General features: G+C 42.1%; 3 protein-coding genes and 2 long non-coding RNA genes across 13 annotated transcripts in view; 4 read left to right on the top strand and 1 right to left on the bottom strand.

The window, feature by feature from the left end:
* LOC135314777 (uncharacterized) overlaps window positions 1-3,339 on the top strand; it is a 6,260-nt gene extending 2,921 nt beyond the window's left edge. The window contains exons 3-4 of the long non-coding RNA XR_010374264.1: window positions 1-42; window positions 620-3,339. The exon at window positions 1-42 is cut by the window's left edge and continues 187 nt beyond it. This is a non-coding gene — a long non-coding RNA (uncharacterized LOC135314777). The remainder of the gene's footprint in view (window positions 43-619) is intronic.
* Window positions 3,340-40,171: 36,832 nt separating this feature from the next.
* LOC135314776 (uncharacterized) lies at window positions 40,172-66,597 on the bottom strand. Of its 5 annotated transcripts, none has more exons than XR_010374261.1 (5): window positions 66,536-66,597; window positions 66,203-66,313; window positions 55,145-55,258; window positions 45,091-45,186; window positions 40,172-43,087 (listed from the first exon to the last, which is right to left on the bottom strand). It is a non-coding gene; the product is annotated as an uncharacterized LOC135314776 (long non-coding RNA). The 5 variants fall into 5 exon arrangements; XR_010374260.1 differs by lacking the exon at window positions 66,536-66,597 and adding an exon at window positions 63,843-63,958 and having other exon boundaries at window positions 66,203-66,403; XR_010374263.1 differs by lacking the exon at window positions 66,536-66,597 and adding an exon at window positions 63,843-63,958 and having other exon boundaries at window positions 66,274-66,403.
* Window positions 66,598-66,707: 110 nt separating this feature from the next.
* Window positions 66,708-73,228, top strand: CNEP1R1 (CTD nuclear envelope phosphatase 1 regulatory subunit 1). Its single transcript, XM_064459425.1, has 6 exons — window positions 66,708-66,812; window positions 69,097-69,168; window positions 70,984-71,057; window positions 71,408-71,517; window positions 71,657-71,711; window positions 71,963-73,228. The coding sequence occupies exons 1-6, from the start codon at window positions 66,788-66,790 to the stop codon at window positions 72,002-72,004; spliced, it is 378 nt and encodes a 125-aa protein (XP_064315495.1). The 5' UTR covers window positions 66,708-66,787; the 3' UTR covers window positions 72,005-73,228.
* Window positions 73,229-73,354: 126 nt separating this feature from the next.
* On the top strand, window positions 73,355-97,468 carry HEATR3 (HEAT repeat containing 3). Of its 5 annotated transcripts, none has more exons than XM_064459421.1 (16): window positions 73,587-73,894; window positions 75,430-75,602; window positions 76,396-76,483; window positions 77,432-77,544; window positions 79,346-79,455; window positions 80,226-80,366; window positions 81,122-81,405; window positions 82,080-82,170; window positions 85,057-85,214; window positions 86,234-86,316; window positions 86,565-86,701; window positions 88,352-88,440; window positions 89,240-89,383; window positions 89,486-89,662; window positions 90,599-90,742; window positions 96,230-97,468. In XM_064459421.1, the coding sequence occupies exons 1-15, from the start codon at window positions 73,652-73,654 to the stop codon at window positions 90,716-90,718; spliced, it is 2,151 nt and encodes a 716-aa protein (XP_064315491.1). In that variant the 5' UTR covers window positions 73,587-73,651; the 3' UTR covers window positions 90,719-90,742; window positions 96,230-97,468. The 5 variants fall into 5 exon arrangements, with proteins under 5 accessions (XP_064315492.1, XP_064315491.1, XP_064315490.1 ...); XM_064459420.1 differs by having other exon boundaries at window positions 95,921-97,468; XM_064459422.1 differs by lacking the exons at window positions 73,587-73,894; window positions 96,230-97,468 and adding an exon at window positions 73,355-73,519 and having other exon boundaries at window positions 90,599-95,759.
* Window positions 97,469-98,161: 693 nt separating this feature from the next.
* TENT4B (terminal nucleotidyltransferase 4B) lies at window positions 98,162-141,963 on the top strand. The gene is made up of 12 exons (XM_064459424.1): window positions 98,162-98,944; window positions 119,570-119,693; window positions 124,820-124,866; window positions 127,284-127,404; window positions 128,433-128,540; window positions 131,838-131,966; window positions 133,601-133,814; window positions 134,688-134,814; window positions 134,925-135,028; window positions 136,763-136,950; window positions 137,554-137,718; window positions 139,027-141,963. The coding sequence occupies exons 1-12, from the start codon at window positions 98,403-98,405 to the stop codon at window positions 139,204-139,206; spliced, it is 2,049 nt and encodes a 682-aa protein (XP_064315494.1). The 5' UTR covers window positions 98,162-98,402; the 3' UTR covers window positions 139,207-141,963.
* The last annotated feature ends 1,868 nt before the right edge of the window (window positions 141,964-143,831 follow it).

Raw genomic sequence — 143,831 nt, 5'->3', positions numbered from 1 at the left:
ATACCCGGTTTATAGCTGGAGATACAGAAAGCGGGACTGCAGGTTTGACATAAAAAAAATGAAACACATACATAAATCTCTCCTTAAATGTAGAGCACACATATATAATTATTAATTCATCCCTCTCTCTTATCTTCAAACCCAGCAATACACTGATTTCCTCCAGGCCCTGCTCTATAAGTACATCTCTGTTCCACAGAGTTTTTCAACATGTGCCTAAATGCTTTGCTGCTCTATTGTCACAACACATCGTTTGTGTATCTCCTGCAGATATATGTACAGGGAGTTTATGTGGTTCCCCTTGCCTCTGGTCCCACAGCCACTCTTGAGCAAAGAAAGCCCTGTAACCCTGCCAAGCCCCCCAGAGAAATGCAGAGTTCACCCATCCAGGCTCTCTTGCCAACAACAGAACTGAAACTCACATTGTCATTTAAATACATACATTCCAAGAGCGCTAATAACAAGGGAAGACTTCACAGGCTTTATTGAAATATTTAAGGCAAATGACACCAGCCTGTATGCTAATTTAATAAAAATACATTTAATAATTTCATTATGGTAATTTAAGAATGCAACAAAAATACATTTTGAAGCTATTATCAATCTTGTTTCCTCACAGATGCCTTTCTTTTGTATTCTGGGGAATTTTAATAGAAGTGCAAAGCTGAGAGCGCCAAAGTGCAGAGCTGTTCTCTCCGGGAGAGAACCAAGAGCCCTCCTGCAGCTCCAGATTATGTCTGTGCCTCATCAGGTTGCTGGGACAATTTGGATGCCGAATTCTCTGCTTGGAACCCCTTTTGGGGATGTCACTGTCCTATATCATACGTGACACAGCTCCTATACTATACACAATGCAGCTGCTGGTGAGAGGAAAACAGCACTGAGATGCAGTGGAGACCCCTGAGCTCAGCATGGCTTGTCTGAAGATGGGATTTGCCGGTGGAGGCAACAGACAGCTTCACAGCATCTGCCACCTCCTCCATCAAATTTCCTATCCAAGGCCTTTGAGGCTGACACAGAGGCACCAAGTCCCAATGGGGGGGGAACATGGTGGGCCTTGCCCCTCTGCTTGATGCCACGCTCCTCCTCAAAGACACCAGTGCTTGTATGAAAATGCTTTTTCATGGAGGGGAAAATTGATACATGTGCTCGCTTTTCATGCCACCTAACTTGAGATTATGATTTCGTTTTGCGCTGCTCTCTTCTCTCACCTGCATGCACAGTGAATGCAATTTTTAAAGTTTGATGATATTTTCAGGAAGATACTACCCACAGCAATACTAACAATGAGCTCTTTTCTCTTTGGAAAGTGGTTACACCATCCCACTATCCCAGGATATTCTTCGATCCACACCGGACAGACAGCATCCAAAATATTAGCACTTTGGCTTGAGTTTTCCCCAAACGATTATGTTTAAAGCGGAGAGCTGGCACAGACAATGTTATCTCAGGTAGCTGCACCCTGGCAGCATTATAGGAAACCAATGGTTAGGCCTTACTATGGGAAATGCATGCAGCATTAGAGCCTCTCTATAATGTATAGATTTATCGGCATGCAACACTGAGAGCAAACCCCTATACATTTCTATAGAGAGACATAGTTATTTTGAAAGTGTTTCAGAATCAGTTTGAAATTACAAGTTACATTAAAATAGCACAGTCATGTAAGGCAAAAATAAAAACTTCATGACAGCTAGGATGTTCAACGAGGACTGAGGGAGTTAGGCACCCAATGGACCAAGCCTGCTTTGAGAAATCCAGCCTCAGTAAGGTTTTAAACTTTCTGAAGTCAAAAAGAGGAATACCTTCAACACATACAAGGACTGATCTGGTGGATACCAAATGACCACGCAGGACAGGGAAGATCACCGTAACTGTGGAGCAGCCAGTAACAGAATCAACCTTAAAGAATATATCATACTCATAGACCTAATTAAGAGACGCCACATAATATCTAAAAGAAACATGGCAAAATGCTAATCCCCTGGGAAAAGCTGTACAGCACATTTCATCAGAGGGTTTACAGGCAGCTAAAAAGACCACACAAAATGGGAATAAACCCATGCCACTGAGACCTGGTGCCCACAGCAACTCTACTCTCGCCAGCCCTCCATGCGGCAGGAACCAGTCTGGCTGAGGTTTGACAGAGTTGGGTGAACACCTGAGCTCTCTGGATCTGCAAAGGAATACAGGCACATACAGGAAACTATTAAAGGACTGGATTATTTCTTAAAAAGAGAGAATGTTTCCAAAGCACACAGCACAAAGCACTCATTCAGCAGAGAGTCAAATGTCACAGTGGATACAGCTGCAAGACAGTGTCGCTCTTTATCTACAGTAAAATATGTCAAAAAGGGAACACAAAGGCATCGTCGGGATAAACACAGGACTGGAGCACACAAAGGCAGGCGGCATCCACAGTGCATCAGACAACCTGAATAAAAGCCCCGACTACAATACCAGCTCAGTTTCTATAGTGTTGAGTTAATGCCTCGGACACTTTACATAAATAAATAACTGGCATCCCACATTTCAGTCATAAGAGAGGACTGACATAGCCTGAAATTCGGGCTACAGAGCAGCAGAAACCAGAGGCACTCTGGAGGGCGGATGTGCACAGAAAAGAAAGGCTTCACATGAAGAGCCGTTGGAGTGTCTGTGGGCAGGATCCAGCCAGAGCACCTGAGTTTACACTTCGGGAAGTTACAGTGAAAAGGAATTGAGATGTTATCCAAGAGCACTGAAAAACAAAGGGAAAGTTTCACTGTGAAACACTTTTACTATGCGCAGGATTATAAACCTGTTCCAACTGCATGGCATGCATGCCATGTGCACTAGCATTAGCATTCATACATCTCTAATAAGCATGGTGATTTTAAATTCCTTTTCACTTGTATACAGCGCTTGCTTCAATCAATCATTTTCCTTGTGTTAAAAAAGACATACAATAGTCTGAAATCAAGGCAGAGTAAATGGTGTAGTTAGTGACACTTTTTGAAAAATACTATCATACACTGGAGCTGAATTTAGCTCAAATATCACAAAATACCCATCTGTAGAAGAATCACACACACACCCCTGCACAGTTACAGGAAAACAATCATTACTGATAACAGTGCTTAAGATACAGACCATGAAATACCTTACAAATACAAGCAGGTATTTTTCCCTTTCCATAGTTCACTGAGCAAAGTACTCATTTTGGCCTCTGTTCCAACTAGATGCTGCAGGAAACGGTGTGGGAGTCAGGCAGAGGATCTGCACTTCATGACAAAACTGCTTTTAGCAAGAATTTTTCAGGCTCTGCATCCGCCTTTTGAATATTCCCATAAAGATAACTTACAGCATTATAATGTTACTTAATAACTTAAAATGTTTAGTATAAGAAAGTATCACGTTTCCATATTTTTAACACAGTTCAGAGAAAGTATCTCTCTATGATTGACTTATTCTGGGTTCCTTTTGTCCCGGCTGGACATGGGTCTGTACCACTTCTTAAAGGACATAAGGAATAAAAAACACATTCTCAATTTGAATTAGTTAAAAGCGGGTGAAGCCCTGGTGTACACAAGGTGCTCGATGGCTCTGGGGTTGAGCTGCCCGGTGGACATAGGTTAGGGTCTCGCTCCAGCTGCTGGCTTCGACACAAGTCCCTGGCCCTCACCCGCTCTCGACATCAACTCAGACCCGCTGAGCTCCGACAAGGCTTTTCTGCAATGAGGACGGGTCACAGCATCTTTTTCCCCATGAGAGCAGTTCACTGTGCCCACTGAGACTCCTTCTTACCAGGATTGCAATCAAAGAGCTCATTCACTTTCTGGGGCTTTGTTACTTGCGTGGAAGCTGTCCTTGTACTCAACAGGCATCTTCACTGCTGTCTGACCAGCAGCTGTGGTGGAAAACACGATACATAATTTTATTTACAACTCTGCCTACATTGCTGACTAGAATAATGTTGAGATACGGAGACAGAAAGTTAGCTAAAATGGCAAGGGCAGAGCACGAAGGGTGGAGAGGTTGGAGGAGAGGAGAGGCACAGCCGTGAGGGCAGCACCAGGAACTCAGCAAGGGGCTTCAGGGCAAACCATGCCAGCAGCCTCCAGGGCTGTTCATCCTCCACCAGTACAAAGCCTTTTAAGCGCACTCTTTAAGCTGAATGCTGTGTACTTTTACATAACTGAAGGAGAAAAAATACCCCATTACCAGATAATTAGCACTTGGACTCAGAGTACTTATTTAAGGTATTATGGACCCTCCTCCAACATTAGGAGTGATTTATGTGCCCCATATTATCAGGCATCCTTGTTTCTTTTTATGATTATAAATATCTGTGGCATGTATCTGTGTAATGTTTATGAGATGTTCAGAATTAAACTCTGGAGACAGAAGATTTCTCTTTATCCAGAGAAAAGGGCTAGCAACGTTAATAACAGTGGGTACACCACCTTTCCTTACACGTTGTAGTCAAGAAGTCCCATTCACACTAGACCGAGAACATCTCTCCAAGTGCAACGCGGACTTCCAAAGCTGTTAAACCTGGTCCCAGCAGGGTGTTAGGAAGTGCTGGGAGGCCTCGGGGCAAATTCACCCCGGGAACTGGACCTGGCAGCACCCACACCATGGAAACCATATCAAAGACTTCCAAACATGAAGCAGTCAGCGGCAATCTGGACCGGCCTCCTAACAGCAGCCAATGAGCAACCCGTCCCCAGGGTCTAGGCTCTTACAAGCATTTTACATGGGCAAGCACAGCTTGTCTAAAAATTCCTATATTTCCCAAGGCTTCCACTCCACTGGTATATTCCCAGTAAAATAACAGGGAGAAGAGACCTTTACCCACCTGTTTCCTCATAAACCAAACAAAAATAGTAATCCTTGACCACATTTCCAATCCTGATGGCATTAGTCTGTCATCTACTACTACTGCTGCTTCTTAAAAAAGCATGCACCAAGTAGAGATCCTTACCCTTTGCAACAAAACCTTCTCACCCGTGAGATTGTCTCTACGATGAAAATCATCACCGACAGCTTTAGCACCCAGTGGCATGAGACTGGTGCTCTCAATTGCAGTATGATGTGTCCCAGCTCAGCTCGGTCCCTGCCCAACATCCCCGTCTCAGGGGAGCAGCAGTGTCCCCTCTGCCTCTACAACCCCAGAGCTGCTCACAGGTCCAGGAAAGCAGACTCCAAACAGCAGCTTTTTGTTAAACCAAGAGACTTGAGGACAGGCAGCCAAGCTGCTGCTGTCACCTCCTCTTCCAGCTCCTTCCCACTGCATCAAAGAAAATAAAACTGAAACACAAATCAAGTCCTATTCTACAAAATTAATAGTTTCCACTTGCTTCTTTTCTGTCTGCTTTCACTCTGTAATTATCCAAAAAGACACAGCGTACTGTGAGGTGCTATTGATTAACAAACCCCAAAGCTGCACTGACAGATCTCCAGGCAGTTTTGAAAGTGGCATTTTAAAGTAAGTTTGTTCTTTCATATTGAGATATTTATGGTCCCCCCTCTGAATAGGTGTGATAATGTGAATGAGCTTGTCGTGGGGAGCAGGTTGCAGTGTGAGAACATGTAGTTTTTATTCTTGTGAAAAACTTCTATAGAAATTAATAGAAAATTATCTCCTCACTATTGAATAATGTGGGATGATGACAAAAAAACAGGGAAAATATCTCATTCTCTATCAAATTCAGAAAGATTTGTCAAGTAGTTTCTACAGAATCTGCCCAGGTTTTTACAGCTCTCTCAGTTTCATCTCTCCACAGGGTTTTGGAAGGGTCACAGAGTATTTCCCTATTATCAGCCCTGCTGCTGTCCTGTTTAAATCCTAAATGATTGGCAGTGTTTGTTCTCTCTTACTAGGACTCCTTTCTTTCTTAGACAGAAAGGAATAAGCCTTATCAGCAATAAGGCTTACAGTCAGCTGGGTAAAATAGGAGAGGCCAGAGGATATTATGAAAGCTGTGTTTGTTTACATTTATTTCTAGTTGTTTGTTTGTTTGTTTGTTTTTAATCCTAAACTACATTTTTAAAGGCAGCAGTGCAAGTTCTTAAAATACATATAACAATGCCACTTTAAAAATTGCCCTGCTGTTTGTTCATTTTATTTGGTTATCTTGCTACGCTGACCAATGTTATTGTTGTGTCCCCCAACCAGGCACTGAACACTCAGGGCCCCAGCACATGGCATTTCCCAGAGGCAGGCAGAAACATCCAAGAGAGCTACAAAAAACTCCTACACCTGAAGTCCATGCACTTCTCTGGGTAACCACTGCTGCTGTCTTGGGGTGAGCCTGTGCCATCAGTCTCCTGGGGATTACTGTGTGGTTCTGGGCTTTCTTGGGTCAGCTCTGCCATGGGGGTCTTTGCTGTGTCCCGGTGTGGCACAGCACAGCATGGTACAGCAGCACAGAGGCAGCTGGAACACCACCACACTGCTGCCCAGGGTGGTGGGTGCAGCAAGGCAGTGGTGGGCTGTAGTGCTGAGCACCTGTGCCTGCAGCTCCCAGGTGAAAACCGAGCCCAAAGTGGCCATCGGCTCATGAGCCATATCCACTCATAGAACAGCGTGAGTGACCTCCTAGCATGTCTTCTCAAGCGGGGAAAAAATGCATTCCCATGAAGACATGCCGTGGGAAAGGAGCCCGGTGCTTTTCTGAGGCTGTAGTTCTGGTGTCGTGCCCAGCCCCCGGGCAGCAGCTCGAGGGGCTCATCACCAGCACAGCCAGGGATGTGGGGGCCACGGTGGGAGCTGCCGGACGGGCCATGAATTCCTGCCTGCGGCCGGCCGGGCGGGGCATAGCAACGGGAGCCGGAGGAGGAACATGAAGCAGTGGGAGCCGCGAGAAAGCAAGCGGAGCCGCGGGGCGAGGCGGGGGCACGGGCGGGGGGACAGAGGAAGGGGGCAAGCAGAGGAGGCAGGGGCGGCAAGGCTGGGGGTGCGCAGTGCCAGCAGCACAGGCTCTCCTGCTGTCGGCTGGGAATGGACAGCCCCTCTGAAATTAGTTTTATGCCATCTTAACTCACTGATTTGTGTACCGCTTTGATTTCTGCCAGCCAGCGCCTGGGCTCAGTCCCCTCAGAGCAACCCACAGCCGCTTCCAAGCACAAAAGAGGTTTGGGTTCAAGCAGCACACATGCCTGCTGCGTTTAGGAAACACTAATGTTACCAATGCATTCCCAAGGAAAGCAGCCAAAACCAAGAGCATGTGATGGTGCTGGCGGCCGTGAGTGCCAGCCCGGCACCCGCCACCAGCCCTGGCCCCACGAGGGGCTTCGCCTTTGCTTTGTGTGCAGGGCAGCTGCAGGGGCCATACACTCGGGCTGAGCCGGCCAAATGTGGCCCCCAGAGAGCCAGCATCGCACATGCACGCTCGCTGCTGCCAGCCCCACAGCGGGAGTCAGGCTGCCTACTACTCTCCCCACTGAATCCCACCACTCCTAGCCTGAGACACAGATTAACCCTACACCCCCACCCCCCCTCCCCCATTTTTGGGCTGCCAGTCTTTCACAATCCCACTTTCTTGGCCAAGGATTTGTAACAGCAACACTCCCAGGTACAGACTGTGGGGGCTGCAGAACTGCTCCCTATGCACACTGATTTCTTTGGAAGCGCTGTGGCACAGGGGTAGCTTCTCTGCTTGGTGCAGCCATTACTATTTTGCACCAGGTCCAGCTCCCAAGATGAACTAGCCGCTGCTGGGGACAGTCATTGCTCTGTCACTAGATTTTTTATCAGAAAATATGGTTTATTGCATGTGAGTGTTGTTCCTCTGAATGAAGAAAATGTTAATCAGACTGCAGAGAAGACAAAATAGCTGTACAGATACATTAAATATCTAGTAACTATGTGATAAATAATTAATAAAGTTAATCTACTTGACCATACCCTGCTCAAGTCATACTCTTACAACCAATCAATAGTAATAAGACATAACATCTGTACAAGGCTTCACTTTCTCCAAGTGACGTGTGATCATTAATAACCAACAGCTAAGTACTCCCAGTACTGCACAGGCCAGCAGAAGCTTCAGGAAGTTTTGATTACATCAATGATTCTGCTTTTAGTCTGTGACATGCTACTGAAGTGCCCTGGCATATCTAGCAGGCACTTTGGCTGGGGTTTCCCAATAAGTTAGGGAAGCTAATTGCCAAGCTCCTGTTGACTTTCAGTGGCAACAAATTTCCAGTGAATTCAGGCCTTTCCAAAACCTCAGCCTTCATATTTTGGAAGCTACACTTACATAGCACTAGGTTTTTAATTCTTTCCTAATTTTAGCCATGAACATGGTCCTCTCCTATATAAGAGGGCTGCTGGTTTAGGAACTGCAGAAGATTGCTTAGTTGGATAAAGCTCACAAAACCATCACTACTATTTCTGTTTCAGCATTAGCGGACTACTGCACCTGAAAGAGATCTTGTCTCAAGGCTACCACAGGGCTGTGAGTCATTTCAGATGCTAGCAACAACCGTCCTACTTTCCTCAGGAGTTAAATTAAAATAGTTCCTGACACAGCAGTTTGTTTCTCCTCCAGCAATTTGGAGACAGAGATTTGCCCCCTGCAAGGTAAGCCATGGCATGTGGGGCCAGCACTCCTCCCAGGCCACTCACCTTGCTTCCCTGGGTGGGCACGCACACGGGGGCAGGAGCACCAGCCCCTTGGAGGCAGCGACCAAGCTAAAACCAAAACAATGAGTTTTCCTGCAGACCACCTTCTTCCAGCTGGTCCAGGCTGCCCACAGGCTTTCAGTGGGGTCAGCTGCACCCACTGGCTGCTGCCTCAGGCACTACCTTGGCAGGAGGAAAAAGATGGATTGTCCCTCTGAGGGTCCCTGGCACCAGCCCTGGGATGGTCATGGAGTCTGCCTGTGGGTTTTGTCCACCTACTCTCTGTTTTAGGGGAGCCACACACCCCATCCAGCACCACCACCCTGTCATGGTGCTCCTGTCCCAGTCATGGTTGGGGAGGTCACCTTTTGGGGGCATTTTTAGTAGTTTCCTGCCCAATGACCACAGGACTGCAGGCAGCCTAGCTGGATGGGAACAGGTTGACTGCTCCTAAACCCCAGGCTGTTGCCCTGCTGACAGGCCCATCCTTCCCCTCTGCAGTTAGCTCCAACAGTGAGCAGGCCCACAGTATAGCCGTACGGGCACTCAGGTGCATGCCCCGCTGCAGCCCATCCTGGCTCACATGGCTCATATGGTGCAGATGGCCATCCAGCACCAAGTGCTAGAGCCACGCTGGGGTGGCTGAACTAAAGAGCCGCAGGAAGAAGAACATAAGAGCTTTGTAGAAATATGTATTTTCACATCAGAGTTCTTTGTATACACAAAAAACTCCACCCTGTTGTCCTAGGAGAAAAAAAAATTGTGGGCATTTCAGACCTACCTATTTTATTAATGCAAACTACCAGATTCAACACGTGAGCCAGCCTGAAAAACAACAGGCTGGGAAGAAGGAATGTATCCACGGTAGGCACTTGGAAGGCCTGTCAGCCACTTCTCCCTTAGCTGGGGATCAGAAAGAGAGGTAGGCGAGCAATAGCAATGCAAAACAAAGATGCCTGTAATTTGGAGTGGGTTTTGCCAACTCAGCCTGGGGCTGTACTGTACCTGCCTTCTAATTACTGGCCAAATGACATGAGCATTCCTGGGCAAAACAGTAATGGCAAGCATGTTTTGGACATGGAAGATATTCATGGCAACTGCTGCCTATACTTGCACACCTGAGTGTGTACGCTCAAAACATGGTTGCACATGCCCCGGCCAGACCTGGCTGCCCAACTACGGCCTTTACATGGCCGGTTGCTAACTGTCCTGTACGGCGTTGGTGTGAAATAATAATAGTCCAATGTACAATTTCAGGAGATTTCAAACAGTTTCAGGATAACCACATTTCAGAAAATGTCTGTAAAATGAACTCTCAAGAAAAGACACGTGAAAACTTTAAACCCCAACTCATTAAATATTCACAGTAATTTATTTGCTCAGCTCTAATCAGCATCCAAAGAGGGCTGATAAACGCTGCTTACAAGCAGTTCAGACAGCAGGATGGGTCAAAGTAAAAAAGAAAGTGAAATCCCAGGGTATCAGCAGTCAGTACAGGGAATTAGTTGTCCAACAACAGGAAAACAAAGGCTGGGATAAAAGGCTTTCCCAGATAAATATAACTGGCTCATTCTGACAGCTCACTCTTGGAGGTGCAGACACCGAAAGTCTCCCAGAAAGAACCACACCTCTGTGTGCTCTCCCCAGGCACACACAGCAAGAAGGCATCTGTCTGCCCTTGCAGGGTGTTCTCCTCCATACCCCATCTGAAGAAGCTGGGTGCATTTGAAGTCCCTGCCTCTCTAATGCTGTCAGAAGTTGGTACAGATATGCACACGTGGAAGAAGGCTGCAGAGTCCTGTTTCACTACAAAACCATGCTGCAAAACCCTCTATTTTTAGTTAGTAGAAAATATGCCTATACAGACAGGGCACAGAGGACCAGAGCAATACTGGCAGAGATGGGAGCTGGAGCAGAGACAGAAGTTAGGCTCTGGAGTCGACAGAAGCATGACTGGGTTTTCAGTGAATATTCGGCAGTGCTGCAGGACTTGGCCTCTGTGTCCATGTGAAGTGCAGTTACCTCTAAAAACTGCATTTGAGCATATGCCACAAGGAAAACAACCCTCTTGAATCATTCTGACTCAGTTTCACCACTAAGCAAATGGAGCTGATAATCCATGCATCTCTCTGGGGAACACTCCATGACTCAGGCTGTATTTGGGTCATAAGAGATTTCAAAGGTCCTTTGAGCAAAAGCACTAAAGTGCTGCAAAATATGACAGGCACTGGTAGTCAGCAACTACCAGTAAGGCATGCCAGAACTATGAGACTCTTCTAATCTTTCCTCCCCAGCTGATTCTGTCAGCCCTGCTCTTCCTTGAACTCTTCCCTGCTCTTGGCATTTTTTTTGTACATGATGGGATGCCCAGACCCATCATGCTGTGACCCCGATGAGATCCCAACACATCCAGGTGGTCTCAGAGGGGTGCGAGCCACGGCCCCACTGGCACCCCCTTCTCCCAGCACATGCGGGCTGTGATGATGAGCTGTGTGTCCCTCAGGAGCCCAAGATCTCACATCAGGAAGGAAAAAAAAAATCTGAAAATTATGGAAGAGGCATGGACACCATCAGAAACGAAGCCATGGAAATTGCTGGCAGAGTTAGTTACTAAATATTTTAAGACCAAATAAACCTGATGTTTTAGAGGGCTCTGGTCCATTATTTTTGTTCAAATTATATATGCATCCTCCAATACATACTTCTGCAGCCATAAACACAAAACATGAGAAGGACAGAAAAAGAAAAAACCGTGCTGAACAAGGGAGTTACATACTGTAGGAATGCAGGAGCCTGTGATCTGCGTTATTTCTTTGCTTACGGCCACCTAGCAACAGCGCATAGGTTAATCCTCCACAGACTGAACAGACAGCATCAGCCAACAGGAAAACAAAATATCTCTGCTCAAAAAAAGCATCAGAACAAGAATTACCCATTTGCAAGAGGGTTGTAGGAACAGGCAGCAACAAATATGAAAGAGGTATACATGATACTCCTGCAAAAGGAAGATTTCCCTGTAAATAGTGTTATTGTCCACCTCGTTATTAAAAATACAAAAAGAGCTTTACAGCATTTACAGAAAACCTCTGCGGAAGCTGCAGGAGCCCTGCTCCACAGGGAGCTGGGGGATTGAGCTGGACTGTGGTCAAGGCTGGTTGCTGTCTTAGAGAGCGCCTTTAAATGATAGTGTCCTCTAAAACAATAAATAAACCTTTAAGCTGTAACCCAGAGGTTAGCAGCACCTGCAAGGGCAGGTTCAGGTCTCTGAGCATCTCTTGGACATTAAAACATACCATCGCCTTCTTAAAACCATTGTTTCCAGTGGCTCAGGCTCCTCTTTGCAGCTCTGCCAGGCGCCCCTACACCAGGACATTCTGCTAAAGGGGCCTAGAAATACAGAATTAACTCATCAGGAGATCCCCACCATGCTGGGGCTGACCCGCACAGCTGCTGTGCCCTGGAGAAGACATCCTGTGGGGGTTGTCGGCCCCAGTATCTGCTGCGTCCACAGAGCCTGCGCTTCGGCAGCACAAAGGGTGTCCCTGGCAAAGCTACAGCCCAGAAGCTGTGCTCTCCCCCCCAGCATTGTCCCTGTCTGCACTGCCCCTCCCACTCCACCCAAGGGGTAGCCACCAGGGATGGGGTTTTGGAGGAAAATGTGGTGGGAGGCCACTGCTCCTCGCCAGCTTGCTGCTGCTGCCTTCCTTGCCACCCCAAGCTGAGTGTCACCAGCTGCTTACCAGTGCCAGCACAGCCAGCACTGTCCCCGGGTAAGCTTCTGACCCAGTTTTTCTGAGGGGTCTTTGTGGCACGGCACACCTTCCTGTGCTCACTAAGGGACGGCAGCCAATGTCGTGCTGTGCATACCTCCCTGTCTGGCATGTGATTTATTAAGGGGTTTATTGTTGCTCCTTTTCTCCTGTTCGCCAACAGATGGTAGCAGCACTGCTGCTGTCATGCCTGGCCAGGAGCTGCTCGCAGGATGGGATGACTTCTGCTGTGTAAGTTTTCCTACCTGATGAAAAGTCATTCTTGTCCATCCCCTTGCACCTCACTAGCTGCGCTTCCAGAGCCAGCCTAGAGAGCAAAGCAAGTATCTCCCAGGACAGCATATTCTTAATTCAAGGCTCAAGGGAGGAACATGGGCAGCTGATGGTGTTGCAGCTCTGTTCACTGAGGCTGGTAAATCAAAACACGTTCAAGTACACCAGTGATTCCTGGGCTGTATGAGACTGCAGCAGTGTACCCTGCCTGGCTCTGCCCACAACAAGCCGTTCCCAAATGGTCAGCAATACCCAGCTTGAAGATAGGCACCAACAAGGCCCAAATTAATGATTTCATTTATTATTTACAAATTTAATTATTGGGCAAATTCCAAGCATTTCCTGCCACTGGCTTCACTAGCCGCTTGCACCAGATGCGGCGCTGAGCTGCTTGCTGCCTTTGCTCACCCAGAGCACCGAAGCCAGCTGGAGTTTTGCCTAAGCAAGGTCTGGCTAAGACGGAGCTAAGTACTGACCTCAAGATTTGGTCTGTGGTGAAGCTGCTCTGCAGAGGAAAAACAAAAAAACACCAACTCTGCTCTAGAGGCTTCCCCTAATTCTGTAAAGTGCTTTGAGGCTTGCGAGCGGCTCTGTATAATCAATAACATCATTAACAAAAAGGTGGCCGAATGGCAGCTACCTCTGATTAAAACAGAGCCCTTGGTGTATTGCAGCAAACAGCCATGTAGCCATTTCTCTGATCAGATCCAGGTCTTTCCTAGTGTCATATAATTCATGTTAAAATCACAACAATAAGGCAGACTTCCTTGCAGCTGTTCAGAGGTCTTTGGAGGCTGCCATTGTACTTTACCTTTTTTACACTTTATGTATTACAGCCTTATTTTCACCCTCAGCTAAGGCTGTGATCCTAAGCTTCCTCACAGCCTTATCTACAACTCATATTTCAAAGCCTAATTTTCCTGCCCCCAAACATAGAATAAAATAGCTTGCAAAAAGGGCTGCAAGGAAGCTGCAAGTTCTGTGGTTTTACAGCCCTTCACCATCGGATCTGTTTAGGTTCTATTCCTCATGGAGCCAAAAACTTCCTGGAGAAGTACTGTAGCTAGAAGGTATTTCTTGACCTGGTGTAACACTCCGTCCACCCCAGCTGGTGGAGAGATTATGAAATTTTAATTGGACTGAGAGCAAGATATCACTGTAATTGGAGCCCAAATGCCTGCATGAGCCTGAGAGCTAGGACTTGCTGGAAATCCTTGACAGCCACCAGTGGCCCCAGTGCCCGAACATGCCTGTGTCCCTGAACGGAGGTGATATGCATCCTTTTCTCTGCTTGTGCTGCAGCCACTGGCCCCTTTCCAGAAAGAAAAGGTTTTGCAAAGGATCCTTCCTGCTCAGGACCGTCCAGGTTTCCACCTTCCCTGCGCTGGCATGAACAGCAGCACAAAGGACAACAAAAATATCCTAGCTCATCCAGCATGAGCTGATGTCTGCCCTTGGGAACACACACTCCTCATCACAAAATGACTCTCTGCTGCAGCACTAGCAGCAGTTTCTCGCTCTGCTGAGCTGCAGTCCCCTTCTCCAGTGCCTGGCCACCTGGACAAGCCTGCTGTGGCTCTGTGTGTGCAGCAGCCCCCACAGTGGGCACCGTTTGCTCCACAGTGTGGCATTTCAGATCTCTGCACTGGCTGTTTTTGTACCACCATCTGGTAGGACATAAACCAAGTGCCGACTTCCACCACCTCAGAAAGGTATGTGGGGCCATTGGTTGGAAAAGATGGGCATGCTAGAGGAATGCAAATCATGGGATTATTTATTATTCACATACACTACAGGCTGAGAATCTGTCACCTGGCTTCATGTAATCGTACAAATCACTCAGCTGAGTCAGTGGTCTAACTCTAGACCCCACAGCTCAGGGACTCAAATGATCCCAGAAGGACCATGTGCAAACATTCATGCCCAGATGACACTTGCTGCCATGCAAACTTTAAAAGTCTTTGCCAGACACGAGAGATCATTCTGCACATGTCACATATAAAACAAACCTTGGTTTTACCAGGAAGCCCACATTGAATAATCTTCAAGAAAACAAGGCACCACTACAAAATAACAGCCTGAATGCTTAGCAAAATTGTCTTCATCTAAAGGTCAAAGCAACACTTGCATAACATGCTTTTTTTCTGTGGCAAGTACAAATCCAAGCTCCAAGGTAGCCAAGTGCTCTCCCCTCCTAATGGCCATCTGCTAATAGAGTGGCATGCAGCTCTCCCTGCCCTGGCCATCCCCAATGCGAAGGGCTTATCACATTACTGCTACTCTGGGAAATCTTGACTTCTGACATCAGTGCTACGAAGGTGGCTGTTGGTGAAGCATCATCACTTTACAGTGCCACTCAGCAAAAGGTTTGGCTTCGTTCCTATCTGTAATGCCATAAAACCTCAACGGGCAGACAGCCCCACATCAGGGCAAGAAACTGGCTTTGCCAAGTGATTTCATTGGCAATGGTCTTCGTTTATGCCAGTGTGAGGGACAGGACACCAGGACCTCCCCGACCCTCTGAGGTTGCTGTACCAAGGCCCCCCTCCACACAACTGTCTGGTCTGTGCTGTTCATGGGACGAGCATTGCCATGGGAAGGTTCTGACATTACTGATGGGCTGCACAGTTCCTTCATTGTCCTAAGAAAAGGAGTATTTTTGAAAATATAACAATGAACCAAGGAAGCAGGACAATTTAAAGTGGTTGCATTGGGCAGAGGTGTCCTAGGGGACACCTGAGCACGCTTTCTGCTGCAAGCTGCGGTTTCAAAACTTGTGGGGAAGTTACTGACCTCTACTAAAGGCAATTGCACAATCAGGGTTTGCTTTGGTCAGGTCTCCAGCACCAGTGCTGGAGCATGCTTGGCGTCTAAGGATGAAATGTAATTTGTCTTATGGACCTGATCTCCTTCAGCATCAGGATTGCTGAACAGAAAAAATAATTTTAAAAAATAGGCATTTGAAGGAGGGATTGTTTGAAATATAGCATTCATTGCAGCACAGCTGGGAACAGTGTGACCCCAAGGGACACCCTGCCCCATTTACTGTTGGCCTCCTCCCCAAGCTCTCTCACCTCCCCTTGGTCCACATCTTCCATCACATCCCAGCAGAGCTGCAAACCTGTGCTCCTGTGCCAGGCACGGCCAAGCCACACTCCACCCAATGCTCCCAGCCAGCCTCCAGCCCACCTGCACAGGAACCGCAAAAGGAAAGCAAACAAAATAACCAGTAAGAAAACACTTTGCATTTTTGTAGCAATTTTCATCCAAACACAGCATCTTGCAAGCCATGCTGAATTCAATTAATGAAGCCTTCATTTCTTAATTCATTAAGAAACAGTCTGATTTATGATCTCATAACTGAAATCAAGTTGTAAGATATTGACTATATTTACTTTTTTATCTTTTGTGAGAAAATTAATAAAAAGGAATATTAAAAACCTCAGTCTGTACTGAGTGGGAAAGGAAGGAAATCCACTTCTTTGTTATAATAAGCTATCTATATTTCTAATTAAACATTTTCCAGTTGTGCCATCCAGCAGGCATATTCCGTGAATCTGAAGCCACAATGAGGTCCCTGCCCCATGAGCGCAGTATGTCCTTTTGGGAAGCAAGTGGCCTGGAAACTCTGATCCGCAGCCAGCACTCATCCTGCAGTGATGGGGTGGCCCAGGAATGGACCTGCCCAAGCAACCAGGGACCAAAGTCAAAGAGTACTGACCCCCCAGTTAGTATAAATAATTGGTTTTCCAACATTAAGGCCTCCACAGTGACTTTCCCATCAAGGAACCATGTGCTACTAAGAAAACTAAAGGTTGAAGGTTCATTACTGGGACAAGTAGAGCATGAACTTTTGCAGAATGCCTCATTGATTAGCATCATCTCTTGACCTAAAAGAGAATCTCTAAGTACAGCTGATAGGAAGTTGATTCCTGCTTGGGTTTATTGCTATTAAGTATTATTATTATTGATTTTGGCTCATTATTTCCTTTACTTGAAAAAAAATGGAAAAAAAGAAAGAGAAGTTCAATGGGCTTTCCATCAGCCTGGCTCCAGGTAAGGCTATTCACATTGCAAGGCAAAATAGAGTTGCACATGCAGATGCTATTAATACTTCCTTTCTAATTAAATTCCACAAGAAATTGTGCAGGATATTTCTGTCCCCATACTCATTCTAGTCCAATCATCTTTTGATTAACTATCCTCATGCACTAGGAATTAAGGTGTGACCTCTAACTTTTTGTGAGAGAGATGTGCTGTTTTTAACATTAACAGCTCCATCTTTTCATTGTTCCTCAAGCAGTGTTGGGAGGAGGAATATAATTACACACAATGGGGGCATAATTCATACATTAAAAGTTACATTAAAATGACAGGTAGCAAAATATAACAATATAACAGCCTGTCTGTCACTCTTTTATGGATTGCTGGCACCCTCCAACCCCATTACAAACATGTCCCTGGAGGGACTGCAGGAGGAAGACGTGAGTGAGATTAACACCAGCGGAGACCTCGCAGCGCTTGGTGCTGCAGGGCTCCCTCAGCAGCGATACCTGATTTAAACTCCTGTTGGGTCTCTGCTTCCTGCAGGCACCCTGTCCATGGCTGCTGCAGCCCACGCCACTGGTACCCATGGGTCCCACTCTCCTGACAATGAAACACCCCAACATTGCAGGTTCCTGAAGAAGAGTCCCAGTGCTCCCATTAGGAGATAACATTATGCAGTTTGATGTATCTGGGGCATGGGAGGCCCTCCTTCGCAGCAGACAGGAGAGCAGCTCTGCTGCCTGCAACATCGCCTCCTTCCCAGAAGAATGGTCTGGCCCTGGCAGCGAGGAAGCCGAGGCCCCATCAGCAGGGAGGCACATCGAAAGGGCTGTTTGCATGGAGTCAGGCTGTGGGTACCAGCCACCCATGGGGCAGGATGCCTAGGCCCAGCTACGGCAGCTCTGCCACCGGCAACACGCCTGGCCTGGCAAGTCATTTGGACTTTGCCTGTCTGTGGAAGCTGCAGACCGGTTTCACTTACACTGCTTGCATGGGGCTGCGGAGAAACTGGTACAAACCCCTGTACATGCAAATTTGGGAGTTTTTTCTGCTCAGCTGCAGGGTGCTCTCTGTCAGCATAACCTAAATGCAAAATGCTGTTTGGAAACTGAATTAGGGCATTATCTGCTGAACACACCCATGTCCAGCATCCTTCCCCTCTGCGTGGCTACCAGACACCCACCTGGGGCTCCTGCACTGGCTCACAAGCAGATGGATTTGTGTGCAGCCTCAGCCAGCCAGACTGTTGATCTGCCCTAATGCAACTCATTTGGGCAGAAGTGAATTTGAAAACATCCACAGTGGTGGGAGCTGTTCCCCCTGGCAGGGAGGCACATCCTCTAAGCAAGCCCAGCTGGCTCCAATGGAGGATGCTGTCCATGGGCAGGCAAATTCCAGCTCAGTTTTGGTGTACACCTTCCCAAGACTGCAGAGAGCTTTCATGTGAGCACAAGTGCTATGGTCAATGATCACCATGCTTTATTTAGTATGAAAATAAAATTAACTTAAGCATATGCATATATTTAAGTGTAACTGACTCCTTGGTTAATCCCCACAAAGAGAAATCTGCGATCACTCCTCTCTTGGTAACCTTCTTGCAACATCGGGGCCATGCTGCCTTGCCTGCTTGAGCTTCACAAAGTCCTGGTCTTCACATTCCTCAAACATAAATAGTAAACATTGCTTCTGACAGCAATTAGCTAATGTTCAATTAAAATTTTTTTTCAGGTCCAGTTTTGAGACCTGAAGATCCTAGTGGATTAAATACAAGTCTAAAAACATCAACGAAAAATGAATGTAGGGCTGTTACTGGGGAGACTGAAAAGATGAGAAGGAGGGTGAAAAATCCTGAAAGATCCAGCCTGAAACCTTAACACAGCAGCCAGTGGAAGTCCAGCAGCAGGAGCTTCATTGGACTCACGCTATTCTAGTTAAAATATGCAAATCATTCAATTTTTGCCTGGATAGTGAAATGTGTATTTTAAGATAGGCCTGTTTTGGAGAGCACCAGCCCTTCCTGCCCCCCGCTTCTTACACCCTCAAGTCTCATTTAGACACTAGTTAATGCATAGGGACATAAGACTGTCAGGGGTCCCACTGCAGTGAGCAGAGTTTCCTTGCCCTGAGTCACCCTGCAAATTTAACTGCAGGATTTTTGCCATTGTTGTATTTGTTTTCAGAAAAATGGATGATGGGAGGCCTCTACACGTGGGGTGTGTACCTTGCTCTCTCCCAAGCCTTTCCTAGCCGCTGCCTCACACCTCAGGCCCACTGATATAGCCTATTTCTCAGTGCACAGAGGCTGGTTTCATCCCAGCTTCTTTGGGTTTTTTTCTTGCCTTTTTTTTCCCTTTTTTTTTTTTCCTCCTTTTTTATACTTTTTAAAATATAGCATATTTTAGTCTATCCTTTAGCACTCCTCACCGTATAAACATAAGGAATTAACTGACACAAGAAGCAAGGTTTAGCTATGTTAATTACAGCAGCCCCAGTTCTTTTGGAGCTGCATGGAGTAGTGCACATCGCAGCAGCCCCTGTGGAAAACAGATCACTGACACCAAGCTGTACCTTCTCAGGCTGTGGCACCAAAAGCAACCCGAAGGAGTTAGGTTTTCATGATGCCTGAAATTATCTGGAAAAAATAGTACTGTCCATGGTGGATACCCCAAGTAAAAGCATTGGATGCTTTTTGTGGTAGAAATTTAAACATGTTTGATCTGTAGTATCTACATCAAGGAAACCCATTGTCACTGCAGCGCAACAGCCTGCTCAAATGGCAGGACAGGAGTGACTGCTTCAGCATCCATCCCTTTCCTGGGACCCGCATCCCGTGTGAGGTCCCGCTTTTACTCATTGCTCATCCTGCAGGCCAGGGCCAAGCACCCACCCCAAAATGGGAAACGAATCTCAGTCCTCAAGTACACTCAGTATTAAATAAAATCACTTCTGATGTCCCCATAGCTTTCAAGTCAGCTGGCAAATCATGGTTATACAGATCAGAGCAGTCACAGACATGCCATTTCAGGCAGCACAAACACAGTAACTAAAATGAATTTTTACGGCACCACATTGTAATAAACAGACGTCCTGTTAATTTCTGGAAACCTTCAGAATGGTAAATGTAAGTCTGAAAAATAATGTACTCCTGGAAAATGTAGCACAGTTGGAATGTGAGGTTAAATTTTGTGATTTATAGCCAGCTGTAGGTTTTATGCTCTCTTTGAGTTACATTCTAATGTCTTTGGGCTGCTGGTTACTGAGGCCTGCTTCCTTGCTGGCCAGAAAGGTAAAAGGAGGGTGGCTCTTGTCTTGAACCTTTTGGGGAGTAAGCTGTTTTTTAAACAACAAAATTTAAAATATTGGGGTATGCATTTATTCCAAAATATTTTTTGTTCTTCCCCCCCCCAGTCATACCCACAACTACCATTTCACACTACTGAATCCTGCACAGCCTGAAGAAAGACTATTTAATGGTACCCATACTACGGGTAGACCTTCAAAGTGCCCTACCACCATCTGGTACCAGTGTCCCAGGATGTGCAGCCCAGTATGATTGCACAGCACAGGGAGTAACAAACTAGAAAATCATGCCAACACTCCAGCTTTAAGAAGCTCTTTTACACTAAAGGCTAAATCTGTCTGCCTGTCTTTCTGTCTACCTAGTAATTATGCCAAGATTACCACCATGGCACTCAGGAAACAAGGCAGCTAGGAAGTCCTTGGTAAATTATATGTATATATAACTACCCTTTTATTAAACAAAATATTTATATAGTTAAGACATTTTTGAGCCTCATGCTTCCATCCTCCATGAAGCCTTTACCTGGATATGCATATTTTCACATTTTATTGTTAACATAAGTTTTAAGGGCATATCCAAGGGTTTAGGCAGTGGAACTGGAAAGCTCTCTATGGACCATGAGCTGTTAGCTGCAGCTTACAGCAGCTGAGCACTAAGTCTCTGGAGTAAAAAACAGGGGACTGGGTTTATTCGGGGTGGCCCACAAGCACTGGAAGGGAGCTGTGCCATGGGGCATAGGTCTGGCCCTGGTGCATCAGCCCCAAGGGGTCTGTGGTCATGTGGTGTCCTGGGCACCTAGAGCTGCTGTATCATCACCATGCTGGTATGTCACCCCATAACTTTACTTAATAAATAGCATCTTTACGTTTGTTCTGTTAGCACACCCTAAAACCCTCAAATGACTTGAGAGCGCTGTTCGATATATGTGGCCTGGCAGAAAATAAAAGCTAGAAAAGAAGATATAATGCTCTCCTTTTTCTAAGACAGCCTTAGGTTGACCTCTACACTTGTTCATTCAAAGCTTTTTCTATACACCTTCCCTTTGCAATCACCAGCCATCACTCTGGCACAGTCAGGCTGTTCACCCACGCACTTGCAAGAGCAATTTCAGTGCACAGATTTAGAGGCTGCTTTTGGAAACAGGTCTAGCATGACTGATGTATAATCTCCTCCGTAGGGCAGGGCAAAGCTCTTGCAAGCTACTGACAAGCGCAAGCATTAGGCTAAATGTCTTACTAATGAAATTTAATACACCAGGGTTTGTGTGCAAGAAGATGGCGCTGGAGCACACACAGCACAAGAGCAGGAGATAGATGCAGCCTGTAGGCTTTGTACCTATACGATGCCCTGCAACATGCAGAGGCAACTGGATCCCTTTCACCTTTGTGCAGCTCTGAGAAGCCAGCTCCGATGGTATTAATGCCAGCCACAGACAAGGCTGAGTCCCCTCACTCCCCGCCAAGGGGGCGGCAGCCAGCACTTGCCCAGGAAGTGGGAGGGTGCAGGCCCAGCCCTACTGTGCTCTTGCTTCAACTGCTGGCACTTCCTTCAGCGGGAGTGAAAAATTGCTTGAAGAAGGTAAGCCCCCACCCCTGCTGAGCAATGCAAGTGGAAGAGTCAGCAGCAGCATACAGGCACCAGTGGCAGCAATGCCAGGCACTAGCAAAACCGTCACCCAACCATGAGCTGCAGAAAGTCCAGAGCAGAACAGTAAAAGCCATGAGCAGCTTAAAAATATGACCTAGGAAGACAGGTTTAATGGCGTGACTGTATTTGGTCTACAGTAGAAGAGGCTCAGGGAGGTCACACTTGCAATCTCCCTGGAGGTAAAGGGTTTTGGGAGCAAACCAGTCCTGCTCCAGGGCAAGGATGATGCATTCCAATGGCAGCAGGGGAGATTTGAGCCTGGCATTGAGGAAGAGCTTTTCCATTCCAGCCCTTTTATCTTTCTTGGTTTTTCCTCTATCAGGTCAGGCAAGGAGCTAGCAATAGTCTAGATAAGCCTGGTCCTGTTACACAGTGGGCAGACAGACTGAACCATTCCCAAGATCCCCTCCAAACCTGTGCTCCTGTGGTTACCTGGTCCTAAAGCTTCCCAAATCCCTTCATATCAAAGTTTATCAACACACCTTTTTGAGTTTTAAGTGGATATCTGCTCAGTCCTGCACATTTCAGAGTTGCAGGCTCCTCCTTGGGGAGTTTTTAAGACTGGCAGGTTCTGTGCTTTCTGGATAAGCAGGGTGGCAGAGACAGCCAGCCCTGTGATGCATGGGCACTGCCAGCAACGAGCTCCAGAGCTCACCTCACGCAATTTACATTTCCCTGCAAAATTCGGGTGCAGCCCCAAGAAGCCAGAGCACCCCACTATCACCACCTGCCAGGAGGTAAGGTTTCACAAAAGGAAGGGATCCCAAGGTGTCTGGGAGGTCACATGTGCTCACAGGTGACAGGTAAACATGACAAATCTGGAAAAGAGCTGATAAAGCCTCCTCTGTGTAGATAGCACAGTTTTTTTCCATTTTGCCTTTGCAAGCTCCGGCAGACAGCCTCTCACACACAGTATAAATGAATCTGCATTTTGGAGAGGATCACTGCAAACGAGCTCTCCCACAAGAGTCAATGGCAATCACAGGCACTTGGCTCCTCTGGAAACAGATGGCATTTTACCTTTCCTAAGGGCAAGAAGTTAACAGGGAAACCAAGGGGATAGACCTTACATGCTCCAAAGCGCATTTATGACCTTATGGACAGGGAGTGGACACAGAGGACTCCCAGCCTTTGGGTACCTCAAGCCCCCAGGTGCTTGCAGAGGAGGAGCCAGAGCTGTCACCACCAGTGGTCCTGCTGCAGGAGGGAAGAGCACACTGCCCATCCATCCAGGATTTCTCAGAGCACATCACATTGCTGCTGTTAGCAACCCAGCCCCTGGGCCAGCATGGCTACAGACCTATAGGGCCCATCCTGCAGCTTCTTCTAGCTCAGATAGATCTGTTCTAAAAACACATTTCCTCCTTACAGAACTGTTTAGTGGTTTTGAATAATTGTTCCCTGTGATACTATTTTCCATCGTTTTAAGAGCCAGTGATTTATTTTACTGATGTCCATTTATTAGATTTTCATCTCCTTAGGAAAACAAGTGCTGAGAAAGAAGATGGTCTAGATTCCCTGTGATTGTACCTGAAGCATCAGCAATAAAAATTTGCAGCAAGTTTTCATTTTTTGCTTTTTTGATCTAAGTTTCTGGAGAACTGACATCCATTTGTCAAAAGGAATTATTATGAAGCGATACCTATGAGTGCCGATATTGACTTACTGTGTCTGTGAAATTTCTTCTCATCTCTTTCCAACAGAGCTGAACACAAAGCTGGCATTGTCTCCAGGGAGCAATTCAAATAAACTTTTAAGCTAGTACGAATGCCCAACATACCTCCTTCCAGGACCAGCAAGACTTCAAGAAACCCACTGGGAAGAGCTGTGCAAGTGCTGCTGCGGAGAGCTGTGAGACACTCTCCCCTCCAGTCTGGAGGGGATGCGCTCTGGGGGCCGTCGTATGATATCTGGGCAGTGGTCACCCAGGAGATGAGTTATCACTGTTATCCACATGCAGATCTCCCAGGAATCAGCAAAACACCCTCTGCAGCACAAAAGCACCCTCTAAATCAAGAAATTGAGCTGAAGAGAGACAGGATTTCCAGGACCTGCAGCCAAAGGAGGCGGCCACATAGCAGAGGGCTGGCTCACGGCACAGGTGTGTATTTCCCCCCTTCTATGCAGCAGAACAACCCAATACCTTGGCAGAGGCACAAAAAGCCAAAGTGGGGCAAATGTAAGCTTGCCATCTGCTCCAGGCAGGCCAGGCTAATTCGGGTGTGTAACACCTTGCGCCTTCTGCCACATCCCTTGTCAGGCAGTGTGTGCAGGCTGCTGTCACTGATGGGCAGCAGTGAGGAGCCAGCGTACCAAGAGGCTGTATCATGGAAATGGCATTCTGTGATCATAGGCAGTCTCCTGCCATAGGGACAGGAAAAGTTTTGGCCGTCTTTTTCCCTGTCATCTCTGCCTGCCATTATCCCTCCTTGTGTTGGAATAAGGAGGTCAGCCAGACCCACACAATTAGAGGAGATCATGTAAGGTTGACCTTGTACCCTGCCACGTCCTTTTAAGTGTGGGCAGTCTTTATCAGTAGCAGTATAGAAAATACAGAAGAGATGTGCTTATAGGTGGGAGAATGAGATTGTTAAGACATTTCTTCCCTCACTCTCCACAAACTAAGATAGTACCTCTGCCACTTGGGTGAACTTAGGTTATTCCCACTCATACCTGGCAGCCCGTGGTTTCCTCCTTCATCTTGACTTCTGCTATTTTCATTCTGTGATGTCTGTACTTTTGCACTATTGGGAGTGGATTGTGTGTGGATCACTAACTTTTGGACAGGTCAGCCTGAGCACCACTAGATGGATACTAATAAGAGGAAACTAATACATCAAAGAAAATGCTTTCTTTTTCTCCTCATATCCCTCTCCCAGGCATGCTGCTTTCTTCTGCTCTTGTTGTTGCTGCCCTTTCTCACTCTGCATTTATGCTCTGATTTCTGCAGATGGTGCTGTACCAAGACAAGGTGAAGATTGACTTTTTAGGTCTGCTGGAACTACCCAAATGAGCCTGCATGGAGCCTCCCCTTCAAAAGGGACAGTGTAAAAGAGATAACGGATACTACAAACTGTGCACAAAACTTAACAAAACAATTAGAGCCGTGGCTGTTAAGAGACAAGTGATAGCGCTGTGGGGAATGCATTGGCAGGGTGTGGAAGTGTTTGAAGGAGAGATCTAAACCCTGGAGCACATGGGGACCTCCGGTCCAATTAAGTCATTTGACAGCTGGACATGGCTGTAGCTAATATTTGGCCCAGATGGATCTAGATAAGCGTACCATATTTGTCACTTCCTTGGCAGACAATGAGTTGCATGAGCCCTGTAAAAGCTGAGCAAACATCCCTTCATTTTGCACAGCTTTAGGAGACCCAAGAGTAGAAACTTGGGTGGGGGTCACTGTGGTTACTATAATAGTTTTTCTGAGGACATTGTCCAAAGCTAAGATCAATTCCTCTTAATTTGTAATTGATGGAAGCTGGTACAGGATATGGCTGACCCTTTATCCGCAACAACTGTACTTGCCCTACCTGCCAATAGACCATATATTACTCAACCCAGTGACACTAGTGAGTCGGTCACGCAGAATTGGTGGGGACCAGAGTCTCTCTGGCCACACTGATCACAGCTGGAGGTGTGCACGTCTCAGCTGCATTGGCATAGCTGTCTCTGAGGGCCTAATTTGGCCTTTTTGGTCAAAAAAAAGATTTGCCATCTTGTTATCAATGGCAATCCCTGAAAAGGAATTGCTCCAGCCTGACCACTGGGCTGGCTCACAGTGGTTGCAGTTAGGAAAAAACATCCCTTTACCAGTAAAAGGAGAAAGCTGGATTTTGAATCAGCAGGATACAATAAGTCTGGATTCCCAAAATACAGTTTCTACAGCCCCATTACTTTGAGAACTTCCAGGGCAAAAAGCAAGTGTATCTCTCATAGCAGAAGGACTGTGCTGGGCAAGAGCTCCTGTTTCTGCTGCACTGGCAGATTACAGAAGACCAGGCTCTAAAGCTGAGAAGTTTAGTGTTTAGACCCATGAATTCAAAGTAGTTGGGCCCTGGGAGCTTTGTGGAAGTCTACCTGCATCAGGACTCAGGACGCCCTCCCAAAGCAGTTTAGGTTACGTTCTTTGGAAATACACAAAGCCAAAAATTCCTCACATGGCAAAGATCTGCCAGGCCACTGAGCATTTGGTGTGGCCTGGGGAGCAGGGTGGCAGCCCTGCTGATTTCCAGCAGTGGAGTCAGTTTGTGGGGTAGTTAAGGACATACAGAACACTTGCTTAGCTCCTTCCTGATCTCCTAGCTTTTGCTTTTTCTTTTTTTTCTTCCCCAGTTTAAGCACCAGCCATAGCAACAGTGGTGTGGCACAAGGTATAAGGATACACAAACTCCAGCTAGTCCAACCCAAAGCGCTCACCCTGCCTCAGCCATATTACTAACAGGCCTAGGCACAGCAAGCAGTTGCTGGAGGAGCCATGATCTGCAAAGGAGCCCTGAGACACAGCCCACACCAGGGAGATGTCCCCAAGTTTGTGATTAGACACAGTGGAGAGAAGTGAACTAGAAGTGCATGACAAATTAATAGCTTTGCAATTTGTTTCTACAGCAATGGTGCGAGTTCAGGTATGAAGACCAGCCTGGTACCAGCCTCAAGGCACTCTGGGCAGATAACGTATGCAACATGTGCTTCATAGACAGACTTTCAGAAATAACTTTCAAATCTATTTTCAAAAAGCATAAGCCCTTATCAAACTAATTCTTTAAATTAGTTAATCATCGTTTGTACTATCTTGACAAACAAGTGGATGCAGAAACACTGAGGCTTGGTGTCCAGTTGCGTCCTGGACTGCTTTATGCACAGGGTATTTGTTTAAAGCTGTTTTAATGACCATATCTGCCTGTGCTAAGTAAAACAGAATGATCCTTCCATTAGCGCAACTTGGAAATGGTATCTCACTTGTTTCCATTTTTCAGATGTGTTAATAACTGGGGCCCATATTAAATCCAAGCAGCAAGGACTCACTCCAGGCTTGGCTATTAACAAGCCAGTGGGAAGCTCTGCCAACTCCTGCAAAAACAGCCTGACCCCTGCAGATGGAGGCAGTGGGAGATGCACCCAGGGCTGGTTCATGATGCAATCCTGTGCCCTCGCTGGGGTCAGGAGCAGGCTGCCGGGGCAAGCTTGGGCATCAGCTTATGGACCTGCATATCACCTTACAGACAATCCCTCCAACAGGCAGCGTGTACATAATTCTATATATGTGGGCGAAATGAATGTGAGACCTGTGGCAGTGCAGGCTGGCGGGGGCACGGCTGTGGGTCAGGCCACTGGCTGCGCTCCCAAGGAGGGCACTCCCAGCACGTCCCATGGCTGTGTGCTGGTACATCCTGAAACTTTTTGCTCATGCTACGGCTGGCTGAGCAGCTGGTCACCAGCTCGTGCTGCAGCTGCCTGCCATCACCAACTTCAGCATAATGGCTCAGCAGCCCCAGCCTTTGCCCCGTCCTCTCAGCTCATGTTTGTGTTTCCAAATACACATTTCATGCAGTATTTCAAAGGTTAAACACTAGTCACCTCTGACACCGCTTGTTTCTAAAACCTCATTCGATATTTGTATGTGGGGCTGTATTTTCCCTGGTGGTTGTACTGAGAAATTATGGTAGATTGAAATTTTTCCAATACAATTATTTTCCTGAATGTTTTCTGCTAGCTGAAAAGTAGTGCATGGGGAAAAAACAACAACAAAAAAATAAAAATCCTAAAGACATTGGGTCAGGAACACCCTCCTGCATAGCAGGGTGCTCCCACCCTTGTGCCAAGGAGCCTGCAGCCACCGCCTGCAGCAGATGTCTCAGCCCAGCCTTCTTCCTTCGGTCATAATCCAACACGGCTATTGCACCAAGCATGAAATGAGGATACCACAGTTTGCTGACGAAGGTGATACCCAACTTGGTCGTCAGCACTAATGGAAACATTTCCACCTCTAAAGTTTTTCTGTGCACATCAACCCTTCCTCCCAAAAAGCAGGGAAATTGAAGCTGGTTTTCAATATCTTACATCTCTGGTGAGAGATGACGCAGGTAGAGAAATTATTTTGGTGCAGGTGCCACAGAGACCTTATGAGGACTGGACCTTGGATGAAGAGCCACCTCTGATCCCAGCAGTACCTGCAGAAAGCATGGCCTGCTTCGGCTGTCACCATGCCGCTAGGTCAGGCTGCCGGCCACCACAGTCCCTCATTGCCCCAGCAGAGACAAGCCAAAACTGATGAAAACTAATGCAGACCACTTTGCCCCAGAGCAGCATGGGAACACTCATACATTCCCATACACCACTGGGGTCCCTCTGAGGGAGGGAAGGGACATCAGGGAATGGGAACATAGTCCCCACTGCAAGGAGATGTCACCTGGATTTGCCCTCATCCTACTGAGTCACAAGTCACCATTTCCAGCAGTCATTTTTGGAGGAATTGGCTGTCTCAGAGTGGCCCATAGCAAGCCCCCACATCCTGCTAAGCCCCTGTAGCGGCACAGCCCTCCCACCGGCCCGTGCTTGGCCACCTCTGTGTCTGAGCTCATCCTGTTTGCTAACATCCCCATTAGCTGGTAATGACTATCATTTAGAAAACATATTTCCTCCCACATGGTTCCAGAGGGGTTTGCAAACTGAGCAACAAGAGCTCAGCGCAGGGACTGCTCTGCTCTCTGGGGTGAAGTGCTGCAGCAGCTCCAGGGTGCACCACAGCCCAGGAGAAGACCCACACATCACCAGCACTGCTTTGAGATGCTGCTTGTGCCAGCAAGGAGCTTGGCACTGGGGACAGGTTCCTGCACGCAGAGCTGCCCCTACAGGGGAGGTAGCCCCAAACTAGGCCAGTATCTCCCAGGCATCAGCAGTCACTGGTGTCCCCAGGCAGCACTGTATCCCAGCATGGCCGGTGCCTGGTGGGCAAAGGCTGCCCAGGGACCACCAGTGCCATGGAGGACTTGGCACCACTAGCACCCACTGCCCCATACCTGCCATGAGGCCTGGGAAAGCTGGCAAAACCACCACCATAACAAACTTCTGCTTCTTTCCTGATTTTCTAAATGTCTGGCCATTAAGCATTTATTTCAAATTCCTTGCTATGGAGTCATCATGCATTCAGGTGGAGAGGAAAGTGAGTTCTGCAGGAGACTGACAGTAATTTTGCATTAGTTAAGCATTAGCTGACAGGTGTACAAAGCAAAGCCATTACTCCCATCAGCTGCTCTGCCCTGGCTCCTGTCCCTATTGTGGGGCTCCTTCAACCAACAGCTCCAAAGCACCACACAAACTCAGGAGACTAAAGCCTGGTAAGGGGGTGTGTAGGGGTATGTGTTAATCGTAATTGGAGATGAATGAAAGTAATGATACTGTGAAATTGCAAGAACTTCCTAGAAAATGTGGCCTCCAAACAGCTTTTACTAAATCAATTACTGTATACTAATCACTGAGTACTATTAATAGGAAAAGAAATACATTAAGAGATCACTGGGTACATTGCACTGAAACAGCCAGGATCCAGAATTGTATAAGAGATCAATGCCGCTTTTCTGCAGAATAAACTTTAAAGAACATTAAATATATAGAAAATCAATGCAAATTACAATTCCCTATGATTACTGTTGCTGGGTGCAAACAAGTTAATTCTCTGCGGTATTTCTGTACATCACCATCAGCCTGACTCCTGCAGAAGCCTGAGTGCTGTCCCATCACCAGAGGCAGAGACCCCATGGTTAAGAAACATGTTCAGGGCTATTAGGAAGAAATTTCTAGTCCAGTAGAAAAATCAAACTGGTATTTCAGGAAAGTCCTTGTCCGACAGGCAGACCAAGTGTTTTCTATCATGTGCTACTTCATGCAAAATTATGTCCAGGAACCTAAATGTTATGTTATAGAGTGCTTAAAGATACCATAAGACAGAAAACACCCCACAGCCCTCCATTCTTGCTGTTTACCAGGTGACATCTATGTTAAAGGCTTTTGTACAAACAAATACAAAGACATGGTGAGAACAGGACCTGCACTCCCTGTATGTCAGTCTGTGTGTGGTCCCCTGCAAGTACAGAAAACGAGGTTCAGGAAGAATTCAAGTGTACCACTTTTTATGATCCTGATGAGACTCAGTTGAATACTTATTTTCAAACACCCGAACAAGATCTGCTGAAGTTTAAGTGCGATTAATTCCTCCTGGTACCCATTCTTGCTATTTTTGCCCCAATACTGTCACTGCTGTGCAGTTTCAGTCCTCTTCCCCTCTGAGGAGGAACAGTGTCAGCATTGAAGATGTTTCCCTTTAATGCATCTCAGAGCAGCTTTTGTCTGCTTTTAGTTTCTTCCACAAATGGGCCCTAGGACAAGAGGGAAGCAAGCATGGCTGGCATAGCATGGCAAGTGGGTGGCACCGACAGCTGTGTGTGCCTGAGCCCCTGACAGTGCTGGGTTGCCTGCAGGGCTGCTTTGGGGATGCTCTGCCCCAAGTCCAGCAGCTGAAGCCAAACCAAACCCTTTTTTTGAACTGAACTAATCGCAAAAGAAAGAAGAATGATGAATTTTGAGAACTAGAAATGTCCTTTTGTATCTCTTTTAAATTTAAATCTAATTCATAGATGAAAGACCCTTATACCCATTGTTCCCTTTAGGATCTGCATGAAAAGGCATAGAACAACAAAGGACCCACTGGACTTTCTAAGAGTCCTGCAGTGCTTCTTGCCCAACACACGAAGCCTGTCTCACCTTCTCAGTCCCCCATCTTTAACTACTTGGACATCACCCACCTTTTGATGACTGTCTTCAATATTTTATTGCCCTGTACCACTTTCTGTTAAACCATCCTTTATCATTTCCCTCCCACCTGCTAGACACTCCCCCTTAATAAATTATTAAAGCACGTATTTAGATCACAGAAGCAAAGAAATTACATTGATCCACGGCAATACGCTCCCACACCATTTCTTCATTCAGGTTGGACCTCAACACCAAACTCTCACCTCCAACATTTTCATCAGCTCAGCATGCAGCTAACCTGGGAACCAAGGCAGGCACAGGGCAGGGGACAACCTGCAAGGTAAGGGTGCCCAGGGGCCGGCATGGCTGCATTCCCACTGGGCAGGTGCTTTGCAGGATGAAAGCAGCCCCCCACAGAGGGGGTTTTCAAACTTGAGAAGGGGTATTTCCTCCTTCTTGCATTCTTTTTCTCTCATTTTTCTTAAAGAAGAGACCAGATGGATTTTTAATTATTTTTAAGACTTTCCTGAAATACCAGTGTCTCCGTACAGCCCTATGCACTGGCGTGGGCGGCTGTGGTACCCTCCCAGGGATGGTGCATTGCTGCAGGCCTGTGATGGTGGTGGCATAATCACATCTCACAGCACTGTGGTGGGGACATGCAACCATGGAAGGGGCTCCCAAATGCAAATGTATCAGGAAGAGATTGTGAGGGAACTTCTATCCCTTTTTACCTATGGACAAAAAATTTTTAACCCCAAACCTGGTTCTTCTCCAAAACACCCCAGTTATCTCATTCTGCTATGTCACTTTTTTGACATAACAATTTAATTTCAAATGGAAACCACCAAAACATCCAGGGTACCACAGATGAACACTACCCATACCAAAACCAGCCTGCAACTCTAGGGAGCTCATAGTTCTACCATCAGGAGGGGTCAAGGTACCCCACCCCATGGGGAAGGCTGTGGCTGGCAGGCAGATTAGGGTGACCGCCGGGGCACCGTGGCTCTTTACGCACAGGACAGGCACTGAGGATCACAGCTGAGCTCAGCACCGGCTCCCAGGTGGGGCACTGCCCTGCTGGCTAATTGCAGATGATGCACAACATGGGCAAAATCCACTTAGTTTAAACAACTTGCCTCTGTAGGGAAATTCATCTGGATCCATCTCAGTGTATTCAAAGCAGAATAGGTATTTCTGACCAACTGAATCCATTGTCATTCTTATTCCAAGCTCTAAAATTAGCCAAGGCTGAAAGGACAGATGAACACTAACATTAATCAGGTAACTTAGTTTGTGCCTAAGCACAGGAGGTGACTTTGTGAACCATTAGGACAGAGAATTGTTTTCCACAGTAAAAAATTATTCCATTCCTGAAGGGATGCAGTTTCCTGGGGCAGACAGACCCAGGATGTTGGCATGAGGTGCCCTGCACTGCCCAGGTCAGCACACGGTACACCAGCAGCATAGAAAAGTTCTGCCTTCGTAGAACTTTGGTGCCAGGTCTTAGCCCTTTGCAAGGGGGATGCTGGATGCATCAACCTCCCTGGCAGCCCTGGTGCACCCCTCAGTCACAGCCATGGTCCACCCTGCAGAGAAAGGAGCAGTTATTTTTCTCCTGAGACTTTTTAGTTGCCCAATAAGAAATTAAAAGGGATCGGTTTCATTATCAAAATTGGCAAGAATGGTTGCACAGCTGTATAAAATAGCAGCTTCTGGGGCACCTTGCTTCCACAGAGCCCGGCACCAGTGAGCTGCCTCACACGGTGCTCGTGATAGAGGGCCTGCTAATGCTAATTTTGTTAACTTCCCACATCAAAAAATGAAATTAAACTCTTCCCTTCATAGCCTCATTTGGGGCTTGCAAGTGAAGAGTTTTCAAGCCCACTTTACCACTGCGGAAAGGCAGGAGAGAACCTGATGTGCAAAGGGGTCTTTTCCAACTTGCAGAAGTTTGGGGAAAAAACAGCTGTTTAAGTGCTGTTGCATTTAACAAATCTTTCAGTAGCATATTTAGGAGATTCTTAATAGATGAGCCAGCCTGAGTTTACCACATGTTACCATAGCAAATCAGAGCAACGCACAATTTTCTACAGGTTCTGTAATGCCTAGGTGGGTGCAGTGCTTTGTGCACAGGAGGTGTTGTGCTCCTGCATACCTGCCTGTCGGTCCCACTGCCCCTAAACACTGGTGTCACGCCTCTGGGGCAGGCTGGGGCTGTGGGCAGAGGCAGGGGTGTTTGTTTCTGATTTGGGGGCATTTTTGTTTGTTTGTTTTTAAAACTCAAGAGACAGCTAGCAAAGAGCATTCCCCTTTCTGACCCAAATCCATTTCAATGTTTGAATGGAAATTTCCACCATTTTAACTAATTTTTTCTTTTCATTACAAGTCCTCTTGTAAATGCTCTAGGTAGGAAGTAGAAAAAGGAAATGTCAAAGAAACCCAGAAACAACTTTCTGCTCCTCTCCTCCCCAGTTCAGCTACTCAAGCTTTCAGTGGCAGAACAGAGACAGAGCACAGATGTAGATATAGAAAATGACCTTTGATTTTCCCCAGATAAAACAACTTAAAATCAAAATTCCAGTTTTAATCAAGTGAGGGCTAGTGATTTTCCTAGCCTCATGGTATTACTGAGCCTTCCTGCATCTCTTGCTGCCGACACACAGCTGTGGGCTGGCCCAGAAGTGCAGCCCCCAGAAAGCTGCTCCTCTGTTCCCTGCCTGAGGGCTGCGGCCCCCGACCACCTCTCGCCCATGGCACCTCTGACCCACTACGCGCAGCCCTAGTTGTTCAGATTGCTGCTTTCAAACATATGGGAAGGGGATTGTGCGAGGTACCCTTCGGTCTGGGGAAGAAAGCCCTCTGTCATGTAGCTCTACTTTTCCGTTCTTTCCTTAATCATCTGCCAGAACAGGCTTCATACTGAATGGATAAAAATACTGTAGAATACAGTGCTTATACAGACCGGTATCAGCGAAATTATCAAGAACTTCTAGCGGTTGTGGGTTTTTTTTTTTTTTTTTTTTTTTTGACATAAACGTCCAGACCTACATGACAGCCATAATTTCTCTTATTGCTATCCCCCCCTTCTCTTTTTGAGGGCTTCCAGAAGCGAGCTCCCAGCACGGGACTCGCTAAGCCTGCCTTCCCCCCCCCCGCGCCCTGCGCTGGCCGGCCCCTTCACACAGCCCTGCCGGGAACACCCACGCACGACAAGGCTCGGCGCAGACCCACGCTGAGGCGCGCGGGGAGACCCCGCCCGCTACGCCCCGCGCCTCCCAGTGCGCCGCTGCCCCCTGGCGGCCAGAGGCGGCACCGCCCCACCGCTTCCCGCGCGGGCCGGGGGGGACCCGAGCATGGGAGGGAGCGTGGGTTCTGCAAACCCCAGGGCCAGGCCCGGGGAGGGGCTGGCGGGGCCGCGGAAGCAGGCGCATGCAGCGGGGTCTCCTCGTCGCCTGGCTGCATGGGGACTCCCCCTCCCCCGGGGCTGCGCCGTGAGCTCCGGAGAGCCGGAACACCCACGCGCGGCTCTCGGAGGACACGGGTGATCTCTGGGTTTCATGCAGGTATCTGTCTCGACCACCAACAGCTGAGGCACCTCGGCATCTCTAGGCTTTCTCAAACGCCTGAAGCAAAGTCAAGCCCACGCAGGTGCTGCTCCGGCCTGGAAATGCCTAACAAAAACTTTTAAAATAACCCTGAAGCTTCCCATTTGTCCTAACAAGCTACTCACATCTCCCACTTCCTTGGAAGTCACAGCTTTCCTAACCTTCACAGCCCCTTCCCACAAAGCCAGAAAACTAGTACTGGGGCCCCTGTGAGCAGGTCACTTAGAGGAAGCAGAGCACAGACAGGTATGTTTGTGGGTGAACAACTTAAAAAGTCACAGAGCAGAGTTTGGTGTAGAAAGGGTCATTTTTCCCTTCCTTCACCCTTAGGTCACTGCTTTGGGACTCCAGCCATGTGGCACCACTTTGAAGGAAAGGCTCAGTGCTGGAGAAAACAAAGGCACTGAAGGAACTGTTCAGCAAGCTCAGGAGAGGTGTGACAACCCTGATTGGAAAGGCAGGAGCTGCAGACGGAGGCACTAGCAATGATTGCTAACCAATGGCAGGAGTAATTAATAACCCCACCTCAGCTATTGCCAGGGATGTAATCCCAGATCATTAGATTATCTGCTTTGCCCATTCATCCAGATGACTTCTGTAAAGCAATTAACCCCTCGGAACTCTCAACTTCAGCATCAGAGAAACCAACACATCAACAGTAGTTTTGGCAAGTCCCTACAAGGATGGAAGAAAAAAAGAAAAAAGGAAAAAGAAAAAAAAAAAGATTTGTCAATTCAATAGGTAAACCCCTGTACCTTGGGGCATATTACATCCTTGTCAGAAAGGGTAAAAACCTTCCCAGTTATTAGATGTCTTTCTTCTGCTGAGGTACCTGGACACTCATATCACATCCAATCATCTTTTTGTGAGAAAAATCAATCTCTTAAAACTTAACAGCATGAGGCTTGTTTTCACAGCCACAGTTTGTTTCTGTGACCTCTAATAGGCTCCCAACGTATCTCCAAATCCTCCTTAAAATATGGACTCAAAACAGGCAATTCTAGTATTTTTTTCTCTGAAAAGAGCACCAGTAAAAGTGTTCTCCCTTCTGCTAATGGAACCAAAAGAAAAACAAGCCATGCAAGGATTGTATTTATTTCTTTCACAGCAGCAGAGCACTAAGTCTTCCAGCTGCAGCTCCAAAGCACCATCTCCCATCTGAAACACAACTTGCCTTCTTTGTACCCAAATGTGCAGCAAAAGTCAGCCAGCTCTTGCCTTTGGCTGCGTTTGCTGATTGAGTCCACTTAACAAAGACCATGTTTCTGTCTGACTCTGTTGGCTATTTACACCTCACTGCTTTGCTGTTTGAAAGTTTCACCAGAAAAAGGGTTTCTGTCACTTAGAAGTGCTCAGTCTACGGCACATGGCCTGTCTCTGCATCCAACCTTTCCACATGGTTTTCAGTAGCAAAAATTTCAGTGAGAGCCTAAATACTTACAGCAAAAGATGAACAGGACTGAAACCTCACGGCTTCCATGAGAAGCAAGTTATCTGCTGTTGCAATTTCAGTGTAGGTCACAAGAGGCAGCAGATGCATTTCCAAGAAGAGTTTCTACTTCCATTCACCCTATTTGCATTATGTGTCTTGCTTCAACACAGCTAATTACAAAAAATTACACAGTCTAGCACTCTTCCCTCCAAAAGCCATAGAGAAGACCTGAGCAGACATTGCAAAACTGTTCAATAGCTGATTTGCACCTAACTGCATAGGAAATTGCTACTAAATAAAGAAATACAATGATGCTTCTGTTTGGTTTTCATACCACTGGAAGCCTCACAAAGCTTTACGGATGCAGAGCAAAGTGTTCAGGTGTTAGGAGTCTGAGCTGAAGGTGTATTGGTCCACCATGAGGTCTCTCCAACACCCACGTGTAGTATGGCATGCTCTCCAATTACAAGAGTGCATATTTAAATAAAAACACACTGCTTTGCTAATTAAGTGACTACCTATTCGATAAGGAGCAATGCATCATTTTATTTGCCATTGGTTTTTTTTTTACTGTAGGGATTATAACTAAAGGAGTGCCATCGGTTACCACCCACCATTTAGCACACACTGCATGCAGCCTCCTGTTTCCTCCAGCTTTTCTCTGACATCCATCCCTTGTCACTGATGTCAAAAAAGTTGGAGAATCTGGGGCTCCCATTGCCAGCATACCAAATTATACTACTGTCATGGTTTTAGCTGGGATAGAGTTAATTTTCTTCACTCTAGCTGGTATAGTGCTGTGCTTTGAACTTAGCATGGAAAAAAAAATGTTGAGATAACACACAGATATTTTGGGCTGTTGCTGGGTAGTGCTTGTACTAGTCAAGGACATTTCTAGCTTCCCATGCTCTGCTGGGTGCGCAAGAAGCCGGGAGGGGAGGGGGCACAGCTAAGAGAACGTATTCAAACTGACCAAAGGGATATTCCATATCATGTAACGTCATGCCCAGTATGTTAACTGGGAGGAGCTGGCCAGGGGAGGAAAGAAGCAATCGTGGCTCAGGGACAGGCAGCATTGGTCGGCAGGTGGTGAGTGGTTGTATCGTTTGTGTTTCTGTGGTTTTTTTTTTTTTTCCTTTCCCTTCCTTTTCTATTTTATTATATTAACATTATTGTCATTATTATAATAATCATTATTATTATTATTTTATTGTAATCATTAAACTGTGCTTATCTCAACCCACAGGTTCTTTTGCTCGTCTAATTCTCCTCCCCATCCCACAGGGTTGGGGGTGGGAGTGAGCGAGTGGCTGCGTGGGGTTCAGTTGCCAGCTGAGGCTGAACCACAACAACTAAAAATAAAGAAATCCTTACACAAATAGAACCCAGTTACAGGCACTTTTTACATGGTTTAAAGTTACACAGAAAAGCTGTGACAGGCAAGAAACTCCAGGAAGAGCATCATGATTTTTTTGTGGTCTCTCAGCTCTTGGGCTTAACACATAGCCTTAGAGAATTAGAGTCTGTTGCAGACTTATCTATGAGGACACCTTCCAACTTCTGCAACATACTCTGCCTCTATTACATAAGGCAGCTTTGATTTTAAACCACCCTAGATATATTTTGACAAACACCCTGTGCAAATAGGTGAACAATAATCAAACACAACAGAAGACAACAATATCTAAGGAATACAGCATAACTGTCACATGTATCAGGGATGAGACTGAACTGGAACCTCAGTTCAGCATCTTCTAAATATTTGGTATTGCAACTTTAGTGTTTTTAATGTAGCCCCAATACATAAAACCAGCAATGAAACCAGGTTACATACCTTAAGTCAATCAGAACTCAACAGTTCTGAGTTACTGACACTTGAGTCAAGGAGTTACCCAGGAAATCAGGAATTATAATTACTGAGGATGCCAGAATTTGGCAGTGAGCATTTCTGAGCAGTTAGTTCTCACTAAAGGGATATTAAGAAGCTGCTAAGAAATCAATGTAGCTTAAGTATTGTCAAGCCAACACTGTACATCATTTCATTCATAACAGACCTGAGAATGGAAATTTTCTTCCCTCTACATGTTCTGCTTACATCCCCAACAGCGTCACACCCCATTAAACACTACAAAAGGATGAAAAGGAAGAAGTACCAAAGAGGAATATTACTCAATAATATATGTACTTTTACAAAATCATCAGAAATTTTACAACACACAAATGAGCACAAAAGAGATTTATTCAGCCCACAGAACAAGGAAACCCAAGCACTACGTAAATAACTTATTACCACAAGAAGAAACAACATCTTGTCTGGTACTCACGCAGCACTCATCTTTAGCAAAACTCATTAAAACAAAACAAACAAAAAAACCTAACCCCAAACTAAAAACATATCAGAATATTTGTGTAACTATGAAAAAACTGTTTGAGAAATATAGACTTAGAAAATGCTTAAAAGAACTGTATCTAAAAACATTAAAATAGTCAATCACCAAGCTACCATCATCATGTACTCAGACACTAAAGCAACAGCACTCATGGCTCAGCAATTAACAAGCCAACCAATATTTGTATTTTTCAACACGTCTATTGCGAAGACCAATATTTACTGCCACTGTGCCACGGTCAGGAACATAACCCCCAGCCTCCCTACCTGTGCTCTGCATTTGGAGAACACTAGAAGCCACTGTCATAAACCAATAACTTTTCATTCTCAACCCTACAGCTCATGTGAGTGCTTGAAAGCAACTGAGCAGACAGGTTTCCCCACAGCCCACACAGGACTTAAACCACACCTCGGCTCCACAAGGCATGGAAACAGCTAAGCCCACCATGCCCAGCTCTTAAACATTGCCTTTTAACAACCTGCACAAGCAAAACTGCATTAATTGAAGCCTGCCTTTGCAGTTACAGATTAGTTTAGGCAAATGCATCATGAAGAAGCTCTTACCTGTAGCAGGTCCCTCCTCCCAACTCACTGCCAGCAGCAGGCAGCCCTGCCAGGTGCAGCAGGTGAGCTGCCCACCCCTGGCATAAGGCTTATCTGCCCATCACTAGCTGCCAGATGGTGAAGCAACAGAATAAAAGAAAACACAGGCAGAGTGAGCAGTATGCCTTCCTCCCTGGTCTGCAGTGGGTAGAGTGCATGCCATGCTCATTTTGCCCATGGAAATATAAGGCAAAGCGAGGGCACTGTTTCTTCCCCATCGATTTGGCTGCAGCAGCTACCAGGCTCTTGCTGCTCCTGTGGCACTTTGATCTGCTCAGACATATCAGCAGCTTTAGATGCCTCTTTGCCCTCCACAATTTATGTTCAATTCCCAGGTTCCTGCTGAAGGGCTGCCAGCAAGAGCTGTTCCCCCCCCCCAGCAGCTCTGACCAGCAAGGCACAGCACAGCTGGGGAGCTGGGCAGCTCCCCCTCCCCTTTGCCAGAACTCCTCTTCCTGCCTCTGCTGCCTTAAGTGCATGGCATGAGCAAAAGTCAGCCTGACACACAGCCATGATGCTGGTACACTGCAAAAAAAGTTATATGCCCCAAAATATACATTTTAAATGAGGAAGTAACTTTCTCTTGCCTTGGTTACTCAAACTTTGCCAGACTTCTGCAGGACAGCTACAGCTCAACAGCAACATTTTCATTTACTCCAGACAGAACATTTAAGTTCAAAAGCAGGTCAAAGCAGCACTGGTGTTCATCTGAAAAATATTTTAAATCCAAGTTTTCTGTCAGAAAAGTAAATCCAGCTAGAGATGTAAGAGCAGAAGATGAAAAATACAGTGTCTTTAAAATATATCACCACATGAGCCCTGAGGACATCTAAATCAATGGTAGTACTGGCAATATGAAAAGCATTCAGTAATTCAAGCACTCTGGGTCATATATCAGCCTTAACTACAGATAAAAGTTATCTTTCCTTTTCCGACTTGATCACTAGAGCAGCATTCTGGTTAAAAACTCATCTGATACGTTTTCTTATAAAACACAATGTAGGTCTCAAGTGACTACTGCACAACTAAGCAGTTCAGAAAATAAACAGCAGATTCCTCAAAAGACACATTAAGAGTGATTCGGTGTCCACAACATGCCTCCTGCAGGCCTCTGACACCAGCCTCACTTCATATTTATTCCCATCCTCAGGTGTAGTATGAAGTTTTGAAGACCAGGAGACAGACAAGTGGTATAGTTTCAGTCTTCTCCACCGCTGGCCTCATCAAGCCAGCCATTTCACAGACCCCAATGCTTCACACACATCCAGTAGCTCTGAGGAGAGCAGACACCTCCAGAAACTCACAGATGACTAAACGATGAGCAGCAGAAGCAGCTAAGTGGGAACTTTGTATCTCTCCTTCACTTTTCACAACCTGCAGCCTAACTGCACTGGAGCCCTGATACTCCCACGCTTGAGGGGGCACCTCCCCTGCTGGCTGTGCTGCATGGCATGGCAGGGGCAGGCAGCACCCTCCCCTGCTGAGGGACTCCCGCTTCACCTGCACAGCAGCTGGCCCTGGGACACTGCTGCAGTTCGGTAACAGAGACAGAACAACTGTCTCCACTACACTGTGTCTCAACTCCCAGGCTGCAGTAAGACTTAAATACTTACCTGGTCAAGGTTCAATTTGCCTTTTCTTTTTCTTTACTCACCTATATAGTGCAGCACATCATCGCTCTGTTGTTGCATGCTCCCCAGTACTGTTTGTTAAGGACAGTTGTTTGTTAAGAACATTTGTTAAGGACCATTGGCCTTTTTAACCAATTTTAAATTGAGTATACCTTACCCAAACACCTCATTGAAGGATGAACAAGAATTTTTATTGGTCTGTAGTAAAGTTTAAGACCACTTCCAAGAGCTTGCACGTAGCAGGTCAAAGAAAGAAGTATCTAAACTACTCTAAGCTGCTCAGAAGTTTCCTCAGGAAAAAAATTTCAGAGGTTACAATTAATTTAGTTGACAATGTTCTGCAAAGCTTGAGTTTGGGTTTTTGTGTTTCAGGGTGTGTTTTTGTTGTTGTTGTTTTGGATAGGTTGGTTTGGTTTCTTTGCTGTATTTAAATGAGTGAAGTTTCAAACATAATTTCCTTTGTGCACAGACATGTTGAGTTTAGAACTTTTGGGGTTTATTTTTCTCCAATTTCACATCAGCAAGGCTACTAAATTAAACCTAATTCTCTTGAAAATTAAACATCTACAGAAATTCCCCACTCGTATCCAGATGCAGGTGAAACTGGTTTTGCCTTATTAGCTCCCTTATATTTCCTTTTCACATGTGAAGTCAGAGGCTCAAGCTGACTGCTAAAATGGCAACATAACACCCCTTTACCTTTTTACATGCCTCACTTCTGTTCTTCACAGTGCAGGTACATACCTCTTTCACTCTATTCCCTTAGGATATTTAGTTTTAGCACCTTCGCCACAACACAGAGGGATTAGTGTTTAAGCATACAAGATGCCAGCTCTCCACTCATGGCTGGAGCCCACTGCAGGGCCAGCAAGACCTGATCAACCCCTGCATGTGCCAGAGCAGCACTGCAACTTCCTACTGCCTGCCTTTGAAAAAAGATTTTACACCATGACAGGTAACTCTTTAGCAAAGTTCACCTCAAAACCTCAACCTCAAGTGTTAAAAAAGAAAAGCTCTTAAATGATAAAAGTTATTACATTTAATCCCTTTGGGGGAAGTGGGAATGATTTTGTGATTAAGGACCTACTGTGGGGCTCAAGAGAATTAGTTCAATTCTGAGCTCTGAAACAAGCTTCCAGGTTCCCCTGGGAAAGCCTAGGCAATCTCCTATCTCGCATGGACACCGGCAGGGTAGTTTATAAGTGAATGAAGCCCTCAGACATTGTAGTATCAACGACCAAATAAATGCATAGGTAGGAGTTAGGTGGGCTGCAATAATTTTGAGAACTAGTTTGCTATTCAAAGTGGGCGCTACCATTACACTATCACCACAGCAATCATACTTACATTTTTAAAAACAGATATTAGAGTCTTAAAAAACAATAAGTTATAATATAACTTCCTCTTGGGCTGACAGCTAGTTTCCTAATGGTTTTAGCTAACGCATTAAGTGAATGAAAAAAGCTCCAAGATAAAATTAAGTTGGCAGGCCTTTTAGAAAGATACCACTTAGTTCTCAAGCACAGGACTATTTTCCACAGTTTGCACTGCAGGAAAATTTTGCTCAATTAAGATCTACAGTTGGTAATGTTTCCTGGTAAAATTAAATTTATGAATTGATTTACTTCATAGAATGAATAAATTCAATAATGAAAACACATCTGACAACAAGTTATGATAAAGCAAGTCAAGCAAGCACTATCAGGAAAACAACACTGAAGTCACTGTGTAACCTTCTAGACTAAGTACTCTAATACACAATCCACAGTGAAAGCATTAGACAGCCTGTCTTGCAAAAGGAAAGAACAAAATTATGTAATTACTCTGATATACTGATAAGCACACGGATTAGTCAGTTCTTCACTATTCACTACCAGCAGAAACGTTCCCCTTCGATTATGAAAAGCAGCTGTCATATTTCTGGTATGGGTACGTGTAAAATAAAAACTACTTCACATTTTTAAAGACATTACAAAAGTACTGTGCCTATTATGGTTGCAAGTAGTACCTATGACATATGTAATGCATTACAGAAGTTACTTTCAGTAACTTGATGTGTGCTTCATTACATCTAAACTATTTTCTCTATGAAAGTAATTGCCTCTTTCAGAAGGTGGAAAAATCCACAAAAATTTTTAAGAAAAACTGTTTCTAGCAATGTTTCTTTATGTTCTCTCTATAAGCAATAACTTATCTTCTATATTAACTGTTTTTGCAGGGTGTATTAAATGTATTTATTGTATTAATAATAATAAACATGTATTAAATTCAAGTATACTTGATATTTCAGTAGAATGGCTGCTAAAAATATTTTTTAAATCTGGTATTTGATTGGCTTGTATGTAACTACAGATTAAGGTGGTTCCTTACATTAAGTAACTTGACTGCTTTTTTAACTACAGTTATTTCTATATTTTCCTTAATTTTCCCATTGTTATAACTTCAAGTTATAATGGAAAAGAAACAGTTGAAAATACAAAAAACCCCAAACCCAAGCAAATTCAATATTCAAGAGATCAACATAAAACTGTTTCAAAGCTGTCGGTTGTTAGGTGAGCAAGTAACACCAATAATTCTGGTTGAAGGCTGAAGTCAGTCCCTTCACCTTCATCTATCTATAAGGTAAAACGCAAAAACAACTGATGGGACTTTCCAGGAATTTAGAAAAACTCCATCCATCCCATCCAACATCCACTGAAGTCCAGGTCTGACCAGACCTGCCCACAGTCAGATGAAGTTGAACCACAAGGTGAAATTGGTGACAACTGCATAAACCAGGTAACTATTTTGTGACTGTTTAGCAGCTTCTAATTTAAAATTACAAAGGTACAACACAGATATTCATTAATATTTATTTTAATACAAAAGCCTTCTTAAATTTTTCGGAAGTTCTCACAGGCTGGAGTGTGACAGAAGATGCGATGCAGGTGTGGTTAGAGTACTTCTACTATTGCCAATGGTGTCAACAGTGTCTTCTTAGTTAAGCTCCCCATTGGTGCTGTACTGGTTTAACATGAACAGCTGTGACAAAAATATGACAAATACTGTAAGACAGTTGCAGTGTCTGTATCCGTCACCCTCCCCGCACCTACTTATATCTAAAAATCAATTCCCTTCTTCCATCAGTGAAAGGCTAATTGCCATCTCAATTTTTCATTTTACTGTATTCAAACCTAATTATTTGCTATAAGCTTTTGATCGTTCCATGTCCTCAAATAGGTAATCTAACTTCTCACTTCAGTGCAAAATATCCTATTCTTTTTAAGTATCCTGCATACTGGAAGGCCCTGTAAGGGCCAAGTGTAAAGCTAACATAATCCTCTAGCTAATACTGTGCTGCAGAACATTTAAAATGAAAGTATATGTCCTGTACTAATACCTGATGCAAAATCATGTATACCTGTATTACCACTGATGGGCATGTGCCTCACCAGTTCTTGTTCCTTCCAGGCAATGTGTTTCAATATGAACTGGCCACACACTTCCTCCTCACATATAACCTAAATCATCTCTATTACAAATTACAGCAATTACTTATTACTCTACCTGCCATGAACACAGAAAAAAGTTCTCTCCTCTTTATAACCTTAAGAGAATCAACCCATGCCAAGAGGAAGAACTATGAAAAGAAACCATGATTCCTCTAATAATCTTTTATGGTTCTGATAACACCTTTCAGATTATGTCAGCTCCCAGCTGCCATGCACTCTTGGGTAACTCTCCATAGCACTGTATGCCTAATAAGCAGTAAAAACATCCACTTACATTTCTCAACTAGAGAAGCACATAAGTATATTTTTATATATTATATTTTATATGTCTGTAAGATAAAGGGACCACCAATTACTCACACATTTAACCATCATGCTTCACTTCTTAAAAAGGCTGAAAAATACACTCAAAGCAACAATTGACATGCAAATCAAATCTATGTGAAATGTCACTTGCCTGCTCCTCTCTAAGCGTTGACTTTCTACTGAGTACAAGCTCAAGCTAACTCTAAGCCCCTTCCCTCCTCTCCCTCCACTTGAGACCATGGCTAGTCCAGAACCTCTGTTCTAACACAACTGCTAACTTACTGGCCAACACCAAACAGCTCACAAGCACAGAAAGCAGCTCTGACAGGCACTGTAGCTAGATTACCAGAAACCATTACCTGCAACAGGTATCAGTCACCATGGGCCTAATCCCCTTTTAAATTAGTGGAGAAAATTGTTTTCAGTGTCTCATTTTCCTTCCCCGCCGCCACTACATGTCTACAAAAAACAAAGGCAAAGCCCTACAGAAAAGCTAACTAGCCTTCCTACAGGCCAGAAGGTATTTCCCTCTCAAGGTCTGCAAACCTGCAAGGAGGGCACATGACTGCTTAGCTAAAGTCAAAGTACTTCATTTAAACTGATTGTGATTTACCTTTTCAAATCTACTCTCAGTGAACTATGGGGATGCAGAAAATTATTTTTCCCCCTACCCTGGAAGAGTTTAAAATGAGAACTTTAAAATGGTGATGTAAGAAAATTAGTTATTTCCAGTCATGCTTTTGTTTGTTTCTCCAGTTGTCTTTTCCCCATTAAAAAAAAAAAAAGATTTAAATCAAGAACTATGCATTCTTATTTTTATTTTACATCTACAGCAATATCTAATAATTTTTTCTACTTAAGAGTATTTAAAATTTCAATTATAAATTACATTATTGTGTTTCTACTGTGAATAACATTTCATTTTCTTGGATGACTACAGTAACAACCTCACAGGCATCTATGTGGTAAGCACCCTGGTTATTATGAAAAAGCCAAAGAAACCCACTGGACTTGTATGGTTTAGAAAGCAGTATCTAAGTATTTCAATATAGAAACAGTACCCTTCAGGCGAAGACTGGCTTTGAAGATGGCTTTTTTTTTCATTATTTAAATGGAATAAAGTTCTCCTGCCAGAACAAATGTATGATTGTCGGCATCAGGAAGGTTTTAACTGGAAGTAATTTACAGTTATTAAACCAAACAGCTATAGAGCTTTATCACTCTCACCTGGCATTGGCAAAAGGCCAAGTGTCCCTCCAAGCAGTGGCCATTTCACAGGCTGGTGTCAAGAATATCCCAGAAGTCCAAATCCTTTAGCAGGTGCTAAAAGAAGAGGAAGAAGATTATCCATTGATCTGACAGTCCTGATTGGAAATGGTTTTTGGTTTTTATTGTCAACTGTTTTAAAGCCAACAGTAAAATCCACTTTTATTTGCAGATGACACACTCTCAACTGTGAGGGTCTAAAAACACCAGGCTTAAGAAGCACTAGTTACCTATCTGAAAACAAGTATAGAAACAAGCACTGCAGACAAAGCAGTGACACCACACACCAGCAGCTACAAATGCCTTAGCCTTTATCAGTCATAGTGCCCTACCTTAAAAGACGTACAACCACTGAGCTACAAGTATAAGCTCCCTGCATGTATTTAACAGAGCACGCTGACCTGCAGTGTTACTAATCTTAGCATGAGCAAGCTGCGAAGTAAAACTCTCCCTGATATTAATGTTAACCTGCACAAGCAAGTTAAAACGCAAACTGACAAATAAAGTACAATTGGTATGGGAAATTAAAGCCAGATTTTGTTTCTGAGGTTTTGTCATGACAAACAGATGTCATCTGAGTCTGGTTCTAAGCAAGGATTTAATCCATGTCCATAATGTAGGTCACTAGTTCTGATATAGTTTGTGCCTAGCATCCATTCCAAGAATCAGACTGAGCACTAACATTGATAGCTGTCAGGAGTGTGTGTACCTGTGGTTTCTTTCTACACTACCATTTAGTAAAAGAAAATAATCCAATTAAGCAGGTGTCACAATTTTTGCTGACTTCCCTGTTTATTTCAACCATTAAAGCAGTATTTAATTTACCACAAAGCACCATGCTCTAAATCTATGCACCCAAGAATATTCGTGTTTAAAACCTGAACCGCCTTCACCATTTCAGCTGCCCTTTTGGCTTTCAATGAGTTTCAGTAACTCAAAAGAATTGCAGCCAACTTGGTAACTAAAAAAGAAAGCTTTGTAGAATGGGAAAAGTTCACAATGGGAAGAAAAAAAGTCTTTCTGAAATAGTCAGGTGTTCACCTCAACCCATACCAACTTCAAAAAAATGCAAGGACAGTAGTTGAATCTTATTTCAGACTAAGGACATGAAAGATGAGCTTTATATTTTTATGCTTTTATAATGTTAGAACAAATTGATTTTTAGAGAAAGAATAGTATACTCCCCTACTCTCCTATTCTTTCACATAAAGTTTGGTCTGAAAATAGCATGGCTGAGTTCCAGACTTTCAACTATTATTTGATCACTGCCAAATATTTGCAAGTTCAGATTTTCCACATCCCACCCATCTACTGGATTGTAGCTAGTGTAGTATCTACTATGTTTTCTTCTACTTTCATGACTGAATGTACTGTGGCAAGTGATCCAGTCAGTCATGAAAACAGAATGAATTACTTTGAAATACAAAACTGAAACAGTATTGGAAGAAGAGCCCCTGACTGTCTATCACCCAAATGAAGGTTTAACCCGAGGAAGGGGTGACTGGCCTAAGACAGCAATTCTGCTTGGCAGTGCAAGAGGTGGAGGTTTACTTAAGGTGTGGCTGGCAATGCTTGTACATGCCCTTGCATCCTCATGACACGTCTTCAACTTCAGTTAAAGGAGCAGTTAAAGGAGTTTGTTCAACAAGCCTTAGTTTAAATGAACAAAAGTGGTACGCAATTCTTCAAAAGACATTAAGAGCACAAGGAGAAGCTTGCAAGAATCTCACTATCCCCTTATCACAAGCGGATCTAAGAATTGTCTTTGGAGTAGCTCTTAAGATCAAAATGGGACAGATATTCCAAGTCTGTAATTTACATATGTGGCTGAGTTTTTCTTTTCTTTTAAAATCTAACATAACATCTCTAAACTTTTTAATTAAAAAAGTTCATATACCATTATATTACTGAATTAGGTTAAACCAAGAGTTGCATTCTGCTTAATGGACTGATGGATATCACTAACTCAAATCCATTTATGCATACAGTGTTATTAAAACTTAAATACTCAACAGCATTAGCAGGTGATCAAATACTCACTTTGCAACCATAACCTGTAACAGTAATTGCCCATTAGGGGACTTGTGTCTATGTGCTTATAACATATCCAGTTCTGTGAAGAATATATGCACTCTACTTTAGAATACACATGCCCATTAATATACACACTGGCATATTATACATGAACTTTTGATCTCTTATGCTTATAATTTATTTACAGATTATTTACATAGAATGTACCTGAGCTTATTTACATCAGATTTAAAAAATGCTTGAAGTTGTATTTCAGTGGGAAAAAATATTAATACCTTCAATCATCTCTTTTCTGGTCTTTGCGTAGTCATTTACTGAGTTTAACTCCACCTAATCCAAGTATTTCCTTGCACTTGACAGAAATATGTCCAATGCCCAGAGGCACACTGCGTATCTCACAGCTCCCATGCTAGGCAGTTGTCTACCAGATCAGCTGCCTTGTGTGAAACCCTGGTACGCTCCTGTTGCTCACACTCAGCAAATATATTCCCAAAAGCTTTACCCAGAAGAGCCAGTGCATCCTCCACAGGCATGTTATGATGCACCACAGAGAAGAGATAGCTGGCTTTATCAACCTTGTGTTTTCATCTACTTCACATACTTACCAAAAGCTATATATAGCTGTTAAGTCTGTGCAACATAATTGAGTGAGATTTCTAAAGCCTTCAGTTCAGTATTGATACAGCCCTCTTGCAGCCTCAGAGGTCAGTTTTGATTTGGCAGCAGTATACAAACTTCATTTGAAATGTAAGTGAAAAGTTGTAATTTCTCCTTCTCACTATCAAAATATTATTGGTCATTCAAGATCTAAAGCTAAAACTGAGATAAAGATTCCCAATTCCATACAAAGACTTTCACAAACACCTACACCTGAAATAACAGGAATTAGTACAGATTTTTTATTAATTTCAGAACTTTTTCTAGCTAACTGGAGAACAGGGCAGTTAGATTCCCTCCAGAAGAAACTGCCTTTACACTGTTGTGTTCTTGATAAAAGAAATGAAGCAAAATTTGTAAAAATTTGTAAATTTACAATTAAAAGTTCTGGGATAAATACAGATAAAAATTTTAAAACTTCCTAACATTAATTTGAATTGAAACTGGCTGTAGACATAAAAAATAACAAGAAAGGGTTCTTCAGACATGTCAACCATAAGCAGAAAAAGAAGGAAAACATAGGCCAACTGTTAAACAGAAAAGGAGAATTGATCACCAATGATGCAGAAAAGGCAGAGGTCCTCAACATCTTCTTCACCTCGGTCTTTACCAGCACTGTTGGGTCCCAGGCTTTGGGAACAAAATTGCCAATTGAACCAAACACCGACCCACCATCGGTGAAGGAAGAGTTAGTATATGAACTACTACAGGAGCTTGACCCCCACAAATCAATGGGCCCTGATGCCATCCACCCAAGGGTGTTGAGAGAGCTGGCTGACATCATCGCAAGGCCGCTCTCCATAATCTTTGAGAAGTCATGGAGAATGGGGGATGTCCCAGAGGACTGAAGGAAGGCAAATATTACCCCTATCTACAAGAAGGGCTCGAGGGAGGATCCGGGTAACTATAGGCCCATCAGCCTTACTTCAGTCCCTGGGAAAGTTACGGAACGAATCCTCCTGGGGGCCATCACAAGTCAAATGAAGCATGCAATTGGGAAAAGCCAACACGGCTTCACTAAAGGCAGATTGTGCTTGACAAACCTGGTGGCCTTCTATGACAAAGTGACTGGCCTGGTTGACATGGGGCGGGTGGTGGACATTGTTTACCTGGACTTCTTCAAGGCCTTTGACACAGTCCCCCATAGTCTCCTCCTGGAGAAATTGATGTGTTATGGCCTAGACAAGTGGTCTGTGCAGTGGGTGGGGAACTGGCTGACAGGCTGCACCCGAAGGGTGGTGGTAAATAGCTCTTTCTCAAACTGGCAACCTGTCACAAGTGGAGTCCCCCAGGGATCGATATTGGGCCCAATGTTATTCAACATCTTTATAAGTGATCTGGATAATGGCATCAAGTGTAGCCTGAAGAAGTTTGCTGATGACACCAAGTTGAGTGGGGAAGTAGGCACTCCAGAAGGGAGAGCTGCTCTGCAGGGAGATCTGGATAGGCTGGAAGAGTGGGCCAGCAAGAACCTTATGAAGTTCAACAAGGAAAAATGTAAGGTCATGCACCTGGGAAAACATAATCCAGGAGTGCAGTACAGAATGGGATCCACCTGGCTGGAGAGCAGCTCTGTGGAAAGGGACCTGGGGGTCCTGGTGGACAGAAAGCTCAACATGAGCGAACAGTGTGCTGCTGCAGCCAGGAAGGCCAACAGGATGCTGGGTTGCATCAAAAAGGGCATTGCCAGCAGAGAGAAAGAAGTCATCATCCCACTCTACTCAGTGCTTGTCAGGCCACACCTGGAGTACTGTGTACAGTTCTGGTCCCCGCTGTACAAAAAGGATGTGGACAGGCTGGAAGGGGTCCAGAGAAGGGCCACCAAGATGATCAAAGGACTGGGAAGCCTGCCATATGAGGATAGGCTGGGAGAACTGGGTTTGTTCAGCCTTGAGAAAAGGAGGCTCAGAGGGGATCTCATCACCGTGTACCAGTACTTAAGGGGTAGCTACAAAGAAGATGGAGACTCCCTTTTTACATGGAGTCACATGGAGAGGACAAGGGGGAAGGGACACAAATTGCTCTTGGGGAGATTCCGACTGGACACCAGAGGGAAATTTTTCACAGTGAGGACAGTCAACCATTGGAATAATCTCCCCAGGGAAGTGGTTGACTCGGCCGCGTTGGACACCTTCAAGAGTCGTCTGGACAGGGTGCTGGGCCATCTTGTTTAGACTCTGCTCTTCCTAGAAAGGTTGGACTAGATGATCCCTGAGGTCCCTTCCAACCTGTGATTCTGTGATTCTGTCAATTATTACGTGAGTGGTGCATACCTTTTATGCTATTTAAGCAGCAATCCAGGACAGATATTTAATCACTTCATGTATTATGAATTATTAGAAGCTAATTCAGTAAACTCTTTCAGTGTGTCTCATTTTAACTAGGTCAAATTCTGTTACCAAGGAGTGCAATGAATCAACATTTAAAATTTGAACAGGTTGAAAGAAATTTAAACTGCAGTTCTGAATGAAGACTATTTTAAGTGACATCTCCCAGACAAGCTAAACTTTCTTTTGATAGAATAATGAAGCATGATTACAAGAGGAAAGTGCTACATTGGGATGTTCAAGAATATAAAACCCATCATTTTTAACTTGGAGTGCATGTGTGATATTGGACTTCTGTAAAGTATATTATTTCCACCACAAGACCAGGTTCTTGTAACAGATTTTCTATAATTCTAGCATATTGCCTTGAAGAAAAGAGAAGTTAGTTATATACAAATAAAGTCTGTGTCATTGTTTCCCATTGCTGTGCTGCTGTTGCCATCTTGTATGTACCAGAACCCACAACCATCAAGTCCAGTGTTGTGATGTTTAAAATACCCCACAAAACAGTGTTTCATTAATCAGATACACTTCCTACAATATCAGGAAGTAACTGTCATCTCCACTTCAAGCCACACAGAAAAATTTTAAATTTGTCAAAGTATAGTAGGAATCTGGAATATACATAAAAGGAAGTTTTTTACCTAGTGATTCCTGCTTGATCATGTTTTAGTGCTAGATTTGAGAATGAAATACCCTAACTATTGAAATTATTTATATTTAGCATTTGTTTCTCTCTCATCATCCGAGTATACTGGAAATATACAACTGAAAAGAACATAGTCAATTATGAACTATTAGACCAGCATTAGTGTAATGTTGTTAGTAGCCTGTTTTTTTTAAAAAAAATACTGGAGATAGAGGGCACAAAAATTAAGAGTAGTGATCCATATGTTCTCAGCATAGATGTTAAACATTATCTTTTAAGATTTTTACTGATATCTTGATTTTAGTCTTTTAGACTTGGAAGATCACACTTACTGACAGCAATATGGAGAGATGAAAGTCACAAGCTCCATTTGCTCCACCACCAAGAAAAAAAAAAGCTTGCTAACACTGATCCTGAAGTTACCAGTGGGACAGCAGAAAATCAAGGAAGATCTATGGCTTATTTTTCATATACTGTAGCACTTTTTTAAACAGTTCTAAAAGTGTTTCATTCACATATTAAAGCAATATATTTGGGCTTAAAACACCTGAAAACAAATTGATTTGTCAGCTTCAGTTATCACAGAATGGTAGGAGGTGGAAGGGACCTCTGGAGATCATCTCATCCAAGCCCCCTCCTTGAGCAGGCACACCTAGAGTGGGGGCACAAGACCGTGTCCAGGTAGGTTTTGAATGTTTCCCGGGAAGGAGACTCCACAACCTCTCCGGGCAGCCCCTTCCAGTGCTCCATCACCCTCACAGTAAAAAAGTTTTTCCTCATATTCAGGTGGAACTTCCTGTATTCCAACATGTGCCCCATGTCCTGTCACTGGGCACCACTGAAGAGAGTCTCGTCCCACCCTCTTGACACCCACCCTTCAGTTATTTAGAAGTATTGATAAGATCCCCCCTCAGCCTTCTCTTGTCCAGGCTGAACAAACCCAGGTCTCTCAGCCTTTCCTCATAAGAGAGAGGCTCCAGTCCACTGATCATCTTGGTAGCTCTCAGTTGAACTTGCTCAAGCAGTTCCTGTCATTCTTAAACTGGGGAGCCCAAAACTGGACACAGCACCCCAAATATGGTCTCATTAGGGCAGAGTAGAGGGGGAGGATAACCACCCTCAACCTGCTGGCCACACTCCTTTTACTGCACCCCAGGGTACTGTTGGCTGCCTTGGCCACAAGGGTACACTGGTGTCTCAGGGTCAACTTGCTGTCCACCAGCACTCCCAGGTCCTTCTTAACAGAGCCGCTTTCCAGTAGGTCAGCCCCCAACATGTACCAGTGCATGGGGTTGTTCCTCCCCAGGGGCAGGACTTTGCACTTGCCCTTGTTGAATTTAATGAGGTTCCTCTCAGCCCAGCTCTCCAGCCTGTCCAGGTCTCGCTGGATGGCAGCACAGCCTTCTGGTGTATCAGCCACTCCTCCCAGCTTGATATTATCAGCAAACTTGCTGAGGTTACACTCTATCCCATCATCCAGGTCATTAATGAATATGTTGAACAGGACTGGACCCAGCACAGACCCCTGGGGAACACCACTAGTGAAAGGCCTTCAACCAGACTGTGCCCCATTGATCATGACCCTCTGAGCTCTGTTGTTCAGCCAGTTCTCAATCCACCTCACTGTCCACTCATCTAACCCACACTTCCTAAGCTTACCTATGGGGATATTATTGGAGACGGTGTCAAAAGCCTTACTGAAGGTGATAGAAACCACATCCGCTGCTCTCCCTTTGTCTACCCAGCCAGTCACACCATCATAGAAGGCTATCAGGTTGGTCAAGCATGATCTTCCCTTGGTGAATCCATGTTGACTATTTCTGATAAACTTCTTGTCCTCTACATGCCTGGAGACGACTTCCAGGATGAACTGCTCCATCACCTTTCCAGAGGTGGAGGTGAGGCTGACTGGCCTATAGTTTCCCAGGTCCTCCTTCTTGCCCTTTTTGAAGATTGGAGTGACATTTGCTTTCCTCCAGTCCTTGGGCACCTCTCCTGTCCTCTGCGACCTTTCAAAGATTACGGAGAGTGGCTTGGAAAGAACATCCTCCAGCTCCTTCAGCACTCATGGGTGCATCCCATTGGGGACCATGGATTTGCAAGGATCCAGTTTGCCTAGGTAACCTCTAACCCAATCCTCCTCAACCAAGGGCAAGTCCTCCTTTCTCCAGACTTCCTTGCTCTCCCCTGGGGGCTGGGATCCCTGAGGGCCAGCCTTAGCAGTGAAGACTGAAGCAAAGGTGGCATTCAGTAACTCTGCCTTCTCTACATCACCAGGGCCCCTTCCTCATTCAACAGTGGGCCCACTGTAACCCCAGTCTTTCTTTTACTGCTGATGTATTTGAAGAGGCCCTTCTTGTTATCCTTGACATCCCTTGTCAGATTTAATTCCAAGTGGGCCTTGGCCTTCCTCATCACATCTCTGCATACCCTGACAACATTCCTATATTCCTCTCAAGTGGCCAGTCCCTTTTTCCACATACTGTGAACTTCCTTCTTCCATTCCAGTTTCTCTAGAAGCTCTTTGCTCATCCATGTGCTTCTCCCAGCTCCTCTGCCTGACTTATTCCTCCTAGGGATGCACCAATGTTGAGCTCAGAGGAAGTGGTCCTTGGATACTGACCAGCTCTCTTGGACCCCTCTGCCTTCCAGAGCCCTAGCCCATGGGATTCCTCCTAGCAGGTCTTTGAAGAGGCCAATGTTGGCCCTTTTGAAGTCCAGGTTCGTAATCCTACTTGTCACCCTGCTTCTGTCATGCAGGATCCTGAACTCCAGCACCTCACTGGAGCAAAGACTACCCCCAACTCTCGCATCCTCAACTAGCCCTTCCTTGTTTGTTAGTATAAACTTGAGCAGCACATATTATTTTAAATTATTTTAATTTTTTTACTTCATTATTTTTAATTGTTTCAAAAAATTAGAAGTCACTTTACAGCCTGCTCTGATTATCCCACATGATCTTTGCATTTCAGGCACATTAATCAACCCAGCTGAAGCAGCTGTAGTCCTTCCTATATGGATTTAAAGTTTCTCTGCTACTGACTAAACATTTCAATAGAGCACTAAACCATGATAGTGGCAGAGAATTTCCATCGCACATTTAAAGAGATTATGTAGCACTACACTTCTGCAACACCCCATGAACTGAACCAGAAGATCTCTGGTGTATTCCCAATCCTACCTAAGTATCAGAAGGGCATATCTCAGTGGAGGTCAGTGAGGAGGAAGGGAATTAAGTATTGCATTTACAGCACCAGAATTCAATACAAAGAAAAGCAACTGTCTCAGCTTAAAATAATTTTGTTGATTCTGTTATTAGAAGATGTGTGAAAGCAGAATATATGGTCTACATGTCCTATAAGTTTAAAATGGATTAAGCATATCAGAAAGTGATACCAATAACAAATTTGGTATAAAACACTTTGCTATGGGAAGAGAAAAATGAAAGTTAGATTATCAAAGCAGCAATAAGGAATTCAAAGGAGCTATGGTTTAGATTTCTAGTTCTCCAGATAGTCCTCTTACAAGAAGAATAAGTCCTGTGTATCTGAGTGGTTAAGATCTCCATATTCAAGTTGACCCAGCAGACCTCCAGAAGATAAACAGCAATATAATGAAAATGAACTCTTTTACAGGATTAGACACATTTGTGATAAAAGTTTGCCTTCTGTTTAACAGAATGTTACTCTAAGAATTCATTTTTCCAAAGTGTGCTTCCAGTTTTGCTTGAGGTATAAGAACCAGACACTAGACAAAATGAAGTTCTGTACACTTGAAAGTCCTTTTTATATAGCCAACTTCCATTTTTCCTTCTGTTGGCAACTGTGAATTAATCTTTCACACTAGAAAGATACCTGGCATGCACCAAAACCTGCAAAGATTACTCATGCAGAAGTAGTATCCAAAACCACTTGTAGTATGTCTAGATTAAGAGACCACAAAATCCAAACAAATTCTGCAAGGTGGCCTTTAAAACAGAAAAGAGAAATTATGAGTGGATTAAGATCACACTTAATTTTTATATGTTAAGGATATAAAAAATATTTTTATACATTTACAACTATTTACATAATTAAAATATATAAAAATAACTATATATAATTTTAAGTCAATTTTATTAAGAACGTTGTCAGGTCCCTCATGGCTGTCATGCTCCAAAGCCTGGCAGATGCATAAGAAATCTTAGGACTAATTAGAAGTATTAAGGAGATCCAGAAACATTATAGAGGCATGATCTTCAAACATTATCTACATATTTGCAGGGTCACATTTCTGAACTGGGTTACACTTATCTATGTAATTACCATCTCTGTAACAGAATTAGCTGAAAAAATCTTAAGAGACCTACTTTTGCTCCTTGCTGATGGCAACAATGACAGTCAGAAGGTGTTTCATTCTTTCTGCATCTGTTGGTAAAACTGCAGGTATACCTCCTCTTGACAATCATCCCTGGTGCAGTCACCTGCAACCAAGTGAAAAATCAGTTAAACAACAGCAGACTGCAAAGCAGTATTAGAACATCACCAAGTCTTCACTACTTCACCATTTAACAATACTGTCAAAAATTATAAAAACAGTTCTTTGAAGCAAGGGATTTTTCCCACCCTTTTCTTTTTCCCCTGAGGAAGTTTGTTGCAGACATGCAAGAAGGCATAAGAAACATGATTAAACTTGGCTGCAGACTTCTCAGAATTAATCTACTGAGAACAGCCCATCCTCCTATTCCAACCCACAGAGAATTATTTTTTTCCAATTCTGTCGTGAACTTTCTCCCATTTTGATGCTGGGACTCAAATCTCACTCCAAGGGAAAGCAGTGAGAGACTAGGAAAAGCCACCACACTGCTTTTTTTTTTGCTATAGCCAGACACTAGGGGCTAAATTGAAACATTTTTCAGCTGTGTTACAGAACACCTTTCCTAAATACCTTAAGAGCTATGTTGAAAAAATACCTACACTGGACACAACCCAGTGTAGGGGTCATCAGAAATGAGCTGCCTATCTCCAACATCCAATTTTTTTTGATCTGTAAAATACACTGTGCTAGTTTTGGCTGAGAAGGGGTTAATTCTCCTCACCGTGGGGGGTCGGCTACCTTCCCAACTCCCCACCCTCTACCACGAGGCCGTGGGCTGGGAGGGGCAGGGCCATGGTGGGGGCGGCTGACCCCGACTGGCCAATGGCAGGTTCATTCCATACCATGTGGCATCATGACCAGTATATTAAGGGGGGGGCAGTCTGCCACTTGGCAGTGGCTACGTTGCGTGTGGTTTGTTTCAGCGGTTCATTCCCACCCCTCCACCCCCCCCCCCCGGAGGTTTTGCGCCTCTCGTTGTTCTCCTTTACGTTGCATTTCTGTTGTTGTTTCTTTTAAGTTTAATTATTAAACTGTTCTTATCCCAACCCATGAGCATTACCCTTCTGATTCTTTCCCCTATCCCACCGGTGGGGGAGTGAGTGAGCGACTGTGTGGGGCTGAGCTGCTGGCTAAACCACAAGTCTTTTTTGGTGCCCAACGTGAGGCTCAAGGGTTGGAGATAATAACAGCTGCGGGTCTAGTGTTGGTTTGTTTAGTCTGCTGTGTTCTGCTGTGATTAGTAACGTTTTGCCTACGAGATTTGTTATACAAACACTCGTTTTCAGCTTTATCTGGTATTTGGGGTTTTTGCTGAAACAGTTACTGTACTTTGGATACCACCTCGTTGAGGCAATTAACAATTATACCTCCTCCTCTGAGAGACTTTATATGGAGGAAATACAGAATAGTATCTTTGCAACTTTCTTCTATGATGTCTCTGCCTCTACTACAACAACGTTTTTGTATCTTGAACATCCTTGGGTGGTTAAGGTGCACTTGTTAGTTTTTGGGCATGTTGTTTTGGTTTTGACTAAGCAACTTAAGAATATCACCCAGAAATATCCCCAAGGCTTGATAGTTACGAGTGGCAGGGCATGTGGGATAGCATGGGCAAATACCTAGGGCAGTGGGCACCCCCAGTGTTTTGGAGTTTCACCCCTGAACAAGTGCAGAATCCTGAAAAACTAGTAGAATATTTGGAGAAAGTATGTTGTTACGCTGGGAACTCCAGAGAGACACAGATAACTGTAATGTGCTGGGGCCTGGCCCATGCGTACCGAGCCCTGCTCAACAGTATTCAGTGCTCCCAAGGGGAAGAGAAGGTCTCTGGATTGAAAGGCAAAGTGACTGGCACTGCGGCCTCTCAAACCCTCACGACAAGTACTGGAGCTGGCTCAGATAATCAACCTGTGCCAGTATCAGTTGCCCCATACACAAGATGAACTATTGGAAACGGACGTCAACTCGTTTAGAATGGGATGATGAAAAAGCAGGGCAGTCACAGGGAGAGGAGGAAGAAGTCATAAGAGACCACCTGATCCCTGTCCTTGGGTGAGTTGCGAGATATGCGAAAAGATTTCAGCCGTCATTCAGGTGAGCACATTGTGACCTGGCAGCTCTGATGCTGGGATAATGGGGCCAGTAGCCTGGAATTAGAGGGAAAAGAAGCCAAACAACTGGGATCCCTTTCTGGGGAAGGGGGCGTTGACAAAGCAATTGGGGAAGAAACCACAAGCCCTCAGCCTCTGGAGGCTACTCCTGTCTGGAGTGAAGGAAGGGTATTCCTTTAAAGAAGATATTACATATCGCCCAGGAAAATGGACAACCATAGAGAAAGGCATCCAGTGTCTAAGGGAATTAGCTGTGCTTGAGGTGATTTATGGTGACCGGGACGATCAACGGTCATCCAAAGATCCAGATGAAGCTGAGTGCACACGACCCATGTGGCGGAAGTTTGTACAGAGCACACCATCTTCGCTTGCAAACTCATTGGCAGTAATGTCCTGGAAAGATGACGAGACACCAACGGTGGCGGAGGTGATTGATAGACTCTGGGATTACAAAACAAATATCTCTTCCTTGCTAGGCTCTGCTGTGGAGAAACTATCCCAAGAGGTCCAGCAACTCAAAGAAGGTATGTCCTGCTCCCCACCTCTACAGAGTAGTGTCTCAGCTGTTAGGAATAAGCGTCCTTTGGCTCAAAGGAGGGGATACACACCATGGGCCACCCTATGGTTCTACCTGCGTGACCACGGAGAGGACATGATGAGGTAGGATGGCAAGCCTACCTCGACCCTACAGGCACGAGTGCATGAACTGCAAGGAAGAACAGTCACTCAGGGAGGCTCTTCCAGGAAAGCTGCTGCTCCAATTTCCAGTGATCCAGTCCCCAGACAGAGGAGCAAAAGTGCTGATTTTATTTCTAAGCGTAATAGAGGGACTCTTGATTCACATTTACAGGAAGTGAGTTGTGACTGCCATGATCAAGATTAGAGGGGCCTTGCCTCCAGCCACATGGAGGAAAGGGATAACCGGGCTTACTGGACTGTGTGGATCCGATAGCCTGGCACGTCTGACCCAGAGGAGTATAAAGCTTTAGTGGACACCGGTGCACAGTGCACCTTAATGCCATCAAACTATATAGGGGCAGAACCCATCAGCATTGCTGGAGTGACAGGGGGATCCCAAAAGGTAACTGTATTGGAGGCCGAAGTCAGCCTAACCAGGAATGAGTGGCAAAAGCACCCCATTGTGACTGGCCCAGGGGCTCCGTGCATCCTGGGCATAGACTACCTCAGGAGAGGGTGTTTCAAGGACCCAAAAGGGTACAGGTGGGCTTTTGGTGTAGCTGCCTTGGAGACAGAGGAAATTAAACAGCTGTCTACCTTGCCTGGCCTCTCGAAGGACCCTTCTGTTGTGGGGTTGCTGAAGGTCAAAGAACAACAGGTGCCAATCACCACCACAACAGTGCACCAGCGGCAATATCGCACCAACTGAGACTCTCTGATTCCCATCCATGAGCTCATTTACCAACTAAAGAGGCAAGGAGTCATCAGTAAGACCCACTCACCCTTTAACAGTCCCATGTGGCCAGCACGGAAGTCTAATGGAGAGTGGAGGCTAACAGTAGACTATCGTGGCCTGAATGAAGTCACTCCACCATTGAGTGCTGCTGTGCCAGACATGCCAGAACTTCAGTATGAACTGGAGTCCAAGGCAGCCAAGTGGTATGCCACAACTGATATTGCTAATGCATTCTTCTCAATCCCTCTGGCAGCAGAGTGCAGGCCACAGTTTGCTTTCACTTGGAGGGGTGTCCAGTACACCTGGAATTGACTGCCCCAGGGGTGGAAACACAGTCCTACCATTTGCCATGGACTGATTCAGACTGCACTGGAACAGGGAGAAGCTCCAGAGCACCTTCAATACATTGATGACATCATCGTGTAGGACAACACAGCAGCAGCAGTTTTTGAGAAAGGAGAGAAAATAGTCCAAATCCTTCTGAAGGCTGGCTTTGCCATAAAACAAAGTAAGATGAAGGGACCCGCACAAGAAATCCAGTTCTTAGGAATCAAATGGCAAGATGGATGTCATCAGATCCCAATGGATGTGATCAACAAAATAGCAGCCATGTCTCCACCAACTAGCAAAAAGGAAACACAAGCTTTCTTGGGCGTTGTGGGTTTTTGGAGAATGCATATTCCACACTACAGTCTGATCGTAAGCCCTCTCTATCAAGTGACCTGGAAAAAGAAGGATTTCAAATGGGGCCCTGAGCAACGACAAGCCTTTGAACAGATTAAACAGGAAATAGTTCATGCAGTAGGCCTTGGGCCAGTCCGGGCAGGACAAGATGTAAAAATTGTGCTCTACACCGCAGCCGGGGAGAATGGCCCTACCTGGAGCCTCTGGCAGAAAGCACCAGGGGAGACCCAAGGTTGACCCCTAGGGTTTTGGAGTCGGGGATACAGAGGGTCTGAAGCCCGCTATACTCCAACAGAAAAAGAGATATTGGCAGCATATGAAGGGGTCCGAGCTGCTTCAGAAGTAATTGGTACTGAGGCACAGCTGCTCCTTGCACCCCGACTTCCAGTGCTGAGCTGGATGTTCAAAGGAAACATCCCCTCTACACACCATGCAACTGATGCTACATGGAGTAAATGGGTTGCACTTAGCACTCAGTGGGCTCGAGTAGGAAACCCCAGTCGCCCAGGAATCTTGGAAGTGATTATGGACTGGCCAGAAGGCAAAGATTTTGGAATATCACCAGAGGAGGAGGTGACACGTGCTGAAGAAGCCCCACTGTATAACAAACTGCCAGAAGATGAGAAGCGATATGCCCTGTTCACTGATGGGTCCTGTCGCCTTGTGGGAAAGCACCGGAGATGGAAGGCTGCTGTATGGCGTCCTACACGACAAGTGGCAGAAACTGCTGAAGGAGAAGGTGAATCGAGCCAGTTTGCAGAGGTAAAGGCCATCCAGCTGGCCTTAGACATTGCTGAATGGGAAAAGTGGCCAGTGCTCTATCTCTATACTGATGCCTGGATGGTGGCAAATGCCCTGTGCGGCTGGCTGCAGCAGCGGAAGCAAAGCAAGTGGCAGCATAGAGGTTAAACCATCTGGGCCACCACATTGTGGCAAGATATTGCTGCCCGGGTAAAGAACCTGGTTGTAAAGGTATGTCATGTGGATGCTCACGTGCCCAAGAGTCGGGCCACTGAAGAACATCGAAACAACCAGCAGGTAGATCAGGCTGCCAAGGTTGAAGTGGCTGAGGTGGATCTCGACTGGCACCATAAGGGTGAACTATTTCTAGCTCGATGGACCCATGACACCTCAGGCCATCAAGGGAGGGATGCAACATACAGGTGGGCTCGTGATCGAGGGGTGGACTTGACCATGGATGTTATTGCACAGGCTATCCACGAATGTGAAACATGCGCTGCAATCAAGCAAGCGAAGTGGGTAAAGCCTCTGTGGTATGGAGGACAATGGCTGAAATATAAATATGGGGAGGCCTGGCAAATTGGCTATATCACATTCCCACAAACCTGTCAAGGCAAGCGCCATGTACTTGCAATGGTAGAAACAACCACCGGCTGGCTGGAAACATATCCTATCCCCCACGCCACTGCCCGGAACACTATCCTGGGTCTCGAAAAACAAGTCCTGTGGCGACATGGTACTCCAGAGAGAACTGAGTCAGACAATGGGACTTATTTCTGGAATAACCTCATAGACACCTGGGCCAAAGAGCATGGCATTGAGTGGGTGTATCACATCCCCTATCACGCACCAGCCTCTGGGAAAATTGAACAGTACGATGGACTGTTAAAAACTACACTGAGAGCAATGTGGGGGTGGAACATTCAAGCACTGGGATACACGTTTAGCAAAAGCCACGTGGTTAGTCAACATGAGGGGGTCTGCCAATCGAGCTGGTCCTGCCCAGTCAGAAACCCTACATACTGTTGAAGGGGATAGAGTCCCTGTAGTGCACACAAAAAGTATGCTGGGCAAAACAGTCTGGGTCATTCCCACCTCAGGCAAAGGCAAACCCATTCATGGGATTGCTTTTGCTCGAGGACCTGGGTGCACTTGGTGGGTGATGCGGGAGGATGGAGAAATCCGATGTGCGCCTCAAGGGGATTTGATTTTGGGCAAAAACAGTCAATAAACTGAATGGCACAATGCAAACTGCTATATAATATTGTGTGTCACCTCTGTGTTGTATCAATGATATCAGAGTACGAGCCTCCCAATCCATGGAAGATAAACTGTGAAACAAGCAAAGTGCAGCAGTGATGGAACGATGACTGACTCGGTATGCAGCAACCCAATGCCACACACACCATCTCTCCCACCCTGAAAGACTGATACGACAGATGGAGCCCAGAGTCATGGACTGGGTGAACTCAGTGGACATTTTAATGGACATTTTACAGGGAAGGTCCATGAACTAAGGGAATGATGTCTGTGTATTATGTTAAAGGATGGGAAGGGGAGGGGTGGTGGTTGGTAAGGTTGTCTTGGATGATATGGGACCTGGGCATGGTGTAAATGGCATGGAATAAGGGGTGGAGAATGTGCTGGTTTTGGCTGAGAAGGGGTTAATTCTCCTCACCGTGGGGGGTCGGCTACCTTCCCAGCTCTGCCACATGGCAGGGGGCTGGGAGGGGCAGGGCCATGGTGGGGGTGGCTGACCCCGACTGGCCAATGGCAGGTTCATTCCATACCATGTGACACCATGACACATGCGGGGCAGTTTGCAGCTCGGAGGAGGCACAGCATCAGGTCAGCGGGCGGTGAGCAGCTGCGCCGCATGCTGTTTGTTTTGGCAGGTAGTTCCCCTCACCCCTCCCGGGTTTCACACCTCTCGTTGTTCTCCTTTACATTGCATTTCTGTTGTGGTTTCTTTTAATTTTAATTATTAAACTGTTCTTATCCCAACCCATGAGCGTTACCCTTCTGATTCTTTCCCCCATCTATTGGTGGGGGAGTGAGTGAGCAACTGTGTGGGGCTGAGCTGCCGGCTAAACCACAACATACACGTACAGCTCTTCCTCACAGGATGTTTTGTACATCAAGATATTTGTGGGCAAGCATTCGTTCTCCTCTCTTGAGGAAAGTGTGGTATTTTCACACCACTAATTCTCAAACACAAACCATTTCTAGCTCCTAGTTCCCAGTCACATATCATGTCTCACAGCCCCTCCCCAAATAAACGGACACGCATGAGCTGGAGCCCTGCTGTGACAGCCTGCTCTACAGCCTCAGTGTCAGACAAGCCAACCAACTGCCAGAAAAGATGATGCTGTAAAACAAATCAATTGGAATTTTGCTTTGGTGCAAATGTGGTAGTAATACAGACCATGTACTACCTATTGTAATCCACACCTTCCATTTCTGCTCATTTCAAGGACTGGCTGAATTTTTAAAAAGCTGAACATGGACATACAGCATTCTATTGGCATGACCTTGTCAAAACAAATTAAGAGGCAAAAACACCAGGAAAAACAATTGTCACATTCTGATAAATATTTCTCAGGAATTATTAGCCTTCACAATCTTCCTAGCAATCTTAACATAGGAATAAAGCAATGAACATAGTTCTAGGTCTATTGCTCACTAACTTACCTGTGCAAAAAAAATAGGTAGTTAATCAAGCAATATCCCTCTTGTACCTTCTTGGAAGAATTCACAGACTGAGTACAGGTAAATCCATAAGTGATCCTGCAATTCAATTAGCAATTGTTCTTCCCACATGCGACAACATTCACACATTCATTAACTTGTCCTAGATATCATGGGATTAACAATTTCTTTAGATAGTGGCAGAAAGCTCTTACATAAATATTCTTCTCTACTGTGAAGGGAAGTACCTATATATTTTTGCCATCGAGTTCTACCAGGGATTAAATTTATTTCTCACATTCCTACACTCAGCTTCTATTATCCCAGTCCCCTTTTATTGGGCAGATTTTCCCATACAGCCAATGGAAATATGGGTCTCATTGTCAAAACCTTTCCCCCCTCCACCACAGGAATCTATTGTAAGCAACATGAATTCTTAAAGTATCTGCCTTCACTGAAGTTCTAGCATAATGGCCTGTGATAAACATCTACCTGGTCTACTGGGAACCCAAGAAACCCCTAGTGATACACAAAAATGCTGCAGTAGAAAACCAGACCAGAGATTACCTTCACCTAATCCTAGTGTGGCCTGTAATGCAAACTCCTCAGTAATGGGCTCCTGCCATACTCCAACATTTCAGGCATTTGCTGGATTGCAGCCACATATCTGAATGCAATGCATGTTCCCAAGTGTGCTGCCAGCTTTCCCTGGGACATGGTACTTTTTATCCTACTGGCCATGACAGCCTTTTTACTGCACGAAGAATGAATCATTATCAGCTTCCAGAGACCACAAAGTAGAAAAATGCTTATTCAACAATCTGCACCACAATTCTTGTGAGCATCATTCAGCAATTCAAGCCTCAACCTGAATCCCAGATCCAAAGAGTGGTACCTCCTAAAGACAACCAAGGAGTTACGATTTTTCTATAATGATTTAAGGCTACCACCACTAGACCTTGAAGGGTCACAAATGGATATCATGAACTTCAGTCAACAAGAGATGAAAGCACATGCTCTAAGAAGGGATAGGAGCTAGCTACAATTCTTACCGTTTTAGGAGTACTGGTATCTTGAACCTTCTTTCCCTGACTATCACTCATATTGCTGCCCAAATAGCTCTTCAAAGCTATGGAGAAATCTCTGTTGAAATCTATTTTGTGCTTTCCTAGAAGGGTAAAAGGCACATAAGCCTGGTACTATGTTTCAACCTCAGATTTTAAATAATTTAGCCTTCTTTAGAAGGCTACCTTCTTCAGCATAGAAACTTTTCACTTACAAATCTAAAGACTTAATCAAAATGAGAATATTTAAAACAACTGCCAAAATCATTAGCTACACTTCAGAAAAACCCCATGGAGAAATTACTTCAGCACACCACCTACATCGGACATCTGTGGACTAGCCAGCTAAATTGCTGAAGTGAGTATATCTCTTACTAAGGTCATTTTGCTCTTGAAATTAAAGTATCCTGTTTCGAAAACCACTCTCATACTTTGGATTGTAAGCACCTGCAAGACCTTTGGTAAGCAGACAAGACAGATTGGGTGAGAGAAAGCCTTATATTACATCCCTACTTTTTTAATACCTATGTATTTGAAGTACATTTTATATCCATGTATTGAAGGACAGGGAAATGCTTGAGCAAGTCCAACTGAGAGCTACCAAGATGATCAGTGGACTGGAGCCTCTCTCTTATGAGGAAAGGCTGAGAGACCTGGGTTTGTTCAGCCTGGACAAGAGAAGGCTGAGGGGGGATCTTATCAATACTTCTAAATAACTGAAGGGTGGGTGTCAAGAGGGTGGGACGAGACTCTCTTCAGTGGTGCCCAGTGACAGGACATGGGGCACATGTTGGAATACAGGAAGTTCCACCTGAATATGAGGAAAAACTTTTTTACTGTGAGGGTGATGGAGCACTGGAAGGGGCTGCCCGGAGAGGTTGTGGAGTCTCCTTCCCGGGAAACATTCAAAACCCACCTGGTCGCAGTCCTGTGCCCCCTGCTCTAGGTGTGCCTGCTCAAAAATTTTTCTGACCAGCATTTTTTTGTTGTCTAAACTAAGAAGTCCTGAATATGGTCTCCCCATAAAATATCCCAGTAGTTCTGTGGATAAGTAACACTTCGCTGGGAAAATGAGAGGGAATGAAGAAAAAAGGACACATTCTTGATAAGATTTTAAGCTTCCAAAAATCTACTTAGAAAAGGAATATAAAGCACTAAACACTATTCTCATATCATTAAATGTAAATTAGGATAATACTCTTCAAATTACTTCTGTAGTTACTCCAATAAACAGATTATTAAAAATACAGGATTAATAAATTCAAAAAGACTGGTTTTTAACAGCGTTAAACATTAACAGTGACTCTGAAGTACCATGTTTCCTCAAGAGGAAGGCAATGTTTAGAGGAAAATGAGCAGGAGAAGGCTGGAAATGCAATCAAACTAAAAAACAAGTGACCCATCCTAATTATCTCTGATAGCAGATGCTGCTAACAGATGCTCTCACATTATGCTCAAAGTACAGCTATGAGAACCAGAAATAGATACCAAAGACGCTACACCCAAAAAGATGCACCCCTTGCACCTCAAAAAGAGGTACTTGGGATATCATTCTAGGCTGACAAAGCACATGTCTTCCAATGACCTCTGCAGTATGAAGCAATCCAAGTGTACACTAGGCCCTCTTGCTTAAGTTGTTAGTTTTAAGGCTTCACAGGTGTTGGCAGAAAAAGATATCAAGGATAGATGCACTAACCCTAAGAAATGGATTATTCAAGTCATAGTTGTAGTATGAGGACAGTTACATCATCTTGTCTCACTTACCTTAGTTAGTCTCCAGTCAATAGGATTGTACAGAAGAGAGTAAAAGCTACTTGGAAAAAATCAGGGAAATAAAAGTATTTTGAACTGCTCAAGAAGTTTTACATTACAAACAGGAAAGGAATTACAATTTACTTAAGTATCTCAAGGGTTACTGCTCCTGGAATTTTCTTCCTGATGTAGGTTCAGCTTTTAAGTGTCACAAATCATGAAAGCTTGAATAAAAACAATTTTAAGATAACTGTATCTGTTCAGAAGTAAACCTAAAGGCTAGAGCAAGATAAAACAGATTAGCAGATCTGCACATCAACAAATTCAGATATAAAGGAGCTAGGCAAAACTGTAATAAGCTTGACTCATAAAGACTCTAAAGACAATACCATGCTGTTATCTACATTCAGTAGCCCATCACCAAAGCAAAAGTAACTTAAGACTTTTTAAAGGACACATTTTTTTAAAATTACATTTAAGACCAATGAGAACAAAATGACCATAAACAATATTTTTACTTTTTGAGTTTCCTTTAAGAAAGCTTTTTTACACAATTAATGATCTGCCCACACACCACAACAGGAAAGAAACCATACCCCAGCCCACCACAGAAAGCACTGCAGTTCTCGCCAGCGGCTTGTACAGGACAGCAACACAGAACACTTACTGAACCACAAAATATTAATGCAGCCTCCAGCATCAGTTAGCTGAAAACAGACGACAATGCACACAGAGCCTCAGTCCCTAGAGAACTCACTGTCAGTCCCATGAACCTCACGGACCGCAAAGCGGCTCCAGCCCACCCCCACCCCCACCCCCACCCCCACCCCCACCCCCACCCCCACCCCCACCCCCACCCCCACCCCCACCCCCACCCCCACCCCCACCCCCACCCCCACCCCCACCCCCACCCCCACCCCCACCCCCACCGGTCCTCGGCTCCACGCTGCGCCGCCACCGCCCTCAAATGGCTGGGGCCACGCCCGAGCTGCGCCCCTTCCCTCTCCATAACCAATGTGAGACGCGCTTGCTGAGGAGGGGGCGTGGCGAGTGGGAGGCTGGCCAGTAGGGCGTGGTGTTGTTGCGGTGGGCGGTGCCGGTGGGTGTGCGGGGTGGTGCCGGGTGGCCGGTGGCTGTGGGGCGGCGAGGGGCACGGCCGGTGTTTGCTGTCTCCACCCGCCATGAATTCCCTGGACCAGGCTGAGGGTAAGTGCTGTGGCCCGGAGCGGAACCAGAGCTGCCGCCTCAGTGTTCCTGGAAACTTTTGGCCCCGTTCCGGCGCCGCTTGAGCGCCCTGCCCTGTCTCTCCGGAGTGGGCTCCGCCGCTGCGCGGCGCCTCACTACCCTACTCTGTCTTGTGGGGGCGAAACGGCCCCAGGAGACCTCGGCTCCCCCTCCGCGGCTCTCCCGGCAGGCGAGGTGGGTCGGGGGCTCTGGGGCCGCCCCCGCATCCTGAGGTTCGGGGGCGGGCGCAGGGCGGGGCCCAGAGCGAAGCCCTGGGCTGAGGGGCTCGGTGTGCGGGCCGGCCGCCCTCCTCCCCTCAGGTAGGGAGCAGCCTAGGGGACTTCCCTTTCGCTGCCCCTTCTCGACTTCAGCCTATTAACGTCCTGTGCAGCCTGTGCTGCGGTCACTGCGCCCCCGCCTGCGGGTTTTTACGTGAGATGCGCTCCTCGCGGCTTTGGGTCGCATCTGGCGCGTCGGGCGTTTCGCTGCGCCGGGCGCTCTGGCACTTGAGGAGCGCGACCCTAGACAGTCCTCTCCTGTCTGGGAACGCTGGTGGCGTGGGTTACACGCTCTTTGAAGTTACATTTTACAGGACATCAAAACCCTGAAAGGAGTTTTCGGCGTCCAAAAATAAGACTGGTAGAGATTTTAAAAATGCTTGTCTCAGACCTAGCAGGTGTTCTGTAGCGGATGCTAGAGGTAGGCATGTCGACGAAAATGGTAGTCTGGCATTGTCATGGCTTGGCTGCTATGTCTGTTCAAGCTGTAGGGGTCTCAGAAGTGTGCCTGGCTAGTTACAGCTGCCAGGTGCCAAAGTGGTAAACTCAGAGAAGATTCTTAGAACACAGATATTCAGAAATAAGTTAAAGCTTTAAGTTCCTGTTTTCTGAAAGGTTTTTCCCTTTTTAAAATTTTAATATGGCCTAGGTTATAAAGTGTTTTCTTGAGAACTTTGTTATCAATAGCTTGCTTTTATGCCTACAGGGTGCTGCTTCTCAAATAGTAGGTTTTCATGTGATGTCTCAAATTACTCCTCCTGCTTTGGTGACTGCTTGTAGGGGTTTGAGCTAATCAGGGAACAGTTAATTAGGCTTAATTGATGGCAGAGGCTTAGCTTCACTAGAAGGGAGGCGGAGGACAGGCCGTAACTACCGGGCCGTTGGCAGTAATTAAGAGTAGGTAGCTGTTTTGTGGCTGAAGTTAAGGTGCTGTAATCATCCTGCATGAATTCACCTGCCAACCACTTAGAGGTAAATTTACAGTTTGGAAAACCGCATTAATAATGATCATAATAGGTATATTCTAATCTTATTCTTTCATTGCTTTACTATGGTAAATAATTTAGCAATAGTTGCAAGTTGAAGGAAAAAATTCCCGGAGTTATGCTAATTGAAACATGTTAGCTGAAAATTAAGTTTATACTAATAAAAACTTAATGCCAGTTAGAATTCTAGCTTTGACTGGAATGTTGTCAGATACCGACCTTGTTGGACAGAAGCTTAAATCTAACATAGACATCAGGTGAAACAGCTCCTTGTAGACAAGCATTAGGTGGTTGGCTAAGTTGTTTTTTTTTTTAAACAGATTAGGAGTATGAACTCGAAATGCTGCTTGGCGTTTAACAGAAATTTCAATAGAAAGACCATGGGAGAGTAATGGCAATAAGAAGAAAGATCTATTTAAAGAAAAAAAAGAATTAAAATAAGATCATTAGGCTAGTGTTTGCTGTGCGTTTTTATGTGTGTTTATATATATATAATGGCACAAAAAGATTCTACAAAACAAAGGCATCAAAGCCATGCTGCTACAAATAATCCCTTGAACAGCTGGCAATGGCCAACTTTTTTTTTTTTTTTAAATTACCATTATATGGATAATAGAACTTAGTGATTTCGTGATGTACCTAATACTCCAAAATATGATTTTTTTTTTCTGTGTGGAGGGGCTATTTAAGGTATTCTAAATCTAATTCTTAGCTTTTTTAAAGATGTCTAAAATACTCTCGATTTCCCAACTATATTGATCTTTTCTGTAAGTGGGAATGTTTCTTGCATTTATTATAACTCCATCATTGTACTTATTAGCTAAAGTTGTGTGAAGCTACTTGGACTGTGCTTTTATTACACCTAAATAATCATTCCATTGGTTTTCTCTGCCTCTTTAAGAAATGGGTGTACACAGGGGAAAAGTAAATTACTTTTATGTTTTCCATTAGAATTTGACTAAACAGAGGAAACTCTAATTGTTTGATATACATCTTCCCCAGATCTCAAAGCTTTTGAAAGACGACTTACTGAATATATTGCATGTTTACAACCAGCTACAGGACGTTGGAGAAGTAAGTTTGATGTTCCAAGGGATAAACAGAATTCTCTCTTTCAAGGTTTTTAGATTTACCCATGTGTATCTTTGATTTATGGTTGTCCAAACAAAAATCTGTGCTTAGACTGTCTTTACAATTTCTATGGCATACATTAAACATTCTGCAACAATTTGTTCTAAGATTCTGCTGAAGTTTCCATACTCAAACAATACAGACATTTTTTAGACCATATAAAATAGCATCTTTTCTCCTGAGAGGCCAAGAGGTTAAATTCAAATGAAGGAACTGGAGGAAAGACTAAGAAGGAAAACCAACAGCAACAAAAAAACCCCACCCCAAAACACAAACATAAACACACACTCGCACTACCCCAAGCCCCCTTGATTCAGAGCAATTGGAAGGCAAGCAGATAGATATTTGCAAGTACATCTGTGCAACTTGTGGGCACCTGCTGTAGGAATGCATTTGGCTTCCAGAATTGCTATTTACTGTCAGATATAATAATAAGTGTGGAAACTTTAAATGAGGTTTGCATAACTAGTATTGTGTTCATTAGCTAATTTTTCCCCCTAACTGCTTGCTTTACTAGTTTGTAATTCACATAAAAGAGGGACTTCTTACTTTAATTATAGTGGGGTGTTTAGCTCAATGTTACTTTTTTCCCCAGACAACATTATTTACATAGAGAAGAAGCTCCATGCTTTTGATAGATCTTTACCAAATTTATTTTGAAAACATAACTTGCTAGGGTTACTTTATTTTGGTTTTGATTTTGTAATATCAGCAAGGAATATGCAATTGAATAGTAAATTATAGCAGACTTACAAAAGTGAAAGCAGTATTTCATGAATATCTGGGTTTTGTTTTCAGGTTCTTTCCTATGATCCTAAAGGCTGGTAACTCTGGGTCGTCTCTTTTTTTTTTTTGTGTTGGTTTTTGTTTTCCTCCTTTATTTGCATCCATAACTTCAGGCTCCACAGAAAACACTCGGAACTGCCAAATGACCAATGAAAGCTGTGCAAGGCTTTATGGGTGTGCAATAGAATATGAGCCTTCTCTGTATTTGTGCGGTCTTTTTTTTCAGTCAACCCCTGTTCCCCAACCCTTTGTAGTCTCTCAAAATCAGTCTAGTATCTTGTATTACTCTAATATGTATCTAGCATTATCTATTTACAGTGAGTTGATTTTTCTTCCTAAGCCATTCTGGATGTGTAAAGGTTTTTGTTAAGCTTCATGTGCTAATGCTAACATGCCTTTTGGCTCCTGCTTAAATTTTGTGGGTTTTTCCTGTATATTAACTATCTTTGTTTCTAATCCTGTTGATTGGGATGGGGAGCTTAACACAATTTAGGTGTGCCACTGAAACTGCTGGTGCTTAGGCCTCAGGCTTTTCTTATGTAGAAGAGCTAGTAGGATAGAAGCTTTAGTTCTGCTCTGCAGTTTAATGGTGCTGCATTTCTGCTGCCCAGACTGCATAAGCTCAAATAGCATACTGAATGTCTGGTGCAACTCTTACTCCAGTCTTCCAACTCATATTTGTGCTAATAATGTTATTTTAGAAACTTTCCTTTCTTCAAAGCATCAGGATGTTTTTAGTTGACACAATTTAGAGTTTGGTACCTACTTGTCCCATTCAGGAAATCTGTATGGAATCTTTACGGTTTCACGTAATAGAAGTTTCTTTGCCTATTTTCACTTCTACCTGCCAACTAGAAACTTCTCTCAGAAATGGGAGAAGAAATAAATGGTTAAGAGATGCTGCCGAAAAATAAATGTTTTTTAACAGGAGCAAGGTATACTGTTTATGACTCTCATTCTTTTCTTTATCAGTGATTCTGATAGTGGTATCAGTCTGCACAGCAACTGGTGCTTGGAACTGGTTAATAGACCCGGAGACGCAAAAGGTAAAGATCAGGCTAATCCTGAATGTAGTCTGTTTCATAGCTTGGTGTTGCAGTCAGGTGGTACAGCATCTTGAAAACTGAAAGGCTAAACATGGTTCTCCTGTAAAACTGTGAGATCATTTTTCGTAAAGCTCTCAAGCTGTCTGGAATAGTTGTGGAATACAACCTCGGACAATGCCTACCAAAATGCTACACCTTGAATGCTTATCTAAAGAATTGTTCACAAGTACTTAGAAATGGCTAGGACCAGTATGGCTTTGGTTTTTTTTTTTTTAATTAAGTGAACTAGGCAGCAACTTCCTGTATGTTTTAGAAAGTATATAGTGGGACTAATCTGATTTCTTTCCTAGGTGTCATTTTTCACATCACTTTGGAATCACCCATTTTTCACAATTAGTTGTATTACGTTAATAGGCTTGTTCTTTGCTGGAATACATAAAAGAGTGGTGGCACCATCAATGTATCCTTCAATCGTGTTTGTAAGGTTACAAGTGTTGTAGTTAACTGCTGTTACTGAAACCTATGCTAGCATTGCTTTCTCAGTTTTTACTTACTCTGTGCACAAGCGTTAGCTGCTTTCCTTGACACAATCCACACAGTATAGCAGCCCGATGTCGAACTGTTTTGGCAGAATATAATATGTCCTGTGATGATGTAAGTGTTAGTGGTTTGTTGCCTAAACCTTGTTAAAAAAATGCAAGTAATTCGAAAAGGCACACAGGTGTGTTTTTCTCAACAGCACTTGTATACACCTTAACAAATTCTGTGTGTCTGTAAAACTGGAATGTAGAGTACTTAGTATTGTTCTGTGTGTTGTTTTAAACTTAGCCTGTAAAATTGAACTTGAAGTGCAATTCTTGGGCTCAGCTTCCAGGGTCTAAACTTTTTTTTTTCCTGTCTTGCAGACTGGAAAGTTAATTTTGAAACCTAGGCCTCATGTTCAATAAGGGCTGTCTTCCTTCATTTTTTCCACTGCCATGGAAACCAAAAATTACCTTTTTTTTAAGGTAGTATGACAGCAGAAAAAGAAACAGGACTGGTTGTCACTGCCTGGGAGAGAAAGTCTTACACAGTTGACAGTGAAAGTGTGCAATATTACTTTCTTGAATATTGATCCAAATTCTTTGTTACCATATTATCAGTGCTTTTGCTACTTCTGATTACCTCTTTTTCAGTATTAGTGTCACTTTTTTACTTCAGCTGGAACAGAACACAGAGGTGAAGTATGCTAATTGGCTATGTAGTTGAACTTGAAAATCAAACCACATTTGTTATGTGTCTTTGTAAGCTATTGTAAATAGCAGATCGATGCCAATGTTCAGGAAAAGGATTAATATTTGCTTTACGGATTTTGTTCTCGTGAACAGTATTGAAAGGAACACTTACCATTCCTATGATGTTTTATTAGCACACTTACTCATTATGGCTGTCCTTGTCTCCTGGTCATTCTTTTTGGAACTGGTTGAAAGGCTTGCAGAAGGACTGTCTGTCTGTGCTGGAAGAAACTGGTCTTACTGTTTAAGAACTTTGCAAATACATCAAGGATCACGTTTGTCAAATTGTATATATAGTGCACCAGCCACTTTCAGTTGTGGTCATGCGCAGCTCCTTGTTTGATCCGGCTCACAACACAGCTATTTTAAGATTTTAAAAATTATCTTAAATATGCTTGTATCTTCTCAGTTGTAAGGTTGTACTGTGTCTTAAGGCCGCATGACCATTCTGAGTGGACTTTTATGCCATGATGGTCTGAATATGAAACTAGTATTGCAAATGTGTAACTTAAGATTTGGTGAAGAAAGTAGAGTATCACAATAAAATAACAAAATTTGACATTCAGAGTGTTAAAAACAAGGTGTGGATGTTATATGCGTAAAGTGCAACTTCTGAATAGCTAAAATTGTGAAGAGTTTAAGTTGTTCAAGGTGCCTTTTTAATTGTTTTGAACTCTTTTCATTGTCTAAAACTGTAGAGCTGTTGTAACTTCAGTAACTCCTATTACAAGGTAGATTGGCTTTTAAAGGCAGCATGTTGATGTAACTTTGTCAGTTGAGACTTGAAGAATTGTCTCCTCTGATTTTTTTCCAGCGAGTCTTCTGCCCACCCGTTTTTTAAGTGCTGTATATTTTGTAGGTTAATGTGTATAAAATAAATTCTTCGTATAAACAGATGTTATCTTTTGTACTGTGCAAATACAGATCTCAGATGAAGATGAGAAGTTCAGAAGAATTTCAGAAGTTCCTAGCTGAAGTCTGTAACTTTCATACTGGACCAACATTTCCTATATTTGATGATGTTCTTACAATCTAAGATACTGACACCAGGAGAAAGCCCCTCCGGTTTCCTACCCTGCAGGTCAATCCTGCCTTCTGAGAGGAAATCGTTTCAGTCGTCGTTTTTTGAGTTTTTTGACTCGGGCAAACATCCAGAGTAGACGTTGATGTCCTCAGACGCATGTATGGGTGTACGGTCGGCGCCTGACTGAAGGCGCTGTGGGGTGAGTCCGAGTAGGTGGCGTTTCGCCGGTCTTGTTGGCGGTGCTTGCCTGGTGGGCCGGGGCGGCCTTGCCGCTTCCCTGCGGCTGTAATGAGAAAATGCGTCACCTGGCGGTAAGCAGGTCTTGGGCCCGGTGCCGGGGAGGGCGGGCCCGCGCCTGCGCGGGGCTGCACACGTGGACGCGCCGGCGCCGAGCAGCGGGGCGGCTGCGGGGAGCCATGGGGAAGAGCCGCGCGCGGCGGTTCCGCAAGAACCCATTCGCCCCCGCCGGCTCCGAGCAGCGCTGCGATGGGGAGGGCGGCCCCGAGGAAGAGCCCGCGGCGGTGGAGCTGCTGGAGAAGGTGCGGGTGGGCGGCCGCCGGCGGGGGGAGGATGAGGGTGGGGGGCTCGGCTCGGCGCGACCCGCGCTCGTGAGCGGGGCAGTCCCGGCCTGGCGGGGCTGTGCCCGCTGCCGCGGGCGGGGCTGGGCAGGGGTCCCGGCCCTCCCAGCGGTGTCGAGCGAGGCACCGGGCGCGGTGCCGCTCCCCCGTCTTCCCTTGGGCGCGGGAAGGAGCCGCGCGGGGGCGGTCCGTCCCTACTGCCGCCGCGTCGCTCCTCCGGCGTCACGGCTGCGCCCGCTGGCGGCTGGGCAGGGAGGGGCGGCGGCGGCCCTGCCCCGGGCCGGCCGGCAGCCCCTACTGCCTCACCGCGCCGGCACCCCGGCCCGTCCGGACTCTTTCTCCTTCTCGAGCGGCTAAGGGGGACTGGGGCCGCGCTGTGGCACGCGTCCCGGGAGGCGCTTGTAGCAGTTCTCACGGTGCTCGGGTTAGGTCTGCCCCACCGGAGAGTTCTACAGGCAGCCAGAGCGACGAGTCCACGATCCTTACGTAAGAAATTAGTGATAGAAAATGTTGAAAAAAGCTGGATTTGGCCACTTACTGGCCACGTTCCTGGTTTTGGTTGAATTATTACAGATGAAAGCTAGTTTAAACCTCTTCCTGAGCATGTGGCTTCAGAATCAGAAGTAAAAATCTCCTTTCCTTTAAATAAATGAATCCCCTTTGATCACTACACCTAACTGAACTCATTGAACAAATCACTTCTTGATTATTCTTCTGGACTAACCTATCTAGTCGTTAAAAAAAAAAAAGAGTAATATATATATATATATAAATGCACAGGTGAGGATGAACCAAGATACCCTGATAAGCTTCAGTGAGGCAGGATCTGATGTATCACACTTCTCCACTTTGCTTTACAGCAGATGTTTATCTTCTCTGGTTTTCAATGGACTCCTTTGCCTTCCAGGACAGGCGCTTCTGCTGTTTTACTATCTTTATGGTTTGCAGTTCTTATGTCTCGCCTAAACCTCTGTTACAGCATGGTGTTGTCTTGTGGATGTAGAGAATGCTTGCTCCGTGTCTTTAAGCAGATGTTTTTAGTTTAAAGGTTGTCATGGTTTTTTGTACTTCTTGATGTTTCATTTTTTCTTTATCGTGGCATGTGTGATGTCTGTTATACTTCCTTGGTGGTATTTTTTCCCGTCTACTTTTGTCCATTTTTTTTTTTTTGTTAAATGTGGTAATTGAAAGTATCAACTTTCGTACCTGTGAGATCTCGCCAGTGCCAGCTAGTGTCAAATCTGTGTCTGAACTATGGCTCTCTTGTTAAACACCCAGATTAGTATTTATCTAGTCAGATAGTTAACACACATAACCCAGGCAAAGATTTATAAACGTCCATGGAAGTTAAAAGCTCTTGATTCCATTCAGGAGCAGTGAAAGAGGACCTATGGTTCTGGGCCTGCAAATCAAAAAACAGATCAGTCTTCTCACTCACCAAAACTTCCAGCTGCCTTTTCCCTTGCCCCTAATCTGCCCTGTTTGTGTCTCCCCAGCTGCAGCATCCAAGTGCTGAAGTGAGAGAGTATGCCTGTGCCAGTATTTCCAAGCTGTTGCAGCAGAAGCATGTAATCCCAGCCTTTCTGCAGAGAGATGTGGTCAGGTGTTTAGGACCATTGTTGATGGATCACAGTTTAGCTGTTCGTGAGACAGCTGCAGGTGCTCTCCGGTAAGCAACTGTTAATATTCATTTAGAATGAGGTAATCCTGGTAAAGAAAGAGTCAGTTTTTGCTGTTAAAAGCTATGAACTTGAATGCCAGGCTTTCTTGCTTCAACCCTGTTTTGAGTAAGCATGCCTACGTCAGTCAAAGTCCCTGAGAAGAGGGCCTTTGCTTGCTCCATTAGGCTGCCATGAGACTTTAATGTCAGGAGCAGCATTTAAATTAGTGACTACTGCTTTATCTGCTAGTGGAATGTGCTGCTTTCCATCCTTATGTTAAGAAAAAACCTCAACAGTGGTATGAAGAAATACAGAGAACTTGAACGCTGTTAGCATGGCATTTTATGTCTTGATGACTGTAGGATCAGTGGGTTAGAGAATGCACATAAGCTGGCTTTTTGAGAAACTTGTAAATATTGAACAGCATCATTCTGAGTTGGCATTCTGCAGTCAGACCTACAGCTTGTTTTATTTGTACAAAAATGTGAATGCTAATACTAGTTAACATTCATGCTGTATCTTACACTGAGTAACATCTGACAGAAGTCATGTTTTAGTACAGATAAGAGTTCTAGTTACACTAGACAAGTAAGTGAAAATAATTTTGTTTTTGTTTTCCTAACACCAAAGTTATTCTTTTATGTTAGGAAAGTAGAAGACTAAAGTTACTGATGAAGCAGATTGATTTTTAAAACAAAAAGTACCATAACCTTTAGAGAAGAATACCAAATGCGTGGGTTTTTTTTTAAACATTCCTGGAAAGTATTGTATCTGATCCAAAGCATTTATATTGTTTCCCAGAAATTTGAGTGCTTGTGGAGGATTTGAAGTCTGTAATGATATGGTGACAAAAGACATCATGACACCCCTTGTGGCACTTCTGAAAGAGGTGTGTTTATTTTTATTCTGATTTTAAAACTGATCTAGCCATTGAATTATCCTATTTTCAGAAATAGTTCAATTTTTTTTGTGGCTATTCTCAAGATAACATATTTGAAAGATTTCTTAAAAAATACTTCAGTGGGTTTAATAGTACAAAAATTATACCAGAGATTTCAAACCACTTGCTTCTGCCTCCTGACCTGCTAACTTGGGCCTGTGGTACAGTTTGCTGCCTAGGATGATTTTTGCATAAACAGTCTGGAGATTTTGGGTCTGGAACATCAGCCATGTCTACCCTGTCAGTCAAGATCCAGATCCAGCATTTATGTTACAACATTAATCTAGTGAGGTATTTTTGGTAAACAATTTTGTCTAAATGAAAGCTTGGATTTACAGTTGGGTAGTTACTGCTATTGTCGAGTAATCTGTACTGAATACCTATTCTTTGTTTAGTCCAGGTATTGCAATGCAGTTTGGAAATTGCATTGAATTCTGTCACCTGCTGTCTTTGTATGAGCAGCCTTGAGCAATACCATCATTTTCTGTATGTTTCTTCCCCATTTTAAAATATGGGTAATAGCATTATTGTAAAGCACAGCAAGATATTAGCCGAATTAATCCTTGTGATTAGAAAGAACTGTTGGAAGTTGCATACAGACTGTATTAACAAGAAACAGCATTTCAGGTTCTAAAATTGCTAAGTCTTTATTAAAAATGCTCTGAAAACTTGAATGCAAAGCAAGTACGGTAAGAGTCTTTCTACAAGAGAAAAAATTATTAATTATTCAATTCCATAGTGGGCCAGTTGTCATAGAGAATGGGAAACTAGCCAGGTTTTCTGGTAATAAGCACTTCATAAGAGTTCTATCCACTCACTCTGCTGCTAATGTTTTACGTTTTTGCTTTTCTTCTTGGCTTGTTTGTTCCCAACCCTGGTTCTCATATTTGGTTGTAGTGTAGCACTGGACTAGATGCTAACCAGCTCTCTCCAAAGAAATGCAAAGAGATGAATAAAAATCATATTGAAGACATAGCCAATGAGGCCATTAATTTGCTGTGGAATGTATGGTAAGTGCTGTATAAACACTGGCCTTTTACAAGAGCTGATTTAAATTTTTCCTGAAAAAGAGCATGATAATTGAGTCAGAATAGAAATGACTGTCCGTGCATGGGAAGAGGTATTCAGTTGCTGATTCTGATTTCTGATTGTGTTGCTGCTGTGTGTGCCTTGCTTAATGAATGGCAAGCCCTCATCTGATCTGAAATGCAAGATTGTCTTCTACCATAAATTACTTTTGTAAGTGAAGGGTTCTAAAAGTGTACAAAGTTGGTCACTAGTTTTAGGAGAGTGTCAAAATTTTTTATCTATTGCTTGTTCATCCTAAGTTCTGATAGTTTTCTGAACGTGTTCCGTCATAGTCTCCTGTACAGTTTAGGTTGTGAGACCTTGCATGCAGTTCCTGTAGATCCTGATTGTGATATGGAGAAAATTAAATTCTGATCAGTGGATTCCAGTGCTGTGGGAATATGAGGAGTTTTTGTACTACTTCCTCCCTCTGCAGGTCATGCCAAAAGTTAATGTGTTTGGACAAACTATTCCTTAGTGACTGAGGCACTGATACAAATCTACTTACGTGAGGAAGAATGTGAGTTGTTCAATTAGTAGCTTACATTGGCAACTCCAGGTGAAGGAAGAGAAATGGCAACACTGTTAATACAGAGATGGCTTAAATGTTGAAGTGATACAAACCTGTTCTGAAAGTTCTGGTTGCATTTTGTTGTTTCTCTTCACTTTCTAACATCTCCACATCACTATACACTATGGTCTGTAGAGAATTTTGTTTTGTACTGTACAGTATTTCAGTGGAGCTGCCTCTCTGGCTGTCTGTATTGTATGGCTGCTGGCTTTGCTGGCTTGAGGTCTTATTTGTAAATTCTTTTTTTTTTTTTTCTTTTTAAGGGATTGGAATCTAAAACAGCACAGAAACTGCTTGCTCTACACCTTATACAGAATATATGACGCTTTGAAACTCTGACTCAACACTGTTTTGTGTTGATTTTTTTAGTTGCTTTTGTAGACAAGTGCTTTGGAACAGGAACTATAATCATTAAGTGCACTATAAATCACTTCTGTATTTTGAACTTTGTGGCAATGACTGTGAACTGCTGACTTCGTTGCTAAGTTTGGTACTGATAAAATTGGGACTGGCATTGATGCTGAGACATAATGTTTTCAAAAGTAAATTTTTGAAGATCCTTGTGGCTAGTTAGGTCCCTTGCTTTTTTTAGTTTGAACGTATTATTTTAAAAATGGCAATAGCTGTGAACACTTGAAGAAACACAAATCCCGCTTTTAGATAATTAAAGTAAATGTCACATTTAGCATTGATTTTAGCATGCATTTCTGAATGTTGAGAGCAGTAATTTTCTAGAGTAAGGGAATATTAATGTGAGAGGGAACAGCCGGCTCTGTTGTTGGTGAGCTTGCAGAGGAAGTCTTCCATGGCTGCAGAAAGCCCTGGGCTGGCTTGTAGCCTGCAGGTATAAGCTGCCTTTTGCCCTCTGGCTGGCTCTGTTCACATGAGACTGTACTTAGGCTCCCAAACACTGTGTGTGAAGAAGCAGCTGGCAGAAGCCAGCCTCCCTCAAAGGTGTCCAGGGCTTTTTTATATAGAGGTATATATATGTCCAGGGCATTCTGTATAGAGTTGATCGTAACCTCAATAATGAAGGATAGCTTTTTGACTAATGTGCTCACTCTTAGTTACATTTTAAAGGCCTACCTAAGAATTAAACATTACTTAAAATGTTGTTACAGTAGGCTTTTTTCCTGGGAAGAGTGTTTTATTAATCTTTTTTTATGCATTAGTGAATGCAACAATACTGCAGTATCCATTTTCAATAAAGAAGGATGCCTGGAGGCTGTGTTACACTACATGAAAAAATTTTCCACAAATGTGGATCTGGCTATTTCAGTAGGTAAGTGGTAAAAAGAGAAGATATGGATTTAAAGATTTTTTTTTTCTTACATATTTTCAGTATTACATATGAGTGTCAGACTGATGTCACATCCATTGCATAATGCACCTGCCTTAGTGTTACTTAAACTTGACGTTAAATATAAGACTTAAAATTCCTTCCAGAATAGCACATCATTCAGAAGTTGACATCTGTTGTGCTTGTTTTCATTACAAAGGAGAATGGCTTATTGATGGTTACATGGGAGGAAAAAATTTGTGGGAAGAAAGCTCTAGATGAAGGCTATGGTTTTTCATCTTGTTTTCTGGTTTTGGTAATGAAGGGTTTAATTTGTAGAGCAAAGGACATAGTCCATCTAAAAAAATCCCCAAACAACTCCTGTCACTTGCAAGGTATTTTTATTAGTAGTATTGTTATTATAGTCTTATAATAGTCTTACAAGTGTATGTGCTCACAACGTTTTTTTGTTTCCCCTAGTCAGTATACAATGGAAAAATCAAATTCTGAGTCACTGAAATTAATACGGCTAGTCACATGTCTGATGTGGTACTGTCCTCACCTGTTTTATGTACAGGTTTGCCAGAGATGTCTTTTAATCTAAAACACAGTTTGTGAAGGACAGTGCCATACTGTTACAACATGATGCCTCATGAAATGTTTTTTCCTGTGTCTGTTTCCTTATTTCAGCTTTCATGAAGATAATGCTTCCTCATTAGGAAAGTGAAAGCTACCATATTGGGTTTGTTAATTATCTTTGTTGTTTGTTGCAGCAAACTGCTTGCAGGCAGTGACAGAAGATAATCCAGATCTTCTTTCCTCATTCAATGCTTCTGCACAACAAGTATTGGAGACCGTAATGTTGAGTCCAGAGAGTACAATGAAGCATATTCTTCTGAGAACACTGATAGCAGGTATGATGCTCGAGGGCGTTTGCTTCTTTGTGATGGAAAGCATGGCAGGTAGAGGAGGATGGGAAGGACAGAATGCTTAGTCTTCTCTGCTGTAGTCTGGACATCTGATCGTCAAAGCCTGTATAGCTGGTTCATGAGGTTATTTGTGCCTTTTGAGGTTGTGTTTTGAAGTAACCAAATATTTGCAACTACTTTTAAAATGGTCTTAAGTGCTTGATTCTAAATTCAGTACCTGCTTGGTGTGATAACCCATTTTAACTGTTTATTTGGTTTTCAACAGTGAAATGAGTCAATTAGTACAGGAATTATTTTGATCTTAATAGGTAGTTTTCACCTCAGATTCTCTACTTTGCATTCTTTTTTCCACCTCAAATGCTCAACCATGGTGATTTTTGATACTGGAGTGTAATAAATTAGTTTAATTTTGAAATCCTTAGAAAATTGTTCTCATGTGGATTTGTTATCACAAGTAAAAAGCACCACCAAGATTGCTCTGCATAAATATTCTGTGTATCCTTACATTCTGAAATTTACTTAAGCTGTGGGCATATCGTAGTTATTACAGATTAGTATATGAAACGCTAGGCAGGAGAAAATACAAGTCCGTAGAGAAAAGACTTGAATACTCATACTGAAATATAAGCACTGAGTATTTGAACTAGTGGAGGCTGTGTCCTTACTAAATACATAGCTATTACAGAGCTAGGAATTGAGTATTTTAACAGATTTTTGTATTTCAACTGTCTCATGTTTAGGCACTATCTGGAATATCAAGGATACCATTCCACCAGGCAGCCTGGGAAGCACGGTTAATGCGATCCTGAAGATCTTTTCAGAATCATTAGCAATAGATGCTGGGGAAACAATTATTCATATGAAGGAAGCTGAAAAAAACAGGTTAAAACTTGCTGCGGAGGCAGAAACTGAGGAAGGTGTGAGTGATGTTACATATGACTTTGTTTTGTGTGAAGATGATGACATGGAAGAAATACCAAAAGGAAAAGTCAGAAAAGAAAATGACATCTCAGACCTACTTCCAGTAAGTGTGGCTGGGTGGCTTGCTCTGAGAGACCTTAATGGATATGGCTGAGTATCTGACTGGTCTTGACTGAATATTAGCCAGAGGAGCTACCTACTAGTGTTACTAATCCTGCTTCTGAAATGGCTTGACTATTTCAGTGAAAACTTCAAAGCTGAGCATGGAGAATTTCAGCTCAACTTGTGCTGTGCAACTTGCTCACACTTGAACATCAGGAAAGCGCGTTTCCATTTTTTTCTCTAGTGGAAGGTATAGGCTTATCTGATGCTTCTCCCTGTAGCTACTGCAGGAAGTTCTGATCTCTGCATAAGGCGAGTGAGACTTGTAATGGCTACAGCCAGTCAGTTGTGAGTTGAGGTGACACAGGTTAACAAATGCATTCACTATTGTGTTCATGAAATGAATAACAGAAATAAATGTTTCTGTTATGGGTTTAGCTTATAATAGGTAATCTTTTCTGTTACAACTAGTGCAGGTGGCATTTCTTAAGGGTAACATTTGTTCGGAAGCATCCAGCAGAAAGGTGATAGGTTTTTTGTCCCCTTTTTTTTTAAGCATAGGGATGAGAAGAGGAAGTGGCTGGATTGAATTTTTAACTGACAGTCTGGGTACTTTAAATTGTGCTGAAGTGTTATTTTACAAAATTAAATTTGGTTCGTATTTTTCTGTTTTAGTCTGATAAGTGGGAACTGAAAGAAGTGACAGCTTTACTGATGGCTCAGCAGACTGCTCTGGAAATTATTGTTAATATGTGCTGCAGTGAAGGTTTGTAGGAATCTCTTTCATTGCAAGTGGGTTTTTTCCTCATTTAAATAATTTCTATTGCTTACATACTTTTTGCATGATACTACATGTGCCAACATTTAAGAACAAACAAAAAAAGCACTTGTGCCAAAGAGGTATTTCCTATAAAGTATTACAGCAAATCCTTTGTTTAGTTAGAATGTGGTCTGAGTGTTCATCTGATAAAGTATGGGTGTGAATCCTATTGCAGGACCAGGGCATCAATTTTTTTAAAGCAGAGAAATCTTCTAGTTTTGATACTACAAGTGTCAAAAGAAGGAGGAGAGACAGTTTTTGCGTGCAAATCTGGCAGCAATGCAGATTTAGGCTGCTTAGTGTTTCACCTTTTTGAGCTTTTTTAGAGGAGAAAGGCAGGCAGTTACTCTAGGGGGAGTAGGAAAATAGATATTCTGTATCTTCTGTGAGCTCTGAAACGCAGTTTTGATAGCTTTTCTCCAAATCTTCTGGAAAACAAATGATTCTCATATTCTGTTTGAAACAAACGAACCTCCCAAAATTCCTCCTCCAAAAAACTCCTCCAAAATGTGAAAATTTTACTTGCTAGTACAGTTCGTAAGCCTGATGCAAAAGTAATTGTGTAGGAGATAACGTCCTAAGTGAATCTTTCAGGTTCTAATAAAATCCACAGTAATACCCAGATATTCCCAACGGTGATTTTTTTTTTGTCTTACAGTGCAAGGAAATTCTGCACCTAGTATATGAAGCTCATTTCATAACTGTATTTCTCACCTAATGAGCTGTAATTCATAAGCTCTCCTCCTTAATTTGAAAATCTCTTGTGGGTAAGATGCATATTCTGCCATTCAGTCAGTGTAATGTAAGGTTGATTGTGTTGTATTTCATTACAGTACTTTACCCATTCATAGGCAGACAGAAACATTGTCTGTAGAAATTAAGAGGAATCCAGAGGCAGCTGTTCATTTAATTTTCAAGTTATTTGAGGACTAAAATAGCTTTAGCCATTATGCTGGGTTCATAGAAATACTCAGCTTGCCACAGAACTGAGGGAAACAACCAGGCAAGAGATGTGTTTTACTGAACACTGGCTGGCGTTAGGAAGAAGCAGAGCGCGCTCTCCTTAACAGGGACGTGGGAAGGAATCCAGGAGATTCCAGCATTGCTGTCCAGTTTGTAGTTCGCAGGTTACTGCCGCTAGTTAAGATGGGATTGCCATTGGAAATGCTTCTGTATTTCCAAGAACATTGCAAGAAACCTGATCTTAGTTATGGGCTAATGTTCCAGAGTCCAGTTCCTACTCTGCCCTTGTCACTCACTGTGAACGTATGACAAATGTTGTCTTTGTTGTTGCTGAATTGCATGGTCAGCTCACATAGCTGTCATTTAATTTTCAAAGGAGATTTTTGTTTTCATTGCTCTGTAAAAATGCAGATAGAAGTTTTTTTTAGAAGAGGCAAGAGATCAACTGAAAGGGGGAATGACTGCTTTGTTTTCACGCTTATTGCTACTGTGGTTGGTAAAGCATAAAAGACTGTTTCTCATGCAGAGGCTATTAACACTAGCATATTATGGCTGTAGAATTAACTGGATATTACCATAAGCAAAGGAAGATGCCCATGTGATCAAGTTACCACGGCCTGATGAGTTACTTTGCATCAGATAAACAGTTGTCATCACCTTCAAATAAATTATTAAACTGCTGCACAGTGCAAGTGAAATGCATTAATTTAGACATTTCTTGATGTATTTTAAGGGAATTATTTTACCTTTTGCCACAGAAAAAGTGTATGGCTGTTACGATAGTTATTACAGTACCTGTGCCTCACATGAATCTGTGTTGTCAGACAAAAGTACTTGAGGGTGAATATGACATTTTTTTGTCACAGTAGTTAAATATCCTGACCTATGTATGCAGGCAGAGCTCTCAACTGTCAGTGAGGAGGATCAGTCCAACCTGTAGACTTGGGTGAACACCAGTGTCACAGCAGTTAAAATGTAACCAGGTTTAAAACAACTTCAGAGAGATCAGTGTAAACCCTGTGGCTATAGATATATCAGTTTAAATATAAACGATGGACTTAGCTTGTGCTGTCAGGCCAAATCCACCTTAAGCCATGGACAGATTATTCACTTTACAGTAGCTATGCCTGTTGGTAATGCTACCTCAACCCCTTTTGCGATGTCTGCACTTACAGATCTGCTAGTAGAGAAAATCATGTAAGTATAAACCTAGTTCAGGTTTATAACTATAAACCTAGTTTTAATTTATTTAATATGTTGCCTAAAATGGCTAATGGAAATGATCTGGCTTGCCTTGGCTTGTTTTACAGTTGTCATTTCCTTTCAACTGGTCTTACTGGGGAGACAGTAACACCTTCATCAAGCCCAGTTACTGCCCAGTCAGAGGACATCTGTCTGTGGCTTCAGTATTGCCAGAGAAAACAGTTGCCTTAAACTGATTGCAGTTAGTAAACAAGTTAAACATGTGTATTTGCATGCCTGAATCTACCTCAAAATGTAAAATGGTACAATCCAGGTTAAAATCCTGGTAAATGCTTTATTTAATGTTTCTTCTATACTTTTTTTGGTATCTTTAAGTGAAGCATAGTTAATATCAGAGAACGAAGTACCTATGCATGAAGAACCTCCCTCATGTAAATACTTGTTGCCTGAGTGAATATAAAATAAATAAAATTTTAAAATAAGAGTTTAAACAAAGGTAGTACAATATTTAGAACTATGGCTTAATGGCACTTGGCTTGTGTGGACTTCATTAGAGCCCAAGAGCTTAAAGACTCCTAAACCAAGAGCTGGAGCCAAGTTTAACTGAGAAGTAGGATACCTATTGCATGAGTGATGTTATGTTCACAAGTCTGCTTCTGTTCTCAGATCCCTCTGATGATGAATGGGAAGAACTCTCCAGCAGTGATGAAAGCGACTTGTTTATGGAAAACTCATACAATGAGGGGGGAGGGCTGCTAATGTCACCCCTGTGCCTCTCTGGTGAGGTTCACTCAGCGTTTCTGAATAACCTCATTCCAAAGAAGGTATTGTCTTTTATTTTGTTTCCAACACACAGTACAGTCTTTCCCTTGTGCCTGATTTGTATCCCAGGTTAGGCAAACAAATTATCCCAACCCATCTGGAGAAAAGGAATGGGTTTTTAAAAATAAGTTTAGCTTCACTTTTTTTGGCCTAGAGGTAGAGCATCATCACATGAGCTGTCTTGACTTCAATAATTTCTTTGTGTAAGTGGGAATAGAAGATTCATGTGTTTCAGAAACCTGGTGCCTTTTTCTAAGGTGGCTTTTCCAAAATACAAAGTATATTCCTTGATTTGGACATGAAAAAAAGGTTTACCTGCAAAAAGAAAGGAAACTTTGAGTAGAAGCATGACTATCAGACTTCCATATTGGCTAAGTGAGGCAGAAGTAACCTATGTGAATGGTAACAGCACTGAAAAAGTGTGAGTTCCTCTTTCCCCATTTTATACATAGTGTCTGAAGTATGATAGTTGACACTGACAAGAATTCAGAGGTTCTTGTTGCAGAGTTTTGCGCATTCATCTTTACAAACTTCTTATATGGGGTTGTAATTTGAATCAGTTATTATGCTAGTTCAGCAGCGTGGTAGAATTCTGACCCAAGACGTTGGGATGATTCAAGGCTTTTCGTACTTAATAGAAAGCAGTCTAAGCTTCATGGCAAGGTCTTTTAGGCTTGCAGCTGTCTGAAAATTTTGTAGCAGAATCTGTAAGAAGAAAGATCTAAATAAAAAAGAATAGCAGAGACCTAGAAAATCACCTTTTGTTCAGTACAGTTGGATGCTTAAAATATGCTATGCTAAACCCAGCATATAATTGCACCATTCAAGTGACTGAGGAATATTCTGGCATTTTTAGCAGGTGAGATACTTGTTACCTGGAAAGCTTTGAAATACATAGTTTGAGGTATCTCTTTGACATTAAGGTAAAGTTTCAGTCTTCCCCCGCAAAACACACCTTAAAAAAATGCAAAAAAAAAAAAAAAAAGCTTTATTGCTAAATCTTTCTTTTTCCCCTCCCCAGATTCTTGAAAAAACTGCTTTTCCGAACAGTGTTGCTCTAGACATCTGTATGGACAATCTGTCTTGGAAACCATTAATTAAAAAGTAGGAATTTCATTGTCTCTTACTATTTTTCATGTATATTCAGTTGTCTTAGAACTCTTAGAAGGATTGTCCATCTTTGGGTTGCTTGTAAGACCTGCACAATAGCAGATCTGATACACAATTTTGAGAGATACAAATGTTTGTGTTAAACTGCACACCGGATTGCAGCCTTATTTAATTCAAGATCCTTTGTATTTTGACATCTGTTTTCAAAGAGATCTGCTAAGTGCATTTTTTGTTTGTTTCAGGCTGAATGCAGTGCAATGTAGAGCTTTAACATGTCTTCATAGCATTTTGTTAGTGTCAGATGTGGATTGTCTTGGAGGAGCTTCAGCACTTCAGTCCCTTGCACAACATCTCTCGCAGCTAGTGTTTTCTAAAACAGGTAAGATTTAAAGGGGGCTTGCTGACCTATTTCATATAGTTATACGGTAGCCATGTTCATTGTTAAGTTTTAATGAAACTTTATTACTAATTTTATCCCTCTGGCCTTTCAAAAAAAGGATACTGAATGTTGGAAGTCTGCTGACAAAACAGTGTGTCCTGATCTGATGTGTTTAGCCAAGTCTGTTACTGATACTAGAGAAGTTGAACTGAGATTTAAACAAACAAAACCCAAAAAACCCAACAACAACAAGAAAAAAGGTTCCAAACTGATGATCTGGTTGCCTGGTGGGCTGCTTCATTAGACTATTCTGATAATCTGGTTTTGTTTTAAGGTCATTGATGATGACTTTTCAGGAAATGAGACATTCTTAGAGGCTGGAAGAGCCTGGCAATTCTTAAAATTGTCAGGAAACATTTTTCCTAAGATAGATCTGTTGAAGTCTAACATATGCTTGGCTTTGTCATTTCTTGTCTTAGAAGCCTGAAAAGCTCGATTTTCTTCCCTTCCTTCAAGCGTCTTCATCTGTAGCTGCAAATGCAGTGTACGTAGTTCTTATTCACTGTACAGTATGACAGTGCATTAATGCTTGAAAATGCATCTGCCAGCAAAACACACTTTTTTTCTCAATGTCATTAGAAGCATGTGATCATTCTGTAGGAACATTATTACTGAGTGTAGTGCTTGAAAAACTAAAATGCAGGAAATGAAAAAAGTATGAAGACATGCAAAGAAGTTCATATAAATATTTGTCTCATGCTTGAAGAGCAGGACTATCAAGATTTCAGGGTCTGTGTTATGTTTTGCAATAGTCGGAAAGTTCTTAGGTGAAATTAGAGAAGTGGCTAGCTGAAGACAAAGGGTGCTAATAAAGTGATTAATGGCCCATGTCCATTTTTGTTAATGTGCTATTTTCTTAATAGTTCAGTGTTATGTAATGGAAACTGCCAGATAGAGTAGATAACAACGTGTACTTAGGAGTTCTGTGGTTTACAGGGTGAAAGAGAGGCATAAAGATCTAGTTGCTTACTTGGGAAAGGAGGAGATAAGCATGAAATAATCAAGAGTGTCTGCATCTGGAGTACTCCAGAAAATAAGAACACATTAGAGGACAGTAAAAAGCCTCAAGGAACGCAGAATATATATTGAAGATGATGGCTAGTATTAAAGAATTTGTAGTTAAACAAGAACAATACAGTGTTAGAATCGTACATTCCTGAAAAGTTATTAAAGCACAGGAAAACATATTCTTTATATGAATTGGAAGGAGTCCAATGTTCTGGATGTCTAAAAAGCCTGCTTGGAAGACGGAAGAAAGGAGTTAAAGTAGGCATTCAGCTTCTGTAGTTTTCTTGGTTCTTGTATGATGGCCTTCATGTGATGCCAGTTTTCAAGCTTCTGTTCTGACAGTGCTGGTTTGTAACATACGTTAGGTCACGCAAGTGTCTTAACCAGGGATGCACCTAAAAATGAGGACCAGCTGTGGTCTAACCTGCAGACACAGTTATTACTGAATTCAAATAAATCGCCATGGTTACAACCTACAAAGACCAGTCTCTGAAAATCTAGCTCTTCCTGTTTGTGGTAGTACCTGGAGGAAGAATTCATCTTCCTGTTTAACTTTTGGCTCTGCATTCAATTCTTTGACAGAACTCCCTACAGACACAGAATTCCTGGAAGCCATAACCAGTGCTTTGAGGGCTCTCCTACAAACAATGGCATCAAAGAACATCTCCCAGGTAAAAGCATTCAAACACAAATGCTGTGGTAGGTTCAAATTCATGTGAGATAATGCTGGAAAATTTTTTGAGACAAAACCATTTAAATGAAGAGCTAAATCTCAGTGACTGTGAACACAAAGAACAGATTTAATAGGATTTCCTTCTGGTATTTTTCATGGACCTTACAGGAATACTTTTTTATATATATCTTCTCCTTAACATGTGAACAGATGCAAGCTATTTCAAAACCAGAATAGCAATAAGCCACAGGTAGTATGTTTAGGAGATGGATATAATGACAAGCATTTAATAAATTGGCACCTAGAAACATGAATTTTTTTATTTCCTGATTTTGTCTAGTTGAAGCTGGTTGTACTTCTGCAGTCTTGGCTGGACATGAATTAGCTAAATATAGGAATGAAGCATAATAGTTTGTTATACAAGACGTAATACCAAATGATCTGCTGGTCCTTTCTGGCTTTAAACTGAAAAATTAGCTTCTATACTGTTGTAATGAGTTACAAATTTACTTAGCTCAATAGCTATTTCTGAAAATGCCTTTGGGCTCAGAACTTTTTCTTTCCACTTCCTGACAGCCTTGCTTATGTTCTGGAAGAAACACCTTAAGAAGTTGAAAGGAAGATTTTAACTGTTTTCTTGCTGATTACGTTTTCAGAATTCATGTAGTTTTCATAAGACAGGACTCTTGTTTGTTATAAATTTGCCTGTGTAAAAGCAAATGGTCTGTGTCATATTCAAAAATTTCCATGGAAATGTAAATATGTCTATCTTCCTTTTCCCCCGCCTTGCTAAGCAGTGTATGACTCCTGAGCAGCTATTGGCTTTATGTGAAGCAGGTATTCACTGCAGCAATCCCAGTGTTAGAGTGAACGTAGTGAGCATCCTTGGAATTTCTGGCAGCGTCCTGGCAAAAGGACAAGATACAGCTGAAACACTAAAGGTGAAAAAGCAAGCTTTGCATTGCAAGCCTAAAACAGTTTTGGTACTACTTTCAAATTCCTTACGCATTGCTGGAAAAATAAAATTTTCTCTCTTATTTCAGATGATTGGAAGATTTCTTCTTGAGGTTGCCATGAAGGAATCTTCTCTTGTGGTAGCAGGGGAAGCCTTGGATGCACTTTTTGATGTATTTGCAGATGGTAAAGAAGCAGAAAAGGCAGCAGTACAGATCAAGTTGCTTCCAGCACTGAAAGAATTTCAGCCAGTGTTCAAAATGAGGGTAGGCATCAAATGCAGTCAGCTCAAGGTCTCAACACACAATGTGGGTTAAAGCTTTGAGATTTGTGCTGCTAGAAGAGATAATTAAGCAAAACAAAAAAAAGACAAATAATTGAATTCCTGATATTCTGCTTCAGAGGAAAGCAGATACTTACCTTGCAGTTCATGGAACTGTCAAGGTAACAGCATAGCATTTGCATTGCAACATCTGCATTACACATCAGCATTATTGATGTCCCAGTCACTGTACAGTTCTGAAACCCTTGTGTGTGTAAAAAAACCCAAACAACCAACCACCCACCATGCCCCACCAACCTGCAGATGTCTCTGGAGGAACAGCTAAATTGGTGGGAGAGAGGTCCCTTCTGAAGCTACATTGGCATCTCTTGTTTTTAACTTGCTGTAATTGCAGGTGGACATTTTTGTTCTGTTGATTAATTAAAATAGATAATGTATTCTGTATGTTCAAGAATCACAAGACCAAAATCCTGAACTGTAATTTTAAGTACAGCCTTGTTTAAATAGAGAATGACCTTCAGTGTGTTGTTTCTTTAGTCAGATGAAGCCTGAGGAGTGACTTTCATAGTCTTAAAGCTAAGCACTATACACACAAAATAGAGACTTGACAGTGCTACAATTTGGTTAGATGTGCAAGGTCTTTCCTATGAAAAGCTACAGAAAATAAGTGTATGTTTCAGATTTATATTGAAATTGTGAAATAGCACGCCACTAGCAGTCTAGTTTTAGGCAAAGATGATTATAATAAATTGACTGTCAGAAATACTTGCTAGCTACATATGTGCACATGTGAACACGCAGTTCTCAAACAGCGTGTGGCATGCCTTGATAGAAGATATATATACAAGTAGTATAAACTTAGCTGATCTAATAGGAGAAACTTCTCCATTAGTAAAGTATGTATTTTTTGGTTTTACAGATGCGAAAAGAAGGCAAAGGACAATGTAGTACAGATCAGCTGTGTGTTCTTGACAATGTGAAGATGAATTTGAGAAGATTCATTGCGTATCAGGAGACACTAGGGAAAACCCCAACTTGAAACATCGAGGAACTTTAAACTAAGGTTTCCCTTACTGAATAATGTTTTCCAAAAATATAACTGTTTTGAACTTCTAAAATTTATTGAGCGGAGCAGTTTTGTTTTCATGTTAATACTGCATTTTTTTAATCTTCAGTATTTTTATACTTCTGGGTTGATGCAATATGAAAGTCACATCAGCGTAAAAAAAACATAGCATGCATTGACATTAAATGTTAGCAGTGATAAGAATGTGCTCTTGCAGTCCTGAGGTCTGTACATGGCACCACTGTTGTTGTTTAGAAATCCTCACGTATCCTGGCAGAAAACTGTAATTGCATGAAAAGGCAATTTAGAAAATATTCTCGGTTATGTGCCAGATCAAGAAAAAAGTTTTAAAAACTCAGTATTTTTCAGGGAATTGAGCAGTGGCAGAATGTTCGTATTTGGTATTTGCTCTTACCTGTTTCTAGAATTGCACAGGCACTTATGGCAAGCTTCCCAAGAGAAAGAAAAGTGTGTGACAAGCGTGTAGAGTACTGCCAGCACTTGGATCTGTTACTTCATGAGGTTCATCAAAGAAAAAACTGTTTCAGATTCACTTATGATAAATTCAGTGCAATAGCTTTTTGCTGTGGAAATCAGTGTGAGAGGATCCTATGTTTATATGCAGCTCCTTGTTTTTACTTTATTTTGATTGGTATTTCTGAAAATCAAGTCTTCTGATCTACTTTCTTCCCTGTAATTCTGCATAAGAATGAATTTGAATTCAGGGAAGCAGTAAGCCTAATAAGTATCTTTTTATACTGAGGTATTATCTAAAGTAACTTTATAATTGCTTAAAATATCTTTTTCAATTATTTGTGATAGAGATTTTTAAGATGTAAAATACAGAAACTATTTTCAAAAGTCACTGATTCATGAAGATTGTATGTAAGCTTCTGTATGTCCAAAACTTTGGTTTTATTTCTGTGAATGAGATCCTCTTATACACTTTTTTTAAAAGGAAGAAAAATCACAATCAAACAAAAGCATTTTGTTATGCTGATTTTTGAAATGGGAGTTTTTCCCTTCCCTCTTCTCTTAACATGCTGCCTTAGCATAGGCACCTAGTTTTTGGGCAAAATTTTGCCCATGGTGTTAGGCATGGAACTACAAAGACCAAATTTGCTCTGTTTGTTAGATTTCAGTCTTAGATTGGAAAGCAGGCTCAGGAACTGACTGGGTAACTTGCAAATGACAGACTTGATGAAATCCTGAAATAGTATTTAGTCAAATGCAAAAGAAAGTGAAAAATTAGTTTAAGCAGCTATGCTGCCTCAAAGTCCTGTTACTGCTATTACTTTAGAGGATTTGGATGAAATGTATGATGTGATGCAATACCTGCTGATGAAATGAGTGAGCGAGCGTGGGATCAGGAGGGCTCAAGGGCCATTGAGCCTGGTCCAGGATAAGTCCTAAGGAGCACAGAGCAGCTAAAGGGTTATCCTGGGATTTGGCAGGGGCAGGCTGTGAAGAGGGCTGGAGTGTAACAGCTGAGGAAAGAGTAGCTAGGAGGATTACAGCATACGAATGCAGAGTGAGTGCATTTTAATCCCAATGCTAGTTATACTTGCTGTACACTGAAGATAGTATAATATTAGTGTGATAAAAGGCATTAATGTTTGTTTGGAGCACTTAAAAGGACATTCATGCAGTTCTGCTGTCATTTTCTGGGTGCTACATTGGAGTACAGGATGATCTAGGTTGGAAAGGATCTCTGGAGGTCCCTTAGTCCAGTCCCCTGCTTAAAGCAGGATTTACTCTGGAATCAGGTTGTGCTAGGCCTTGAGCATCTCCAAGGATGGAAATCCCACAACTCTGGACAGCCTTTTCCAGTGCTTGACTGCCCTTGCTGTGAAAACTTTATTTTTTTAACTTTTCCCCTTGTACATAGCAGGACTTCACCCTGCTGCAAAATGTGTCCCTTGTCCTTTGAATGCACACCACCAAAGAAAGTCTGCTTCCATCTCTTATAACCCCCATTTGGTAGTTGAAAACAACAATTATATCCCCTCTTCTCCAGGACAAATAATCCCAGTGCCTTCAGCCCATCCTTGTACTTCGTGTGCTCAAGTCCTCTAACCATCTTGGTGGCTTTCTGCTTGACCTGCCCTACCTATGTCTTATACTGGGGGGCCCAAAACTGGACACAGTATTCTAGATGTGATCTCATGAGTGCTGAATTGAGAGAAGTAATTGGTTTTCTTGACCTCCTGGCCATGCTTCTGCTAATGCAGCCTGTTATTTATTATCCTTCATCACTGCAAGGGTGCACTGCTAACTTCAACTTATTGTCTACCAGGACCTTTAGGCCCTTCCCTACAAAGCTGCTTTTTGGTCATTAAGTCTAGAGCCTGCTCTGGTTTATGGGATTACTTTGTCCCAAGTGTAGGACTTTGCATTTTTTATCAAGTATAGCAGTCAAAATCTGGTACCTGGTGACTGTTAGAACAATTAAGTGTGTTATTTTGTTTAGGGATATTTTTTAGGTTATTAATGAGAATGAACATTTCACATTGAAATATGAATCTGAAAGTTGCAGATAAATATATAGAAGATAGTGCATCCACTAGAAAAACTAGTTTTCATAATATAATCTATCAATCCTTCAAGTGAAAAGACAGACTGTCATTTAGATCTTGAACTATTTCAGCAGTAGGAATGCATGGATTTTTTTTTTTGCTATGCACAAATCAGTTGAATGCCTTAAAAAAAAAAAAATCACTTGTGTCATAGTAAGACAGGTGCATAGTATGAACCGTATCACTTGCGGAAGTATGTGATTTTTAGTGCTTGAAGTATTTGCTTCTGTCTTCCAGTTCACATGCTACTTCTAGCTCATATCTGAAAGAGAAATAAGGACATGCAGAGGCATTTTGGTTTCTTGTGAGTTTGTATTAAAATTCTAACACACAAAAATGGAAATAATCCCTTCACCTTTGTTGGAGACTGGAGTGTTTCAGTGGGTCTGTTTGGCTGAGGAGAGCATGAAGCACTGACAAGCTGGTGGCCCTGTCTCCAGCTGACCAGATGTGTCTGGGTTGATTGAGGGGTAAGCTATAGCTCTTGGGAGGTGTTTTTGTTGTTTTGTTCACCTCATCACTAATATTAATGAAGCTTTTATACGTGATTTCCTAATATCCCATGTTGTAAGATCTTTGCCAAAGTCTATTGCCCTTACTGGTGGCCCATAGCAAAATGAAGCCCTGATCTTCCTTTAGGGTTTCTATGATATTATAGTTGTCTAATAATAATAATTAGCCAACTGCATATTTTGATGTCCATACTTTTATTTCTCTGAATGAGAAAATCTTATTCTATCACCTGCCTAGCTACCAGTTTAGTGTAACTTGGTGTCCAATGGAGGGCTTGTGACTGAATGAGAGGAATAAATTTGTGTTAATTTAGAGAACACGTTCTCCTTGTAAGGGGCAAGATAGAAGTTAATAGAAAAGCATGGAAGACTTTTGAAGACTTGTCTGTGGAAGACAAGGCAAGTTATCAGTGATTTAAAGAAGTGTCCTGGGGCCTAAAACCAGAAAGATCTATAAGTACAGAAGAGCTCAGCAGTAAGATTGGGACTGTAAAACTTGTTCTGACCCAGTTAAGGAAAATTAATGCAGCAGCAGAAGTGATGATGTGGTGCAACTTAAATGTTTTGGGGGCTCTTTTGGCACTGATTTATTTAAATAGGTATAGGGTAAGCTTAAGACGAAGACAGGATCCTTGATAGCCTACAACGGCAAAGCTAGATCTTGAAGATGCTTTGCGGGTGGCAGAAATTGGACTGATCTAGACAGTGTGCAGCATAAGTAAATAGATGCTAAATAGATGTAAGTGATCTTCATCAGTTCATGTAATCTCACAGATAAGACTGATATCAAAACAGGTATCTGAATTTGTTTGCTTATCCTGGTCCCCAAGGCATCATCTGTGCTTCACCTAAAATCCTTTGGAAGTGTGGATTGCTTCTTTGTCTCCCTGTCTGACACCTAGCACAACAGAATCTGGCTGTGGGTTGACATTTTATACCAAAATAGGTGGTGAATTTAAGTTGGCTATGGTATTGAGTAAAGAGGGCTGTGTGCTCCCCACCCTGTTCAGAAGCAGGACTGGTGGCAGTTGCTGCTGCTTTGGCCTCTCTGCAGTCTGCAAAATGTTGAATCCTCAGCTGTGTAGATAAGGAGTTATCATTGCTATGTGGTTTTATTTTTGCTCTCTATGAAAAGAAACAAGTGGCAAAATATAAATAAGCATTTGTTGTGAAATACTTATTGTATTTGAATGTCAAGAAGCCTTGACATTCAGAAGATGGCTTTATACCACGTTATAGTCAACAGTTAACTATTTCGGGTTTGTGGTGTGTGGTGAAGGTACCTTTTTGTACAGTATGGGTCTTTTTAAAGATTGTCATCTTAGAGGAACAAGAATAACTTTAACCAGTACTACTTGGCTTGGTTTTACGTTTGTATTTTGAGACAAAATGTAAAAAAACCAAAAGAGCACAGTAAAATTACAAAAAGAGAACTGTGTCAGAGAACAAAGTCATTTAAAATCCTTTTGTAGTTAAGTATTATAAATGAAATGTGTATCTCCTGGAATATTAACATAAAACAACCAATCAAAAATGTGCATAAACTCAAGTTCTGTTTCCTTAGTAATTTTCAGTAAAAAGCATTACCAGGGGATTGGATAGAAACATCTAGACTTACTTTTACTGTTGCAAATTCAAACTCAGGCAACGGTAGAGGTAATTGAAAATAATGTAACTGTTCATTCTAGCACAGATGAATTGAGCAAACAACCTAAATGTAGTTTGTGGTGGACATACTGTTAAGATATATAATATTAAGATAATTGGCAAAACCTGAACACTGACAGTTACGGCAGATTAAGAAGCATGAAGTTTTTCCGCAACGGCTGAAACATGGTGAGCTGCCTTGTTTGAAGAAGCTTTTACTTGACTGGTGGGTGGTTTTTTGTCTAAATTCCAAATAAATTCAAACTGTTAACTTTTGCATCTTTGGGGATTCACTCTAATTTCATTTTGTTTCTGTATTATTTACATAAGTTCTGTGTTTCTGAGAGGCATTTTTGTCAGACATAATTCAGTGACCACTTAAAAACATGGGTTTAGACTTGCACACAAAGGATATGGTGAGACACTTTTTTTTCTTTCAGATCTGGGTGTCTGGAACTCCTTGCATTACTCTTACATTAAAGGCTTAAATCAAAATGGTTGTGAAATGAAATAAGATACTATAGTAAGCATCTGTTAGAATGATTGCAGCTGCTACATGGTCTCAACACAACGGAGGGTCCCGATGCAGCCCTGGGGTTGCAAGGTGTTCACATAAATATCTGTACCACTTTTAGAGATGCATTGGGATTTCAGTATGCCTTCTCTGGGTTTTGTGTTCCTTTTTGGGCAAAAATCCCAGCAAGAACTTTTTTTCCTCCTCTGATGTGAATTTTTTTTGAAATTTTAAGGAAAACTGCATTGGCTTCTTCCCTCTTCCCTGCCACTTGATGGAGAGTGAAAGGCACTTCCAGAATTCAACTGAAGAATGGCTGATTCAGCTAGAAAATGCATGATGTGTCTAAAAAACCTTTTCTGAGAAGTTTTCTTTTTAGTAAGTAAAAGAGTTAAAGTTCAAAGTCATGATTAAAAAAAAGACTTTGACCATATTCAAGTGGTGGTTTTTTTGTTGGTTTTGTGGGGTCCCTGCCCACCCCTCCCCCCCTTTTCTTTTAATACCCTGTGGGCATTCTCCCTAATGTGGAGTATCCCTTTGTGGTATCACACCACCTGTGTTGTGTCCTGGCTTTATTTGCTTGGGACTAGGGTTGCTACTGAGGATTCCTGTAAATTAATAAACCTCAATCCTACAATAAAACTTTTTTACATTTATGTGCTATGGGTATAGAACAAAATTATTTTTTGCAGAATGTGCCTTTTTTTTTAAAGAAAAAGGTGTGTTTTCTGTTACTGTTATATCCTTAAGGATAACATGAAGTCCTTTGTTAGACTTACGCTCACTTTCCTGTGTTGTGGTTAAAAAGAAAGTTTATTAATTTGAAACCTTTTTATTTGCATCTTTGATGTAATAGGAACAGCAGGCTAGTCATTTTCTAGTTACCTTTTTTTCTGGTACATTTATAATTCTCAGAATAACTGAAGAATGTGGGTTTTGGAAAACAAGGTTATTCAGAGCAGTTTTTTTCCAGTTCCAAGCTATGCTTAAGTCCCACCAGTTTCCACTTGACTTGTGATTGTAGTTTTACATACAGATCCTAATTCTCAAAGCAGTTAAGTCTGTCAACTCAAAAGCCCTACAACTTCTTACTGTGGTTGGGTTTCTCTTGGACATGCATGTCAGACACCCTGTGACCGAACAGAGGCTGAGGCTGAGCACAGAGCGCCCTGCCCTGGCATGGTGGGGAGAAGCCTGTAACTTCAGTCTTCAGTTGTCAACAGGGACTGGTGCTAAGACAACTTTGCAAGCTGTCCACCTCATGGAATACTTGGCAGTGAAATGCAGCTTTTTATTTTCAAAACCTCCACCTCTGTCTTCCTAGAGAGAAATGCCCTTGCATGCAGTTCAGAAACTATGGGAAGCACCAGGCCTTTGGTGCAGTTTGCTGCAACCTGTATCGCTGATGTTTTATTAAAGATGTTTTAAGGCTCTAGTATGAAAACACTAAAAATAAAACTGAATGTGACCACAACTTGTATTACTAAATTGTGCTGTGTTGTTTGTAATGTGTTTTTCCATCTGCAGAAGCATTGGCTGTGCAGGGCAATTATGGCACCTAGGCTCTCTTTTCCTCTCCTTTGGAGCTAAATGAAAGGCAGGAACACTCAGTAGCATCGGTAACCATCCCAAAAACAGTTTTAGGGGAGCACTGTGGCAGCTGATAGTGTGCATGAAGGGTAATGTGACTGCAGAAGGGGCTGTGTACCGCAGAGTGCTTGGACCGGTATGCCCGATGCTCTTAGCTAATACACCCATGCACCAGCCTTAGGGGCCGGCGGCAGCAGCGCCCCCGGAGCGCGGCCGTAGCCTGCGGCTGCCCCGGGTCCCTCCGGGAGCTTCCCCCCGGCCGCACCTGCCGCCGGGGGGCCTGGGGGAGCGCGGCGAACACTCAGCCTCCAGGCGCGGCCCCTTCTTTGCGGCTGCCCCGCACCCCTGGATTGCGGAGCCGGGGGCTCCGCCGGCGGCTCACCCTGCAGCCCGCGCCCTGCTCAGGGCTGGGACCCGGCCGGCTCCGCCGTGAGATGCGCCGCCGCTCTCGCCCGAGAGCCGCCCGGCCGCAAGGCTCCGCTCCCCGGGGCTCCGCCCCGCCCCGCCTGGCGGGAGAGGAAGTCGGGGCCGGCCCTGGGGCGGCGGGTGACAGGCCGGGGGCGAGGCCGGGGCTCGCCAGGGGCGCCGCCCGGCCGGCCCCTCTTCCCTGCGCGAAGCCCGTGTGCCGGCGGCCCCGCCGGGCCCCGCCTCGCCGCGCTCGCTGCAAGGGGCGGGGGCTGTGGAGCGACGGCTGCGAGCAGGCAGGCGCGGAGCTGCCCTTCCATAGGAGCCGCCATTAGCGCTGGGACCCGGTGACAGGGTCTCGGCGTCGGCGGCCGGCGCGGGGAGCGGAGGCAGCCGGGGTGGGTCCCCGTTTGATGGATCCCCGGATCGCCTGGTTCCAGCCAGAGCAGCTCGGCCCCTCGAACCGCCTGTGGATGCAGATCTGGGAGACCACGCAGGGGGTCCGCAACCTTTACTTCCAGCAGCAGCAGCAGCAGGAGCAGCAGCAGCAGCAGCAGAGCGCCCCCGCCGGGGCCGGCCCGGCCTCCCCGCCCGGCATGTACCGCGCCCCCCGCGCCGACCCCCAGGCCGACTTCCTGCCGCTCGAGAGCGCCAACAACCAGCATAACCGCAGCCACCACCAGGCCTCGCCACCCCCGGGGGCCGCCTCCTGGGCCCGGTCCGCACGGGGGGGGCCGCCCGCCGCCGCCGCCGCGGCCGCCAGCAATAAGAGGAAGCGCGACAACAAGGCCAGCACCTTCGGGCTCAACTACAGCCTCCTGCTGGGGCCGCCCGGGCAGGGCCGGGCCCCCGCCCTGGGGGACGAGCCGGCCGCCCGGGCCCAGGCCGGCCTGGCCGAGCCGCTCTACACCGGCACGCCCTGGAAAAAGAGGAACTACAGCCAGGGAGTCGTGGGGTGAGCGGCGGGACCGGGCGGGCGAGAGGGCGATGGGCAGCGGCCAGCACCGGGCCTGGCCCCGGCACGGTCTCCGGGTGAGGCGGGGGCCGAGGCCCGCCCTGGGGCCGGGCGGCTGTGACGGGGCGGCCGCCGAGGTGCGGCGGCGTAGGGGGGCGCTGGGCCGCGGCACCTGAGGCGCGGCGGCGGGGCGCGGCCCAGGCCCCGGCGGGTGGCCCAGGGCGACCGGGCCGGGCCCGCGATGCACCGCTCGCCACCGGCGGGGGGAGGCGGAGGCGGCGGGCCGCCGCTCCGGATGTCAGTGCCCGTCGTGCCGCCGAGGAGCGGCTGCGCTCCAGCCGCCCGGCCCCCCGGTGCCCAGGCCCGAGCGGCCTGCAGCGGGACAGCCGTCCGGTCGACCGTCCCGCCCTGCGGGCTGGGCTGGGCGGCCGAGGCGGTGGATCCTCGAGGGAGGTGCGGGGGAGAGAGGCGGCGGGGGCAGCGGCTGCACGGTGCCAGTGTGCATGCTAATGGTGCGGGCACGCCTATCCGCAGGGGACGGGAGCTCCCGCCGGCTGTCACTGCGTGTGCACGTGGGGCGTGTTACACGGTCTTCGCCCGGTAACGCGCTTTGCTCCTCCGACACAGGTGTTGTACTGTCACCTGGCTGCTCGCTTTGCTGTTGTTCTGGCTTTTGTTGCTGATGAGATGTCTAATACCGCTGCTGCTCACGCACAGGCTGCGGGCCGGTGAAGCGCTTCGCTCGGCTGTCACTCGGGTGGCCGAGCTGGAGGGAGTAAGGTGGACAGCAGGCATCACCCTGCCAGCCGTGCAGGTCTGCAGCCACTGTCAAACATCCTTCTAAAGCTTTGCACTACATGTGCATCAAACACGTAGTAGGAGCTATAACTTTAAAAAATTAATAATCTGCTCCTGCTAAAAGAAGGTGCACGTGCTGATCTGAGTATTTTGTCTGTAGTGTTTTTCTGTTAGCTTAGGTCTCATCGGTTGATATTGCACAAGCCCATGGAGATCGAGGGCAGGGAAACACTCATCTTCTGTCCCTGTTTTGAGCCCGCCCTCCTCCCATTTTGTAAACATGGGGAGGGCCATTTGGTAATGTCTGTGGCTTTTTTCAAAGTATAACCTTTGCCTTGACCAGTAGCAAGCCCCTCCTCCCCATGGCAAGAGCATGTTGGTGTGTATTTGACTTGTTAAGCATGGATTTCTTGTGTGGTGTATGCAGATGTAATATCCTTTCTAATCCTGCACCTTTACAAACAAATCTGGCTTTGTTCCAGAGTTCAAACGGCAGAGGTGTATGGTGGCAGTCGAAAGCCAGAAAGAGCTCATTTTAGAAAACAGTAATGCTTTGGTTGTGTCAGATTTTGTATGTCAAACTTGCACCTAAAGGTCCTCCAGCCACCTCCCACTGGAAAGTGTTGACCTCTTTGCCCTCTGAAATAGCTGTTCTGTAAGATTTGTCAAAATGACTGTTCAAATTTGCTGGTCACTTTGGAAGACAAACTCTTACTGCCTCTGGCTTCCTATTTTCTTGTCAGCTCTTATGTTACCTTTACTGCTGCGGTTATAACAATTCATAAAATGACACTGCAGAAGTGTACTATTTTAAGTTCTGTAGTCGCTATACATTAGAACCTTCCATAACTTTCTTTGCAAGACTTAAAAGTAATGTGTGCAAAACATACTAAGTACTGAATTTTTGTAAGTTGGTTTTTGGACTTTATCTTCTAGATTGTCACTTATTTACTTGAAGGTTGAGGAACATTTTTAGAAGTGTCTCTCTCCCTTTCTGTGTCTCATAAATCCATAAACCTTTTCTCTATATTGATGATACGACGTAGGGGAAGGGTGAGCTTCAGCAAGAGATTAATAATAATAGTAACAACAACAGTAACTGTACCAAAGTATTCAAGGTGATGTCTGTTGCTAGAGCAGAATTTTGGATTAATTGGTTTCAAACTCCCAAGTGGAAGCACATTGTGGACTTTTTTTTTATATAGTATCAAAAAGTACTCAAATATGTTGGTCTACGTTTGGCTTGACTGTCTAGTTTATGCCGTATATTTACATGATGCTGAGATTCTGTTTTAGCCATTTCGTAGAGCAAGGCAGAGTGTCTCAAAGATACACCCTTACATTGCTTTTCCTAAATTATGGAAGTGAGTGATGTTTGCTTCTAGAAAGCTATTTATTCCAATGGGATTTAGAGGCAGTTGGCTAACAAATCTTGACTTAAAAATAGTGAAAACAATTTTTAAAAAGGAACTGAAGCCTCTTAGGAAAGCATAGAAAATGCTTAGGTCTAGTGAAGGTTGCAGCATGACTGACTGGCTGCTGGCAAGGCTGCATGAAGCCTCCTGTGTAACTGCCTCTGGCGTGCACTGAGGTGCTGCCACCGCTCCCTCATACAAGTTTCTTTTTAATAACTGCCTTGTAAGGCATCTGTCTCGGGTCTTGAGACACCAGACAGTAATGACGGATAGAGAGGTTTGTAACCTAGCAAATGAGATTGTTGGTAAAGTAAATATTTTACATTTGTTATTTCCAACATGAATTCCTAAATTTGTATTGACTATTTCTAATAGTTATTGGGGGAAAAAAGAAACCTGCGTTTCTATTGGAGCATTACTTGTGTGTTAACAGGTACCTTTTCCTTCCCTAATTGTTTCGATACAAATTGTGGAAAAAACAGTAAAGGCTTGACACTGTTCCCTATATACCATTCTGTAATTTTATTCAGTTAATAACTTTAAAATTTGAGTCTTTTGAATATGATGGTGCTGTGGAACAGTCTCATTTTCAGAAAGATTAGGCCTGACTTGCTGGCAAACACAGTTGAAAGCTGACATGTGGCATTCATTTTTCTAGTGTGAGGATGTCACTTGTGTACAGCTGTGCAAAATCAGCTCTGAATATGCAATTATAATGATCAGCTGTCTGGAAAAACAGTCCAATAATTTTTAGCTAGTTGGACAGTTTGTAAACACGTAACAGTGTGTAACTAGCTGTCTAAAGATTTGGTTAAGTTAAGCATGATTAAATAGTAGAGATTTTGGTTAAATGCTAAGTATCTGTTCAGTCAATGCTCTGAGTTTTTCCTTTCAATTTTTTATTTTTATAGAGAAACATACTTTCTTAGTTAATGCTATTTTATGCATACAAAGAGATAACCAAGTAATTAAAAAACAATCCACAACAGTATTGTTTTTGATTTCAAGATAGATTTCTTTTAAAGCATGCACAATATTTGCTAACGCTCCCTAATGCTGAAATACTGACAATTCAACACGTGGCTGGTTTTTACTCCTGCAGAGTTAATGGTGCTATTGCATAATTGTATTCTGGCTTATCTTTCGTATTTTCCCTTATTAAAAGTTTTCACACTTGCAGTTCTATAATAGATGATATATATAGTAGATATATATAGTATATATAGTGGATGTTGGTATTACAGGTACTCTACTTTGTTCTGGCACTCTTAACTTTGTGACTTCTGAAATATCACTGTAAATCATTTGTCTAGTGCTACCTGCAAGTTGCTTTGCACCAGCTGGATTCAGCTTGCGTATCTTACATCCTCTGGGGACTTTGTGAACAGACAGTAGTGCTAAAAGCAACAGATACAGCATGTGTACAGTGTTACTGTGGACTTAACACATAATATACCTTTAGAGAGTTTAATTGGTTTTGTCTTGACAGAGTACTTGGTAGCAAAACTTAAGGATGCAGGAGGACCTGTGGATTGGGCTTTGGAGGGGACTCTTTGTGCATGTGTCCCAAGGGCAACTGTTAATAATCTTAGCAGTGTCACAGTTAAAAAGGAAGAAAAAGTATTTGGGATACTGAAATGCATGTTTCATGTTTTTCACTGAGTTTAGATTGAGCCTAGCTAAAAGGTGACACAAGCAGAACTGTGTAAGCCAGAAGCCCGAAGCGTAACAAAATCCAAAAATAAAGACGTGCGCTTAAGTTTGGCCTGTCTTCTAGTAGCTTCCGTTTACTCTTGTGCCAAAGGAAAGAGTCCAGTTTGTACACAGTTAGCAGGTATGAGATGTGGATTTTGGGACTCTGTAGGAAGCTGGTTAGTTTTCACAAGAATCTGCAGCCAAAGGCAAGAACCCAGTTACTGTGTGAGTTTAAGGAGAGAAATGGGTAACGTGTGCTCCTGAGCAGGAACCTGGCTTAAATAGAAAACTGTTTTGAAATATTGAATGCATAGTATTTCAAAGTACTAATGGAAACTTCAACATAAAGGGAGAGAATGCTGTGACCCCCAGGGTGTGTGTGTGTGTGCACAGATGTGCACACACTTGCAGTCTGCTGAATTGGCTGGTACAAAATTGAGCAGGCTTCAGCATATTTGATATAAGGGTTCCCAGTGTGTTGCCCAGGATTACAGAAGATACCATAAAATAAAATCATAACTACTTTAGGAAGAAAATAGCTTAAAGCCATATGTCTTTGCTACTGTAGTTCAGTTACAATTTTTTTTGTGTGAAATTTGTCAACTTCTCAGGTCTTTTAATCTCCTTTTTTAACGGAAGCTAAGTATGTTAAGGCAGGTGCAAGCTCATTCTCCGTAGGCTCTGAGCTGACCAGAGGGCATGTAGCTACAGTAATGCAGCCATCTGCCTGAGGTAACTTACCATGTGTCTCTCTAGCTCATACTTGCTCGGGTGTCAGCCACAGTAGCATGCTTTCCAGTGTGGGTTGGAGCATGAACAGAAAGCTGGGTATAGAGTCAGCAGAGCAAGTATAGAATCATAGAATCATTTAGGTTGGAAAAGACCTTCAAGATCATTGAGTCTGTGTACCTGCAGCAAAATATCTAGCCAGACTGAATGCCTAACTTAGGGATATCTGATAAAATCCTAATCAGTTGCGTTGGTTTTCATCACGTACTCTTAAGGGCTCAGATCAAATACATGGGTGGTGCTTGATTTGCTGTTGCATTACTTGGTACGTACAAATGCGTTACGTAAGTAAACAAGAACTTTTGTGCATAGACTTCTGATGTCTGGTGAAACAGCGAGGTGCGTGCACAGCTTCTAAATATATCTTCTGTTAGAGTAGTTGCAGGTGTTTTGGATTAGTGAAGGCATGTACGTTAAAACACAGGTTGCAGTTGAATTCACAGTATACATCGTGTAAAAATGAGTCATTCTGGAAAAATTCATAGACAAAAATCTGCTTGCTCCCTGAAAAAGCCTTTTAGAACAATATTCTCTCCTCACTGTAGCTGTGTATGTAAACTGTAAAGTAGAAGTTCAGGGATGTGACCTGAGTACAAATCCTTTTCTTGTATCTGTCTGATAAGATCCACCGCTGTCCATCTCAGCCTGAGTCATGCCACAGCACAGTTCTGGCAGTACCCTTGTGACAGCTTGTACAGCTTGCGAAGGCCGTCATCTGGGTTTTATGGAAGTGAAACTGGATATTTCCCCACAGCCTCCTGCAGTAAGAAATTACTTCTTTTGGAGGGGTTAGGAGAGAGAAACAAGTTTGGATGGAGGTGTTTAACTAAAGGCAGTTTGAGGGAAACCTTTAGTAAATATGCTGTAAATATTATATAACAGTATTGTTTGTGCTTGGAGAACTTTGGAATGGTGCCAACATTTCGGCATGTTTTGTTTAAACAATTTAAGGAGGACTTCAGAGGCCTGCTGGTTTCTACATGTGCGAGGAAACAGCATGTGAATGTATTCTTGTGAACTGTTTTGGTTTCTCCAATTCTTCTGTTTGGGACTTGGGTACCTATTTACCTGGGAGTGGCTATATAAGGAGCAGAAGTTTGTCGGACTTTTTTTGGTAGATAGGGATGTCTATATTAAGTAATAGGAAGAGTATGTCATTCCTTGTGTGCGCTTAATGATTCCTAAGAGCTGATATGTGCTTTCTGTAGCAGTATGCCGTTGAAAACAGAGGATCTCACCCTGAATCTTCTATTAGTATTATATTAAACTGTGTTGGGCTTATAGCTCTTATTTTTTAATTGGCAAACTGTTAGTATAAGGTCACTTTTAGGAAGCCTGAGATTGTATTGTTGGTCCTAACAAATAGATGGGGACCTGTATCATGAAAACATATCATTGCATTTTTCTTTCCTTCAGTTGTTTGTTTTTTTTTTAAACCATCTTACTGTTATACTTTGTTCCTGGGCAGCTTATACTCATTTAAAGTTGGAGTATGAGGTCTGGTTTTTACTTCAGAAATTTGCAAAACTTTTAAATGCGGTTTTGAGAAGTCGTGTATGTAACCGTGCTATCAAAATAGGCAATAATGTAATACTCCATATTTCTTGGCCTCGTAATTCGGTTGTTCAGAATACATCTCTGAATATGGGGTATGTGCTCCAAAATAATACATGTGCCCAAAATTAAAGAGGTGATTTTTGCTTAAAAGTTTTTTGTTAATGTTGCACATGATATAAAACAATGGTTCCTATGCTCTTTGCTGGATGTTGGAACTAGCAGCAGCAGCAGAATGCAGCCCAGAGCCAGGTTAGGTATTGTGTTGGGAGATGTGTGTGCTGGTAGGTGATATAGTGACATTACCAGTGCAAATCTTGCATAATACATATTATAAGCAAATAAATGCTGGTCTTAGTGATCAGTTTGCATGCTAGTTCATTATTTGAACATGCTAGGATTTCTTAAATGATGAGCGTTTGTCTCTTTGTATTATCTTTTTGGATGAACTGCCAAACAGTGCTAAAGATGTTGGTTTTATTTGAATGTTGCTTTCTATCCCTTTGCCTAGAAATTAGGGCTTACAAAAATATACCTGTAAGCAAGAAAAAGAGAGGAAAAGTAGTGAGCTGGATGCAGCCTTCAGATATTTTTCCTAGGCTGCAAGTAGCTTTACAGAAGAAGCAATCTGAACTTTAATTATTTTGTAACTTTAACCCACAACAGATAACACAGCAGGAATTTTTTCCAGGAATACTATGAACTTCCAATGTCAAAGCAAGAGAGAGATTTGAGGTAGCAGAACTCTTGTAAGTTTTTACAAAAACTTCTCTCACAGATCTCTAGAGCCTGTTTAAATCTTCTCAATAACTTTGTATTGGTGATACTTTTGTGTTGTATCATGGTCATGCAATTAACATATTAGTATTGCTGCATTTAACATAGGTCTTTTGATACTAGTTGAGCGTGGGTCGCAGGTAGGAGGCAGCTGCTCCAGGGCAGTTCTAGCACATCAGCTCAGTGTGAGGACGAACTGGCTGCATGATTGGGTCTGAGGATGTCTTATGCTGATACATCAGCAACATCTGTTAATTTTCTTGCTCCCATGGTGACAATTAAGATTATTTGGCAACCCTCATTCTAGAGCAGCCTGTCTGACAGTCTCATAATGTCCTCCATGGCACGAGAACGACATCTGAATTATTTAAAAGCAATGTGCAACTAAAGAGGCATAGTCTTGCTACTGTTGCTTGAGAAGGCTTTAAGGTATGGAATTCTCTATCACCATACTTTTATTGCATACATCTTGCAATTCTTTTTTTCATTGCATTTTATAGGATTTTTACTGGAAAACAATGGTGGCAGAGGCTCAGATAAGCAGAGGCTTAGGATCAAAGTAAGTGTCTGTGCATCTCCACTATTCCATCTTGCTGGCATGATTTATTAGGGGCAAATAGCCAATGTTATATTGAAAATGTTGTTAGACAGCATGAGGGAAATAGTGTTGTGATTCTATGAGATATAACAATGGGCAAATGCAGGCATTAAAGTTCTCTAGAAGCTTCCATATCAGGGAAGCGAGGGTAGTAGAGGAAGAGATGTGTAGGTGAGTAGGAACATTGGCTCATCATCTTTACTCAGTGTAGATTTACTTCCAGCTAGATTTAAGTACACACATTTAAAGTGTCACATGCTTTCTTACAGCTACTTTGTTTATGGACCCAATAAAATCTGAAAGAACTTGCATTAACCTGTCACAAATATCAAGTATAGATAAGACCTTCATATAATGTCATTAGAGAATATATATATAATTCTATATATATATTTTCTATATATATATATAAAATATATATATATAATGTAATTAGAGAAAGAATACTGCTGAAATACAGCTGTAGTAATACCTTGCTGTAGTCTGATGACAAAGGTGTTGATCTTACTGTTAGGTGTCAGTGTGTAGTCTGCAGATAGCAAGTCCTTAATCAAAGCTTGTTCACCTTGCCTGACCTCTTGATGTTGTGATTGATCTAGACTGAGGAAGTGGGATAATGTAACTTTATTATTTTCTTAAGTTTTCGTCTCATTGTGTTAATTTTAAAGCTATCCACTTCCTCTGTTGCTTTAGGAACAGCTGATATTTTCTGATGTATTACAAAAAGCAAAAGGTTTGTTTTTTGTTCTGGTTTTGGGGGTTTCCTTTGTATGTTTCATTTTAAGGGGGTTGTTACAAAAAGCAAACTCCTTTGTATGCATTTATGTTCCTCCCCCTTCTCCCTCAGTGAGATTTTGCCTTTAAACTAAACTAAGTATGTGTATTGGTTTTGAAAATTGTGTGACGTTTTACTCTGGACTTGCACCTTGCTTGATGGCTTTCTCTCTTACGTGTTCAGAGGTACTCCTGGTCAGCAACCTTTCCACAACTGGCAGTTCAAGTATTGAGTTAAGCATAGTTCAGTGAAGGAACTATCTTGATCCAAATAATGATCATGATTGCAATTCACACAGTCTTGGGTAAATATCAAGCCAGGCTGAAAAAATGAGGTCCTGATAGTTTATTTTATTTAATTTTTGCTTTGTTGTAGAAACCATAGAAATCACAGAGGCATTAAGGTTGGAAAAGACCTCTAAGGTCATCAAGTCCAATCATCAACCCAATGCCACCATGTCTCCTAAACTGTGTCCCGAAGTGCCACATCTATGCATTTTTTTTAACACTTCCAGGGACAGCAACTCACCACCTCTCTGGGCAGCCTGTTCCAATGCATGACCGCTCTTTCAGTAAATAAATTTTTCCTAATATCCAATCTAAACCTCCCTGAAGTAGCTGGAAGCTGTTTTCCCTCATCCTATCGCTAGCAACCTGGGAGAAGAGACCAACACCCACCTCAGTACACCCTCCTTTCAGGTAGTTGTAGAGAGCAATAAGGTTTCCCCTCAGCCTCCTCTTCTCCTGACTAAACAACCTCAGTTCCCTCAGCCACTCGTCATAAGACCTGCTCTCCAGACCTTCACCAGCTTTGTTGCCTTTCTCTGGACACGCTCCAGTACCTAAATGTCCCTCTTGTAGTGAGGGGCCCAAAACTGAACACAGGATTCGAGGTGCGGCCTTACCAGTGCTGAGTATAGGGGCATGATCACTGCCCTTGACTTATCTGACTTATGCCGCAGTTGTCTTCAGTTGGGTGATTCAACTCACATGCTTGAGGATCTTTTATTTACTTAATCTTCTGGTTGTGTTTTGGACTCAGTATCTTACTCTCATTCATCCATTGGGATTTTTCCTTGTAGTAGTCATACTTGGCAGGTACTCACAGGTGAAAATTTTCATGTTGATTTTTTTCTTGAAGAGCTAGTTTGTTACTTAAGGTAAGCAGCTTATTTACATGTACCTCTGCTTCCAGCATGAGGTGGAAGAGAAATTTTCCTCATCGATCTGTTGGATTTCCTCCTACAGGATGGTTTTTGAGATTAGGCAGAAAAGACCGTGGTGTCTTGTAATCACATTATACGTAAGCTGCAACCGTTTTCTTAGCTAGAATCTATCTAAATTTGAATTAACTAGTGATCTTCTGAAGCTGCTCTCGTTACAACTTGGCCAAATGTGACAGGGTATGTACAGGTGGTGAAAGCTAATGTTTCAATGGCAGTAAGTAGCAGTGTCAGCTCCTGGCATAACAGGAGCTTGGAGCAAATGAAGAGAATAACTGTGTAATAACAAACTTCCTCTCTCATTTCTTGGATAATGTGGTATTTGCCTGTAGGCATTAAGTCACTGAACATTATTGGTGGAAGAGTTCACTTCAGCCTTTGCTCCTCTAAGGTGTACCTGCTTCAGGCATGCTGAAACACGCTCTTTTGAGTTGCTATTGATTCAGCAGTTTGTAGAGTTTGCAGCAACCCTCTTCTGCTGATTTCTACTGCTTCATCCTCTACTCACTACACTAGACACACTTGCTTAATCTTCAAATTATTATTGAAATTATTTGGAGAGAGTGGTTTCAGTAGGTGAGTTGGATGAATCTGGAGTGGGTTTCTGAGAGCTCTGCACAGGCCCTCACTCTCCATTTGCTGCTTTTGTTGGAAGACTGTGCACAACTGTTAATGCACAACATATGAACAGTGTGTGCCATGCCAGGGATGCTCCATCGTAGAGCGGGTTCCAGCATTCGCCTACGTGATATTAAGCCTGGGTCATTTGTGAGGTTTTAACTCTCACACCATTAGAAGTCCTTTTTTTCACCATGTGCTGATTCTTTTGTCCTTATGTCCAAGCAAAACCCAGCAATTGAGGTAGTTGCATGAAATCTTCTATAAGTCATCTTTCAGCATATATTGGTGGAAGGAGATGGGAGTTAATGACATTGCTGTCCTTCCTTTCGTTTAATCTTTCAAGTCAAATAATTTATCAAGTCATAAACAAGAAGTATATTTGCCAGGCAGAACCGGCTCTGTGTGTGAAATTAGAGGACTTTTCTCCACTCTTCTGTGTCAGAAAACCCTGTTTGGAGCTTTGTGCAAGGCTTGCGTGGCTTCATGTTGGGTGACCCGCTGCACACGCAGCCCTTCACGTGGTTAAAAAGGTCTGTGCTGCAAGATTTTACCTCTGATCAGAGTCTTCAAATGGAGAGGGTTTTTTTCTGAGCACACGTTATCTATCAGAAGTGCTCATCAGCCTGCAGGGAGTGTGTTAGTCTTGCTTCTGCCATATAGCAGATAGCATGAGGTGTCATTTATTGGGAGGTCACAGATTGTGTGTTTATATGATAACGTTTACTACACTAACAAAATAGTAGTAATATACTAGTGATGTATAAAGAACTGTCCTGATAGCCTAGCTTTATGAAGACAAACAAAGGTGCAGTAGCTGACCTGCTGTATCCCTCTGTTCTGCATTAATAGTAACACCACTGGTGATAGTTGCAAAATTGATCTAATACACTTTTTTTTTTTAACTTCCTTCTGCTACCCGTTGTGCTCGTGCAGAACGGGTCAGACCTACTCTCAAGCATTGTGGGGATTTGCTGGCTATAGCTTTTGTTACAATACTAACACAAACCCAGGCATTATTGTGTTGTTGGGAAGGTTGAGTATAAATTGAACAGATACTGGTAGTTACTTTCACTTCTTGTTAAGCTCTTGTTTAAAAAAATGTACAAACTGGTGTTTGGTCTTTTTGAGTGAGAGCTTTTTAAGCAAGGGGAATTGGCAGGCTGAGGAATTACTAATTCTCTACTATAGGAAATAGATACCTTTAACTCCTTTGTGGTTTTAGCTTTTTGGAAATTTACCTCAAGCTGTAATTACAGAATGTATGAAGTGCATGCTAACTGTTGCACTTTAAACTTAAAGGCTTTAAAAAACATATATCTGTATTTTAAATTACTAGGTTGCAAACTGCATAGCTGGTCTGTACATGTAACTGTTCCAACAGACTAATGCTTTTCTACAAGTGAGCTAAAGAGAACCCTTGTAGTAGTATTTTATAGGAGATGTTGGAATTACTGGTGCAATTCAAGATAAGTAGATATTACTAGAGTTGAAGCCTTTTTGTCTTAATGCAATAAAATGGCTATTTCCCATCTCTGCTCTTTCCACTTTGTTTTCCCCGCACAAAAACCTTCTCTCATGCTCTGTCTTGTTCTTTTGTTAGTACTTTTTCTTTCAGCTGAGTTGAGGTGGCAGTTTCTCTTAGTATTATTTTTTCACTCCTCTGTTAGCCAAACCCATGCCTTAGTTTGGCAACGCCTTGCCTGTGAGAAGAGAAGCAACAGGCTCTCATAGTACTTGGTTACAGAGATGAGGAGGGACAATATGTAGATATTTTCCAGGGAAGAAATAGGCCATTCCCACACATGTAGATTGTTTTTATGTACGGTATGATTTTAAAAAAAAAAGCAATGGGAATAAGGATACTTCTCAAAATGCTCTTCCTAGTTGGCATTTGATGTTTTTGCTGGAAATGCTGTAAAAATAGAGAGCAAGACTGAGTATGCATATGGCATGGGTTTAAAAGCCAGTGGATCAGTTGCAGAGTTATACTTCAGGTTGCTTATTGGTAGGACTAATTCAAGCATCTGATTTATAATTAAAGTTCAGTAGGACTTTTTTCCCTCTTAAAAGACAAATTTCTGTAGAAAAAATTGTAGTACATCTGAGTGTATTAGGAAGACAAAGCACACATCACAATTCATAAACAGACAAGAAAATATTCACTTCTACCTTGACAGGAAAAATTGTCTCTTAGATTACTTCTTGACTAAAGAATATGCTTGGGAGTTTTAATTAGAAATAACATTTAAAGAAGATAGCATTCATCCAGACTGAAGCAAAGTAACTATAAAACAAAATAACTGAGAAGATGGAGGTAACAATTTAAATAATTTAAAAGACTGGCCACATTGCTTTTTTCTCTTGTGTTTTAATATGCTTCTGATACACTTTGGCCATTACCACAAGGCAGTGCTATTTTAATGCTTTTTATGATGCAGTTAAATCCATAAATTAATGTTAAATCCAGAACATAAATAAAAAGCTACATTAATTTGAAAGGTTTGTGGAAGTGGGTGTTGATTGGGAGGAAGAAAGAGGGGACTGTGCTATATACTTTCAAATATTTGCACAGGATAGAAATCATAGGTCTTATAAGGTAAATTTAGTGGCGTCTCTTTTTTACTCCACAGCATTTGAAGAAATGTGCATAATCAGTCCATCATAAATTGAACAAACTAACTCCATACAGAAAAGTGTTACTAAACTCAGCATCAGAATGATTAGATTAATCCTGAAAGACATTAGTCTGAAAGTTGGATCTAGGTTCCTGAATCATTTATGTATTTGTGAAAATTTTGCCCTCCCTTGGTCCCAGAAGGCAATTCTATGAATTGCTCAGCAGATGACAAATGCTAGTCAGAAAGGTCAAGCTGCTCTTGGGTAAATACTGAAAGCTACTCAAATAGTGCTTTGTTGCTGGAGGTGGTCTTCTGGATGTAGGTATGCTAGTTGAAGGTGTTTTTTTCTGCTGGCCTCTTTTCACCCCTTGCCATCTCGGTGGAAGTGACTGCTGCTCGAGGGGTCCTCTTCAGGCTCCCTGCTATGCTTAGGAGAAGTTGGCTGCTTTGGCTGAACTGGTAAAGGTGGTGGGATTTAACTTGGCTAACTTTGCTTTAGATGGATTAGGGAGGCTTGTGTAATCTTGTTCTAACAGACCTTGTGGCTGGGAAGCCAGGGAGCGGTAACAAACACCTGGGCTATAATGGAAGGGGACAGAAATAAATCTCATCTGCCTAGCTCTCTGCAAAGTGAAGTTCTCCATTTGCACCTTAAGAAACTGTTTATACAGTAGATATCCTGATTTTTAGTGATGTTTAGTAATTGTATGGCAGTGGAATACTTGTTTTTTCCTGCATGTCTGTTTTTAGGTAAAGTGTCAGAAGATGTTCTGTGAAGCTGTATTTCAAATGGGTGAACTGAACTGAATGGAAGAAAAATGTGTGATATCAAAACCCCATCTCCTTAAGCTTTCCTGGTGTTGCCAGGTTACTAATATGGACATCTTTTGGGATGTTTCATTTTAAACCTCCCATAGGGCATATGTGGCTCAGAATATGGTTACTATGTGACCTATAATATGTTGATGTGGTTCAGTAACTAAGGATATAAAAAATGATTGTCAAAGTCTCTGAGGCTTTGGAAAATTGTTTGCTTTATTATGCACGATTTTAGTTTCTTACGAGGCCTGATATATTCAGTCACCATGAAACTTAACTGCCTATTAAATCACCTGCAGATGCATTTAGGTGTGTTTTCAGTAGCTTAAAACCTAGCAAATATTAAAAGAATTTGTCTACTACAGAGATCCAGGCAGTAGGGAGAGGAACTCAGCAGAAGCTTTGTGTTTATGGTTCCCTTCACCACTCTAATGTTTGATTTTGCTTGAGTTTGTAGGTAGGAAAATAATGTGATCCTTACAGTGTCTGCTGTTGTTCCTGCTTTGTTATTCAACACATGTAATAGTAATCTAGATATTACTTTATTAAGGTCATGGGAGATTAATGTTAAAATTGAAAGTTAATTTGGGAAGCTGTTGGATTCCCCATCTTGTAGAGTGTCAATGTTGCTTTTAAGATGTGTGTGTGTATATATATAAAAAAATACAGCAGAGGAAGGGGAGGAGGTCCTTTATCCTAGGTACAATTCTGTTCAAAACTGCTTCAGGACCAAGTAGGTTGCAGATGGGATAGGGAAAAGCTTTGTTTAGTTCATGAAACTTCCAAAGGATCAGAATTCCCTGCCATAATTCTTTCTTTTAACAATCCTATCTTAGTAAAACACATCGGGAAGCTTCAAACTGAAGTTACTCTTTCTTCTCCTGTGCTAGCTTTCCTGTCAGGGGTGGAGGGATGCATGCAGTTAGGACACTTAAGTATTGATGCTTTCAAGAAGCTAAAATACCTCAGGTTCCTCTTTCACATTGTTCCCCAAAAACAATGATAAACCTGAAATGCAACAATATTTCTCTCTGCCTTTGATTTTTATTTTTTTTTCTCCAGAGGAGACTTAAAATGGTATGGGCAAGTGAACACTGTCCTATAGGAATTATTCATCCAATGAAAGTACAGATACAAAAGGCTTATTTAGTGCTATGGGGGTACCTTGCAAATATCCCATCCAAGTGTGGGTAGAAAATCACTAAACTGTTAAATCAGCAGTGACCCTCTTAAAGCATAGAGTTTGGGAAGGCAGAAGTCATCTGTGCGTTCATTGCTTATTTCTGCCCACTGTCTGCAGAGCTTCTAAATAATTTAGATTTTCATCACTCTGAAAATGAAGCTTCCTTCAGAAAATCCTGCCAAAGTATGAATTGTAGTGCACGAGTACTATACAGGTTTTTTTTTTTATGATTAATATCCATTGTTTTAAATTATCTTCAGTGATGTTGCAAATAGCAGTTCCTGTGCAAAGGAACATTTATGCCCAAGGCAGAGGAAGCTCTTTGGGATGGATTAGCAGAATTTTTACCCCAGTAATTTTTAACACTTGGAGCAGAAGCTACGGGTAATACCCCAATGAAAGAAATTAGAACATGCATGCCTGCATAATTTCTTCTGTGAACTGAAGAGGGAAGAAGAGCCAGAGGAGAGTGGAAATACAGCACAATTCCAGAATGACAAAAGCAGGAAATATTTCAATTAAAACTTATTACTCTGGTTAGTATAATGCTGCATGATGGCACACAAAGGCACTTAACTGCTATCCTGTGATTAAACAAAACCAGTCAGAATTATCTTTATCTTGCTGGCTGCTCTGCTTAGCAGGGCTGCGCTGTGCTGCTCAGCTGCTTGGGGCTGGCAGGGAACCAGAGTATGGTCCCATTCCCAGCAGGTGCTGGTGTAGCTGGCGAGTGCTGGGCATTGGTTGTTTTGGGTGGGCTTCCTCCAAGCTGCTGAAATCCGTGAGCACAGTAGGCTGGTCATTTAGTCTGCTTCAGAATCCTAGGGCAGAGATGTGAAACTTGTAGCATCTCCAGTTATGTTTCATAAAGCGATGTGCCTCCCAGTATCACTCGTGGTTCCAGTTTAGCAAGTTGTGCTGCTTTATGAGTCAGGTAGCTGAGGTGTACAGTCAAGTGTATGTGCTTTCCACCTATCTGTTTGTGTGCTGTGTATAAAAAACACAAAAACCATTTTGTTTGTATGCAATTATATTTTTTTAATTGATTGTCAGAGATGCAGTAAGATTCATACTCCAGAATAACAATGTCTTGGATATATATGTAAGCAGTTTGAGAGTCCCAAGTTGCACATTCAGAGCCCACGAGTTGTGCTGCAAAATAAAGTGTGATCAAACTAAGAAAGAAATGTAATGCACTGTGTTCCATAGTGCTTGCATCAGCACAAAAGCTGCGGCTTTTCACCTAAGTGGCTTGAGTCTAGCAGTTCCTTGTGGTGCTATTCAGTGATGTTATGGTGGGAAGTCCTTCTTGTGATTATAGCTTTTGCAGCCATAATTTATTTTTCAATGATGCATCACTCTCTGTCAGGTAAATGTAACAGACGCTTTAATAGCATCAATTTAGTGGCTTCTCCTCTCTCTAATCCTGTTCTGTCTGTGGAATTCTGATGGAATCAGCTTACCAGGCTTGAAAACAGGGTGAGATGCAGCTAGTAATTTGTCTTAAAGCATACTCAGAGAAAGTTTAAGAGACTATTTTCTTTTTCTTTTCCCCATGTGTTAAGATATCCTGAAGTACAGGAAAAAGACCTGCTTGTTTACTGCTATTTACTGTAATAAAACCAGTAAACTGATGCATTGCAGAGAACTCTCTCTGTGCATCCTAAGTAGGTCTTGTGCGTTGGTATACTTCAGTATAACTATAAAGCCAAATGAAATATCTCTCCATAGTGAGATCAGGTTTATTACAGTGTAATTTCCTTCTAAAAACAAGTCTTCTTTTAAGGACTTTATCTAAAATAACTAATGAATATGATGGCATTAAAGAATAAAATACTGTTATGATGCCAAAAATACCTTCTCGGCCTCTTTGATCTTCATTTCAGCTAAAGATATAAAATTCCACTAGAGACTCTTGTAAACAGACTCCATTAATCCAAACAAATTGTTTTGAAGAAACAGTGACTATAATAGATGTTAAGACAGTGAATAACCTTTAGTTTTCATTTTCAATTCAGCTTAACTCCACATTAGAGTCACGCCTGTAAGTCGTGTTGTACTGCTCTGAAATCTGCATGTGGTTACTTCTGTTTGTCTTGGCTTTAATTAATCATTCTCTAATTTCTTGGCTTCAGCCATTATTGGGCAGGGAAATACAGTTCCAGGTGTAGTCTTGAGCCTTTACAGCTTCTGCCTGCCTTCTGCATACTGTGACTCTGTGCAGCACAGGCAGTCCAAGCAGCATGGAGTCTTGCAGCAGATGAAACACAGATATGTCTGTAGTATTTCCAGCTGGTGTGCTGATGGGGGCTTTCTCTAGTAGTCTTAAAGCCTTTCTTCTATCATTGAAAATGTTCAAATTTCATTTTTTTCTGCATTGTTTAGTAACATTCAGCGCATGTGTAATGTCAGTTTCTGTGTGTTTGCATGCTGCTCAATTTTTTTGTTTTGCCATAAAGCTTTACATGATGACCTAAGAATAAGAAGGGTCCCATTTAAAGAGATGCAGACTGCCATAGTTTAACCCCAGCCTAAGCACCACCCAGCTGCTCGCTTACTCCCCCCTGGTGGGATGGGAGAGAGAATTGGAAGAATAAGAGTAAGGAAACTCACGGGCTGACATCAAGACAGTTTAATAATAGAATATACAAAGCAAGTGGTGCACAATGCAGTTGCTTGCTACCCACTGACTGATGCCCAGCCAGTCCGTGAGCAGCAGCCCCCCAGCGAGCTTTCCCCAAGTTTATATGCTGAGCATGATGTCATACGGTATGGAATACCCCTTTGGCCAGCTGGGGTCAGCTGTCCTGGCTGTGCCCCCTCCCAGCTTCATGTGCATCTCCAGCCTTCTCAGATAGTAGAGCGCGAGAAGCTTAAAAGTCCTTGACTTAGTGTAAGCACTGCTTAGCAATAACTAAAACATCAGTACATTATTAACATTATTCTTATACTAAATCCAAAACACAGCACTATACCAGCTACCAGGAAGAAAAATTAACTCTATCCAAGCTGAAACCAGGACACAGACATATGTTGTTTATGTTTAGAAAAATAAATACGTCTGGTCCTGACAACACAATTACTTTTTGTGCTTCTAAAGAATGCACCAGTTGATAAAATTATCTCAATTAAGAGTATCAGTGGAGTGAATAAAGAGAAGTCCCCTGAGAACTGCAGCGTCTGTATGGCTTGGCCCTTTGTGCGCTTTGGGGACCTAATTTCTGATTGCCTTGTTCTTTCAAAGTTCCCTTATGGGACAGGGAAACAATTAACTCCTGTAAAGTGGGAGCCCAGGAGCAGCTGGGCCCACTGATGATGGGCAGTATGGATTTGTGCTGTGCCATAAATGCACTTCTCCCAAGGGATAGTCCCCCAGTCTTATCCCAGCAGGTCTTGTACCGTTAAGTGCCGTCGGACAATGTGGTGCCACTCCTCATGGCATGCAGTGCATGCGTGCGCGCAGTCTTACATTACTAAAAAGATTGCTTTGGGGCAAATCTTGTGCCTTGTGGATGTAACCAGTCTGTTCCAGCTAGTCCAGAGCAGCGGAGGCAGAAACGGGGCTGTGTTGCTTCATCAGTTCCCCACAATGTAGCCCACAAAGAAAGTAAAGGGCTTGCCAGACATAAGAAGCTTTGGACTGACTCCGAGGTCTTCCTGTGTAAGCTGGTTCACCAAATCACACTTGAAAAATAATTTGTATTTTCTACAGTTGATTATCAGCCTTTTCCCCTGTTTTTCTTGTTCCTCCTGTTTTGAATGATACCTTAATGGTCAAGCAGGTGGAGACTAACTTGACAATTCAATATGTGTGACTGGCAGTGGGGACGGAAAGTGAACTTGGTTGTTGGAGTGCTTAACTTGTCCTTTATTGCATACTTCTCACCTGAATTCAATTCTTCTATGGGAGGATAGCTGTAAAAAGAAGTTTAAGTGCCAATAGGTTGAATAGCAGTGACAAATAGAAGAACAGGAGATGACTGAAAGGCAGAAGAGTCAATGCCCCTGTAAGGGATGGCAGTGGTGGTTTGGAATGTGCATGTTAATCCCAGATTGTATGCTTCCAGGCAAAAACAAAGTGGCTGTAGGAGGAGGTAAGAAATTTCTTAGAAATGTCAAAATAAATGCTGAAACCATCATTATTCAGTATGAATATTGCAACTGCACTGTTCAGAACATCCTTGTGGTACCCAAGATGTTGTGCATGAACAGGGCTTGGTGTCAGTGTGGTGGAAAGCGGGGCGAGAGGAGGAAGATGGCACCTTGCATTTTTGCAGGAGATCTTTTGGGGGGGCTGTTTTATCTCAGTTTGTAAGGCGCTCTCTGTAGGTGTTGAAGGAGGAAAAGCTTCTCCAAAGGTTGATACAGAAGAGCTAAATCTGGTGTCTGTCTGGATCTCCCCCTGTCAGAGAAGTTTTTCTCTTTGCATTAGAGTTGTGGTTATGGCCACCACGAGTTGCTAGGCTTTTATGACTATTCCCCTAACGGTGCGTGGGGGAAATTCCAATGAATGCTCAGTAAAAAGTAATGTAAATATTTTATACCTCTGTCTCTGAGAGAAAGAAGCTTGTGTTGTTCATAACGCTGTAGTATTGAAGAACATAATGCAGATGGCTTGAGTTCTGTCCCTACCCTGACTCTGTTAAATACAACTTTCAGATATTTTAACCTGTTTTGTTGACACCTGTATACAACTTCCAATTATTAACATTTGATTTATTTAAGCACGTGCATTGGGAAGTATTATATTCCACATCTCATCTAAAGGCTCGCTCTTAATAAATTGCTCTCTTCTGGTGGATCCTCAGGGCTGTAAGGAGAGATGCAGTTGTACTTGGTAACTAGAAACAATAATGTTTTAAAAAATAACTTGTTATTACTGTAATGGTCATTGCAGGAAACAAATTAAATGAATTTAGCTACTCTGGCTAGAATGAAAGGGTTGGGTTTTTAAATACATTGTTAGTCAAGACGATGGTGTGCCTGTGATGTTACAGAAGCATAGGGATTTGTGACACTGTATGAAGACGTTTTTATTTCAGCTGTAATCATAGGCAATCTAAACATAACTTACTGACTGTGAGAAGCACATATAATATGGTAAACTGTCAAATATATGGGTTAACTGTCTGCCAATCATTTATTCTTCTGAGCCACAACTGCAGGTGTGCTTATTTTCTTGTTATGGGGAGAGAGGGTGTGTATATTTAGTTTATGCGTCTTTTCTAAGCAGTAAAAAGAAGTGGTTTTTCGAGCTCTAGTACTGGCACAATTACTATCAGCTTTTTAAAAAGCTTGGTACTGAATACAGACTGACACCTGTAACTCCCTAGCTGACGCGAAGGGGCTGACTAGGAGGCATTGGCTGAAAACCTCCTGTTTACATTTTTGCAAAGTGTGTACTCAGAGCTTACAGCTGTGTCCATAGTTGAAGACTGACCTGTTTCTGTGTTACACTGGCATTAAAACAGAGTGTGACTTTCGATGTGAATTTAAGGCGTTTGGATTTAGATTTGTTTCCATGCTTTTAGCAAATGCAGTGCAATATTGACCTATGGTGTAACAAACTAGCATGAAACTCAAGGCTAGTAAGTATTGTGAATCTGGATCTTTTTTTTTTAATTGCATGCTACTCCTAAACTACCCCTTAACTAAATAGTTAACTAGGAGCTTAAAAAGCATGTTTGATTAGAGTAGTGGCTATTTCATTCTCTTGTGGGGTTTTTCCTGACTTTCTGTTCTTTTTGGTTTTTTTTCTTAGTCTTCATGAAGAAATCACTGACTTTTATAAGTACATGTCTCCCAGACCTGAAGAAGAGAGAATGCGGATGGAAGTGGTGAACAGGATAGAAAACGTTATAAAAGAGCTCTGGCCTAATGCAGATGTGAGTAGGACACTGTTCTATTTGTTAATATATAAAAGCAACATTTTGTGCCTGTTTACTTTGTCAAGTATTGAAGAGTGAAAATACTGCTTATTTTTCCATATTCAAAAAACCCCAAAGGATTTCTGGTCAAATGAGAGAGATGATCTTTATTTCTAGAATACAGGACAGTATTTTCTATTGCACATAGGAACAAAGTCAAGCTAGACTTACAGTAGTCAAAGAAAGGCCATAAGGTGTGGCAACATTTAGTGTCATTAATATTTATTCACTAAGATTAATGGGAATGTATCAAGAATGTATGCTTGTAAAGTACTGTGTTAAAAAAAAATAAATCTTCTGACACTCATAGCTTCACTAGTAGCAGGGTTTCTAGTCCAAGGACCTGCAGTCTAGAATAAGCCTATTAAAGTGGAATGCCAGCAATGCCACGTTAGGTAGACCATAGTATTTTTACTGGGCATTTAAACTGAATTGACATATCTTATGAATTTAAAGGAACCATTTTTTTGTACAGGAACAAACAAGTCTGTAGGTCTGTGTATTGAGCTTAAAATCTGTAATGCCTCTTTCCACTGAAGATGGTTTTTTGCTAGTACTTAAATCAGTCGAAACAAGAGTTTCTCCTATGCAGAGCTATGATTTTTTTTAATAAAGGTTGGATTAAAGAGAAGCCAGAGAAGTTGCTTTTGCAACTCAAGATGGTATTATGGGGACACAGTTGGATTTTTAGCATAATTGTATCCTTCTACTAACATGGTGTTCGTTTCCAGAATGCAAATTTGTAGCCATAGTCATCTATCTGTATATAACAGTAGCTGAAAATAAGGACTTGTTAGCTGGAATGGTAAACCAAATTCAGACAGAAGAATCTTTAGTATAAGGAATGCTCTATGATTCTGCCACAGTAACATATAGTGTTTTGACATGAGTGACTTAAACGCACTGTTAATTTCAGATCTTCTTAACCTGTTTTTTGGAATGTGTTTTTAGAAATGGTGCAGAATACGAATTCTGCGTAAGCTATGTGTATGTGGTGTGTAGTTTTGTGTGTGAAATGTACTCACATTTTCAAGGTGGTTCATGTTGCTAGGACAACGTATTAGTAACGTATAATACAGAAGGAGCACTCTGCACTCAGTGTTAGCCGCCTTTGCACAGTTAGAGGGAGTTGATAGAGTCAGTACTACACGTCTGGTAATTTTCTCTTTGAGCAAAACCAATAACCTTTCCAAGGGAACTGTGTAAGAGACTTTACCATATCTCACAGGTGTTGTATAGCTTTCCTCTAACCCATTGAAACAGTGTTGTGGACCCTAATCAAGAGCAGGAGTCGTGGGCTGCCAGTCTGACAGGCAATAGTACAGGAAACAGCGCTTGCTATGATACACCTTGCCAAAGTCTTGTAGTAGGAGATTTCACCAACATGACTGATTGCTTCAGCCCAGAGAAGATGCCACTATTTCCTAAACAAGTTTGTGTCCTGCAGACTTACCTAGTGTAATGGGGTGAATGAATTTATTACCAGGGTATCTTTCTTTGTTACCACTAACACTTTGAATGGGGCACAAGCACTTAGTGCTTCCAGAGATACTCTTTCTGTAGGACAGACTTGATCTGTAAAAGCAAGTCTTTTGTATTAAATTTTTATATATGTGTGTGTGTATATGTGTGACTTTTGGGCCTTGAGAAAATAGTCTTTCTGTAAGATACTGAAAGTGTTTTTTGTAGCCATAATCTGTTTTAGAAGCAGAAGCAAATTACAAGCCCTACCATAAGTGACAGCAGGCCACTGGGCTTAGCTGTAATGTGACTGAGAGGAATCACACCTGTGCAGCTGAAAAGTGAACTTCACTTTCCAATTAGTGCCAGTTAAAACTGCCATGACTGTCATTCTTTGCTGTTCTTGAAAACGTTAAGAGCAAGAGCATGCCAGTTCCTTTTTCCTCAAGTCAGGCTTTGAAGAGCAGTTCCTAACTCTGCATTTTGTCTGCTGTTGTTACATTGAGGAAGAATTATCCTCTTGTACACGCTTCTGTTCTCTGGAGGCTGGAAGGCACTGAACAGTGACAACAGCATGCCAGCTTATAATCTGGAAATTAATGTTATTTTTCTAATACTTGCTTTACAGATCTGCTTGGGAACTGAACTGCTGAATTTATCTGTGTTCAACTCTGACAGTCTTCTGTTGTAATTTTTCAATCATTTGAGTTAATCACTAACCTTTTGGAAATCTGTGTTGGTTTAGCTACTTGTAAGATTTAAGCTTTGAGTACATGCTCTGAGAAGGTGGAGTGTTATCTAGTCCAATGTCCTCAGCTTTAGCTGTAGTGTAAAGCGATAAGTTAATGTTTAAGCTGTTCATTTTGAGTCATAGATGCAGCGAATGCAGCTAAAATAAACTTGTAAGTTAAACATACACATATAGTTTGTAGTTTCTCACTAAACACATAGGTAAGACATAGTCTGTAAAAATCAGATACCAAGAAAAGGAAAATCAGGCTTCATGAGTCTAGATGTATGGAGAGTGTGTGGAATGTGTCTGTGCACGTTTTGGGTTTTTTTTTTTCCTGATGGGTGCGGGCAGTAAAACTAGGTATCCTAAACTGTTACTTTATTTATAGAAGTTAGCAATTGTGTCATTTGCTCTCTTACTCAAGGGAATGTGCTTAGAAGGAAACATTCCTAGTCAGTGAGAACTTTTCTTGGCATCAGCAAGGCTCTGACCCTAAGAAAGGCTTTAATTACACTGAAACTGAACAATTCAAAATATTAAATGAAAGCATTTTAAGAGAAAGTTTTTTGACCAGTTGAGCATGAAAATTTTACTGTTGAACAAACAAGTACTTGCACAGTGGAATTTGGGATACATTTGTCATAATGTCTTCAGCTTCGTGTCCGAATATTGTGTGGCTTGTAGATCTGGAAAGAGGTAATGTTGCATATTTCTTGTACTTCAGTTATGAAAACACCATGATTGGGAATGGAAGTAGAAAGATGAACTCTAAGCAGAATTTTCTGTTTGTCAAATTAAATAATGATGTAGAAGAAAAGGGAATTTAAATTGGATACAGATAGATTTTTTGTTTTGTTTTGTTTTTGTTTTGCTGGAGGGATTTTAGTAGCAAGGACTTTCCAAGCTTTTGTGGGTTTCCAAGTTCTGTTGTGCATAGTGAGGACATATTTGGACACGTACCATAATTAAAGCTCCTTCAGGAACTTTGGAATTTAATATGAACAAGTTCGCAGAAAGTAGGATAAATAGTAACAATAACATACAGGACTAGAAGGAATCCATTACAATGCTGTGAAGTCTTAAGTTATCTTACGAATGCCATTATATACCTCTGTCCACACAGAATAAAAAACATAATCGGCACAAAACCTAATGCTCGCGTCTCTCAAATCATAATAATGTCCTGTATTTGGGATACTTTAAATATGTACACGGCTATAAAGCTTCAACTGTTTAAATTCCTATTGGATAATAAATAAAAATCCTTTACAATTTCTGTTCCAATTTTCCCCCTCTTCCATCTTTCCAGATTTGTTGAGAGAGGGATTGAAGTGTGGGTGTGGGTTTCTTTTATAATAATTCAGTGTTTCTCATACTCCAAATTATTGTACAACAGCAGATGTCTCATTCCTTTCGGTAAAGGTCATATATGTTGTATCAGTGAGTTTGTGAATACTTTCAGGGTTGTTTATTCAATAAAGGCTCTCTTTGCTGTTCAGCCAAACACACTATTTTGTTTGATAATGTGAAAGCACATTTACTTTCTTCCAAACCCATCAGTGGTTGTTTTATTGTGCAAAAGCACTTCTTAGATGTTCTTGGTGGCCAAATAAATGCTTGTTTGACTGAAGCCAGTTTTACAGAGGATCCTTTTGTTACTATCCTGGACTAAAAATAGTAATAATAATTATTATTATTACATTCTTAGCTTTGTGATGCCTTTGTGCTTTTGTCAAGATCTTGTACAATATTGATGCTAGTTCTGTGGCATCTCCTGCAGTCTCTTCTAGTTTGAGAAGCTATGAACTTTCAATGTAAAATTTACTGCCAGTGCATGCCTTTTGTTCGGGGTTGGGGTGAGGGTGTGAAAAGAGTGAAGTGATATAAAATCATCAAGAGGAAGCACTCATACTGTTTCTTAGTCTACTAAAATATCAAGACACTTACTTGCAAAACATCATCTTTTCCTGTCTCCCCCTTTTTCTTGTCCCAAAGAGGAAAAACATAGAGTGGGTCACTTGACACACAAATAGGTGGCAATCAAGGTAGTGTGTGAGACTCATTAAAGCAAAATGTGCAAGCCTGTAAGGTGGCTCCAGGAAGCACATCAGAAGACTCATTGAAAATTAGTCCAAGTGTGTATATATTTTTACTTTGAAGTCTCACCAGTCACCCTTTGAGACAGCACTTGAGTCTGACCTCCCTGCAAGGCTCGGCTAAGTTAATGGGAACGTGGTTTTGGACAGCTTACAGTGGAAACCTGTTTATTTAAAATTCCAGTGCTAGTAAAAGTCCAGCATGCTAAACTAAATCTGTGGGATGTGAAACTTTCTGAAGCTTTTGTTTGTTGTTTAAGCAGAAATAAACAGAGTTGTGCTACTTGCTCTGTACTTAAGAAAAAAAAAAAAGGATTATGATTTAATTTTTTTAAAGTATGCAACACAACGGGAATATATTAAACTTACACTTAGAGAAAGTGTTTAAAAACTGAAGGGTATACTTTGAGATATGTAAACAAAAAAATAAATTTAACTGATACTGGGGTTTTTATGCTCTATCATTCTGAAGTGTTTTAAAATCTTCTGGTTTATGGGGTTTGGCCAAATTTGGTCATGGGGAAAAACTTTACATTACAAAGAAGGTTATGTAATAGAAAACTCAGTTAATGTTTTGTGGGTAATAACAATAAAAATAAGCCATTTATACTACATTCAAGAGGCCAAATGCTTTAACAGAAAAGAGTACTTCTGTTCAGAATGTGCCTTTTAGCAATACCAAAATCTACCAGTGGAGGGTAGGCATAACCAGCCTTTACAAGCAACTTAATAGAACTTGTTTGTCTTCTGAAGTCTGAAAACTTGTTTTCATATATCCTGTTCTTCTGTTTCAGGTGCAGATATTTGGAAGTTTTAAAACTGGTTTATATTTACCTACAAGGTTAGTAATTGTGTAAATTCCATATAAGAGAGAAATCAGCTTGTGGAACCTAAATCACTACAGGGGTACATCTGATCTCCCAATACCTGTGTTACTTGTGTGTACACTTGTTACATTAAGAAAGTGTTAAGCAATTAGTAGTCTTAATTACTATATTTCTGTACTCTTTGCAGAGTACTAACTATAATACATGTGTCTATATAGGTTTTGCATGCATCGGTAAAAGATCCGAATTCCCACATTGTCAAAAAAAGGCTTATTTTGTGATTTGGCTTCATTAAATAACTGAAACAAAATAAGAGGTTGGCCTTAAAAGAAAAGCTAAATGTTATCTCTGCAGACTATTAAATTGAAACATTTAACATTTCCTAGTTAATACTAATGTTAGCACTGAAGAGAAAAGGTTACATACAGAATTGGCTTTTTTTCTTTGTCTTCTTTTGTGAAATCCGTACAATAGTCAACCTCTCTTTTCCAAATTTATTACTAGTTTTCATAAAAGTCATTACTCAGTGACACTGGTATCTTCTGTGTAGAAATTGTAAGTACTTTTGACAATTAAATAGAAATAGAATGAAAGGCTTAAATGGCTGCAGGGGATAAACACATATAAATAGGATAAGGCTGAGGTTAACACTTCAGTTCCATACTTCGGGAACATGAGGAATTAATATCTAGTACTGACTGCACGTGATGGATACCTGAGTTGTCATTTCATCTCTTTTTAAAAAAGAAAGTATCTGTCAGATACTTTCTTTTATCTGCTTTAGTCTAAGGAGTTGCAGGAAAGCTGAATTGCTCAGTTTCTGTTTGGAAGGTCAGAAGTAAGGTGTACAAATACACATTGTTTTCACATTTGGCCTCATTCTCAGCCTTTTTTTCATTCATTTTAAATAGGCTTGATTAAACTTGGTTGGATGCTAATAGTTCAAGAGAGATACTCCTGTCCACCTGACTGATAGTAGTAGTTCTTTACCATATTTGCCTGATTGTTTTCAAACTGATGTAACAAAAATGCTTTGTTGTTGTCTATTTGATTTCATATGCTACCTTTCCTCCATATTTGTTTCAGCTGAGTTTTGGGGGGAGAACAAATGCAGATACTGTAAAAACTGTACATAAACCCACAAATCACTTTCCGGTGGCAGTACGTGCCAAACTTTTAAAATAACCAGCAATTGCGTGTTGGTAATTAATTCACTGTTGGCTGCTTCCCTTTGCCCTAGGTTTTCCCCACCCATCAGTAACTATATAGTTAATGTAGAACTCAGGTTCTGGGATTCATAAAGACTACACTGTGTTTTTGATTCTGTTATTCTGTGTCAGAATTTGCCTAATATCCTTTTACTTAAGCTGATATTGAAGGTTTGGGCACATGGTTGTTTAGCTGCTGGATCTCTGTTACTTTGCAGGCAATACGTATCCTCAAGGTGACAACAGAGCTGCTTTTTCTCTCTTGGTGTGCATGAGAAAAATGTTTCCCATTGTTAACTGTCAGCATCAGTAGTGGGTTTGACACTGATTTAGTTTAGAAGAGAAGTATCAAGCAGTATTTCCTGCTCTCCAAGCAGGTTTGGACACCAGTCACCTTGTGAATTTGAGTTTAGGCACTGAATTAGGGTGCCAGCTTCCTGTGTAGTCAGATGAATGTATGTGCATAGGGAGGAAGCATAGTGGGATGGAGACACCTCTTCAAGGGGCTAATCTTATTTAACATCTTGTTGATTCCTGAAGTCAAATTTGCCACATTTTCATCTCTCCTTCCCTGCTCCCTGTTCTTGGTTCGACAGGCCAGTTGCTTATCATGTGCCCACTGGTGCTCTGATCACTCAGAAAAACCTTGTTTGAGTTGCAAAGAAGCAGGAAATTACCCCAAAACATTTTGGTTGTTTTTGGTTTTGTTTAAAGGGGTGGGGGGACTTGGTTTCTGCCAGGCCCATTAATATGTTGAATTGATTTGCTGTGGATTAGACGAATACCAGACCTAGAGTAAAGGAGAGAACAGGGCTGTGCATCTGGGAGTAGAGGATGGGGAGCAGGACTTTCCCTTCCAGTGATAGGCTGTTAAATCGGCATTACAGATTAATTGCCACCTTTGGGCTTTATTTAAAAGTTAATTCCTTGCTCTGAATCACTCTGGAGAACTGATCCCTCTCTGCTGACAGTGTGGCCTGAGAAGACTAATCTCTGGTTTTGCAACCCAATTGGTTTGTATGTGTATCCGTACCCTTCCCGTTTCGTAACCTGAAACGTTCTGTATTTCCCCCAAGTATAAGAGTTCATCCCCACCCCTTTCCTTAGAAAATTAAGAATGAATTATTTGGTTAAGCTACATTCTGTCAGCTTTATTCTAGTCTTGTGTGGATGTCAGTTGTTTATCTTTTAAGTGTATTGAATATATTTTCTTTCCATTTCAGTGATATTGATTTAGTTGTGTTTGGAAAATGGGAGACATTACCTCTTTGGACCCTGGAAGAAGCTCTTAGAAAGCACAATGTAGCAGATGAAAACTCCGTGAAGGTTTTAGATAAAGCAACTGTAAGTTTGGGGGAAGAGGGTATTTCCTTGTTCTAAGCTAAATTTCTAATCAATGAAAGGTCTTGGTTAAAAGGATGAATTTTCATTGGCAGAAATTATTTTACATATAAACTTGAAATAGAACCAATAGAATGTTTTTATTTAGTATGGTTTTTATTATTGGCAAAATAATTGATAGTGCTACAACAGTGCTGTTGGAGAAAATCATCAGGTTTTCCATACTGCACAACATACGCTTGATTTTAAGTGTGGTTATACTAGTCATTGTTATGAATTAATGTGATAAGACTTGTGAATTTCTGGACGGAGTTTGTACGTAAGTAAATTATTTATTTTCTGTTACTCCAAGTAAGCAGATGTAATGCATTTTTCACACAGAAGTAGCAGGTACAGCCTTGAATAAATATGCAATGGTCTGTGTTGCGCGGGATAGGATTAATTCCATTACTGGAACTTCCTTCCTTTTGCTAATTATTAGAGTATGTAAGAGTGTTGGGGGTTAAACAGGTGTCTAACTGATGGCTGTTATTAGTAGAGAGAGGTAATTCGGAAACCATTCAGGTGGACATGTGTCAGAGTGCTCTCCATATCTTGTGCTTCTTTGAAGAAAATTTTGATGATGTATCAGTGACCCACGATGACGCGAGTGTGTCTTTTCTATTACCATTTATCTTTGTTTCTTAAGTGTTCATCTCCCTCTGGTGTTTGTTCTTCCCACTAGAACTATGCTTCTGCACCAGGAACTGACTAAAAACAGTTTAAAATTAATCACTTTGAAGATGAAGTGTTAAGTTCTGTTAAACAGTATAGTAAATTGAAAACAGCATTTATGAGTTAAAAAAGAAAAGTTTATGTCAACAGATTGGCAAGGAGAGTGAGTTGATAAATAGGCAGGAGGCCTGTTTTCTCTGTCAACCTCTTCTCTACAAATTCATAAAACATTTCAGTTTTACTGGTGCATATAAGTATGAATGAAGCCAAATGTGCCTTGGAAATCTGTATTGACTTAATCTGTCTTTCTTTTGCAGGTACCTATTATTAAACTGACAGATTCCTTCACTGAAGTGAAAGTTGATATAAGCTTTAATGTACAGAATGGGGTTAAAGCAGCCCAGCTCATCAAAGATTTTATCAAGGTTAGGCAACACTGTACTAGAACTACAGAGCCGAGTATTTGATGACTTAATTTGGTTTTCTGTTTTATGTTGGCTGCATGCTTACTAGAGAGACACTTTTACTCTCCATTATTTTCTGTTGTCTGATACTATTGTGTGATTCTTAGGTTTTAGATATATTGCCCTAAAAGGCATGAAGATGATAAAATGTACAAAGTATGGAGAAGTTCTAATGATACAATGACGAAGGAAAATACACTAATACCTGTTTTAAATGTTGTGCTCTTCTAACTGTGCTTCCTTGACCTTAAAATTAGTAATTACCACACATTCCTGCAGAACATAGGAATACTCTTGTCCTAGATTGAATATTGTTTCAGCATACAAATGCTAATTAGGTAGAATAAGTTAAATTTAGTAAGCTATTGTTCAGGGATTCACTAATAACCTGTATCATAGATACACTGCAATTATTTTTATTTAATATATAGAATCATTTTGTTAGGATTAATGAGCTTCTGTAGTTAAAGTTTTGAAGTATCATTACACTGGTCTCCTTTCCTTCTTTTCCCCTATTCAGTGCATTGGACACTCATAGTAAATGTCTCACAAAAGCAGTAGAAAATTTTTCTTGGATTTTCATGTTCTGTGAGGAAACGAAGTGCAGTTCAGTCTCACTTAAGTGCTTAGGTATTACTCTTGTACTGCTAACTGCTTTCTTTTTTTAACCAAACTAATGGACAGCAGGAGAATCAAAGTATTTCAATACCTAGACAATTAAAACCCCTTCAGAAAACTCTGTAAATCTGAATAAAGCAAGCACTTTACCTTCAATCATAAGGGTTAGAAATCATGTACATCTGCTTTAATAATGTCATCGAGTTGCAAGAAGTCTTCCAAATTTGGGCGGATTTTCAGCTGCTGATAAGTTGAGTGTATGGCCTTCAACTTATTAATCTTCAGTTCCTCTATGTATGTTTAGTAGCAAGTATGAAAGTAGCTGACTTTGCTTCTACAGTGTCTATTTCTTTAACCTGTAGAAGGACACAGGAGAAAAATCTGTCCTTAGTTCAGTTTCAGTAGAATAGTCTGAGTTCTTGTCCGTGCAGCCTTGCCTGTGTGTTTTATATAAATCCTCTGCTTAAACCTTGTGCTGGTGAGGCCTCTTGCATCCACATTCAGAGTACGAGGGTGGCATGGGTCCAGAGACCTTTCTTCTCTCAGCCTCTATCTGATGAACAGAAGTCGATTGTGTTGGCCAGCTCTTTGCTGCTAAATCAAGACCACAGTTTTGTGCTATGTAGCTCCTTGTTGAGGAAGGAAGACGTCCAAATTCTCTGTCAAAAGACGCCTATCTGGAATTTGGTAGCAAAATTCAGTTTTTATATCCTGTGCACTGTCACATTGCCTTGTGGTAGACAGGCTGTCCGTATTTGGTTTTCTGCCACAACACAGGGGCTGTATAACTGTTACATTCCACTTAGTTTTAGGTGAGTCTGTAAAGCCCTGCATACTTGCCCAAAATTGTCTATATACTTCTTAATCTCAATATATGAGGTAGTCTTCTCTTGAGAGCCTGAAGGCATTTTTCTGTGCTTAAAAAAGAGAAAAAAAGCATTAGCATGTCCTGTTGCCTGGGTTATTTGTAACCCTTTGGAGAGGCTGCTTTGGCCTTGGGTCAGGGCATGGCGAGAGCAGGCTATGCTCCTGGAGAGAGAGCAGGAGCTGTGTGTGGTGGAGGAGCAGGCACAGGGCAGAGGCCTTGCCCACCGGGCTGCAGCTCTATGGTACTCCAACCCAAAGAGCAGAACAGGTCTGGTGACAGTAGTCAGGGTCAGCTCACAGCCTGGCCAGCAGCTGGCAGACAAGTCCCCAGTGAGGAGGTCGAGGCTGAGGATGCCAAGTCAATGGTTAGGGTCAGGATTAGGGTCAGGGTCAGCATCAGCATGGCTCAGGCAGTCACCAAGGGGAACAGCTGAGATGAAAAGCAGCTCTTGAGCAAACTAGGCTTCCCACATGGCGCTTTTCCACATAGATGTTTTCCCAGCAGCCCAGGGCAAGGCTGTGCCATACCAGAGCTGGCCTTGAGCACGGGCAACTGAGCCTGGGGTGGGGAGGGAGAGGTGGTACTTGGCCCTGACACATGGCAGGTAATGTCTATGCTACCATGCAGGGTCGTTTGTTTAACTTGGAGTAGACTTGAGGTGTACTTGCCAAGTAGCTTCATTGGTGTTCTTGAGGATCTCTCTGTAAAACACTTGCAGAGCATTCTCTTGGATCTTATTTTGTCCCATGTAACTTTGAATACCTGAGGTGTCATGTTCAGTGTTACCCTTGGAAATGCCTGTTTCTCTTCCTCCAGTTTACTTAGGATGTCTGAGGCAGCTGAAGCCTTAATTAAGGGTTTGCAGTTTCCTGAGAAAAATCCTGTCTTTCAGTTTTGGTATATACCGATATTCAACACTTCAGCTTGTGACTGTAAGTTCTTAATAGTTCTAAAAGGTGATCCTGGGATCTTGAGTTAGATAGGGCTCCCGATACTCACCGTGAGATTTGTGCCAAGAAGTTCTTGGAAAATTGTTTTCCCTTTAATCTTTGCAGTCACAGATACCATGATCTGAATTTCTTCCCTACACCTTTTAGCTCTGTGTTGATAAAAGGATTGATATTATTGGGCTTATTCTGCCCCCTCCCCTGTGCTGGGGTGTACAGAGTGCAGGTGTAGCCCCAGTAGCCCAGTAGCTCCACTACTGTGCAAAATGTCCATGTTCTCTGCATGTGCAGCATATGCACGCCCCTAAGGGAATCCATGCGGACAAACCTATTGAAGGATCTGTTACCCAAAGGTAAGTATATGACTACTTTGAAAATGTTTCTGGGTGTAGTAATTTTGAAGGACCGTTTTGAATTCTGGGCATCCAGAGTACTTGCAGCACAGAAGTTTCAGTCCAGTTTGGGATATCACCTTAGCTGTAGCAGGAGGGTGTTGTTACAAACTTGGAGTATCTCCATAGTTCTTCCTTTGCTTTCCTTTTCACTTGTATAAGAGCAAGTGTATTTATATATTCAAACAAAATAATTGTATTTTTTGAGGTAATAACTTTTTTCTGTTGTTAATATCTGCTGCTGGAATTGAAGAAGTAAAATAACTGTCTTGATCACAGGCAGAGCACTTGGCTTCTACCCTGTTACTAAATATAGTAAGTCAGAATTATACTTAGCTTTGAGACTTCATGTAACAGATAGCTTCAGTACACTTTCTTAGCATCACTTATATGTGCATCAGAGTATTCTAACACCTTTGTTTTTCTCTTTCAGAAATATCCTGTGTTACCGTATCTAGTTTTAGTATTGAAACAGTTCCTGTTGCAGAGGGACCTTAATGAAGTATTTACAGGTGGAATCGGTTCTTACAGTCTTTTTTTAATGGCTGTCAGTTTCCTTCAGGTAAGCTTAATGTAATATGTTGACGCCACTAGTGCAAATGGACATTACACCAAGAAGGAATTTAATCAATCCTTAATCATTGAAGCTATCCTGTTTGTGGTTTTGCACTCCTTTTTCATTAAGAGCTAGACACATCCCACCTGTCTTCTGTTCTTTCTCCCATACTGGTACCTTTGTTATTAGAGACGTTTGGGACATCCGTTGGTGTATCAGTACCAGGCACATGTGTCATTCAGGGTAAAATAACCTGACTATTGTGTAACTTATTTGGTGCAAGCTACATAGGTTAGTGTTAGATGCAGCTGTCCTTTGTAACACTTGTTTTCCAGATCATACACCCTGTATGTGCTTTACTGAATGCAATGCAATTTTGTTTGTCCAAGTTTTTAAGCTGGTATCAAATAAACATGTATAACCACTAAGACAACAAAATTCATGAGCTAAATGTATATTGCTGTGCCTGGGGGGAGAAAAATATTGTAGAAATATGAAGCAGCTGAGCTCTGGCTTTATCAATCTCATTCTTTTTTGTGTACTAAATGGTATTGTATAACTCTGTGTGTGTATGTGTATGTCTGTACTTTTCCAGATGGTAGTTACTTTTAAACCTGAGCCTTGAACTGGAGCTTGGTGTTTGCTGAGTGCTATTGCAGTTGCCAGCTGAACACAAAGGAAATGAAGGCAGCAGGCATATCTCTTTGAAAGAAAGGAAAATCACTCCCAACCCCAATTTCTTCTTATATTGACTTAATAGCATTTCCAATTACTCCTGCAAAAAAAACCCTTTTCTGTTACAATTACAAACTGGTTTTGTTCATAATCTCTCAGGCTACATACTTAACAGTAGAGGGGATCATTTATATAGCTGTGTACATTAAAAGCCTATATTTGTATTGCAAATCCAGGTTTGTGAGTGCAAATATCTCTGCTTTTTTTACAAGAACCCTGCTATTAGGGTCCAAGGGCTGGAGCACGTCTCCTGTGAGGACAGGCTGAGACAGTTGGGGTTGTTCAGCCTGGAGAAGAGAAGGCTGCAGGGAGACCTTATTGCGGCCTTCTAGTACTTAAAGGGGGACTACAGGAAGGATAGGGGCAATCTCTTTAGCAAGGCCTGTTGTGATAGGACAACGGGTAACGGTTTTAAAGTAAAGGAGGGTAGATTTAGACTGGGTATAAGGAAAAAATTTTTACAGTGAGGGTGGTGAAACAGTGGAACAGGTTGCCCAGAAGGTAAGGTTGGACAGGGCTCTGAGCAACCCGATCTAGTTGAAGATGTCCCTGCTCATTGCAGGGGGATTGGACTAGGTGACTTCTAAAGGTCCCTTTCAACCTAAACTATTCTATGATGAACGCCGGAAGTTCACTTATTAAACTGACAGTTCAAATACAATAATACTTTCCAGTGTTATTTTTAAGAGGTAACTGGTTTATAAAAGTTTTGATAGCATTTTGTTTTAAAGATGCAGAACTGTTTTATTAAGGAAAAATACTATATTTGGAGATGTTTGCTTTATCTATTACATTTTATTATTATTTATTACTGGTTTTAGACGTTTGCTGTGAAAAAGAAAAGGCAGGTAAAGGCACTTGAAACTTGAAGTCTTAAGAAATTTTTTTTTTTCCTCTCTTAATAGCTGCATCCCAGGGAAGATGCCTGTATGCCCAATGCCAACTATGGTGTTCTTTTAATAGAGTTTTTTGAATTATATGGACGTCACTTCAATTACCTGAAGACTGGAATCCGAATAAAGGATGGTGGCTCTTACGTTGCCAAGGATGACGTGCAAAAAAGCATGCTGGATGGCTACAGACCATCAATGTTGTATATTGAAGATCCATTACAGCCAGGTACCCTCATAAACCAAGATTTAATGTATTGACTAAGAAAAAAAGTTAGGGTAATGCACAATCCAGAGGAACTAAATAAAAAAATAGCATAGAATGACTGACCACCAAAACCCAAACAGAAGCACCTCATTCATGCCTATGAACACAAGATGCACTCAGAACACAGTGATTTTCTTCAAGATGTGTTTTTAGCAAAAGTTACCATGTCACCCAATAGAATGCCTGTCCTGCAGTCAGGAGGTAGAGTGTGAGAGGGCATGCCAAACAACTTCCACGTGCTCTGTGGTAACAGCAATAAAGCTACATCAGCGTAGGCCTGAGTGTGGGCTAGATGTACCTGTGTGTACACGTGGTCCCTTTCAAGCTTTTGCTTGCCAGTATCACGGTTGCACTTCCTAATGTAACTCTTAAGCATGCTCTCCAGTTTGATTCTGTAAAGTCACATAAATACACGGTGGTTCCATTCTGTACTGTTCCCTTTACATTAAGGTTGATTGTTGACTTAAATGGGTAGCCTCTGAAGCAGTGAGTCAAGTGCCATTCGTAGAAAAGAGTTAAGGCATTTCTGATCTAAAAAACCATCATCCAAGATAGTGGTTATGTGTAGGACATGTAGTACATTATTTTTTTCTTCATGTATTACACTTTTACCCAGAGAATTGTCGTTTTGGGCCTCTGTACGTGTAAAATATATAGGTCTTTGAAGCTCTTTCACATGTTTATGATTCACTAATCCTCTTCTATTCCACAAGAAGTAACTGCAGTGAGTTAGGTCTTAAGGACAATTCTGAAAAATATTACTGTCTCGTGCCTGAAAGGAGGTAACCACTGGTTCAATCTTATTTATTTATTTAATTATATTCTTATTTTAAGGTAATGATGTTGGGAGGAGTTCCTATGGTGCCATGCAAGTGAAACAGGCTTTTGATTATGCCTATGTTGTTTTGAGCCATGCGGTTTCCCCAATAGCTAAATATTATCCTAACAACGAAACAGAAAGGTAAATTTTATGAGTCCAAATCTCAGACATTAATTGCTTACATTTTTGTGTACCTAAAAATTAATGGTGATGATGTTTGGTTTCCTCCCCCACCCCCCCTTCGTTCACAGTATATTAGGTAGAATAATTAGAGTAACACAAGAAGTGGCTACATACAGAGACTGGATATCAAAGCAGTGGGGAATGCAAAGTAGGACAGAGTCTTCGTGTAATGGTAAGTTTTGACTGAGCAGAGCTGATAGTGGGGAAACTTCCTGCATATTTTGATGATATAAATTTTATTGCTGCTTTTGCCCCACATAGGGCAATGTATGCATCCTAATATGAAATCACCTTTTTGATCAGTATTGATGGACGGCTTCTTGTCTTCTCATCCAGAAAATTTAGATTCTTACAAGATTAAAAAGGCTATACCACAACATCTTTATCCTGCAATAGATTTGGTCAGCAGTCTAGAGTGCTGGCTTGCAAAAGGAGGCTTTGGAAAAACTACCAATTTAAATCACACCTGTTGTTACTATCACACTTCCTTTGTCCTTTCAATGTGGACAAGGTTTTAAAAAGAGTTACTGAGAATGCTAGTTTAAATCTAAATCCTGACCCTCCTTTGTTCTCTTATTTTTCATATTAAAGTTTTGATATATTGTATGTGTATGGAAGGAATATTTAAACCAGGATTGACCATATAAGTGGAATAAGTCTTTAAAACAGAGAAATGCTGAAGGATCAATCATAATTCTTGGTACTAACACATGGAAACACAAAATCTAGGCAGAGAACGTGCTGAAAATGTCCTTTAAAATAATCTTTATTTTCATTGCCCACGTTCTGACTCCACCAGGCAGTTGCCATGCTCTTTTGGTGTAGGTGTATCTGCTGCCTGGAAATTTTCAAATTAAAATAAATTTTAATACTCTACAGTTAATTTTAGAGCGTTAGCTACTAGAAGTCTTCTCTTATTAGGTTTCAATGAGAGAAGATGACACAACTGCCTAGTCTTTAGGCTGGGAATTTATTTATTTGGTTTTAAATCTTTTGTTGGTGATTTCCCTCACCATCCTTGTGAAGTGAATGTGCTTCTTGGCCATTTGTGTTTTATCAATTTGTAGACCCTTGTGGCACTGCTGTGGCCCCTGCTAATGGCAGACAACCACAGTTCAGTCCCACAAGCTCTAGAGTAACTCTTGGCTACCTATTGTGATGTATGTATTAAACTGTATATGCAAATACATCTAGGGGAGCAATAAATATATATTATATAAATCAGAGGTAACTCCAAGGTGTCTGGTGTATTTAAAAAAATAAAAATAACCCTGTAACAGGAAGATAATGGTGACAGTTACAGTGGTCATCTTGTAGATTTAGTTTAGATTTAAGTTCCGATTCTTTTTTCTTTTTTTTTTTTGTGTTCTAAGGTAGCAGTTAGTGAGATATGAGAGTTCTGTATGTAATATTTTTCAGTGCAGGGTATCATACAAAGCAACCAGACTTACTTGGAGTTCTTATGACCCTAGCAGCTTCAGCAGAAGAAAAATGGGAGTTGATAAGTATTGGGCCTATTGGAACGGAATTTAAACCTATGTATTTGAGTGCTGTTCAAGTGTGTCATGTTATTAAGCAGCACATCTGAGCTCTGTTACTACCTTCTTACATGTCTTATCTGTCTAAATTCCATCCTGAGCTGTGGGTTGGTGGTTTTCATAGTGTACATTGTCAGGAAACCACCACACCCTCTGCGAGGTGTTGGCTTGCTGCATGCAAAACATACATGTAAACACATGCACATGTGTGCCTGCGTGCATTAGAAGTATGTACGTGTGCAGATGACTGTACATGTCCTGCTGGATATAATAGTTATATAATACCTGAGTGGGTATGTATTTTTTTTTAAAAAGCAACATACTTTAGCAGTTAATGTGTGGTGATGCTTCTGTTTTGTTTTCAATAGGTAATGGAGTAACCTTGATAGTAGATACTCAGCAGCTAGACAAATGCAACAATAATCTTGCTGAAGAGAACGAAGCACTGGGAAAACCTAGAAATAAAACTTCAGAAACACTTAGTAAACATTCTTCAAATTCTTCATCAGGTCCTTTATCATCATCATCATCTACACTGTCCAGCTCTAGTGATGTAGTAAGTACTGGAGGCTTTCTGATTTTTGGTTTTTGTTTTTGGTTTGTTTGTTTGTTTGTTTGTTTTGTTTGTTTTTTGTTTTTGTTTTCTTCTCCTGATTTGTATTGCCACAGAACACATTTGGAAAGCTTGGAATCCTAGTTAGTTATTTCATCCAGAATCTTAACTTGCATAAGATGTTACCTCTTATGCAATTTCTACACATGTAAGTTGTGGTGTGTTTTTGATACAACACATGTAGAAAGTGAACACAGTAGATACAAAGTTACATAGCCTTTTTTTCTCTGGGAAAACTGTATTTTAAAAAAAAAAGACTGGTAGTCCTAAGGCATATGCTTTAAAAAAATCCAAAAGCCTTAAAAAAAAGTCTGGGAATTTTATTAAAAGAGTAAAAGATTAATCCCAGAATCAGAATCATGCATCAATACATTTTTTTTAATCTGTCCATTTTACTCAGTAAGAATTCTTGATTGAAAGACTTTTAATATCTAACAAAATAAGTATGTTTTAAGTTTTGTCTACTGCTAGCTTTATTTTTAAGGGAAAACTCACTTGTAGAAAAACTCAAAGAAAAACTCACTAATACTTTACATTTTCCTGAAGGATTCTGATGGGACACCTTGCAAAACCTCTAAACAATTGAGTTGTCGTCAGTCTACCACAAACAGAGTGGGGTCACAAGAAGTGTCACTGGAATCCTCCCAGTCAAGTGGGAAAACACAAAATAGCCAAACAGCCAATACATCCAGCAACACGAACAAATCTCAGGTTTGTGAAATGTTTGGAAACAACAATTATATAGATTATTTGAATATTACACACACCCTCCATGGAAGGGTAGCTTGTTCTGGAAGGGAAACATGGAGGTTTTTTCCTCCCCTTTGCCCCACTAGAAAGCTTTGAGCACTGATTGTATCTAAACTCACCTGGTTCTCTGTTTAGCTTACAGAGATGAGTTTACAACAGTGGCTTTCCCAGCTTTAAAACAGATGAAATTGGACTGAGTTTATTTTGGGAGATATAGATTTGCCAGAAGCATACAGCTGTGTTGCACCCATTTCCTTTTGGCAAAAACCACGTCAGTCCAGTCTTTACTGCAGAATTTGAGAGCTAATAAGACTTGCCTACACTCAGTTAAAAAGAGCAAAAATATGTGTTTAAAATTATGACTGGCTGCTCTGTTAGCTGTTGGTACTTGTTGAACTGCCTTTCATTAAGGGAGATGGAGATTCCTTGCTGATATATGACATTCCCTCTCATTCCCCCCTAAAGACAAATACCTTTATGATGATACCTACCAGAGCTTGTGCATTTAGGGGGTTTCTCATGTTGAGGAGTACTTCTATGACAACTCAGTAATCTGGAAATATTATATGTCTCTATATTCAATATACTTTGGATATATGCAGTTTAAATTTTTATACTTTTTCAGAGTTTAGGACCTCTTTAATGTATGAAAAACAGTCTGGAATCTTCTGGAATATTCCTGAACAGTAGTTCTGAAGACTTGTTGCCTCCTACTTGCTGGTGGTCTGTCTCCAGCTAGTAACAAGGCAGTTTACAAACTAAGCCTTGGATACACCATGAATGTGTGTTTGTGTTACTAGGCAGAGCTCATTCTGGTGCTGGAATATGAATATGCATGATCTGAGATACTCTACATCTGTAAAAAGATGTGGTACAAAATTAGTCCTGGTCTCAAAAGAATGTTGTCTTGATTTTGCACAGAAGATGAGATTTGAGCAATCTTCGTCTGTGGATTTTATGGGCTTCCATTTCTGTAAAACACTTTTTTGGTGGTTGCAAAATGGGAGCGATAGAACAGTTCTATCCTTTTCAAAATTCAGAGTGCTCTGCTATTCTCTCTTGACCTGCATGGTTTTGGGTCTAGAGACGGACATTTGATTGCAGCCACCGAAGTGAAAGACTCATGGTACTGTGCCTAGCTTCTTTTGCCATATCAGTTTTTTCAGGTATGACCCTTTCTTGAGTTAATGTCCACATTAGCTGGAAACAGGGTTGTGTAATTGCCACGCTTTATTTTAGCACTGATTTACCATGCTCTTTCTTTTACAGCATGGATCTGCACGTTTATTTCGCTCTTCTAACAAAGGCTTCCAAGGTCCAACAAATTCAAGCCACGGTACCTCAGTCACAAACAAACAACATCAAGGCAGCAAATCACACCATCAGTTTTTCCATGGCAAAAAGAGGAAACACAAGAGGGATGCAGCCCTTTCAGACCTTTGTAGATAGTTGCCTATTATTTTATGACTCTTCTTCTGTGTGCAATGATATCATGCTACAGGATAGTTTGATAGTGACTCCTTGGATCTCTTCCAGAGCTTCAGACTGTTCAGACATTGATTAGCAACTGCATATATTTTTTTTTCCCAGCTCGCCACGGAACGGATCATGAAGACTGATCACTGAAAAAAAAAAAAAAAAAGAAAAGAAAAAAACTAAAAACAAAATTTAAAAGAACAAAATTTTTAAAAATAGAGGAAAAAGGCTGCTCATTTGATAAGTCATATGCTACAACAGGGTCATTTAGGATATAAAAGCTTGAATGTAAAATAAATGTATTTCCCATCAGCTCATGCTGACCTGTAGAGGTAGTACTCAGTGTGTCTAGGGGGTGGTAACAAACAAATAAAACACAAAAAAATAGGAAAAAAAAAAAAAAGCAAAAAATTGTATTTTGAGGGAAACCCAGCCTTTAAAGGTAAAAGTAATTTGCATGATTTTTTTTATTATTTTTGCATATACTTACTATTTTATTGTGTATATATAGATGACCATATAGGAAAACTGACATTTGTAATAGTGGATTTGTTAATACTTTTTACATAACATTACTGTTTAAATTGTAAACATAAATTTTTCTCAGGATTAGTTTGGAACATAATCTGAATTGTCATTTTAACATCCGTATAAAGAGACATTACTAGTTACATCGCTCAGAATTTCTTTTCTTGGCATTTAATAGAACATTTGATCTGCAACAGCTGTTCCTCTGAAAGAAAGGTTTATGGTGGCAAATGAAGTTTTTCATTTGTATAAAGTGTATGTGTACTTTGTGTAGACACTGAGCTTGTCATCTCAGAGAAGTAACCTTCACCTTGTTTTCTAGAGTGCCATCATTTCAGGCAGTGGGGTTTTATATTTGCATCCTTCTCTTCCTCCCCTCAGTGGTATCTCCCCAACCCTTTCTGTTTTTCTAAAGAAATATAAAGACACTTGGGGGTTTTTTGTTTGATTGGTGGTGGTGATTGTTTTCATATTTTTTTAATTTCAGTTTTCAAAAACAAACAAGAAAACTCAGTTTGTTACAGACGTTTGCATTCCTGGGCTGCTTTAATCCCATGCCTCTTTGTTTGTGCCTTCCCTCCTGCTTCCAGGTCTGGGTTTTTTTGTCTTCTATATTTTTGCTAACTCCTGTAGGAGGTGATAACTGTTGAAGCTTTAAGTAAATTTTACAACTGAAGTATTTTTTTCTCACTCCCCTCTTAGACATTTTTATATTTACACTTAATTATTTAAAAAAAAAGACAAAAAACCCCAAACAAACAAAAAACAACTTCAAATAATGAAATATATTTTGTATTGCCTTAAAGACCCAAACCTTTCATATCTCATAGTATTTCTTCATTGACCTAGTTATCATTTAATTTAAACTCCGCATTTGTCTGGTTCAGTCACATTACAAGTCTAGGTTGCAGTAACTTTGATGCCATGAATGCGAATGAAATGTGTAATTGCATTCACAGGCACAGCTTGAAGCAGGAGTTGGGACACTTCAATGGTAGAAAGTTAAATGGCATTTACTTTCACATATTTCTTTAAAGAGGAAAGTCCGTACTCGGCATACATGGCTGTATCTAATGCAGCTGTTCTGGAGATGATGCTTTTATAAAAAGTACTATTAGCTTTTAGAAACTTTTTTTTTAATATACATTTATGGAATACTACAGCCTGACCTGACTATTAATGGGCACTGATGAGTGCAATGATTTAAAAAGTAAAATAATGCTAAAATAAGACCAGAACTGATGTCATCACTTAACAAACATTTTCAATGCATTAAAGTGTTCTACTTCAAAAGAAAAAATATATATTCCAAAATATGGAAAGTTCTAACATTTACTGAAACACTAAGCTTAACTGATGTTAATTTGACAATGTTTTTTAAATTTTACATTCACATCTTAATTTGATCAGATTATTTTATCAACAAGGTGTTGAGCTTTTTTTTCCTAGAAACTAGTAAAGTTGTACCACATTATACATAATCACAGTATTTATTTTGTTTCAGATTATTGTGAATGTGTAGACCTATGTTCACCGCTTAGGGAACAATTATTTATAAATTATATTAATCCAGTATTGTTAGCGGCTAGTAGCAAAACTGTTCCAAAACTTAATACTTGCAAAAATCTCTATTGCATTTACCACACTGAAGTGTTTTTAAAAGAATCACCCTCATCGTTGAAAGCAAATGTACTCTTAGGGTGCAGATATTAGTGTTCCAATAAGCATGTGATAATTTTAAGGTGGTGGTAGCGGGAAGATAATCTTGATTCCATTGGGAATCTTAGGTTTGCCTCAATTTATGGTTTTCATAAATTTAATGGAAAATAGCTTTTCCTGGACTGCTCAAGTTTCTTTTTGGTAAACAGTATCTTTATAAAAGAAAAAAAAAAAAGGATAGAAAAAAAAAAGCATGAAGGAAAAATTGAGGTGTTTTACATTGCCTCAAATGACCAGCATTGTATTCATAAAATACTGTATATCTTGCAAATCTTTATTTAAACAGAACAGTTGAACTGTTCGTTTTTCAATCTGAAGTAAAATACTTTTAAGACCTTTTAGTTTGCCTGCTTATTTGTCGTGTACATTTCATCTCTGTATTTGACTCAAGTCTAATTCCTTTTTGAGTTTGAATACTTTTGTGAAGATTTTGTGAATATATGCAAAATAAATGTTTAATCTAACTACTGCAGTTTATCACCATTCTTGACACTTACCCTGTTTTTTTTTTTTCTTCACGGTACTATGGCAAGAGCAGAGTACCTGAGGTGCTTTGTAACATTTTTGTAGTATCTGGGTGCTTCCCCAGCTGAGTGCTGGGCCTCTCTGCCTGAAATTTGGAAGCTTGTTTTGTTCGAGTGGGCCTGGTCTGCTGTTTTTCCTTCCAGGAGAGCTGCAGCAGAGTCTGTATGCCTGAGAATAAGTGGAAGAATATGCATGTCTAAAGGGTTCTTAACATATTATTTTTCTCTAACTTTCCTCTGCACTATACATAGGAAACTTGTGCAAGCACCCACTTGCTTTGCTTTCTGAACCTGGGTTCGGGGTAGTGTTCCAGCTGCAGGACAGCAGCTCTTCGAGGCTGCCATGCTGAGGAGGGCATTGCAGAAATGTGCAAAAGTAAATCTGAGTTACCTTCAGCTAGAAACCTTGTTCAGAATGGTTCCTGAAGCACTAAAGTATGTTCTTAACTTGGGTTATCTGCCTTCCTCGTGTAAATCAGCAGGGGGACGTACACACACTGAAAGTTCTCATAGTCTTGCTGCTAGTAGCCTACCAAAGACCATTTGAAATATGTAAATAAGCTGAAATGTTTATGTATCTTCCTGTTTGATGTTAGGTTGATTTGTTAAGGGTTTTTTTAATTTTTTTTAAAAGGAGTTCAAATGGTGTTTATAGTTAAAGGCTGTGTGTTTATTTTTTTTAAATTATCAGTCTTCCATCTTGTGGCAGAAAAAAAGCCAAAAGGTAAGTACATTTTCCTGTTTGTGGGACGTGACATGAATCTGTTCAGTGACCTCCATTCTATGCAGCTTCCTCAGAATTTGCAGCTCAGGTTTTCCAGTAACTTAATCTTCAGAAAACAACTAGTAGTCTAATGGCTGGTGGCAACTTTTTTAATGTACTTTCGAAGTGGACCTTTTCCATTTTATATCTGGAGTCATCGTGTGTGTTCTAAACGCAACATGTGAGGAGGTGGTTAGAAAATAGGCCCACCTTGAAAATGTAAATAAAAGCAGCCAGCCATTTGACATGTTGATGACTGTTAAAACTCATGGTAGGTGTTAAAACTGAATGTGTGACTCCAACTTTATTTCCTGAAGAGTAGAAGTTATAGTAGATTACAAAGCATGTGATTACTCAGGAAGGAAGTATGTTTACCTATTTATGGGCTGTAACAAAAAAGACATTTATTTATTCCAGCTACTGTTAAAGTGCAAAAAGTAGCAATTACCTATTCTGCTGATTCCTAGAACTTGATTCTTTTGCTTAATAATGCAAAATAATTTTCTAAGAATCAAGTTCACAGTGTCTTGACAGTGTTTTGAAAGTGCAAAATTTGAGAGCTTTATTTTCTAGCTAATTTGAAGTGTTTCTACAAGTTTTCCTCAAAAATGTTTTCCAGTCGCAGTGTGTCTTGACAATATTTCCATAAGTCATTTACCAGCAGTTCTGGCAGATATGTATTCATGGTTTCATCTATAAGTTGAAACCAGCCTTGCAGTTCTGGTGGTGCCCAGATGCATCACAGCTGTAGATTTTTGAATGCCAAAGTTACATGGCTCTTCCTCATAGTTAGGCTCAGAGCAAATTACTAATCTTCAAAGGTTAGTTGTTAGGATGTTTGAGATGTTTCCACGTAAATTATCCAACACCAAAAATCTTTTGCAAGTTACTTAATGAACAATGTCTTGATTAAAATGCAAAGTGCCTTATTGGGTCTTTCCATGCCCAAAGTTTGTGTCGAGTATCTACTTGAAAAGGAAATGGGAATAGAAGAACCAGAAACTGGCTGTTACCTGTGTGTTTTTACACAGTAGTGCTAGATCAAATTAATCTACATTTTAGGT

The sequence above is a fragment of the Phalacrocorax carbo genome, chromosome 8 (assembly GCF_963921805.1).
Source record: "Phalacrocorax carbo chromosome 8, bPhaCar2.1, whole genome shotgun sequence".
Taxonomy (NCBI): domain Eukaryota; kingdom Metazoa; phylum Chordata; class Aves; order Suliformes; family Phalacrocoracidae; genus Phalacrocorax; species Phalacrocorax carbo.
This window is presented reverse-complemented; position numbering and strand designations above follow the sequence as displayed.

Excerpts from the sequence above, each read along its gene's own strand:
- CNEP1R1 (XM_064459425.1), top strand. The coding sequence starts at position 66,788 with ATGAATTCCCTGGACCAGGCTGAGG. Across the intron at positions 69,169-70,983 it reads AGCTACAGGACGTTGGAGAA|TGATTCTGATAGTGGTATCA; the intron begins GTAAGTTTGATG and ends TTTCTTTATCAG. Across the intron at positions 71,712-71,962 it reads ATAATATGTCCTGTGATGAT|ACTGGAAAGTTAATTTTGAA; the intron begins GTAAGTGTTAGT and ends CCTGTCTTGCAG.
- HEATR3 (XM_064459421.1), top strand. The coding sequence starts at position 73,652 with ATGCGTCACCTGGCGGTAAGCAGGTCTTGGGCCCGGTGCCGGGGAGGG. Across the intron at positions 82,171-85,056 it reads TAATATGTGCTGCAGTGAAG|ATCCCTCTGATGATGAATGG; the intron begins GTTTGTAGGAAT and ends TTCTGTTCTCAG. Across the intron at positions 86,702-88,351 it reads GCTAGTGTTTTCTAAAACAG|AACTCCCTACAGACACAGAA; the intron begins GTAAGATTTAAA and ends ATTCTTTGACAG.
- TENT4B (XM_064459424.1), top strand. The coding sequence starts at position 98,403 with ATGGATCCCCGGATCGCCTGGTTCCAGCCAGAGCAGCTCGGCCCCTCG. Across the intron at positions 127,405-128,432 it reads AGGTTTTAGATAAAGCAACT|GTACCTATTATTAAACTGAC; the intron begins GTAAGTTTGGGG and ends TTTCTTTTGCAG. Across the intron at positions 136,951-137,553 it reads TGTCCAGCTCTAGTGATGTA|GATTCTGATGGGACACCTTG; the intron begins GTAAGTACTGGA and ends ATTTTCCTGAAG.